Source organism: Salvia splendens, chromosome 10 (genome assembly GCF_004379255.2).
Source record: "Salvia splendens isolate huo1 chromosome 10, SspV2, whole genome shotgun sequence".
NCBI lineage: Eukaryota > Viridiplantae > Streptophyta > Magnoliopsida > Lamiales > Lamiaceae > Salvia > Salvia splendens.
This window is the reverse complement of record NC_056041.1, coordinates 24,894,830-25,039,008: the sequence shown is the minus strand read 5'-3', so window position 1 is coordinate 25,039,008 and position 144,179 is coordinate 24,894,830. Positions and strand designations below refer to the sequence as shown.

Sequence of the window (144,179 nt, the reverse complement as noted above, 5' to 3'; positions counted from 1 at the left end):
TTCAAAGGAATTAAAAGAAATTCTTAAAACTTGACGTAGCGGAAGCATTTTGAGAGTTAGCTACTATTATGTATGAAGACACAATAGCAACCGGATCATTTATTGAATACTGTCTCTGTCCAATGCTCAACATCCTCCGTCCCCCGTCCACGCTCAACCTGCACATAGGGAAAACATATGCAGGGCTGAGTACTTGATGCACTCAGTGGACAAATGCCAAAACAGTTATATCATGCCACCATTGTGTGACCTCGGGGTTTTAACTTGAAAAGGCCCGAGACACTAAAAATATCTCAATCACAACCTTTCAACTCATCCTCCAATCATTTTTCCTCATCATTTCAAAACACAACCATTTCTCCTTGATTTATTTAAGAAACTGCCATATCTGTTCTTTAGGGTGCCGTGTAAGGGGCCACTTTCCACGAGCACGAAAACCGGCCAACCCGTTCGATGACTCACGGTCCTCATCGTGTACACTAGTCCGAGTAGGGACGCACCCTTGCTAGGACCCGAATTCGATTAAACTCCTAGTAGGGACTCACTCCCCACTAAGCAATCATCAACATCATCATCAATCTCATCAACATCAATCTCATCAACATCAACATCCTGTGAACGAGAATGTGGCCGCAAACTCGATCACTGGACCGGCCGACCCAAAAGACGGCTCACGATCCCCATTGGTGTACACTAGCCTGAGTAGGGACTCACTCCCTAGTCAGACCCGAATTCGATTTCAATAGGTCTAGTAGGGACAACTCCCTTGCTAAACAAATAGATAGGCATTTCTCAAAACAAAACATGGCATGATATTCCTTTTACAAACTTTATTTTCCTCAAAAACGTATTTGAAACATAAATCACTTTTCTGTTAAGGTCGAGCATCAATTCACATCACATCAACAAGTCGAGCATTTCACTACCACTTAAAAAGCTACACAGCACAACACTTGACAATCACTTTCACTTTAAGCACATAAATCACATAATCATGTAATAATCGCAATCAAAGGCATTTCGTCACATAAAATGATGCTCAAACCAATATATCAAATCGAAAGCTCTTAAAAATACTTTAGTTCGAAAGCCCACCTCAAAAGCTTAGGATTTCCGTAAAAAGGTTCCTCGTTCCGACTTTAGCGTGCGTGCGAACCACCTTTTCAGTAAATACATAAAGTTCACATCAATTCTCTGTAACGACGACATTTTAGAATGCATGCACTCTAATTAAAATCTTTTAATTCGTTTTCTCGGTTTTTGTGCATTTTCGATTATTCGGCGGCCGCCCAAGGTGTCGCGTGCGACGCCGGTCGGCCGCTTACGCTCGTTCTTTTCCTCCGTTGGCTCCTCGTATCTTCCGTGACGTCGAAAATAATTTCTAAAAAAATTATTTACGCGCATACTTTAATTATCGCAATCAATTATCGTTGAAGAGGTATAATTTCATACTTAGGATAAAATTATTCATTCTTTAAAACGTTCCGGAAATCATTACATAATTCGCCACGATTAATTATCGGCCCAAGGATTTAGTTAATTTGGCCCTCACTTATACTTCCAATTAAGATTTGAAGCCCAACAAAATTAATTGGAGCTCAACTAACCAAACATCCCATTTTAATTTACAAGGCCCATTTTCAACAAAAACAAAAGGAGAGGCCCAAAAATTCCCAAAATTATTTAAGCGTATAATTAAATTATCGCAATTATTTATCGTTGAAAGTATATTATTCCGGACTTGGTGTAAGATTTATTCATCCTTCAAAACAATTATTCGGGGAATCATTTAAAAGCCAAGACTTAATTATTCCCCACCTCATTTCTCCAAATTAATTGGTGAGGCCCAATTACTATTACCCACCTTATATCTCCAAAACAAAACAAATGAGCCCAACTTATCAAAAACAAACAAAAGAGGCCCAATCCTCATTCTCTCTCTCATTCTTTAATTGCCTCGTAGCAGCTTGGTGTGGTTCCAAGTACTATAAAAAGTCCGGGTGTTACACATACACCAAGGAGGAATAGTTCAAGGCATCGCGTCCACTAGTCCGTCGGTATGTCCGATAGTGTTGACTATGGAAGGTTCAAAACCACAAGTTACCTCTCCAAATACAGTATCGTTTCCTGATAACTGAGCAATAGAGTCTGCATACATGCATTTGTGTCTGGTGTTGGTTTGAGCTTGCAGGGCTCTAACCAATGTGGGGGATTGTAGGAAACACGTGTGAAATGCCAAAAGGCTAGGCCTTTGGCCTTTCTCCTCCAAATGCATTATGAGGTGTCTTAAAACCAAGACTCTTCATGTAGGCTTTCATATCCTATAAATAGGTAGGATTTGGAAGAAGAGAACACACAATCAACAAGCATTCTCTCTTCATCACTCAAGCATTCTAGTGGGCATTCTAGTAGCATTGTCTAGCTCGGTTCTCGCCTCCAATTCAAGTTCGCCGGAGCCTACGAGTTTGAGGTGCTTCAACTCGATAGGAGGAAAGTCGTTTCATCTTTGGGGACATTACGCCAATCCGTGAGCACTAGCCGGGGCGTATTTCGTCTTGCGGAGAGAGGGTCACCTCGACTCGACTTAAGAAGACTATAGTTTGCATCTCTTTACTTTCGTTGTAATTTTTATTATTATATTTACCTTCCGGTTTTGTTCTTTTGTAATAGCAAGAGTTTTCCCGTGTAAAGGCTATAATATTTCCAACACAAAGTTGAGGAGAGGGAAAATATGGGGGCTAGGGATTTTTAAGAGAATGGCAAAAAGAATTATATACCTTTTAAATGCTAAAAATCGCGTTTGACTTGCTTTAGCTAGCAGACTGTTGTGTTTTTGCCCTTTGTGTATGTGCTCGGCGCCAGTCGGCTGATTGACACTCGTTGGACCCGCTGAGCCTTCCCCATGTTCAATGCAATGCCCTAACGGACCGCTTAGCTCAATTCGACGGACAATTGTTAGGTTGCCCCAACTAACGCTTTATTTTACCGTCAGTATGTCGAAGTCATTTGTGTTCATTTTAGTTGGGGGATCCATCTTCGTAACCACGAAGACTACTATAGGATTGATCACCATGGATTCACTAATTACCGGGACCTCTTTGTTACACCGCTTACTGAGATGTAACGCCCGTACTTTTTATAGTGCTTGGCGCGCATAAATCGAGGAACGCTCGAGGAATTTATATATGGAACAACACCAAATATAAGTGGTTGCGTTGGACGATTTTAATCGTTGTGAAGATAAGATAACGAATTAATTAAAGTTTCTGTGAATTTTAATTATTGAAAGAAATGCGAGAATGTAAAGTATATATATATATATATATATATATATATAAAATGGGAGTCCAAATGTTTATATAAAATGGCCTTGGGCCATGACAAACAAAAAACCTAACAATTAAATAATTATACAAATTGGGTTTTGCAACTAAATAAGCCCAAAATCAATTAAATCAAATGGGAGCCCAATTCCTTTCCAAATGGGAGCAAGCCCAAGAACCTTTCTCCTTCTTCTTCTCTTCATGGTCGACGGTTTCATCCAAGTGGAGACCCTCCATTTCCACCTTCTTCACCTTCCATTTCCCTCAATTAACTCTACAAAAATCAAGAGTCACCCAAGATTAAAACTTATTTATCTTTACCCTACTCTTCCACTTCAACACTTCAAGAAAGAAAAAAAAGGATTTTGAGAGAGAGATAACCGAGAGAGAGCCGAGAGAAGGGGGGGAAGAAAAAGTGGCTTCCATTTTGTTCCAACACCCAAGTTTACGTCGGAAGGTATAATTTTCTTCCCCTTTTTTTTTCTGAATCATGAACTTTAGCATTTGTTCATAACATTTGCATCGCATAAACCAAACAAGGAATTCAACAATTAAAACTAATTAAAACTAATCGAACATCGCCGTAGTTAATCGAATGCGAAAAGAACATAATTTGAGTACGAGAACTTAGCTTTCGGGATGTTTCGGGGCTGTTCGGAGTTGTTCGGGGCTGTGCGGTGTCGGTTCGGGGCGGCGGCAGGAGCAGGGGGTGGCTGCTCCGGCAGCTGGACCTCTCTGCGACAGCAGCGGTTATGTCCGGCGACTCTAGTGAGCGACGACCACCAACAGCAGCACCTCCTGGCGAACAGCAGGGATGGCGACTCCGGCGAGCAGCAGCGGTGGCCGGCGACCGCACGGGAGCAGTTGCGACAGCGTGGCGACGGCTGGACCTCCTCACTCCGACGGCGTGTGACGTCGTGAAGAAGGAGAACGCGACGGAGAGGCGACGAGATTTGAGAGGGAGCTTTTGTTTTCTTTTCCTTTCGTCGACTGCATTTTCATCGAGAGTTAGAGAAGAAGAGGAAGAAAAGAGAAAGAAGGAAAGGAGGAAGAGAGAGAGAGAGGTGTGGGGTATGGTGGGAAAGGAAAGAAGTTTGGGCCACTTTTGTTTAAAAAAAAAAAAAATTTGGGCCTTATAACTTAATTGGAGTTAGTTTCAAAGTTGGGCCCTCTTTTATTTTATTCTATGGGGCTTATTATATTAAGTGGAAGTATAAAGGTGAGGGCCCAATTAATTAAATCCTTAGGTCGATAAATTATTTATGACGAATTATTTAATTAATTCCGAAATATTTTGAGGCATGAATAATTATATCTCAAGTCCGAAATAAAATAATTTCGAAGAGAAATAGTTGCGATAATTTAATTATGCGCTTAAATAAATTTTAAGAAATTTATTTTTTGACGTCATGGAAAATACGAGGAGCCAACGGAGGAAAGAACGAGCGTAAGCGGCCGGCCGGCGTCGCATGCAACGCCTTGGGCGGCCACCGAATAATAAAAAATGCACGAAAACTGAGAAAACGAATTAAAAGATTTTAATTAGAGTGCATGCATTCTAAAATGTCTTCGTTACCGAGATTGATGAGTACTTTATGTATTTTCTGAAAAGGTGGTTCGCACGCCCGCTAAAGTCGGAACGAGAAGCTACTTAAGGAAAACTCTAAGCTATTGAGGTGGGCACTATTACTTAAACTCTTTTATTTGCAATGATATGTTTATGGAGAGATAAGGGTGGTTTAAATGTTATGTCATGCCGTATTTTATGTTTTGGAATTGCCTATCTGATTGTCTACTAGGATAATGTCCTACTAGACTTTGATGGTTAACGAATTCGGGTCTGACTAGGGAGTGAGTCCCTACTCAGACTAGTGCACTTAAGGGGATCGTGAGCCGTCCTTTATGGTCGGCCGGTCCAGTGATCGAGTTTGTGGCCACATTCTCGTTTCACATGATGGTTCAGATATGGTACATGATGGAGGATGACGATGATGTTTGCCTGCGCATGCACTATTTTATTTAAGGAATGATTTAGTGTTTCTCGGCCTTTTAAAGTAAAACCCGAGTTATACTCAATGATGGCTTGACATAACCTTAATGAAAAAAATATATTTTGGGCATGAGTTCACTGAGTGCATCAAGTACTCAGCCCCTGCATATGTTTTCCCTATGTGCAGGTTGAGCGTGGATGGGGGACGGAAGATGTTGAGCATTGGACAGAGACAGTATTCAATAAATGATCCTGTTGCTATTGTGTTTTTATACATAGTAGTAGCTAACTCTCAAATGCTTCCGCTACGTCAAGTTTTAGAACTCTGATGTTATCTTTATTCTGTTGGACTACTTTTCCTACGAACTTTGTTGCTTCGTTATTTCAGACTATAATTTGGTAATAAAGTTCATCTTTTGATCTACATATCGTACCCCTTGATTGTTTTCCCCTTTCTTCCCCGCTTCTTAATTCCCCCATTAGTCGCGACTCACCGTACTTTCTATCCTTAGGAAGTGCGGTCGTGACAGAATGGTATCAAAGCAATTTTTCTTTCCGCTCTGGACAGAGAGTCTGTTATTCAATCTAGTCTAGACTCGTTTTCGCTAGACTAAAAGAGTATTCATCGAAGGCTCAACATTCCGTCTCGCCGCGCTAAACAAGAAAGAAGGTAAAATGTTTTGAAATGAGAAATGTTTATGCAATTGATGTTGGACCTGATAATGAAAGAGAAGTACCCGGAGTTGTTCGTTAGAGATGAGCAAATTTCGGGACGAAATTTCTGTTAAGGTGGGTAGAATGTAACGCCCGTACTTTTTATAGTGTTTGGCGCGCATAAATCGTGGAACGCTCGAGGAATTTATATTTGGAACAACACCAAATATAAGTGGTTGCGTTGGACGATTTTAATCGTTGTGAAGATAAGATAACGAATTAATTAAAGTTTCCGTGAATTTTAATTATTGAAAGAAATGCGAGAATGTAAAGTATATATATATATATATATATATATATATATATATATATATATAGGCTTCTCAAATTAAAATGGGAGTCCAAATGTTTATATAGAATGGCCTTGGGCCATAACAATCAAAAAGCCTAATAATTAAATAATTATACAAATTGGGTTTTGCAACTAAATAAGCCCAAAATCAATTAAATCAAATGGGAGCCCAATTCCTTTCCAAATGGGAGCAAGCCCAAGAACCTTTCTCCTTCTTCTTCTCTTCATGGTCGACGGTTTCATCCAAGTGGAGACCCTCCATTTCCACCTTCTTTACCTTCCATCTCCCTCAATTAACTCTACAAAAATCAAGAGTCACCCAAGATTAAAACTTATTTATCTTTACCCTACTCTTCTACTTCAACACTTCAAGAAAGAAAAAAAAGGATTTTGAGAGAGAGATAACCGAGAGAGAGCCGAGAGAAGGGGAGGAAGAAAAAGTGGCTTCCATTTTGTTCCAACACCCAAGTTTACGTCGGAAGGTATAATTTTCTTCCCCCTTTTTTTTCTGAATCATGAACTTTAGCATTTGTTCATAACATTTGCATCGCATAAACCAAACAAGGAATTCAACAATTAAAACTAATTAAAACTAATCGAACATCGCCGTAGTTAATCGAATGCGAAAAGAACATAATTTCAGTACGAGAACTTAGCTTTCGGGATGTTTCGGGGCTGTTCGGAGTTGTTCGGGGCTGCGCGGTGTCGGTTCGGGATGGCGGCGACAGCAGGGGGTGGCTGCTCCGGCAGCTGGACCTCTCTGCGATAGCAGCGGTTTTGTCCGGCGACTCTAGTGAGCGACGGCCACCAACAGCAGCACCACCCGGCGAACAGCAGGGATGGCGACTCCGGCGAGCAGCAGCGGTGGCCGGCGACCGCACGGGAGCAGCAGCGACAGTGTGGCAACGGCTGGACCTTCTCACTCTGACGGCGTGTGACGTCGTGAAGAAGGAGAACGCGACGGAGAGGCGACGAGATTTGAGAGGGAGCTTCTGTTTTCTTTTCCTTTCGTCGACTGCATTTTCATCGAGAGTTATAGAAGAAGAGGAAGAAAAGAGAAAGAAGGAGAGGAAGAGAGAGAGAGAGAGAGAGGCGTGGGGTATGGTGGGAAAGGAAAGAAATTTGGGCCACTTTTGTTTAAAAAAAAAAGATTTGGGCCTTATAACTTAATTGGAGTTAGTTTCAAAGTTGGGCCCTCTTTTATTTTATTCTATGGGGCTTATTATATTAAGTGGAAGTATAAAGGCGAGGGCCCAATTAATTAAATCCTTGGGCCGATAAATTATTTATGACGAATTATTTAATTAATCCTTGGGCATGAATAATTATATCTCAAGTCCGAAATAAAATAATTTCGAAGAGAAATAGTTGCGATAATTTAATTATGCGCTTAAATAAATTTTAAGAAATTTATTTTCGACGTCATGGAAAATACGAGGAGCCAACGCAGGAAAGAACGAGCGTAAGCGGCCGGCCGGCGTCGCAAGCAACGCCTTGGGCGGCCGCCGAATAATCGAAAATGCATGAAAACCGAGAAAACTAATCAAAAGAATTTAATTAGAGTGCATGCATTCTAAAATGTCTTCGTTACCGAGATTGATGAGTACTTTATGTATTTTCCGAAAAGGTGGTTCGCACGCTAAAGTCGGAACGAGAAGCTACTTAAGGAAAACTCTAAGCTATTGAGGTGGGCTCTATTACTTAAACTCTTTTATTTGCAATGATATGTTTATGGAGAGATAAGGGTGGTTTAAATGTTATGGCATGCCGTATTTTATGTTTTGGAATTGCCTATCTGATTGTCTACTAGGATAATGTCCTACTAGACTTTGATGGTTAACGAATTCGGGTCTGACTAGGGAGTGAGTCCCTACTCAGACTAGTGCACTTAAGGGGATCGTGAGCCGTCCTTTATGGTCGGCCGGTCCAGTGATCGAGTTTGTGGCCACATTCTCGTTTCACATGATGGTTCAGATATGGTACATGATGGAGGATGACGATGATGTTTGCCTGCGCATGCACTATTTTATTTGAGGAATGATTTAGTGTTTCTCGACCTTTTAAAGTAAAACCCGAGTTTCACTCAATGATGGCTTGACATAACCTTAATGAAAAAAAATGTATTTTGGGCATGAGTTCACTGAGTGCATCAAGTACTCAGCCCTTGCATATGTTTTTCCTATGTGCAGGTTGAGCGTGGATGGGGGACGGAAGATGTTGAGCATTGGACAGAGACAGTATTCAATAAATGATCCGGTTGCTATTGTGTCTTCATACATAGTAGTAGCTAACTCTCAAATGCTTCCGCTACGTCAAGTTTTAGAACTCTGATGTTATCTTTATTTTGTTGGACTACTTTTCCTATGAACTTTGTTGCTTCGTTATTTCGGACTATAATTTGGTAATAAAGTTCATCTTTTGATCTACATATCGTACCCCTTGATTGTTTTCCCCTTTCTTCCCCGCTTCTTAATTCCCCCATTAGTCGCGACTCACCGTACTTTCTATCCTTAGGAAGTGCGGTCATGACACTAAGATGGCTAATCTTAGAAGATACAAGCCAAGTAAAAATGAAAAACAAGATTACACAATCGAAAACTAGCACTAGACACAAGGATAAACCCTAGCTATGTTCAGATCATATAACCGATCTGAACTCCAAGCCATCAACTCCATGTATCACCTGCACACTCAAGAAGATTGATTAGTAAAACAAGAACAAGATCCTTTCGATTATGAACCATAGAAAAGACTAGAGGAAGAAATCAGAGATGCAAGAATGTGGCTCAGGTCACAAAAACGACTACACCAAGCCGAGAACCTCTCCGCACGCTTCAACCAAGAGTCACCAAAGGAGAACCGTCGAACTTAGCAGTCAGAAGCCACTACCTCACCAACCAGCACCAGCTCCGGCCTACTCAACACACGGATCTTCACCACACTCACAGATCTCACAGTCACAAACCAATTAGTCCATAAATATTCAACATTCTCCACCTTGGACCTCATTGGGAGCATATGGGGAGAGCCTTAGTCTGTTGTTGTTTCATCACAGCCTACAAGACATTCCTAATCACCAAAGAACACAAACTTCATTAGATAAGGAATATCAGTTTGCCTAAAGACACAAGTGGCTTACACCACAAAGTCATGTAGGACTTCATTTTCCTTTAGACACCAGATGGCCGAGGCCAATTAACCTTGGGACATGCACATGCTCAACCAAAATCAAAATGCAACTTTTTGATGCTTGAGAGCAATTTATCAACAGAAAGACATTTTGTACCTATGTCTGCAGGGTTATGATAAGTATGCACCTTTTGTAACTTCACCTTTTTCCATAACATCTCTAATTAAATGGAACCTAACATCTATATGCTTAGTTCTATAATGAAAAACAAGATTTTTACACAGTTGAATGGTAGATTGACTATCAGAATAAAGCACTGGAGCACACTTAAGAAATTTGAGTTCAGAGAGAACTCCCTTTAACCATATAGCCTCCTTCATAGCCTCTGTAATGACTATATATTCTGATTCATTTGTAGATTGTGCTACAATGTGTTGGAGTTGGGATTTCCAACTAATGCAAGACCCGCAGATAGTAAACATGTAGGAAGTGGTAGACTTCCTCTTATTCTTGTCATTAGCATAGTTAGACTCCACAAAGCTCAACACCAGGGTTACACTTAAAGAAACAAAGACCATACTTAGAAGTATTCTTCAAATATCTAAGCAACCACTTAAGAGCTTCCCAATGCACATGGCCTTGAGTTTGACATGTATCAACTTAAGTAAGAAACAACATAGGCAATATCAGACGAGCTAACCATAAGATACATCATAGAGCCTATAGCATTAGCATAAGGAACTTTCTTCCTAGCTTTAATTTCAGACTCAGTTGTAGGACAAAGGTCCTTACTCAGAATGAAGTGTGCAGCCAGAGGAACAGAAGCATATTAAACTTTTTAAGAATTTTTTTCACAGAAGGTTCCCGGTGAAGAACCGAAGTAGAGGACTTCCTATCACTATGGATATTGATCCCCAAAATCTTTTTTTGCACCACCAAGGTCTTTCATGTCAATTTTCACATAGAGCAAATTGCACATGCTTAATAGACTTAATGTAAGGACCCATGATAAGCATATCATCAACATACAACAGCAAGAACACATGCATTTTATCCAAGTTTTTCACATACAAGCAAGCATTAAAGATACTTCTCACAAAACCTAACTTATTGATGCGAATCGTTTCATGCATGTGTTCTATAGTAAAACTTCATCAAATTCTGTTAACTAACGTCTAATTTTGAGCTAGGTGTGTGTATAAGTCCGCCGTTTTCAGAAACTGAGCTGATCATCTGGGCGGACAAATGGATCAGGAGAATGAGACAAATTGCTGCACAAACGGATCAAGTTGAAGCAAATGACACGCAGCGGAGCACCCGATGAGAAGACTAATGCGTCGCACAAGAAAAATCCTCATGGGAAAAGGGTAAAGATGACATTTCAAAGAACAAATGCCCTAGGGATCAAGACCCCATGCCTTCCTATAAATGGAGATAGAGAAGGAGGAATGAGGCAGCTTCCGTCGGTGTCACTCATTAGTTTTCAGCTCTCTTCCAGAGTTGAAATTGGGAGCTCCAAACACTCCATCTTCTTGTTTTCGCACACACACTTGGTGCTATTCTAGTCTAGTTTAGTTTAGTTGGTGTTTTGGTATTGGTTTCCGCACTTTTTAGCTTTCGGTTCTGTTATTCCGCTTCGAGGAGAAGCGATGAAACAATTTTCTGCTCTCCTTGTTAGTTTTTCAGTTCACTTTTAGATGTTAACGACTTTTGATGCTTTGATTTAGTAGATTTGAAGTTATGTTTTCATTTCCGGCTGATATGTTCTGTTTCATGCATGATACTTCCGATCTGTCTTGATTTTTGTTTTATGTCGGACATCTTAACTCAGCATGTTTTGTGGTGTTTTGATTTAGTCAGATCTGAGGCTTACGCTTGAAAGTTCTTAGGGTGTTTAGATCTAGTAGTTTCTGTTTCGCTCCTACATGAGTATGGGTTAGTTTTGTGTTTACGCAGCTGCAGCTTAGATTTTAGGAGTAGATTTAATTTTGGGAGTTGTTTGATGTTCCTCTTCTATAGTTTTTCTCGGATCTGTTCTTTGCTTTGTTTTCCATAATGATTTTGTGAAGAAGATGAAGTCGTTAAAAAGTTTTTGCTTTATCGTACACTTTGCAGGGGACTGACAGTCTCTCGTTTATCCTGTTTTTCCATTTATGGAAAGTTCAGTTGAGTTGATCAAGTTGACTAGTTAAGCTTTTATGAGTTGATCAGTTTGGTAGCTTTATTCTCTCCAGTCCAGTAGTTAACTTAACCCGCCCCTAGAAGCGTGGCAGCAGCCATTCCCTTTTCGTGTCCATCATGCAAATCTCAAACGCCTCTTCTCTATGGGATCGATCCTTACTTCCCTATACTAGTTAATAGTATTAGTGGGTTAAGGTTTTGAAGGCTTCTCGAACTCTCACTCAAGTTGAATTTGAATCAAGCTGACCAATCCGAATTTCAAATGGATCCACTCACTCCCATCTTGCAGGAGATGTTATACGTTAAACCAGCCGGATGAGTTTGACCAATTGACTTGAGCAACTCCAAGATGAAAAAAAACAAAAAGGACAAAAAAAGAGTACAAAAGTGGTGTAGAGAGAGCACTTCACTTATGCATGAAAGTATTAAACTTGATATTCCACTCCCTAGGAGACTGTTTCAGACCGAACAAGGCTTTCTGAAGCAAACACACATGATTAGGAAACTTGGAATCAACAAAACCCTCAGGTTGCTTCATGTAAATAGGCTTATCTAAGTCACCATGAAGAAAATCAGTTTTAACATCCATTTGTTTCAACTCCCAATTAAAGTGAGCACATAAGGCAAGCATGACTCTCACAGTAGTGAACTTAACCACAGGAGAAAAAATTTCAGTATAATCTATCCTCTCTTGTTGAGTAAAACCTTTGGCAACCAACCTTGCCTTGTACCTAAACCCCTCAATTCCATTTTTCAACTTAAACAACCACCTGCAATCAACCACAAAGGCACCAGGAGACAAAGGCTCAAGAATCTAAGTCTTATTGATAAACAAAGACTTCATTTCCTTTTTCATAGTTTTGAACCACAAATCTCAAAACTTAGATTTCAGAGCATGCTTATAAGATTGATGCTCATCACCATCAGATTCAAACACATTAAAAGCTAAAGTAATTAAGTTAATGCATTGACCATACCTGTCAGGAGGGTTGACAACCCTTCTGGCGCTGTCCCTAGCCAATTGATAGTTGTGTAAATCTGGATTATTATTGGATTGTGGCTCATTGTCAGTAGCATTGTTTGTAACTTGGGCGTCTAGAGGGTCAGGTTGGTCAGAATTGGGACTTACAGTGAAAGAATTCCATACCTGTTCCACCTTAATGGAAGCATCATTGCCCTGGGACTCCACCTCACTTGAGGGACCCTCCTCGGATGGCTCCACCTCACCAAGAGGTTCACCGTCTTAGGATGGAAAAGCAAGGGCACTAGGGGACACAAGACAAGGGAAATCTTCTTCATTGAAGATGACATCCCTACTAATAACCACCTTGAAACCAGGCTCACCCCTAACCCAGACACTATACCCCTTAACTCCCTCTGGATACCCAAGGAAAACATCTTTCTTGGTCCTAAGATCAAGCTTATCATTTTTACAATGAGTAAAAACACTACAACCAAACACCCTAAGGTGTGACAGATTGTGTTTTCTACCAGTGAAAACATACTCAGGACACTTTCCCTTTAAAGGAACAGAATGTGATCTATTGATCAAATAACATGCAGTATAAAGAGCTTCATCCCAAAATTTCTTTGAAAGACCACTTTTGGATAAGAGACACCTAACTTTTTCAAGCAAGGTCTTATTCATCCTCTCAGTAACTCCATTTTGTTGGGGGTATAAAAAGTAGTTTTGTGCCTCTTAATCCCATGTTTTTGACACAAAGAATCCATATAAGCTTTGCAAAACTCAAGGCCATTATCTGTCCTAACAACCTTGATCCTTTTTCCAGTTTGATTTTCAATTAAAACTCTCCAGTTTGAAAAGTTTTGAAAGATATCAGACTTATGTTTTAAAAGAAGACACCAAACTTTCCTGGAAAAATCATCCACAATGGAAAGAAAATACACTGGCCCATAGTGGGTAGTGATAGAGGCAGGACCCTAAACATCCATATGAAGGTACTCTAACACTGAATGACCGATATTTTCAGTCATGAGGGTAGGGAAAGAAACCATGTGTTGCTTTCCCAAAACACAAGTCTCACAAAAGGGTAGCTTATTTCTGAAATCAAACTCACTCAAAATTTCAGAGTTTTTCAAAAGTTTAAACCCCTTTGGCTCATATGCCCAAGTCTGTTATGTCACAATAGAGTTTTATTCATTTTAACCAGTTACACTGTGATCATAACTAGTCAGAGGTTTAGCAGTACACACATATAGGTTACACTTTTTCACAGCTTTAAACAAGCACAAAACGCCATACAAATCTTCATAACACCCTGTGCAGAGCCTTTGTCCTAGCGGCAATGAGCTTAGACATTATTGTATGAGGTGCCGAGTTCGAGCCCTCTTGACATCAGTTGTAATTTTCTCCTTTCTATAGGAGTTTATTTGTAATTTTCTCCTTCATATAGGAGTTTACTTTAAAAAACAAAAGATCTTCATAACACCCTGCCCCCATTTACCTGCAAACCTTTCAGATTCAAGATAAGAACATGATATCAAATTATAACTGAGATCAGACACATATCTCACATATGTTATTTAGGGGTTGAGAGCCAGTTCCAAGAATTTTACACTTCTTGTCATTAGCCATAGGCACAAAAGTATTTTCCACCGGTTTGATAGAAGTAAAAGCATCTTTGAAGGGAGAAATGTGAAAGGTGCATCCAGAATCAATTAGCCAATCATATTTAGTAAAAAAGCACTCAGAGGAAGAGTTAAAAGAAAACAGATCATGGTTCATGAAACACACTCCATCAGAACCATCATCATTGGCCAGATTAGCAACATACTGAATTTGGTTGTTATTATTGTGGCTCTTACCTTTCTTGGGCCTTGTACACTCATTTTTATAGTGACCCACTTCACCACAATTAAAACACTTCCTTTTAGCATTAGGGTCTTTGTTTTTAGATCTAGATCTGCTTTTGCCTTGCTGTTTACTATTTCCATTAGAGTTTTTTGCCATCCTCTCTAGATTTAGACCTTCCTCTAACGTTTAAAGGCTTAGTTTGAGAAGATTTAGTGTCAAACTTGTCCTTAATTTCCATTTCCTTTGATTTTAAAGAACAGATTATAAAGTTCTAGAGGGGCACTATCCATGCAATACTTAATAGCAGCCTTATCATCACTTAAGTATCAGGAATGGCATTCATGAGGGTAATGTTGGTATACTCATCAATAGTTTTGTCCCCAAACCTTTTAATGTCTTAGACAAGATTTTGAAAACGATCAATGTTATCATCCATGTCTTTGGAAAGGTCTAGTTTGAATTTAAATAGTTTTTCAAGAAGGTACATCTTGGAAGACATAGAGGTTTCAGTAAATAGAGTATCTAGCTTTGCCCATATCTCAGAAGCAGATTCAATGGTCCCAACCTTTCTAATAACAGAATCAGAAAGGTTTAGGACTATAGTAGACCTAGCTAACTCATTCATTTCAGCCACTTTCTCAACAGACTCAGTAGGAGGGATCCCTTTTACAGCTTTGAAAAACTTCTGCTGGATTAAAACACATTTGATTTTCTATTTCCAAATCACAAAGTCATTTTTCTCATTGAAGGAGATGATGCCAACTGGCGGAGTCAATTCATTTTAGAAAAGATTTTAACACACACAAAAGAACTCGACACACACAAGGCACAACAAGTAACCCTGCTAACACAGAGGGTGGACTTAAACACAGAACAGTCAAGGAGTCCGCTTAAAACCGATTTGCATGGATTTAGCATGCAAGAAGCTCACAGATGCGAATAAAAGCAAGACACACAAACAGGAACCAATACCAAAGTGATCCCAGATAGAAAACAGGATAGAAAGAGTTCCTCCCAATCTGTCACGTGTACCCCGGCAAGAGGATTTCCCAGTTCGCAATATGTGGGGGCGCAGGGGGCCACTCAAGGCGGTTAAGGAACATGGTGGATAGGCAAATCACTCTAGACACAGAATGACGATTCTGGGATACACACTTTGGAGGAAGAGCAAGCAGAAAGCATGAAGCGAAAGCAAGAAAGCAGTTAAAACACCAAGAGCATGTGATCAAACAAGAGCACAGAAAACATAAACCACGGCCAGCGGTACTATCAACAGCAAAACCCAAGCCTAAGTCTAGAAAGCAGAAAATGAGAGGTTTAGCCAATATACCAGAGCGAGAACCCCTTCGTTAAGGAGAACCCGACGTACCTATGAGCCTATACCGGAGGCTGAGCTTTACTCTGACGAGCCCACCTTCTTATTTAGCGACCCGATGTGCCACAGTGATCCCCCCATGGCTCTGATACGACTGTAAGGATCAGATCACCATGGATTCACTAATTACCGGGATATCATTGTTACACCGCTTACTGAGATGGCTAATCTCATAATATACAAGCCAAGTACAAACGAAAAAAACGATTACACAATCGAAGACTAGTACAAGATACAAGGTTAAACCCTAGCTATGTTCAGATTCTATAACCGACCTAAACTCCAAGCTATCAACTCCATGTATCACCTGCACACTCAAGAAGATTGATTAGTAACACAAGGAACAAGATACTTTCGGATCTGAACCACAGAAAAGACTAGAAGAAGAAATTATAGATAAAAGGATTTGGCTCAAGTCACAACAGCGATTACACCTGGCCAAGAACCTACCCGCACGCTTCAACCAAAAGTCACCAAAGGAGAACGTCGAAGCCACTGCCTCACCGACCAGCACCAGCTCCGGCCTACTCCACACGCGGATCTTCACCACACTCACAGATCTCACAGTCACAACACCAAATCTCTCCAAGATCACTCTGAACAAAACCAGATCTGACAACTAAAACATACTCAACACGCAGATCTTCACCACACTCACAGATCTTGCAGTCACAAACACCAAATCTCTCTAAGATCACTCCGAACAAAACCAGATCTGACAACTAGAATAGATCTAACCCCAAAACTTGAAGGAAGTCGAAGCAAGAACCTAGAACTGAGAAGTCAACCGATTGGTCCACAAATATTCAAAAACTATCAACTTACTAGTTTTATTATTTATTACTCCCTCTGTTCCACTATAAGTGATATGTTTCTTTTTTGCCGTTGTTTAGCGAAAATGATAATAAATAGTTAAAGTGGAGAGAAAGTAAATTAATCTCTCAACTATAACTATTTATTATTATTTTCGCAAAACAACGACCGAATAGAAATGTCTCACTTATAGTGGGACAGATGGAGTACTAATTTTTGGAATAAATTCCAACTATCTAGTTTTATTGGATGGCACAGAGTTTTATGCAGTTTTATTTTGTGTGTTAGGTGGAAAGAATGGAATAAATTAAAGATAAAGAGGTTCTAATTTTAGTAATAGATCATATTGGATAGGACAAACTAAAAATAAAAGTGGGTTATCTTCGATGGGATAGATGACGTATTACAAATACCTCTTGGAGATATTAACAAATCGAATATTGGCACACGATTAAATGTAATAACGAAACTAGCTCCTCTTGACTATTAAATATCAATACTCAAGTTATCAAGTTTAATTGATAAATCAAAGTAGTTTATAACTCTTAATGTATACTTCCTCCGTTCTATAGTAACATAGTCATTTTATCATTTTGGTACGTTCCATAATAGTGAATTCATTTCCCTTTTTAGTAAAAGCCAACACTACTTTACTACTTTACTCCTTGTTACTTTATTCTTTCTTCATATCTCTACCTTTTTAATTTCATACCTTATTCTTCTTTTATTTAACTCATTTAACACAATTTTTGCTTAAATTGCATGTCCTAAAGAAATTTCTCCACTACTACGGAACGTAGGGAGTACCAAATGTTATATATTCCTACATAATTAAGAAATACATACCGTCGAGCCAATATCTTTTAGTAGATAGCATTAAAAATATCTTTTCATTAGATCCTCTGCAATTAATGTTGTACGACACTAGTGTCATTAGTTTTTTTAGTTAAGAAAACTTTTGTACTAACACTGCAACCTATAGCTATAAGTAGCCAAATCCTATCTCGGTTGTGAAACTTTTCGCTTCTGCTAGAGTCTAGTTGAGTCACCTATTGTGACGACCAGGGAATGAGCCAGGGCAAAAATATTTAATTTAAAAAAGAATATATACTCCTTCCGTCCCACTTTAAGTGGAGACTTCTAATTTGGCACAAGATTTTATATAGTGTTATTTTGTGAGTAAAGTAGAGAAAATAAAGCAAGAGAGAGTGAAAAAGTAGAGAGTGTGATGTTTCCATATTTATAAATGTGTTATTTAAAGTGAGACATCCGAAAAAGGAAAATGTGTGACTTAGAATAGGACGAAGGAAGTATACATTAAAAATATACTCTCTCTGTTCCATAGTAGTAGAGTCATTTCATTTTTTGTACTCGTTTTGGAAAAATGATAATAAATACAGTTAAAGTAAAGAAAGAATAATGTAGATAAGAGTCTTTAGATTATTCTCTCTCTTACTTTACTCTTTATTCATTTTAATTATTTATTATCATTTTTTTAAAACAAATGCAGAAAATGAAATGACTATAGTACCGTGGAAAGGAAGAAGGAGTGTATTATTTTATGGAAGGGTGAGCCTGCTTGCTGTTAGGAGAGTAGCAGGTAAAAACATATTTTTTTCTAAATGAGGGGGGCAATTAGCTGAATATATATACTTATATAATATGGGGAGTGATCAATTGCTAACTCACTCTCTAGTTGCTAACTACAACTAATTTATGACCATAGGATTTTAGAAATCTAATAGTCTAAAATTTACCACGTGTAATTTTCATTTTTATTAATTAAATTGAAAAAGATAAAAAAAACTACCAAATTAGGGTTTTGGATGAAAATGTCAATATAATGTTTTGAAAAAATATCAACACAATGCTTTGAGAATGTTAACACATTGCTTTAAAAATGACATTCTACATGTATTATATTGACATATTTTATATATTATGTTGACATTTGTTGTAGTACGAAAAAATTAAAATTTTTTTAATTTTTTTTCAAATTTTGACATCAGAACATGTGCAAGTGAGATCTCATTAGAATGCTTATGAAATTATCTTTAATTTGATATATGTTGTGCGAAAAATAATTTAAATTGAGAAAGTTATATGTGTTTTAAAGTTATGTGATATTTTTTAAAAGTTAGTTACAACTAATTTGATGTAAATTGACATTAATACCCTTGTTGACGTTTTTTGTTGATCGTATTGACATTTCGGAGCTGATGATCTAGGATCTTAATTTGAATATCTAAGGGCTATTATTTAATTATAATTAACAATTAAGTATTGAGTTAGCAATATAACACCCCCTATATAAAATACTATATCTATATTGTCGCTCCGTATCTGATGATTGACTTGTTCTATTATCCGGTCTATAATGTAGAAGCCTTAGACTCTTTTATTTAATTTATGCTTTTTCAAGACATATAAAAATAAAATAAAATCATTGTAATAATGTTACTTTATCTTCTTTGGGGGAGGCTGGGATTCCCGTTCAAGAAAATCATTATTCACTGTTGAAACATGCTTTTGAGTATACTAACCTACCTCCTACTTTTAAAGCCTATATTTGCTACTAGTTCGATACGTGTTTTTTTCTGTCAAATGGGCATGATTTGAATATTAGAGAAAAATGAGAACTATTTTATTTCATTGCAAGATTATAATCACGATCTATAACATATCAATCACATTAAGTTGTATGATTCTTTCTTTTGTATTCAGTTGCAATTATTATACTCTCTGTCTTACGAAATAAGAGCGCTTTAACAGCACCACCTTATATCCAAATAAACAACAATTATAATTATTAGATGTTTTACGGGATTATAGAGGTTTGAGTTTAGTGACTGGCAAAGGTCTCTTGACAACCGGAACAAGAAATAGATCTGTGAGCCTGGAAGCCGTGAAACCAAATCTTTCGTCCTTATCCAAATGAGTTGGAAGGATTGAGTGACTGAATGAATCCAACAGTTGGAAGGATAGAAGCTATCTTGATAAACAGACAAGTTGGGGGGAGGGAAATGAATCTGAGACTGTAGACGATTGGATTGACCTTAAGCTTGTGGGGACAATTGCCAAACAACATAAACCAGCTCTGTCTTTTCTTCTTACATGACAATGTGTTTAGTTAACATATGTGTTTTTGTTTTTCCTTTCTAGGTCTTTTACATGTTTGCTTTTGTTTTACAATGCTTTTGAATAAGAACCATATTTGAAACGTGCCTCTTTTCTTTTTCTTTTCTTTCATACTTGAGGACAAGTATGAGCTAAGTGTGATCAGTTTGATGAGGCTCATTTCATGCATGCGTTCCTTGATAAAATGCACTCAATTCTGTGATACTAACGTGCAAATGTGAGCCAGGTGTGTGTGAAAGTCCGCCATATTCGAAGGATGAACTGATCAATTGGGCGGACAAGCGGATCAAGGAAAATGAGGTGCTTTGCTACGCAAACTGATCAAGTCAGCAACCAAATGGAGCTAGCCGGAGTCCCGCATGGAAGATGGAGCTAAAAACCCACCAAAAACCAAAGGCAAGAAGGACAATTTGAGAGGATGGTACCCTAGGGATAAGAGTCCTACGCCTCTCTATAAATAGGAAGCCGAGCGCGAGAACACGGACACACGCTCGCGGGAGGGGGGGGAGACAGAGAATGCATTGACACAGAGACACACTTCTTAGGTCTTCTAGAGCTGAAAGGGAAGCTCAGTCTACTCGAATTCCTGATTTCCGTCACATACACACTTGGTTCTAGTTTAGTTTCAGTTTGGAAGCGTGTTGGTGTTGTTTCATTGTTTCCTATCTTTTGGTTTTGTAATTCCGCTTCGAGAATGAGCGATGAAACAATTTTTATTTCCTTTGTCTACTTTCGGTTCATGCTTTTGTAGCAACTCTTGATGTTTTTGATCCAGTGTTTTTATGTCATGATCTCATTTCTGTTGGATTTATCTGTTGTTATGCATAATTTCTCTTATATACTCTTGATTTCCTATTTACGATGCATATCTTGGCTCAAATGTTTTACTGTGGTTTGATTTGAATAGATTTGAGTCTTCGATTTATGTTTTGCTTAGTTGCGAACAATACTTTAGATGAAATGTCTTAGGATGTTTAGATCTGATAAGATGACTTGGAATTTCTGCATGATCATGGGTTAGTTTCTTATTTACAAAAGTGGCGTTTAGATCTTAGGTTCAGATTTCAATTTACAAGTTGTTATAATGAGTTGTTCTTTCGTAAATGTTCAGATCTGATTATACTTTGTGTTTTCTGTTGATTCTGTGAAGAAGATGAAGTTGTTAGGAAAGTTTTACTTTATCGTACGTCTTCCAGGAGACGTACAGTCATGCACTTTATTCTGTTTGTCCATTTCAGGAAATCACAAGATGAGTTGATCAAGTAGAGTTTAATTCCGTTTAACAAGTGGATCGGTTTAGTTAGTTTAGTCTCTCAAGTGAAGAATCTCAACTTAACCCACCGTAGTGAAGCGTGGCAGCAGCCATCCCATTCGTGTCCGCAACTAATGTTAAACACATCATATTTGTGGGATCGATCCTTACTTCCCTATACTAGTTAATAGTATTGTGGATTAAGGTTTTGATAGGCCCCGAGTTCCCTCCCAGCTCTCACTCAAGCCGGATCTAAGTCAAGTTGAAGAGAAAAGGGAGCGAATGACAAAAGGGACAAGCTTTTCATAAAGTAGACTTCGATTCAAATTAATGATGTTTTACATGAACTATATGAAATACGAAGTTGAGGAGGGGGAAATATGGGGGCTAGGGTTTTTTAAGAGAATTACAACAAGAATTATATACCTTTTAAATGCTCAAAATAGCGTTTGACTTGCTTTAGCAAGCGGACTATTGTGCTTCTGTTCTTTCTGTATGTGCTCGGTACCATTCCGCTAATTGACACTCGTTGGACCCGCTAAGCCTTCCCCATGTTCAATACAATGCCCTAACGGACCGCTTAGCTCAATTCGATGGACAATTGTTAGGTTGCCTCCTACTAGCGCTTTATTTTATTGTCACTAGGTCGAAGTCATTTGTGTTCATTTTAGTTGGGGAATCCACCTTCGTAACCACGAAGACTACTGTAGGGATTAGATCTCATGGATTCACTAATTACCGGGAACTCTTTGTTACACCGCTTACTGAGATGGCTAATCTTAGAAGATACATGCTAAGTACAAACGAAAAACAAGATTACACAATCGAAGACTAGTACAAGATACGAGGATAAACCCTAACTATGTTAAGATCCTATAACCGATCTGAACTCCAAGCCATCAACTCCATGTATCACCTGCACATTTAAGAAGATTGATTAGTAACACAAGAACAAGAACCTTTCGGATCTGAACCACAGAAAAGACCAAAGGAAGAAATCAGAGATGCAAGGATGTGGCTCAGGTCACAACAGCGACTACACCAGGCCAAGAACCTCCCTGCACGCTTCAACCAAGAGTCACCAAAGGAGAACCGTTGAACTTATTAGTCAGAAGCCACTACCTCATCGACCAACACCAGCTTTGGCCTACTCAACACGCGGATCTTCACCACACTCAAAGATCTCAAAGTCACAATACAAAATCTCTCCAAGATCACTCTTAACACAACCAGATCTGACAACTACAACAGATCTAACCCCAAAACTCGAAGGAAACCGAAGCAAGAACCTAGAACCGAGAAGTCAACCGATTGATCTCACTAATATAGAGATTCATCTATGGGGAGAGAAGGTCGGAGAGAGTAACCGGCGATAACCACCTCAAAGGAAGAGAGAGAGAGTGTAGAGAGAAAGGAGAGCTCATTGCATTAGAGAGAGAGAGAGTAGTGAATGAAATAAGAGAAAAGGAAAAGGTGGATTATACATAACTCACACAACTAACACAACCTAAATCCAGCGGTTGGTGTTAATGATCCGAGAGGAGCAGCTACGTGGCGCGCATTGGAGTAGGCAGGTAAGTGACTAGCTGGACTGCGCAATGGCCTGCCCTCACCAAGGATTGGGCCAACAAACAATTAATTAAATTAGGCCAAGCTCAATTCAATTAAATACATCAGCCCAAACCAATTGGTCCACAAATATTCAACAACCACCAACTTACTAGTTTTATTATTTATTACTCCCTCTGTTCCAATATAAGTGATGCGTTTCTTTTTTGCTATTGTTTTGCGAAGATGATAATAAATAGTTAGAGTGGAGAGATAGTAAATTAAGAGAGAGAATAATATAGAAGTGAGTCGTGTCTACATTATTCTTTTACTTACTTTACTTTCTCTCAACTATAACTATTTATTACTCTCTCCGTCCCATCTCAAGTGATTGACTGCTTTTCGGCACGTGTTTGGGAAAAATGATGATAAATAGTGTTAATGTTACTTTTATCTTCTTTGGGGGAGGACTTGTTGAGAAAAGGGGAAGTATCAATAAGCATTAAAGAATAATAGAGTTCCAAGATTGGAGTTCCAAGAAGCATTGAAGATGTGCATGTTCCAATAATAGTGTAGTTCCATGAATATACATTTATTGTAGGATCTCAAAGGTCACCAACATCCCTATAAATATATGGGTGTTGAGTACCATTTCATCATTCAATCAAATACAATTATCTTCTCTCATTGCTTTCTTCTCTAAATATGTTGTCTATATACCATTTAACATGGTATCAGAGCGGGTTTGGACTCAGATAAGGTATCATCATCGTCCTTGATACCTTTCTCGGCCCCTTCTCGTTTTTTTTTGTTTTTCCTTTTTCCGTTGTACCTGTAACCATAAGTCAAAATGTCAAATGACAACTATATAGTAACTGAAACCTCAGATTCATCTATGGCAGATGAATTTGCCCGGCAGTTTGCCAATTTTATGCGCAATAGTTTTGCGATGAACCAACCAAATCCACCAGAAATAGCTGTCGTGCCATTCAGAATCGACACGCAGCCCCTCCACATTGGTGGGAACAAGTTAAATGGAGAAAATTACGCCATTTGGTCCGTATTGATAAAGATGGCAATAAGTGGTCGGGGAACGGTCTCTCACGTCACCGGAGTGCCTCTTTCCCCACCTCGAACCGATCCAGCCTTCACACAGTGGCAACAAGCCGATCACTGTGTGATCACTTGGTTAATACAAAACATCGAGCCTCGACTGGTTAGTCGAGTTTCACAACATCCGACGGCGAAGCATATCTGGGATGCGTTGGCTGTCACATATGGGAGTGGAAGAGATAAAATCCAGGTGTATGACCTTCAGTTCAAAGCAACCACACTAAGACAAGGAATCAGTTCATTAGAAGAAATATGGAGCCGGTTGGGAGAGATCTGGATTTCAATTGATCAAAAACAGACGAACCCAATGAAATGTCCAGAGGATATGGAGATTCATAACAAATTCATACAAGATCAAAGAGTATGTCAGTTTCTATATGCAATTGATAGCAAATATGAAACAACCAAGAGGGAGATACTGAAAATGGACCCGCTTCCCTCCGTCGACTATGCGTACAACCTGATTCAGCAGGAGGAGACACGACTCCGAGTGTTACAACAGGCAAACACCGGCGGAGCAGCTGCCATGGATGGAATCGGAACCGCCTCGCCATCCGAGGGTGGCAGAACCCTACCGGTAGCTCTCGGGGTCGCGGCAGCCACGGTGGTGGTCGCGGCGGCGGCAATGGCAGAAATCGGCAAAGTGATGAATAAGACAAGTCAAAATTGGTGTGTTCCTACTGCAAACGGAAAAGACACACAAAAGATTCATGCTTTGAACTAATTGGGTATCCAGATTGGTGGGAAGAGAAGCACGGCAAGCCGCCGCAACCGCAAACACCCTGGAACCGTGGCGGGCACACCGCCGCAGCAGTTGGAGGCGACGGTGGCAACGCCGTGCAGGGGGTCGCGCAAACCGCCGGTGCTGTCCAGCCAGGAGGAAGGACCGGAAATGAAGCTGCTCAGCCGGTGAACACAACCGGGGCAGCAAACTTCGTCACCGGCGGAAGTGGGAGTGTTATTCGTGATTGGAGTGAAGAATTGATGAGGGAAGAGGCGGCGCCCGATTCAGGTAGATTAGGGTTAGGGGGCTCTTTTATTGGAAGCCCCCAAATCTTTGGGAAATTGCAGGTTTTACCCTACCAAAATTCTCAGTCACAATTAGCCCCCAAATCTCCTGAAAATTCCATAATTTCCCAAACTACTTGCCAAAATCGATTTCAGCCTCTCGAGAAGCTTGGAGTTGTGTGTGCAGTATCTAAAAGCCATGAGAAAAATGATAAATGGATTTTTGACTGTGGGGCAACCGATACCATAACATATGATGCCTCAGACCTTACCAACCTTCAGAAACCTCTAAAATCTCATATCCAAACTGCCAATGGGGAATTTACAGTGGTTGAGGGGGCTGGAACCATTAACATTTCCCCAACTTTGCAGTTATCAAATTGTCTATATATTCCTTCGATGTCTCATAAGTTATTATCCATTAGTCATGTCACAAAGGAATTGAATTATACGTTACTAATGCAGCCACAATTTTGTCTGTTGCAGGATATCCGAACCGGGGAGATAATTGGGCGTGGCGCTGAACGTGATGGGCTTTACTATGTGGATGAGATAGCTCAAAAAGGGACTGCCATGTTAACTCACGGATCAGCTGATCGGAAAGCTTGGCTTTGGCATCAGCGCTTGGGTCATCCATCTATCGGTTACTTAAAATTGTTATTTCCTAGTATTATTCCTAAGCATGACATGTACTGTGAAACTTGTCTTTTATCCAAAAGTTATCGGAACTCTTACCCATTAAGTAATACTCGTGTTGAAACCCCGTTTGCCTTAGTACACTCTAATGTTTGGGGGCCCGCACCAGTTATTGGGGGGCAAGGTTTTCGATATTTCTTAGTTTTTGTGGATGATTGCACTCGCATGACCTGGATATATTTCATGAAACAAAAATCTGAAGTTTTGTCACACTTTACCCATTTCTATAACCTTATCCAAACTCAGTTTCACAAAACCATCCAGGTCCTTCGGTCAGATAATGGGGGGGGGAGTTCGTTAATTCTACCATGAAACAATTCTTCCAAAACAAAGGCCTTATACACCAAACCACATGTGCTCATACTCCCGCACAAAACGGTGTGGCAGAAAGGAAAAATCGATCTCTCCTCGAAATGACTCGTTCTATGCTTATAGAGTCAAAAGCCCCGAAACACTTCTGGCCAGAAGCCATTGCCACCTCAGCCTATCTCTTAAACCGATTGCCCACAAGTATTCTCAAACACAAAACTCCTCTACAAGTCTTGTCCACCTTCACAAAAATTCCTCCGCCCTTGACTCTTGAACCTCGCGTCTTCGGATGCTTTGTTTTTGTCCACATTCCTAAACATGAAAGGACTAAACTATCCCCATGCGCTATCAAATGCGTTTTTGTAGGATATGGGGTGAATCAAAAGGGGTATAGGTGTTTCGATCCAAAGTCCAACCGGATGTTTGTTACAATGAACTGCAACTTTCTTGAAACTGAGTACTTCTTTACCCATCTTAGCGGTCAGGGGGAGAGTAATGTTAGGGATAACAATGATACGGACCCGCTAAGTTGGATCTCAATGCCACTGCCAATGCCAAGCAATCCTGATGCGGATCTATTAGAGAAAACAGTAAGCAATTCCGCTGAGCAAGTCTCTGATGTGGTAGAGTCCATCGTAGAAGGTGGCATCGCCTCAAATATTTCTCCGTTAAGGTTATCCAATGTAAGTAATCCTGTGGATACAGATAATTGTTTGGCTAACACTGTAAGTGCAGAAGAAAATTCAATTGAGACCGAAGAAAGGGAAATTGAGGAAGTCGAGGTCGAAGGAGTTGACCCTGACACTGGGAGGTACATACTTCCACCAAGGTCAAACAGAGGAGTTCCACCCAAAAGGTATACACCAGAGAGGATTGACAGAAAAAAGCGGTACTCTGTTGTGCACCTAGCCAAAGGCCATTTATCAGAGATGGCTCGGGCTTTCGAGAATGCACTATATGAGGAAGAAGAAATACCACAGACATGGGAAGAAGCTATGAAATACAAGCATTGGAGGGAAGCAATGAAGAAAGAGATTGATGCACTGATTCGAAACCACACATGGGAGAAATGTGCTCTACCAGAAGGGAAGCGACCAGTGGGTTGTCGATGGGTCTTCACTATCAAAAGAAGACCTGATGGCTCGATAGAAAGGTACAAGGCACGACTTTTTGCAAAAGGCTATACTCAGACATATGGAGTTGACTATTCTGAGACCTTCTCTCCAGTAGCTAAGATGAACACTATTCGGGTGTTGTTATCCATTGCTGCTAATAGGGACTGGCCATTACACCAGTTTGATGTGACGAATGCCTTCCTACATGGAGAGTTGAAGAAGGAAGAAGAAGTTTACATGGAGGCACCCCCAGGTTTTGCAACAGATTTTAAAGCAGGTGAAGGGTGCCGATTGAGAAAGACCTTGTATGGATTGAAGCAATCTCCAAGAGTATAGTTTGGGAAGTTTGCTGGGGCAATGATTAGCTATAGATATACTCAGAGCAATTCAGACCATACGCTATTTTTAAGAAGCAGGGTGATAAGATCACATGTTTAATCATATATGTTGATGACATGATTATTACAGGCGACGACCTAGAAGAGATTGAGGAATTAAAGAAAAATCTTTTTCAGGAATTTGAGATGAAGGACTTGGGGAATCTCAAGTACTTTCTTGGGATTGAAGTGCTAAGGTCAACCAAAGGAATTTTTCTGCGACAAAGGAAGTATATCTTGGACATCCTAGCAGAGACTGGCCTACTAGAATGTAAACCAGCAGACACTCCTCTGGCAGTTAATCACGGATTACAAATCAGAGAAGGAGCCAAGTTGGCTGACCGTAGTCGATATCAGCGACTGGTCGGAAAACTCATATATCTCTCGCACACTAGGCCAGATATTGCCTATGCAGTTGGGGTCGTAAGTCAGTTCATGCATAAGCCGCAGACAGATCACATGGAGGCAGCACTTAGGATTTGTCGGTATTTGAAGGGAACTCCAGGGCATGGAGTGTTGTTCGCCAAAAATGGGCATCTTGAGATTCATGGTTATACAGATGCTGACTGGGCAGGGAACCCAAACGATAGGAAGTCTACAGCAGGCTACTTTACCTTTGTTGGAGGTAATTTGGTAACATGGAGAAGCAAGAAGCAGAAGGTGGTGGCTCTTAAAAGTGCTGAAGCAGAATTTCGTGGGATTAAAAGTGGGTTGACCGAGATTTTATGGTTAAGGAGATTGATGAAAGAGATTAATCTCTCTCCAAGCAAGTGCTAGTTGTATTGTGATAACAAAGCCACTATAAGCATCTCACAAAATCCAGTACAACATGATCGAACGAAGCATGTGGAGGTTGACAGACACTTCATCAAAGAAAACATTGAGAATGAGATTGTCGAACTCCCTTTTGTTCGCTCTGAGGATCAACTTGCCGACATCCTAACTAAAGCAGTCAACTCAAGGAGCTTTGAAGATGTGCTTTCCAAATTGAGTTTTGGAGATCCCACCACTCAATTTGAGGGGGAGTGTTGAGAAAAGGGGAAGTATCAATAAGCATTAAAGAATAACAGAGTTCCAAGAATGGAGTTCCAAGAAGCATTGAAGATGTGCATGTTCCAATAATAGTGTAGTTCCATGAATATACATTTATTGTAGGGTCTCAAAGGTCACCAACATCCCTATAAATATATGGGTGTTGAGTACCATTTCATCATTCAATCAAATACAATTATCTTCTCACATTGCTTTCTTTTCTAAATATGTTGTCTATATACCATTTAACAGGACTGGGGTACCCGTTCAAGACTTGCACATGCATTACTTGCACGATCATTATGCAATCTTGAAACATGCTTTTAGTATACTAGTATACTAACCTTACCAGACTTACCTCCTACTTTTAAAGCCTATATTTGCTACTAGTTCGATACGTGTTGTTTCAATCAAATGGACATGATTTGAATATTAGAGAAAAATGAAAACTATTTTATTTCATTGCAAGATTGTAATCACGATCTGTAACATATCAATCACATTAAGTTTGTACGATTCTTTCCTTTGTATTCAGTTGCAATAAGAGCGCTTTAACAGCACCACCTTATATCCAAATAAACAACACTTATAATTATTAGATGTTTTACGGGATTAGAGAGGTTTGAGATTAGTGATTGGCAAAGGTCTCTTGACAACCGGAACAAGAAATAGATCTGTGAGCCTGGAAGCCGTGAAACCAAATCTTTCGTCCATATCCAAATCTTGAGGCTTCATCAAATTCCAATCGAAATGGTAGAGAAACAGTGCGAGCGGCGGAAACTCAACATTGGCGAGGCCGAACGTCATGCTAGGGCATACTCTCCTTCAGGTACCAAAAGGGATTAATTGGAAATGATTTCCCTTGTAATCCACCAAACTATCCATAAATCTCTCTGGCTTAAAGCAGTGTGGATCTTCCCAATATTCGGGGTCTCTGTTCACAGTCCAGGCGTTAACGATGATTTTGGTGTTGGATGGTATTTCGTATCCTTGAATCCAACATGCTTCCTTGCTTAATCTTGGAAGTAAGAGAGGCCCCGGTGGATGCAACCTCAGAGTCTCCTTCACAACTGCCTTGAGATAGTTGAGTTGGGGAATCCGCGATTCATCTACACTTCCATCTTCGTCAAAAACCATCCTCACCTCTTCTTGTGCCTTTTGGAGGACTCTTGGATTTTTTTAACATTTCAGACATTGCCCAATCCATGATTGTGGAGGATGTCTCACTTCCACCAAGCAACATATCCTGCAAGTATGTTTTATTTTGGATTTTTTCATATGTATTGTTCTCTCTGTCTCATAATAGATGTCACACTTTCCTTTTTACTCTGTTGCACAAAAGATGTCACATTTCCTTTTTTGAAAAAAATTCACACTCACATTAATATAAATATAATATTTTCTCTCTCCACCTAATAAACAAAACAAGATCTCCTAAAATCTCGTGTCATTATAATACAGAACGAGATTTGATACTGTTGATATGGATATAGCAGGATATGCATAATTATATTTAGTTAGAATTTGATTAGATTTTATCTACTGATTAGGATTCAATATCCTTTTCTACATAAAGGATGCCTCTTATTAGTTAGAGACATCTTTGGAAAAGATCAGATATACAACAGTATTTTGATCGTGGCCTCCTACGAGAGAATTATTTACTTGTAGTTCTTTAAGTTCGATTAATTCCATTCAGTTATTTTCCATTTCTATCATTTTCTTTAAGTATCAAAGTTTCTTTCTAGTTTATGTTCTTGTTCATCACTCTCCGGCCTTTACTCTTATCACATTATGGAGTACTAAAACTATAAACGATAAGGTAGAAAGGAAACTAACCACGAGCATAGCCTTGATGTTTTCAGAAGTAATAGGACGATCTAGGCCGTCTTCCTCAACTCTGAAAAGAACATCGAGCAGATCTTTATCGTCTTCGGCTTTGTTAATCCCGTGTTGACGGATTGCATCATCGAGTATCCTATCCGTTTCTTTGTGTAGAGCAATGATCCTTTTACTCAATCTACTCATCCACTTAAACAATTTCACCAATGGGAACAATTCAGCAACATCAAATCCCGCCGATAGTTGTGGCATTTCTTTCAGATTGGGGAGCAAAGCATCGTACTACTTCGCTTCCTCGCCTAGCACCGCCCTCGAAACAAGATCATAAATCGCAGACATGAACTCCTTCGAGAAATTCACAGATTGGCACGAGGTCGTGACAAGGTCACCAAACACCTCCATCCTCTGCCCCCCGAACGACTGAACACGCTTGGTGCTCAGAAGCTCGAGAGTGCAGATTTTGCGGAGCTGTCTCCAATAATCTTCGTGTTGGAAGAGATGATCAAGCCGCTGCTAACAAAGTTGATCAAGCCGCTATGTGTCGATGCTCACATTGCATGCCGAGGCTGGATCAAGCCGCTGCTGACCAAGTTGATCAAGCCGCTACATGTCGAGTTGATCAAGCTACTGCTGTCAAAGTTGATCATGTCGTTGCATGCCAAGTTGATCAAGTTGTTGATCAAGTCGCAGCATGCCGAGTTGATCAAGCTGCTGCGTACAATGCTGAGGTTGCTAGCCATGGTTATCAGTGTATAGCGACAAAGCGAGAAGCACGTGATAAATAAGTCAAGACGATAGACAAGACAAAAGAAAGGACAAAGGCCGTTGCGCCAAAAGAACCAATCCGAGAGCTCGCACGAGTTACAGCTGTGAATGAGCCAAGCACACCATCTAAGGTGGAGGACCACCATTGTGCTTGGAGAGACGTGTTACTCAACGGAATAAAGAAGAGAAAGGACTTGCAGAGTCTGTTTTGATTAAGAAAGTGAAACACGCTAATCTTAGCATAAAAAGTAGATTAGTGCAAGGTTCTAGATTGTTCGAATTAAGAATATAAGCATTGTGTCTAAAACATTTGAATCAATGAAAAATTGCAAAATTAAAACTCTCTCCAATATATCTCTAGCATGTCTTATTTCTTCTTCATAGCTTTCGCAGCTTCTTTTCATGGTATCAGAGCAGGATTCTTTTGATCCTGGCTCTCTTACTCTTATCTTTTTGTTTTACTCTTTACTTCTAAAGAATGGCAGAAGCCAATGAAACTATTCCAGTGGCAACACTGCCACCAATCTTCTCTCAGCTACCTCCAATCTCAGTAAAGCTGTTTGATGGAAACTTTCTTATGTGGCAGCAACAAGTTGATGTTGCGGTGTATGGCTACGGCCTTGAAGGATTTATCACAGGGGACACTGATCCCCCTCCACAATCGATTCCAGACCGAGATGGAGAGTCTATGGTTTCAAATCCAGCTTACATAAGTTGGCAAGACAAGATAGGAGAGTGGTTGGATGGCTCTTGTCTTCCTTATCATAAAATGCTCTAACCTTGGTGGTAGGGCTCAGATCTGCTAGAGACATATGGTGTACTCTAGAGACAAACTTTGCAAGCCGCTCCACGGCTAAGATGATGCAATATCGACAACAAATGCAGAATTTGAAGAAAGATGGAATGTCAATGACTGACTATCTAGGCAAGATGAGAACATATTTTGATTTGCTTGGTTCAGTGGGGTGTAGAATCTCAGAAGCTGAACAAGCGCTCCACATTCTTGGAGGACTTGGGCAGGATTATGATCCTGCTGTATGTGCAGTGACTTCCAGATCATATCCTTGGAGTCTTGGAGATGTTAGTGCATTTCTGCTCAGCTTTGAGTCGAGAATGGAGTCAACTAGAGCAAATTCCATTAGCTCAGATGGACCACAACCATCATTGAATCTTGTCCAGCAGCAGTCTGGGCAGAAGAGGGAGTCTCCAAATTTCAATAATAACAGATTTGAAGCAGCGAATGGAAGAGGTTTTGGAGGAAGATTTCAGAGAGGAGGAAGAGGTGGCAGAGGTTTTGGCCGAGGAAATAACAAGATTGTCTGTCAGTTATGTGAGAAACCTGGCCATTCAGCAGCAAAATGTTGGCATAGGTTCGAGCAAAACTTCACACCACCTCAAATCCAGTTTAGAGGAAGTTCTCCACATCAACACAATCAAGGATTCTTCAATCCTTCGGCTCATGTTGTGTAGTCAGTGCCTAGGTCTCCTTTAACATCATTCTCTATTGGGACTCCGTCAGAGTTATGGATCAAATGCATCATCCAGCTGGTATCCAGACTCAGGGGCAACACACCATGTGTCCAATGACTTGAGCAATCTCAACATAAGCACTGAATACACGGGAGGTAAGAATCTCTTCCTTGGTAATGGATCTGCTGTTAATATTGCAAATATTGGAGAAAGTGCTTTTAAATCTCACTCAACTAAATTCTCTAGAAAGCTTCATCTCAAAAATCTTTTGCATGTACCTAATATCACCATGAATCTACTGAGTGTTTCCAAATTTGCTCAAGACAATTCTGTCTTCTTTGAATTTCATCCAAGTTTCTGTTTTGTCAAGGACCTGAGCACCAGAGAGGTAGTGCTCAAAGGAACTCTTGAAAAAGTCCTTTATCATTTCCTAGTAGATCATACCCCAATCAAGTGTGGCCCTGTCCCCATTGCTTCCCCCACTCCAGAGAGTCCAGCTGTGTATTCCCTGAGCTTGAGCAAACAATCCAGCAGTAGTTCAAATCAAGTTTCTAGTTCAGTCTTGTCTTTATGGCATAGTAGACTAGGACATTCTACTCTAGATGTTGTTAAACTTGCTCTCAACAGTTGTAATATTCCCTATAATTCAATGGAAACTACTTCACTTTTCTATCCTTGTTGTGTGTCTAAAGCTCATAGATTACCATATCCACATTCTACCTCACAGCACAATGCACCTCTGGAACTTGTTCATAGTGATCTTTGGAGGCCTTACTACGTCTCATTTGTTGACCATTTTTCTAGATTCTCCTGGATTTACTACTCAAAAATAAAAGTGATCTCACTGTTATTTTTAAACAGTTCAAACTTATGAGTGAAAACCTCTTAAGGTCAAGAATTAAGATTCTTCAATCGGACTGGGGAGGTGAGTATCAAGGATTAGTTCATTTTCTGAAAGAGAGTGGGGTAGTTCATAGAGTATCTTGTCCTTACACACCACAACCAAAACGGTTTGGCTGAGAGAAAACACAAACACATTGTGGAAACTGGTCTAGCCTTGTTAGCTCAATCTTATCTTCCATAGAGATTCTGGGATGATTCCTTTGTCACAGCTGTTTATCTCATTAATCTTATGCCATCCAAAATCATCAATAACATTTCTCCATATGAGGCTCTTTTTCACTCCAAACCTGATTACTCAGCACTCAGAATTTTTGGCTGTTTATGTTTTCCTTAGACTAGACTTTATAACAACCACAAATTTCAATTTAGGTCTGTTAAAGGGATTTTCCTAGGATATAGCTCCTCTCATAAAGGATACAAAGTTCTTCTGCCTGAAGGGAAGGTCATGGTGACTAGAGATGTCATCTTTGATGAAACTGTTTTTCCACTTCAAAATTCTCCATCTCCTACTGCCACTGTTGCTCCACCACAATCATCATGTGATCATTCTACCTTGCCTCCCATCCTTGCATCTATTGTTCCCCTCATAGAGAAAATGCTGCACCAGATCACTCTGGTACAGATTCTGTCAGAAGTCCCTCACCACAGTTATCACCTGATGTTCTGTCACCTGATTCCTCACCTCATGATGTCCCTCCAATCATTCCAGCAGTCACTCAGGAAACTCACTAAATGACAACCAGATCAAAATCTGGAATCTTTAAGCCCAGAGTTTTCACTCTTTCCGTGTCATCTCATCTTCCTAAATCAGCTCTACAAGCCTTACTTATTCCCTGTTGGAAATCTGCTATGTTGAGTGAATTTAATGCACTTCTTACCAATAAAACTTGGATATTAACAACACTTCATCTAGGCAAGAAACTTATAGGCTGCACTTGGGTTTTCAAGATTAAGCTTCACTTGTCTGGTGTTATTGCTAGATATAAAGCGAGATTAGTGGCTCAAGTTCTCTCAACAGCCTGGTTTTGATTTTAATGAGACTTTCAGCCCTGTGGTGAAGCCTACTACAATCAGAATTATCCTTAGTCTTGTTGTGTCTCTCGGCTGGACAGTGACTTACCTTGATGTGAATAATGCCTTTCTTAATGGTGAGCTTAAGGAGGACATCTACATGAAGCAACCAATGGTTTTGAACAAGGGGGTCCTCACTTGGTATGCAAACTCAACAAAGCAATCTATGGACTAAAACAAGCTTCTAGAGTATGGTTCTTCACAGTTCATTCTGTCCTGATCAAGCTTGGCTTCTCACAGAGTAAATATGATGCTTCCATGTTCATTAGACAAAGATGTGGGGAGGTTATCTACTTGCTTATATATGTAGATGATATGCTCATCACATGGACTTCTCAAGACTCCATTCAGAAGGTGATATCTCAGCTTAACTCTTGCTTTTCATTAAAAGATCTTGGGAAGGTGAGCCTGTACTTGGGAGTTGAAGTTGTCAAGACTACTAATGGAGGTCTACATCTTTGCCAATCCAACTACATCAAAGATCTTTTAAAGAAAGCTAACATGACAGGAACTAAAGGCTGTCCAACTCCAATGATTTCCAACTCAGAGTTGAGCAAGCATTCTGGGGAACCTATATCTGATCCAAAATTTTACAGGAGCATAGCTGGAGCCAATCAATATGCTGCAATCACTAGGCCAGACATCAACTTTGTTGTAACCAAAGTGAGTCAGTATATGGCAGAACCATTGGACACACATTGGAGGGCAGTTAAAAGGATCTTGGGATATCTCTCAGGAACTTTAGATCATGGAATTCAGATTAGGAATCGACTGGTGACATTTCTGCTTTTTCAGACTCAGACTGGGCATCAAACTTGGATGATATGAGGTCTACTACGGGTGTTTGTGCTTATTATGGAAAGAATCTTTTGTCATGGTGTGTGAATAAGCAAACCCGTGGTAGCTAGATCTAGCACAGAAGCTGAATACAGAAGTCTAGCTCAAGTTGCTGCAGAGGTGAGCTGGCTATCTTCAATGCTTGGTGAGTTGAAGATAAAGAAGAAGGGAAGTCCTGTGATTTGGGTAGATAATATGAGTTCTATAGCTTTAGCATCGAACCTAGTGCTTCATGCAAGGACCAAACATATTGAGCTGGATATCCATTTTGTTAGAGACAAAGTTCTGAGTAAGGAAATTGAGTTGAGGCATGTTCCTACGGGAGATCAAGTAGCGGACATTTTCACTAAGCCATTGAGTCGTCAACCCTTCGTGAAGCTAAGAGAAAGGTTGGGTATAGTGTCGTTAGCCTCACTCGGGTTGAGGGGGTGTGTTGGAAGAGATGATCAAGCCGCTGCTAACAAAGTTGATCAAACCGTTGTGTGCCGACGCTCACATTGCATGATGAGGCTGGATCAAGCCGCTGCCGAACAAGTTGATCAAGCCGCTACATGTCGAGTTGATCAAGCTACTGCTGACAAAGTTGATCAAGTCGTTGCATGCCAAGTTGATCAAGCTGTTGATCAAGTCGCAGCATGCTGAGTTGATCAAGCTGCTGCGTACAATGCTGAGGTTATTGGCCATGGTTATCAGTGTATGGCGACAAAGCGAGAAGCACGTGATAAACAAGCCAAGGCGATAGACAAGACAAAAGAAGGGACAAAGGCCGTTGCACCAAAAGAACTAATCCGAGAGCTCGCACGAGTTACAGCTGTGAATGAGCCGAGCACGCCAACTAAGGTGGATGACCACCATTGTACTTGGAGAGACGTGTTACTCAATGGAATAAATAAGAGAAAGGACTTGCAGAGTCTGTTTTGATTAAGAAAGTGAAACATGTTTATCTTAGCATAAAAAGTAGATTCGTGCAAGGTTCTAGATTGTTTGAATTAAGAATATAAGCATTGTGTCTTGAAACATTTGAATCAATGAAAAATTGCAGAATTAAAACTCTCTCCAATATATCTCTAGCATGTCTTCTTTCTTCTGCATAGCTTCCGCCGCTTCTTTTCACTCCATGATGGTGGTAGCACCATGAATAGCGCATAGTGGAGAACATGAATAAGACTAGAGAGTATTGGGATTTCCATGGTGAGGATTAGAACATGCAACTCTGTGAAAGTATTACAGCTTAGTAGGGGAGGTTATTTATTACATGCGCCTCCAAATAGTATTTTAGTCTCTAGCTATAAAATTTTATTTAATGAAAAAAGATAGTAAATCTGATTTATAAAGAAGGTATTAGTTGTCATTAAAGTAATAGCCCCAATTCCCAAACCTAAGCCCTACTAGATAAAAGAAGTATCAATGGAGGTAGACGTCTGGACGCAGTGGGGTCGGGGGCTGTTGGGAGGAGTTTTCAGGCGGGTCTCAGGGGACGGCGGTGGGGTAGGTCAACCCCACGCGACCCCACCTCCCTCCGCTGCTGGACTCCACATGGGTTTTACGAAAGTGCGCTGAAAAATGGTTATGTAACGTGGATCTTAATTTTATATATTATTTTTATAATAAAATATAAATGAGAATGAATTAGTGGAATATCAAGTTTATTAATTAAAGTGGTAAAACGTAAGTGCAACAAGTATTGACAGAAAAAAAAACTTGAGAATAAAGTGAATGTAAAAAAGAAACACAAAAATGAGAAATGAGAAATGAGAAAAGAGAAGAAAAAAAAGAAAGAAAATGGTACTTTGCAAGTTTATACTTGAAAATGCGAATGAAATAACAAATGAGCATCTCCAAGGGAGAGAGTAAATGGAAAGGTAAAGAGAAATAACTATTATATTTATCTCTTCTTCATAAAATTTTATGCTCCAAAGGAAAAGGTATTTGAGGAGGTATTATACCTTATTTCGTTTTGAGAAAGTATCTTTATCTCTTCTTTATAGAAAATGTATAAAGCTAGTTATTTTGTTTGCTTTTTTAATTTACATTCTTTCTTTGGAATCCATTACTTTTTAAGAATGTATAATAACATTTTTTGGAAGGTAAATGAGAAATATACATTTTCAATATACATTTCCCCTTAGAGATGCTTTTAGTAGTTATAAATATGTTTTTTTACCCTTGGAGTTAATCCTAAATATGTTTTTTTATTCAGCTCTTTTAAACTAAAATGGTTATTTACTGTAGTTCTTAAGTAGAAAATAGTCACTCTTACCGTTTTAATGTGATTTCTTGAATTGGAGTTGACAACTCATTTCACATTAACTGATAGTAGAAAATAATCACTCAATTGTATTAGACCCCTATCATTGAATTAATTTTAAAAATAAAACCATAAGTTATACTAAGAAATATGATAATTAATGGAATTTAAATTTACCTTGAATTGAGTTCGCTTTTTGTAATATACATTACAATGAACTAATAATCAAACATAAGTAAAATTCGCATCACTGACAAAATTAAATTGACATTGGCGTTGATATCAATGTCAATTTATTGAAGGTCTAAGCATTAGTATCTATCCAACTCAATAAAAAATTAATTGAAGTGGTCTAAGCATGAGGATCTACCGACTCAAATACTCAATATAAAATTTGAAAATATATGCAGCCACCTTAAGAGCATTTGTATTAACTCCCTACACGGGTCATATAATTTCATTTATTGCATACAAATTTGAAATAATGTAATACTAGAATTAAGAAAGTTATAACATTATATACTTCAAAAATAAGGAAATTTATTACAAATATGATTTATAAGTTTATTATACAAATAATTATATCTACACATTACAACAATTTAATTATATTACAAGAAATTTGATTTACTAATCAAATAAATAAAATAAAAGTAAACCTTTAAAGTCGAAGTTATAGTAAGTATTTATTATAATTACTCAACTACTTTGGCACAATTCAAAATTCAAAATGAATAAAAATTGTTGATTAGTTTGGTTTGTTGACATGAATTTATTTTTAGTTTTATTATAATTACAATAAAAAATAGTAACAATAATATTTATAAAATACTCCCACCGTCCCCAAAGAATATGCACTTTGGGTTCGGCACGGGTTCTAATGCAAAATTGGAAAAGTAATAGAGAGGTAGAGAGAAAAAGTAATCAAAGTATTGTTAGTAGAGAATGAGTCACACCTCATTAGTTTGGAAAGAGTTTTCAAAATTGGAAAATGCATATTCTTGTGGGACGGAAGGAGTAATAAATTATATGATTATATTAAAAAGATTGATGAAAGCATAATCAAATATAGCTGAAAAGTATAAATTATAAGTATTTATAATAATAATTTTTCAATAAATGATTAGCATGAGTATTATAATAAAGTAAAAGGATAAAGAGAATAAAATATTTTGTCAAAAAAAATTAAATGACTCACTCTTCACCTATTTTCTCTTCCTACTCACTCTTTTCCCACTGTTGTACAAAAGTGACGCCCCTCTTCCCCCCTCTATTCCCGTCTCTAGTGACGAAGAAAGATTTTGTGTTTGTTCTCGTTGTTGTTTCATTATATTCATTTTTTATATGAAGATTTAATTCCCCCCTATAATTTTATATATCTTCATAAATTTATATAAAAAAATACACATCTGAGGTAATTTGACACAGTAAAGCCAATTAAATATAGACATATTTCTTGAGATTAATTTATGTGATTAATTTATATGTACTTTATTTTGTACCAATAAAACTTTTTAAAACTGAGCGATTCAGATCTACACATGCAAAAAATTGTATTCTTGGTACGATTAGGCATAATGATGCCGAATACAACATGTTTGGATCATATTACAAATTAGAAATTACATTTTGTAGAAATTATGTAATCAAAATATTAATAGAAAATAATGAATCACACTTAATGTTAATAACATAACATGGATTATGATAAAACAACATAATAATAATAATAAAATATTGTAACGCCCGTACTTTTACTAATTTAAAATATGTCATGATTTAGTTAAAATGAATTTTTGTCGTCATGCTATGCTTCTCGTTGTTTTTCTTTGTAATGGAGTATAATATTTACGTATTTGGTATGAAATGAGACGTCTCTTTTATTTAAATGATGGAGGTTACTAGGAGACGTGTTTGAAGGTCTCGTTGAAGTAATGACGTTGATGTTGCTATACTTGGCATGATTGAATGAGATGGTTGAGATGGATTTTATAGTACTTGGAATAACACCAAGTTACTACGAGACAAATATTAAATTGTCTAGACAAAATGAAAACGAACAAAAATAAATATAAGAACTTGGGCCGACCCAAATTAATTCTAATCAAAGTCTAAATATCCTTTACAATTTTAAAAGAGTGTTGGGCCATCAAATTTCTTTTATATTTTCCCAACTTGAGCCCAACTCCACAAATAATATGTTGGGCCTAATTTATTCATAGAAAATTTTATGCTAGCCCAAAAACCCTTTTCTCTCTTCCCCTACGCCAACTTCTCCACTCCATGGAGACTCTCCATTTTCAAGTGACCTTCCACCCTCCATCTTCCACATTCAATTCTGCAAAAATCAAAGGTCACACCAATTATATTTGATGTTCATTTATCTCCTCTCCTTCCCCATTCACATAAACACCGCTGCCTTTTTGCTCCAATCTCATACATGCCAAGAAACTGAATCTGCCAAGTCCAAGGAACTACTCCTTTAGGCCTACAGTTTGCGCCCCAAATTCAAGTTCCACAGAAGGTATAAATCTCTTCCAAATACAAGTTTTGACCTTTTAGCATCTTGCTCACAACATATCCCACACAAGTAATCCGATCAAACAACTTAATCGAACATCTTAAATCCAAACGCGAAAAAAAAATATAACTTTGAATGAGAACTTATCTTTCGGGTTGGTTTCGGGGCTGTTCGGAGGGAATCGGGATTGTTTCGGGCTTCGGGGTAAATCGGGCCAACGGGTGGCGGAAACTGACAGACGGAAGCTGCTGACAGCAGCGGCGTCGCGTCTTCCCGGCAAGACAGGAACGGCGTCGTGTCTCCCGGCGGAGACAGCAGCGTCTCCTGACGGCGACGGAGCAGCAGCTTCTGACGGAGGCAGTGAGTGGACTATGATGACGAATCGGCGGCGAAATCGCTGAAATCAATGGTCATCTCCGGCAAAATCAAGGAAACAGTAGCCAGCTCCGGCAAGGTGACTGTACAACGGCGGCGGTGGCTGGCGGAATTGGAGAAGTCGACGGAATTTGGAAAATTTTTTCAATTGCCGACGAGAGAGAGAGAGAAATAGGGAGAGAGGTTTGAGGCGTGGAGAAGATGTGGGAGTGAAATTTGGGCCTTTTGCCTTGTGTAATAAAAAATGATTTGGGCCTCATTCTTTTATTTCTTGTTGGGCTCATTTCTTTTATTTAGAGGAATAAGGTGGGCTAAGTAAATAAATCTTTGGGTCGTCAATTAAATTAAATTACGGGAAATTATTTAATTAATTTTCAAATAATTCGAGGGATGAATAATTTTAACCTAAGTCCGAGATAAATATAAGTTTCGAGGGAAAATAATTGCGATAATTAACTTATGCGCTTGAATAATTTTGAGGTTCTGTAATTCGATATCGTGGAGAAAAAATACGATGAGCCAACGAAGGAAGTATTGGTGAACGCGGCCGACCGGCGTCGCACGCGACGCTTTGGGCGGCCGCCGAATAATCGAAAAATGCATGAAACCCTAAACCCTAAAACCCGAGAAAAGAGATAAAAGACTTTAATTAGAGTGCATGCATTCTAAATGTATTCTTTCTTGAGATTTATGTGTAGTTTAATTTTCTCAAAAAGGTTGTTCGCACGCTTGTTAAAGTCGGATCGAGAAGCTTGTTAAGGAAATTACTAAGCTTTTGAGGTGGGCTCTATTACTTAAACTCTTTTATTTGCAATGATATGTATAGGGTGAGATAAGGGTGGTTTAAATGTTATGTCATGCCGTATTTTTTTTCTGTTTTGAATTGCCTATCTGATTGTCTACTAGGATAATGTCCTACTAGACTTTGATGGTTAACGAATTCGGGTCTAACTAGGGTCTAAGCCCTACTTAGGCTAGTGCACTGATGGGGATCGTGAGCCGTCCTTTTGGTCGGCCGGTCCAGTGATCGAGTTTGTGGCCACATTCTCGTTTCACATGATGGTTCAGATATGGTACATGATGGAGGATGATGATGATGATGATGGGCTGCGCAGCCATGTTTTACGATGAAAATGATTTTAGTGTTTCTCGGTATTTTTTTTAAAGTAAAACCCGAGTTTCACTCAATGATGGCTTGACATAACTTTATTGATAAACTGTATTTTGGACATGAGTTCACTGAGTGCATCAAGTACTCAGCCCCTGCATGTGTTTTCCCTATGTGCAGTTGAGCGTTGACGAGGACGGATGATGTTGAGCATTTGGACAAAGACCGCATTCATTAAATGTTCCGGTTGCTATTGTGTCTTCATACATAGTAGTAGCTAACTCTCAAATGCTTCCGCTATGCCAAGTTTTTTTTAAAACTCTTATGTTTTTCTTTAATCTGTTGGACTATTTCCCTACGAACCTTGTTGCTTCGAGATTCCAAACTATAATTTGGTAATAAAGTTATATTTTTTTATTTACATGTAGTACCCCTTGATTGTTTCCCCTTTCTTCCCCGCTTCTTAATTCCCCCATTAGTCTCGACCCACCGTACTTTCTATCCTTAGGAAGTGCGGTCGTGACAAATATACTGTAGTAACTACCAATATTCAATTATCTTAGATGGCTATTAATTTCAATTTTTGTAGTAACTTTATGTATATATTAATATTTCAAAAAATTAACTTTTTGCACTAAAACATACTACTACTATTTAAAAAGTCATGAATATGTTATCATTTAAAAAATCAGTTTTATAATCTCTACTCTTAAATATAGAAGATAAATAAAAATACTACTACTACTATATTACAACCTTTAATTCTTTATGGTCACACCCCACGTGAATGCATATATGTTCTACATTAGAAATATTTATTATTTAAACTTATTGCAAATATTGGTTTCAAAATTAAATTGAAGTGGCAAGTGACAATCGAATAATTTTCTTCTATTAGACTATTAGTATTTAGTTATAATTAATATCAATAAACATCTTCAACTTTTTATTAATTAATGGAGATATTTTTGTTGAATTATTAAACTCAATTACTTCATATTTAAGAAATATTACGTTTATTAAAGTATTGGAAGCTTGGTGAACATTGTGGAGAAATCAAGAAAGGGTAAATTCAAGTTGATTGACAATTAAATATGATGAAGGGCCTGGAGTTCTCGAGAAGATTACAAGTTGGCATGCAATTGGGATTATTAAATTAATTAAGGAGCCAACTAGAATTAACTAGATGTTCTATGTCAGCTAGATGACCGACTTTAACATCTATAAATAGGTGTGTAGTTAGTAATTGTAATATCAATAAAAAAATTAGAATTGTGAGTTAGAATTAGAGGAAGAGTCGTAGCTCAAGTTAGGAAGAAAGAAAGATTTGTAGTGCTGTAGCACTTTTAGTTTGAGTGTTTTTTTGTAATCCCTTTTTGTGAGAAGCTTATTAATACTTATCCTTCATATTTCATCCTTGTTGAGTGCTTCTATATTTTGTGTGTGAAATATCCAACAAATCTGGTATCTAGAGCCACTCGATCCTACCTATGGCGGCAACGTTGAACATGGTTCAACCCCAGATTCCCAAATTAGAGAAACACAATTATGGGAATTGGAGTATTCAGATGTGAGTCTTGTTGCAATCACAAGAGTTGTGGGATATTGTTCAAGACGGCTACACCGAACCTGCCTCCCAAGAAGCCGAAGATGCTCTGACGAACAACCAAAAGAATGCCCTCAGAGACGCAAGAAAACGAGACAAGAAGGCGTTGTTCAATATCTATCAAGGTATTGATGAAACTACGTTTGAGAAAGTAAGTGCAGCCACCACGTCAAAACAAGCCTGGGAGATTTTAAAGAATTCTTTCACCGGCGTTGATAAGGCGATACGAGTTCGACTGCAGATCCTACGTGGCGAGTTTGAAAGTTTAGCCATGTCTGAAATGGAGAGCATTTCAGACTATTTCACAAGAACATTAGTTATTGTGAATCAAATGAAACGGCAAGGAGAGATAATTGAAGATGTTCGTGTCATTGAGAAAATTCTTCGTTCCTTGACGTCAAAATTTGAGCACGTCGTTGCGGCAATCGAAGAATCAAAAGATCTCAACACTATGTCAATCGACCAGTTGCAAAGCAGCTTGGAAGTCCACGAGCAACGCATGAAGAAAAAGACCACTCTGTCACTTGAGCAGATGCAAAAAGCGAAGATGTCAATACAAGAAGACAAGAAGTTTGAGCCTAGGACATCACGTGGCGAATACAACCGAGGTCGAGACTATCGTGGCCGAGGAGGACGCAGCCAGAATTACCAATATGGAGGAGGACGTAGCCAAAATTATCAAAATCAAGGAGGACGAGGTCAGAATTATCAAAATGAGAGAGGACGCCAATATTCCACCTATCGAGCCAGAGGTCGAAATTCTTATGGACAACGAGGACGGGGAAGAGGTCAATACAGAGGCGGTTATTCTCAAACCTACAATCAACCAGGGTTTGATAAAGCAAATGTTGAGTGCTATACTTGTCACGAATTCAGGCATTACAGCTATGAATGTCCAACAGCCAGAAATACCAGGTCCAACCAACAAGTCCATTATGTCGATGGTAGAGACAATAATGAGCAGGTAATTTCAACCTCTCTTTTTACTCATAAAGGACTTGAGGGTGATCAGTGCAGCACGTGGTACTTGGATACTGGAGCTAATAACCACAGTGCGGGAACAAGGAACTCTTCGTGGAGCTGAAGGAGACATCTTATGGGGATGTTACTTTTGGAGATTCCTCCAAAGTAGCGGTGCAAGGAAAAGGTAATATCTTGATTAAGTTGAAGAATGGAAATCATGGTTTTATATATGACGTCTATTGTGTGCCTGCCATGAAGAGCAATATTTTGAGTCTTGGTCAATTGATGGAGAAATGATTTAATGTTAGTATCAAGAATTCTTGTCTTACTATCAATGATGCTCGTGGTAATTTGGTTGCATGTGTGAAGATGTCCAGAAATAGATTATTTGCATTAAATATGAAACATGATATCTTAAAATGCATGAATGCTATTGTTAAAGATGAATCGTGGTTATGGCATTTGCGTCTTGGACATCTGAATTTTGGTGGTTTGAAGCTTTTGTCCTCAAAGAATATGGTGAAAGGCTTGCCGCATATTGATCATCCTGAAGAAGTTTGTGAAGGATGCATACTGGGAAAACATCATAGGCCAAGTTTCTCAAAAGAAATGAGATGGAGAGCATCACGCCCGTTGGAGATCATTCATACAGACGTTTGTGGTCCCCTAAAGCCTATTTCTACTGGAGGTAATCAGTATTTACTAACTTTCATTGATGATTATTCCAGAAAGACTTGGGTGTATTTCTTGAAAAGGAAATCTGAGGTATTTGATATTTTCAAAGAGTTCAAAATTCTTGTTGAAAGACAGAGTGGGAATTATATTAAAGTTCTCAGATCCGACCAAGGTGGCGAGTTCACATCCGATCTGTTAGAAAAGTTTTGCAAGGATCATGGAATCGTTCACCAACTTACACATGCATATACTCCTCAACTGGTGTTGCTGAAAGGAAGAACCGAACAATTCTTGATATGGCAAGGAGTATGATCAAAGGGAAGGACTTACCTCGAGAATTCTGGGCTGAAGCTGTCGCAACAGCAGTATATCTCCTGAACCGTTGTCCCACCAAAAGTGTTCGCAACATGACGCCTGAAGAAGCATGGAGCTCGTTCAAGCCCAATGTTGCGCACCTGAGAGTTTTTGGCTGCATTGTCTATGCCAAAATTCCCGAAGCTCAAAGAATCAAGCTTGATGATAAAGGTGAAAAATGTATCTTCGTGGGATATGGTGATCGAGTAATGGGTTATAAATTGTATAACCCACTCACGAAGAAGGTGATCATAAGCCGCGATGTGGTGTTTGAAGAAGATCAAAAATGGAGCTGGGAGGATAAGAAAGTTGCAAGCTCGTCAGAAATTGTACCTGATCAGCAAGAAGATGCACGTGAAATTGAACAACCTGATTCACCAACATCATCTCAAGTTCCAGTCAGAAGGCCAAGAAGAATGCGCAATCTGAATGATATATATGAAGCTACTGAAGAAGTTGATGGAGCTGGAGAAGAAAATGTGAATCTTATTTGTTTTTATATGGATGTTGATCCTATTGCTTATGTAGATGCTGCGCAAGACAGGAAATGGAAGATTGCAATGGATGAATAAATCAATGCGATTGAGAAAAATGATACTTGGTCGTTGACAATGCTACCAGAAGGCCGAAAAGCAATTGGTGTGAAATGGGTGTTCAAAAAAAAGAAAAATACCAACGGTGAAGTGCAAAGATACAAGGCGAGGTTGGTGGCAAAAGGATACAGGCAGAAGGCTGGAATTGATTATAGTGAAGTCTTCGCTCCTGTTGCTCGTCTTGAGACGATCCGATTGTTTATCTCGCTAGCTGCCCAAAACAACTGGAAGATCTATCAGCTTGATGTGAAGTCTGCATTTTTAAATGGTTTTCTTGAAGAAGAAATTTACGTGGAGCAACCTGAAGGTTAGGTGAAACGAGGAGCTGAAGATAAAGTCTACAGATTAAAGAAAGTTTTGTACGGCCTCAAGCAAGCTCCTCGAGCATGGAACTCCAGAATTAATGACTATTTTCTGAAGAATGGTTTCGTGAATTGTCCCTATGAACATGCTCTATACTTGAAGAAAAATGCTAAAGGTAACATGTTATTTGTTTGCCTATATGTCGATGATCTTATTTTTACTGGAAATTGTGAAGCAATGTTTCATACCTTCAAGAAGAGCATGATCAAGGAGTTCGAGATGACAGACATCGGCTTGATGGCTCATTTTTTTGGGAATTGAGGTAGTGCAAAATGAAGAAGGGATATTTATCTCTCAAAGCTCATTTGCAAAACAAATCTTGGAGAAATTCAAAATAGAGTCCTGCAATCCTGTTAACACTCCCGTGGAGATTAGTCAAGAATTGAGGAAGCATGATGGTGAAGCAGAGGTGGATCCAACTTACTTCAAAAGTCTAGTTGGAAGTCTACGATATCTAACGTGCACTAGGCCTGATATTCTCTATGGAGTTGGATTAATCAACAGATACATGGAAACGCCGTCACAGTCTCATTTAAATGCGGCCAAGAGGATTTTGCGCTATATTAAAGGTACGCTGAATGAAGGTATACTTTATCCCTCTAATCAAGAAGTTAAGCTCGTTGGTTATTCGGATAGCGATTAGGGAAGAGACTTGGATGAAAGAAAGAGCACTACCGGCTACTGTTTTTATATTGGAGATACTGTCTTTACTTGGTCGTCAAAGAAGCAAGCTATAGTGACACTCTCAACATGTGAAGCCGAGTATGTTGCAGCAAGTTCAACGGTGTGCCATTGCATTTGGTTGAGAAATTTACTAAGCTTTCTGGGATTCGCGCAACAAGGCCCGACGGAAATTTGTGTTGATAATAAGTCCGCCATAGCACTTGCAAAGAATCCGGTGTTCCACGAAAGAAGTAAACATATTGATACTTGTTATCATTTTATTCGAGAACACGTGAACCAAAATGGTATGGAGTTGGTTTATTGCAAGTCACAAGACCAAGCTGCAGATATATTTACGAAGCCATTAAAACATGATGTTTTTAGAAGATTGAAGTTTATGCTTGGAATGAAGAACTTGAAGAATTAAGTTTAAGGGAGGATGTTGAATTATTAAACTCAATTACTTCATAATTAAGAAATATTAAGTTTATTAAAGTATTGGAAGCTTGGTGAACATTGTGGAGAAATCAAGAAAGGATATTTCAAGTTGATTGACAATTAAATATGATGAAGGGCCTGGAGTTCTTGAGAAGATTATAAGTTGGCATGCAATTGGGATTATTAAATTAATTAAGGAGCCAACTAGAATTAACTAGATGTTCTATGTCGGCTAGATGACCGACTTTAACAGTTAGTAATTGTAATATCAATAAAAAATTAGAATTGTGAGTTAGAATTAGAGGAAGAGTCGTAGTTCAAGTTAGGAAGAAAGAAAGATTTGTAGTGCTGTAGCACTTTTAGTTTGAGTGTTTTTTTGTAATCCCTTTTTGTGAGAAGCTTATTAATACTTATCCTTCATATTTCATCCTTGTTGGGTGCTTCTATATTTTGTGGGTGAAATATCCAACAATTTTGATGTTTTCACTCCATTAAAATATTAGATTACCAATAAAAATAATAATCAGCGAAACTGAAAATTAAACAATCTTGCAGGCCAATCATAAATTGTAGGCGAAGCAAGAACCTATCCACCCCCAATAATATGCAATAATAAACGCACACTTCATGAAAATAAAATTAAAAATGTACACATTGCACATCCACAAACATCTAACCCTACACATTTCATTTCACACGCCTCCTTCCTTCCTTCCCCATTATTCTCTCTGTAAATTTATCATAATTTCCCCAAACGTAATCTTCAGCTTCTGAGCGCCTCCTTCCTTCCTTCCCCATTTTTCCTATGAATTAAGAAAAATAAATTAAATCCTAACTAACCACTATGAAAAGCGAATCAAATTCTAACAAATAAATAATAAATCATAAAATAAGCCGAATAATAATTGAAAAATAAGATAACGCATTAATAAATGTTATTGAAAATATTAATTCACAAAATTCATAAAAATCTGTAATTTGAAATGAAATAACAAAATGATTATTGCACGAGCACAATGTCTGCATGTTGTCATCTCTACTTGAATTATATATACATATGTTTCAATCAAATCGTGAATCGTAAGAAGCGAAAGAGGATGAGCGATTTTTCTAGGGTTTCGGTGCCGGAGAGTCTGCGAAGGACAATCGACGACATCAAGGAGATTGCCGGCCAACACAGCGATGAAGACATCCACGCCATGCTCCAAGAATGCAACATGGATCCAAATGAAACTGCTCAGAAACTCCTCTATCTTGGTATATTACATATAATCCCATGCATTCATTCTTCTCAATTCTATTATGCTTGTTATTTTTTTTTATAATATTTAATCAATTTTGTCGATTATCATCTGATCTGATAGATTGATCACAATTTTAAAATTTTGAAATTTTATTGTGTAAATGTGGAATTGAGAAGTTAATCCAGCATCTAGGAGTCACATTTGGTGTCGGCACGGAATTGAAAAAATTAGTGAAATATGAGGTCCACTTTTTTATATTAGTTTTATAATAGAATGTGAGTGGAGGAGTTAGTGAAATGTGGACCTACTTACTATTTATGACGACGGATTGAAATGGCAAAATGTGACTCTTATGGGGATGGGGTAAGAATTTGTTGTGAACTCAATTTGTTTCTATTCAACTGCATTGTTTACTGTTCCATTTGTGCAGATACATTTCATGAGGTGAAGAGGAAACGTGATCGGAGGAAAGTGGTATCTGAGTTAATTGGGCATGTTCCATTGCTACACTTTCTTCACTTGTATGCCTTTTATTTTTTTTACAAATATGGATTTACTACTGATTTTTTTTTTCTTTCCATGTGACTCTTTTGCAAGCAGCGGCGAGGGACTAGGGGCGGTGGAAACCGTTACTCCTCTGCCGGTATATATACATTCGTCGTTGCCTAGACATCGATAATCGGCTGCCCTGCTTAAATAATTTTGACGTCTTTCCTCACCATTTCTTTTTAATATAGGATGGGAAACTTTCTAATTTTGTCTCTCCCTAAAGAAATTCTTAGAAAGTCTAAAGAAATGGTTTCCATTTTCTGTTTAACAAGATGGATATTGTGTTTTTTTATTAGGAGCAGTCAAATTTTCACTGCTCTGATGCTTAGACAGGATATGAAATTTGTGGTTTGGAGATGGAAAAGTGCTGTCTATGTCTTCCTATTAATCCATGTTTTTGAGAAAAGTATTATCCCATTACCTGTTTTAAAACTCTTGAGATGTTGTAGGTAGGACTGGGAGACAACCAAATGTTAGTATGGGGAGAGATTCTAAATCTTTTGTGGCAGTTGAGCAGAAAGAAAGAAATAGGTAAAAATTCATATCTTAGCTATTATGATTTATTCATACGGCTAACTACCGGTTCGTGGAATCGTTATTTAGTTACGCAAGGGCTGCGTACGACGGAAGCCCAATCCATGAATGGAACTCTCAAATAGCTGAGCAAAATATCAAAGGTGCTGCTAAAGAAACTAAAACTGTTTGTGATGGTACGTCGAAAAGATTGCCATCTCTGCGTGCTATTTCAGTGAAGCATATTGCAAATATAGATCCGGGCCCTACTCCTACTTCGACACCTATTGCCTCCACTGCAAGAACTCCCGGTGGAAATTTGAAGCCGAAATGTAATCATGTTGGGAACAGTGTTGGCTTGTACTCTTCCGCAACGGATCCTGTCTTAGTGCCGTCTCTCAATCCGCGGAACCCTGCCTCTGTTGGTATAATTCAGCGTGAGACGGGTAGTCAGCGTAATGCTTCTGAAATCAGTGCTAGTCTCGTGGAAGACAGCAAAATGAGCGATGTTCATAATGCGACATTTGGCCAAGGATCTGTCGGCGTGACCAGTGAGACGCAACCTATAGAATATGAGGGAGTCGGAAGTAGTCAGTCTGAATCTACAACTACTCACCCCACTGCTGCTGATGCCAAGGGCCATCAAGAAACTTGCTTAGCCCAACCGGATAGCGCTCCTTCCAAAGGTATTTTTCGCATATTTATGCAGTAAACATGGTCTAGTAGAGCAAGTATATAATATGCTTTCTGTTTATAATTGACATATTCTTCGGAACGATGTCCCAGGGATGTCTGAATCTGTGGTGGTTTTGTCAGAAGCTAACCTTGATTCTCTTCCTACTGTGGAGGATCCCAGTCCAGACATAACTACTTCCGACGTTGACATTAAGCTACATTCGGGTAGACATTCGGTGATTTTCCCTAATAATCTTTATGTACCTGAAGCTTTTAAAAACTCAATCATGTTTGGAAGTGTGGAGTCTTCTCTACGAGAGAGCAACGGCTCCAGTCCTACGGTTGAATCAAGTGGCATCGATACTGAAGTTTCCAAGGAACCTTCAGAAATGTAAGCTAGAAATATTTTTTTCTCCTTTATATGTAAACTGCAGACTGAGTTTAAATAGAAAATGATGTTTATAGTCATCATTGGGTGCAGACCTCAGTCTTCTTCCTCAGTGTCTGGATGCAACGACTATCTTGATCGCCCCCTTGCCCCACCCCACGTGCTCGTAGACTTAAAACCATCACAAGAAAATGCCGTGTCACTGAGATATGATGGCCAGTCAAAAGAGGAAGTGCTGCAACCGGTAGGAGGGTCTCACAACCCACCTGCTACATCGGACTACAGTCTGAATCTCGTGCCTCCTGCTGTGCAACTTGAAACACAGGCATGTTATGTTTCCGTTTTATATTATTCGTTATTATCTGATTGGCTTGAATGCTCATCAGAGTTGCTTATGGTGCATTTTCGCCGTCGTTCTTCATTGTTGATATTTATATAGGGAGGAAATTCAGTGGTTCTATCAACGTCTTCTACTCCAACTATGACTCAACCAAGAGGAATTCCTCAGGGATCTATTGCTGCTGTATCAGTATCACCACCACAGATATATCCTTACCTCCGCCAAGCATATCCTACGAATTACATACCGTACAATCCTTACTATTCACAGCTGTATATGCCACCCCAGCACGCGCACCAGCTGCTGAGCCACAGCGGGTTCCCTCATCAGCCTTCAGCCGGAAACATCTACATGCCACCAACTTCTGCTGCTCCGGGTGCTAAACTCCCTGTCCCACCGTCTTACAAGCCGGGAAACATGGCCCACTACGGAATATCTTCTGGCTACGGCTCGTATGGAACATCCGGATTGGGCTATGGCTCCACCGGCGCTCATGACAATGCAGGAACGGAGCTAAAGGACAAGAATATCTACTCCACAATCAAACAGGTGAAACTTCGGGGCTATGAAATAGATCAATGGAAAAACTGGTTAAAAGGGCATTTTTAGTACTCCCTCTGTCCCAAAAAAAAACGTGACTCACTCCTTTTTTTTTGTAGTCGTTTTGAAAAATCATAATAAATAGTAGTTGAATTGGATAAATAGTAAAGTAAAAGTGAGAATAATGCTTTTCTATTTATCCACTTTAACCATTTATTACAATATTTTCAAAACAAGCACAAAAAAGAAGTGACTCAATTTTCTTAGGACAGAGGGAACCATTTATCTCAGATCAGATGGTCTATATTATTACCAGAAATTACTCTCTTGATACATTACTATTTGAAAATTATCGCTTGATCACGAGACTGTTAATTTGTTTCTAGAACGAGGATTTGCATGCGTTACATGATCCATCGGGTGTGCAGACGAATATGGTGTACAACGTTCCACAAGCGTATCAAGCAGCAGGGCGCAATTCGTTTGGTGGTATATACCATCAGAGCATGGCAGGGCCTCGGTCAGTGCATCAACCTCAGCAGGCAACCAGTGAGGTGGCTCTGACTTCTTATTCTTCTCAACCACAACAACAGCAGCTGCTCCCTCTGCCTCAACACTACGGCCATCAGATGAATAGGAGAGAAAACGTGTGATTCTACCGTGTGTGTACATATATCCAATGTGGATATGAGATTACTATCAAATAATTATAAGTCTGAATTAGGTTTTATTCTTGCTAGTTTTTGTTTCTTCAATATGTAATACATTCATTCCCCCATGCAGTAGCAAAGACTGTATGCATGAATTTGTGGATTTTTTCCTCTTATGAAAAATTAAGTTTTCTTCAATCAGGAAATGTGAAACTTTTTATTTCTTGAAATGATATTATTAGAAAAGAAAATCTCAGACTCTGAACTTAATTTTCTCTGTTAAAAAAATCCCAGCCCTTCGACTCTTTCGCCTGCAGATGCAGTAACAAAATGAGTTGATGGGGTTGGAATGTTTACGGATAAATACTACCTTTCACCATTCTGAAGTTGAAGGCCGAATTTATCTAGCTCTACCAAAAGGAAACGAGCCCATGTACGAAGTGCTAGAAATGTTTAGGCACTTCTTTGCAAATGCCCTAACCATGAGTTCAAAGTGAACCATCAAGTAGGTACTCTTATACAATGAATTTAACGAACGTATAACTAGTTTGTTAGATTCAGGGGCCAACAGATTGTTTAGAAAAGAGGAGGCAAAATTGCTAATTACTATGAAGGTGATTGAATAACTAGCTGCCAACAGTAAAAGTGGTGGAGAGAGACAAAATTACACTAAAACTACGTCAGCTATGGAGCGTTCGAGTTACAGCAGAGGGTCTGGGTCCGGCGAGAGTGGTGGCCGATGTGACCTTCAATTTCGGTACGAGTCTTGCAATTGTAAGAAATTTGCTTCACTCTGAATCGTTAAAAGCCATGGCAAACCTACAAGGGGAAGCTCCACTTTATTTGTGAGAGAAAAGAGTGCACTTTTTTCAAGTGGCGCAGACCAATCAAACCAATTGAAGAAGACAACAGCGTGGATTCATCGCTGATGCTGGCTGAGACGGATGGGGATACTTTAGGCTTGATTTTGGCATCGACCGACGAGAATAATTGGACCATACAGAAATTAGCTACCGTTGTGATGTACGGATTATGTGTCTTTGTTATTGTAATATTTGTTTGTATGTTGAAGTTTGTAGAACAGTAAAATATAGATATGAGCGAAAAAGTAAATAGACATAGTAGAGAAAGTAGTAGTGTATTTGGTGTATTTTATTACTCAACACAGGCCACATAGTATAAGAGACTAAGCTAGGCTTTGTCACATCACCGATATGGGATAGAATACTAATATTCTTAACACTCCCCCTCAAGTTGGAACATCTATATTGTCCAGCTAGGTACAAAGTTCTCAAAAATGTTTTTCCTCAAACATCGGCAGCAATAGTAGTAGCTGAAACTATAGTAGGGCAGTAGTAGTTGCAGTTGTTGCATAAGTAGAGCTACAAGGCAGAGCAGTAGTAGCTGTAGCAGAGTAGCAGCTATAGGGTAGTAGTAGCTGATGCATAGCCGTAGTAGCAACTGTAGCAGAGTAGCAGATGCATGGTAGTTAGTATTAACTGTAGTAGAGTAGCAGCTGCTGGACAGTAGTTGCAACTGTAGCAGAAGCAGGGTAGTAGTATCAGCTGTAGCAGAGTAGCAGTTGTAGGGCAGTTGTTGCAACTGTAGCAGAAGTAGCAGATGCAGGGAAGTGACAGTTGTAGCAGAGTAGCAACTGTAGAGCAGAAGTAGTAGATGCAGGGTAGTAGTGACAGTTTTAGCAGAGTAGCAACTGTAGCAGGAGGACAACTGTACGAGGAGTAGAATAATAACTGCTGACAAGAGCGCAGGTAGATAAGAAGCAAGCAAGAGCGCAGGCAGATAATAGCGTAGAGCAACGGAGCAGGAGTAGAACATCATGCAAATAATAGCGTAGAATGCAACAACGTAAAAACCCTAGTTTGGGCAGAGTAGCGGAGTAGAGCATAGTAGAACTGTAATTTCGGAAAGAGTGGTATAACAGAACCATAATAGCGCAGAATGCAGCAACGTCAAAAACCCTAGTTTGGGCAGAGAAGAGCAGTTGTGCAATATAATAGTGGTAGAAACCCAAATTTGGGCAGAGTAGACAAGCAACACCGTAAACCCTAGTTTTGGCATAATAGCGCAGTAGAGCAGAACAAAACATAATTTCAGGTAGAGTAGAGTAGCGACGGAAAAGCAGAGTGGGGATAGTAGAGGGGGCAGCGGTAGAACCCCTAATTTAGTTCCTTTTTTTTTGGAAACCCTAATTTCCTAGAGACGGATTCGAATCCGCTCTCATACCATGTAGAACAGTAAAATATAGATATAAGTGGAAAAGTAAATAGACATAGTAGAGAAAGTAGTAGTGTATTTGATGTATTTTATTACTCAACAGAGGCCACATATATAGTACAAGAGACTAAGCTAGGTTATGTCACATCACCGATGTGGGACAGAATACTAATATTCTTAACAAAGTTCAAATAATAAACTTTGAGATGAAGAACAATCGGAGTGTAGCATTTGTATGTGGAAATGTGTTATTGTAATCTTGAAGTGATGACGTCAAATTGTGTTGTGTTGCACTGATTCTGGAAACATGCTATTGTGATGAAGAAGTAATGCAACTTGATTCTGGAGGTAATGCTACTTGGTTTTACTTCAAAGTTTTATTGAAGAAAAAAGTAGAACAAGTAGTACAACTTGTTTTCACACCAAGTGTTTTGATAGAGCATCCATTTGAAAATACAAGCAATTACTCCATTGATATCTTACAAATCTGCTCGAATTCAGCAATCTCGCGTTGGAGTTGATAATAGACCCTCTGTTTGGCTCCTCCTACTTCTATTTGGATTAGTGCTATGCATTTTGCTTTGGTTTCCATCACCTTCTCAACCCTGAACTGTTTTTTTGTCGTGGTGCTTATGACGTTGCCCGATTTCTTCAGTTTTTCCATCACCTTCTCAACCACAGACTTCGAAAGCTTGTTGTTATTATACATTTTCGTAGACAAGATTTATAGACGGTTCTTTAGCAATTTTACTCATTTGGTGTTATGAATAGATAGGTGGTAACCTCCTCAACATACATTGCCTGCAGTTGCAAGTTCGGTCCTGCAGGTGCACCACAAACTACTCGACCCGAGTCGTATTCACCTGGTAGATCCACTCCCCAGCCTCCTTCACCATGCATTCTCCTATCTTAGACTTTGCCTCTTTCTCGAGCTTCTTCCAGATTTTCAGGCCGAACATATCCTCTATCAGGTACATCTGATTGCACTCTAGCATCCCATACAGTGGCTTCTCGTGAACAAACAGTAACACCTTGTTATAACATTCAAAAATGTTATTGAAACGGATGTCACATTTTGCATCGAACCCGAAGAAGGCCTGACTCCAGTTCTCCTTCGTTGTGTTATCCATTAGCCACATGTATCTTAATATCCTTAATCGAATTATCAAACCCGTAAGTGTTGGTCGCCCGATCCGCCTCCCAGATTTTTTTCCTTCAATTTGGATGGAGGAAACTATTTTTTGAAGTTGTTATGCATGTGCCAGACACACATCCAGTGTTCGGCATGATCGACGCATGACCTCATAGCGGCAATTAGCCCCATGTCAAGAAAGAAAATGACAGAAAATAAAAAAAAAAACAGATTTTAGTATATACACAGAAGCCCTAATATGATTACACAAGAGACATATTTTATTAGATACACCAAAACCCTAATTATCTTACCTTCTCTTTATCCGAGATGAACGTCCATATGCTAGAGTCAGTAATTTCCAAATCCATCACCAAAAGCCCAAGAAACCATGTCCATTTCTCCGTGTTTTTAATGTGTATCACAACATGGGCGATGGGAAAATTTTGATCATTTGTGTCGAGCCCTATGTAGGGGTTGGCAGCGGAAGCGTGCATTCAAATTGATCACATACTATCTTGATCTATTTAGCAGATTATTTAGACAAAATCTATTCGCATAATTCTCACATGTATCATGCTCATAACTTGAATTTAATCATGTTTTAGCGTAATTGAAACCTAAACATGCTTACTACGGAATTAGCCGATTTACCTCATCGATTCTCCAAAGAATCGAAGTTGGCTAGCGCCTTCTCCACGTGAAGATCTTGAGTACTGAACCACGAATCTCCTGACTGGTTCCCAGACTGTATACTGATACCAGTGTGGGCTGATCTCACCAGAATACTTGGACTTAAATAAAGAAGACGGAAAGAAAATCATCCCTCTTCCAGAAAGAGAGGGGGACAAAAATTATGATGATAATTAAGTCTATTTTCTATCTCCTTTATTCTTCTATTTATAATAAGTCACATATTGGGCCCAGTCAGGGATCTATGGAAGAATTTGGGTATGGTCTCCCCCAATTAGCTTCTTACTAATTAAATTGAGCCCACAATTTAATATAAGCTTATATTGGAATATTACGAGCAGCCACTACAGAAGTATTATTGCACTGCCCATCCAAATCTGAAATTACAAGTATTCTGGGTTTCCATTTGTTTGTCGTTCATTTCCCGTGCTTAAGATAGAAACGTCCATTAATTAATTAATGTCTGCTATGAACTTAATTAATTAACATATTATTAACTCCAAGAGTGGACTTAGCAAAAAATGCTAATTTATTATTCATAGAGTAATCAAACTCCAACTAGCTAGGTTCCGAATAATAAAACCTTGTTTCGAGCTCCTGTTGTGGACGTTATCACACGAGACTCACCTCGCGCACGATTCAATATAATAGCAATCCTAGCACAGCTAGATATTAATCACCACTACCCAATATACCAGGATTCTTGGGTTGCAAAAAATCCGCACCATTTGGTAAGTCAAAGTAGCGCATAATCAATATTGTATGCTCAATGCTAACGTACATTGATTAAGAAATTAATTATCAAGACCTCTTCTTTCAATAGATAGCATAAAGACTCGTCTTGCTATTAGATCTAATTCAGTGATATACCACACCAATGTCATCTTATTTCAGTAAGGCTTAGAAATATGCGGACTGACATTGCAACCTTTCACGATAGGTAGTATAGGCCTATCTAGGTTGTGAAATTCTTATTTTTCTTTGTTCATAACTGACCGTGTTACCTTAAAGTGGACGACGCCCACAACCGGTATACCAAAACAAAGACTTAGACTTCATTACGTTGCTTATACATTTAAATATGCAATAAACATTCATTAAATGTAAAACATAACAACATTATGACAAAAATAATCTGCTGCATCCATTGGAAAATAAAATATAGAGTTTTACAGTATTCAATCACTCGAAAGGTGATTTCTGGTATACAAACTCTAACACCCCATGGTTGTCAGAAGTATTCCATTACCTTTACCTTTAAGATGGCACCCGTCTAGACCTACCAAGCGGCAGCAGTGAAGTTTGAACGATGTCTTGCATGCTTCGTAGACAATGTAGATGGCTTTGAACTTGTTAGTGCCATCACTTAGCCAATGGGTTGATAACACAATGGTGCTGCCCGAGTTACTCCTTAGAATCTCAGCCTTGTAGTCGTGTAGACGCTTGTATTGTCGCACCAAGTCCGCTTCAATCAGCTTTCGTGAGTGTTGCATAGCTCGCTTTGCTTTTCCAAAGAAATGGTGATCTTCATGTCGGAGTGCACCTTCTCGATGAACTGGCCCATAGTCATGCCAGGGAAGACCCGGATATCTTCTTTATACTTATTGCTGAGATACCTGAATTGGCACATCCATGGTTGAACGAAACCCCGCCACATTTGTGTTGATTGCAGAGGTGGGAAATCTACCAAAAACCAAGGGCAGCCCTATATGCAATCTGCACGAACCATGGATACGTGACATTCTTCTTGCTCCTAATCACCCCTCTGGTAGTGCGCCACGCACCGAATCTTGTCATTCCTCTTCAATCTCAGCTTTTTTCCTGTAGCACTCATTGGTGACAGTTAAGGTCAATAAAATCTTCCTTGCAGTTAAAGCATATCCCAACTTCCCATCTCGAGTTATTGAGATCAAATGCTACCTTGTACCGTCTAGCTTGTACCGTCTAGACGAATGTTTATCATTGTTGTCATCTAGCTCTTTCTCATCCAGCACTTTAAATCACCAATATGGTCATTCACCATCTCTCCACCACCTTCTTCCCCCCTTCAACTTGTGCATCCATGATTGCATCTTCCTCATGGTCACTGAGGTCGTAGTCACTATCAATGAAAGAAGGATCCTCGGTCGGATCATCCTATCAGCCGCACAAAGCTTACCGTTCCCCTATCCCATATCCTTAACTTTCTCAGTCCCCTTCCCTTGCCATACGGTTCCCCTAAACCCTAAACCCTAAACCCTAAATCCCCTTCCCAGTAGCCATAGCGTTCTCAGACCCCTTCCCCTTCCCAGTAACCTTAGTTTTCTTAGTCTCATTTGCCTTTCCCTTGCCAGATCATTTGCCTTTCCCTTGCCAGAAGAAGTACCAACTTGTCTATCTCCAACCCTAATTTCACCTCCCTCAAAATCCATTGCTCCATCTCCATCCCCAAACTCACAACCCACCGCACCACTCATTTCAACACACACATTACCCACACCAATATTATCTACTCTACCCACACCACCAAAAAACATGTGCGTGATCAAATACTAACTTTTTACAGTAATAACTAATAACTAGATATCAATTTTGTATGTTAAAAATATCAATACAAAGACATAAATTTATCAATCTTTCTTGTGTTGATAAATTATGTCTTTGTATGATATTTAAATTTACATGTTGTATTGATATAATTATGTCTTTGTGTTGATAATTTTAATACACAGAATTGAAAGTTATTAGTGATTACTGTAAATTAGTTAGCACACTAACGCAACCCACCAAAAACATTCTCTTGTGTTATTTGACTAACTACCACCTTATTTGCTTCCACCGCATACACATCCACTACCCCTTTCTGAACTACAATTTCAGCTAGTGGTTGTCAAACAACCTCATCAACGCTTCAAGTAATAATTACTCTAACCTACCCACATCAACACTAAGCTTCTCCAAGACATCATCCACCTCCATTTGGAACACATATCTTGGGTCACAATTGTCTATGTACTGCACTTTCTCATCAACGTAGTGCTTTCCACTGGATTCACAATTGTCTATGTACTGCACTTTCTCATCAACGTAGTGCTTTCCACTAGATTCTACCATCACACCGGAGTAATGCAGCCTTGTTGTAAAAGTCTCATTTGTATTGCAAAGAGAGTCATATCAGTCCTAAATATTTACAGCACCAACCACTCACACTAAAAAACAAAGTAGAACACACAATATGGACTTAAACCCCACACACAATCTCGACTTAAACCCCAAATATTCACCAACACCCTGACCATTTGTAGCACATAACACTGCACACAATACTGATCAAACACTGCACCCACACACTTTGAAAATGATAAAATATTTTTTACCTTCTAGAGGCGGGGGAGGAGGGGGGGAGGTGTTTCTGACTACGTAACACCTCAGTAGCTTCCAATGCAAACAGGTCCACTACACCTTTATACACTCCTATTTTAACCATTTCCATTGATGAGTTGTTGTCAAACAACCTCACCAACCCTTCATTTAAATTCATCCCCGGCTTCAAGTAATAATAGTCTAACGCATGTACATCAACAACAAGCTTCTCAAGATTATCATCATTGACTTCCAGTTTAGACCACTTATCTGGATCACACTTGCTTATGAGCTCAACCTTCCCACCAACATACTTATTTCCCCGTGTCTCAACCATTTGACTGGAGTAGTAGACCTGTGTCGTGAAGGTTCCATTTATATTCAACACATATCATATCATTCTTAAACATTTAAAACGAGAATAAGAATTTTTTATTTGGTCCCCACTGACTGGATTGTACCCCAGCAGTATACCATTAACACTAAAAAATAAAAGCATAACACACTCACCCAAAAAAAAATGAATAAACCCACATATTCCCTAGCACCAAAAAGAATAAACCTCATACTTTCCCCCAACACAAAACTATTCACAATAATTAACAAGCCATTCACACACATTTAAATAAAGCTGAAAACCACACCCCTAATTATGAAACAGAACACACACACAACCACATGTTCTCGCATGACCTTACACCCATTCACAATAAATAACAAACCATTCACACACACCTAAATAAATCTGGAAACAGAACATACACACAACCACACCTCTAAGCTGGAAAACCCATAATCCCCAATCAAAATACTCCTACTCATGCTTGGGGACCACAACAAAAAACGAATCCAAATGCCCCCAAAAAAACTCAAACCCTAAATAGAAGCTCGAGTAATCTGACAAACCCACAGTCCACAATCCCCAATAGAAATATTCATAGCTTGGGGACTACAACAAACAACAAATCTACATGTTACCCTAAAAAGTGAAACCCTACCAAATATAAAATCGAAACAACCCTAATCCATATAAAATGAGATACATTTCCAAGCATTTTTAATCAAAAATTTTACCTTCACGGTGAGTAGTCTGGGGCCATGGAGTACGTCTCGGAGACGGTGGAGTTTGACTCGAAGGTGCTCGCGGTTGATTTTGAGATGCATGTGGTGGTTGCGGTCGATTTTCAGTTGGCGTTGGTGTATTTTCAATCAGAGGCGGTGGATTTTCAGTCGAAGGACCAGTTTCATTTTTATCCGAAGGAGCTGGCTGGCTGTGTAGCGCATTCTTCCTCCTCTTGAACTTCCACTGGCAGTCGCGAGGATCACCATAGCAACAGAAATAGGAGTCGTAGACGTACCGGCTCTTCTCCTTCTCTTTCTCCATTTAGGGTTTCTTCGTTCGGTCAGTTGAATTTTTTGTTCACCGAGAAACTAGGGTTAGTCGAGAACTAGGTTAGCTCTCGTGAATTAGGGTTAGCACTCAAAACCTCAACTATCCCGAGTTCTATTGTATTAAGGTGTGAATTATTCTTATTTCCAGATTAACTATTTCATCTCCCGATTAATCTAATTAATCCTACGCAATCAAGTGGTGATCAAACAATTGAGAGGAATAAACTCAAGAATAATTAAACAACTACAAGAGCAAGGTAAGAACAAAGTCAATTATAAAAACTATAAAATTAGTGCATCATCACCAAGAATTCTACAAAAAGAGTTTAGCTACTCATGTTCATGGAAAAACCCAAGTTCAACACAAAGGAATCCAACAAATACATGAATAAAAGATACTAAGTACTCTGTGAGATAGATCTATGGAGTGAAGCTTCAATCTTCCGATGTCTCTTCAATTCTCTCTCTCAAAGGTATTCTTGGGGGCGTGTCCGAGTGTAGGAGGCGGTAGGTAGTGAATGGATGTGTAGACTGTACAATCCTAGCCTTTTTCTTCTTAAAAAATCGTGTTTCAGCAAAATTAACTCATCAAAATAGCCCCGGCCGCGTGAATTTACAGGGTAATAATTCACCCGACCGGGTGGACTTTTCTAGATAGCGCAGTGTTCGTAAAACGGTCATAACGTCTTCTACCGGACTCCGATTTAGGCGTACAAGATACCCACGTGAAGCTCTTTCAAACACGAAGAGAATGATGTGAATTGTGGGCTGATTGGACTTCAAAATCGCCAGCAGAATTTCCTCGAACTAAGGCTATTGCACATCTACATATTTTGTAACTTTTTTCTAATATTTTTCAATCATATTTCAACAAATATGTCAAAATACCAAAATATAGAAATGTAGCCATAATCATATCAAACGAAGACAAAATATAATCAAAATTGTCCTAGACAAGTCTCTAAAACCATGCAAAATTCAAGTATGTCAATGGGTAAAAATCTAATCTAAACACGTTGACTACTAATATTTGACGGATCCATCAGTTTTGGATTGATTGTGGCCCGAGTTAAAATAGATGGGATTCAAAAATTTAAAATGTAATGTCTGACACTAAAAATATAAAATGGTCATATGTTTATGACCAATTTTCTGTTGCTCTAATAATTATCTACAACCTTCTCTAGATTTCTCAGCGAGTTGGCGAACCATGGATCAATCAATTAACCTATAAAACTTAATAACGGTTCTGGTAATCATTTTCATCTTCGTATGACCATATTTATTTTCTACAGGATTTTGGTTTGATCAATAATTCAATCGATCTAACTAATTAAATTGTGGACGGGTGGCTTAATCGGATTTACTTGGTTCGGATTTTAAAAAACTAATAATTTCTTTTTTTGGCTATCTATTTTATTTGTTTCTGAAATTTTGTCATATTTCATTTTCTATACCCGTTTTAGAAAAATGATAATAAATAGCTAAAGTGGAAAGGGGTGATGTAAGAGAGAATAACATAAATGAGAGTCTTCTCTACATTATTCTCTTTCTTACTTTACCCTCTCTTCCCTTTAACTTTATTATTATTTTTTTAAAACGAGTGCAAAAAATGAAATGTGATAAATTTTCAGTGATCGATTGTGTGAGGTGTTGATGGATCAGTTGTGGGAATGTCTATGGGAAGCTTAGCTACGGCCAAGAAGCTTAATCAAGCTCATAATCGTGAGGATGTTCAGTAGCCGTAGGATTAGAGTTAGTTAAATGAGATCAAATCTGAGCCATTGATCTCAACTAGCCGTTATGTTCAAGTACTTGCATAAATAGTTACTTTAGCAGATTGAGTTTGTTACTTAGCTAAAATTGTATCCCTCAAATTCAATAAGAGTTTTCTTGGTTTCTCAATTGCTCTTCAACATTCCCAAAGATCCTAACATTTGGCGCCGTCTGGTGGGAAGAAAGGAAGCTGAAATTTTCTCCGATACATTTTCCGGTTGGAATCGAATCCGCGACGCAGAGATGGCATCAAGATTTGAAGCTGAAAAATTCACAGGCAAGAACGGTTTTGCCTTGTGGAGGATGAAGGTGCGTGCTATGCTTACGCAGCAGGGTCTATCTTCGGCTCTGACAAAAGAAGCGAAGGAGACGACGGATGGAAAGGAGGCAGAGGCCTTGGATGGAAAATCTGATTCGAAAGATGAGGAGATTGCAGCGAAAGCATTCAGCACGATTGTTTTATGTCTCGGAGATAAAGTTCTGAGGGAAATATCCAGAGAAACTACAGCGGCATGTATCATGGCTAAACTTGAGGATTTATACCTTACGGAATCTTTAGCCAATAGGCTGCTTATGAAGCAACACTTATATTCATACAAGTTTGTGGATGGAAAATCGATTCTAGAGCAGTTAGAGGATTTCAATAAGGCTGTAGATGATCTTGAAAATATTGATGTCTCTATTGGTGATGAGGACAAGGCAATATTATTATTGGATGCGCTTCCTCAAAGTTATGATCAGCTACGCGATGCAATTCTTTAAGGCCGAGAGAAAACCATTACACTTCCTGAGGTGCAATCGGCCTTGAGGTCTAAAGAACTACAAAGGGAGAGGGAAGATCTACTGATCCTATGTCTGAGAGCTTAAGTATCAAGAAGTTCAAAGGAAAGAAGTCGTTCAAGAAGTTTAATGAGGCCTACAAGCCAGCACCACCAACTGATCAAAGAGAGACTCGTTCTTGCCATTGGTGCAAGAAATCGAGTCATTTGAAGAAAGATTGCTACGGTTGGAGGAAGAAGCAGGCAGATTTGGGAAGTGGAAGATGATGAAGCTCCAGTGGCTCTGAATGTTATGGAGCATGTGGAAAGTGGTTCTTGGATCTTGGATTCTGGGTGCAGCTTCCACATGAGCCCCAATCTGCACTGGTTTGATGACTTGAAGGAGATTTATGGATCTGTAGTTCTTGGAAACAATCAGATTTGTGAAGTAAAGGGGATAGGAACAATAAGGCTAAGGGCTGACAGTGGCCGTTTTATCATTCTAAATTCTGTCAGATACATTCCTGAGGTTAAAAGGAATCTGGTGTCTCTGGGATCCCTTGAGAGTAGAGGATGCAGAGTGGTATCTGAGAATGGAGAGATGATTGTGAGCAAGGATGGGAAGATGCTCATGAAGGCTAGGAGAAAAGGAAGCCTATACTACATGACAGCCACAGTTTTGATGAATAGCCTGAATGAATCTCATGTGGCAATATCGAGTAGCTTGAGTCTATGGCATACAAGGCTTGGTCATCCTGCCATGGGTACAGTGAAGGAGCTGATCAAGAAGGGTGTGGTGCAGTGCAAGAACTCTGATATTGATCCAGCAGAGTGTGAGGAATGTGTATTAGGAAAGGCTAAGAAATTGTCGTTTCCAAAGGCAGTTCACACTTCATCAAGAATCTTGGATTATGCCCACAGTGACTTGTGGGGGCCAGCTCAAGAGAAATCCATTGGTGGAGGCAGGTATTATATGAGTATTATTGATGATTTCTCCAAGAAAGCCTGGATCTACATATTGAAGGAGAAATCAGAGGTCTTTTCCAGATTTAAAGAATGGTGTATTGAAGTAGAGGCTCAGAAGAGCTGAAGCTTGGATGTCTAAGGACTGATAATGGCTTGGAATACCTGTCAAGAGAGTTTGCTGGTTTCTGTAAAGTTAGGGGCATCAAGAGGCACAGGACAGACCCCAACAAAATGGGGTTGCTGAGAGATTCAACCGAACCATTCTTGAAAGGGTTAGGTGTATGTTGCTTGCAGCCGGATTGGAGAAGAGATTCTGAGCTGAGGCAGCTTCTACATCAGTGAAACTCATCAATATGTGTTCCTCATCTAGCATAGGTGGACATATTCCAGATAATAGATGGTTTGGGAGACTTGGAAGCTATGAAAATCTGAAAACTTTTAGTTGCTTGGCTTTTGCACATATGAGGCAAGGCAAGCTAGAGGCTCGGGCTCTCAAGTGCATTATGGTTGGATACCAGCCAAGAGTGAAGGGGTATCGGCTGTGGTGCGTGGAACCTGGAAATGGCAAGATTATTGTGAGTAGAGATGCCATTTTCTGGGAGCATGAGTTGCCCTTCAAGAAAAGGACTGTTGTTTCAGAAATTGAGCATGAAAGAGTTTCTGAGATTGAAGTGGAGCATGGGGGAGTTCAGCAGGTTAAAGAGTCTCAGATTGTTGATGCTGTACAATCTCCACAGCAAGCACAAAATTCCAGTACAGTTGCACCAAATAGTTGGAGACTAGCCAGAGATAGAATCAAGAGAAATTGCAAGCCTTCAACCAGATATTCTGATGTTGAGTATTTGTTCTTTTGTCTGATGGTGGCAGAAGACATAGAATATTCTGAGCCTAGTACATATGAAGAGGCTGTACAGAGCAAGGACTGAGAGAATTGGATGCAAACAACGGTGGATGAAATAGATTCACTATTAAATAATGGCACTTGGGAATGATCACATGGTCAAGAGTGGTTTCTTGAGGTCAGCCTATGATGAATGTGTCTATATAAAGGAAGCAGGTGGAGCTATGGTGGCTTATCTACTCTTATATGCAGATGATATATTGTTGGTTGGGGTTGATTTGCATGAGATCCAGAAAGTAAAAGAGATCTTCAATCTACATTTGAAATGAAAGATTTAGGACCAGCAAGAAGAATTCTTGGCATGTCCATAATAAGAATGAGAGAGAGCAAGAAGATCTGGCTGACACAAGCTGATTATGTTTCAAAATTGATCAGCAAGTTCAAGATGAATAATGTGAAGGAAGTCTCAGTGCCAATGGGACAACATTATAAGTTGATAGTGGAGCAAGCTACAAAAAACTGAAGAAGAGAAGAGAGAAATGCAGAATATCCCTTATGCCAATATTATTGGAAGTGCTATGTATGCAATGATCAGTACTAGGCCAGATATAGCACAAGCAATTTCCTTGACCAGCGGATACATGTCAAATTATGGGAAGGAGCACTGGTCTGCTCTGAAATGGCGAGTTGTCGGGTTGGGAAGGAACGAGTCTGTATAACCAACCTCCCCCAAGCACGGGTCCAGGCGACTCCATGAACAGGCTACCTCTCCCAGCGCCTGGGTTCAGGCCAGTGACTCAAGAACCCCCCAGGGGAAATTAATCCCCAAGATGCACCATCAGGGGTCGAACACGTGACCTCCAGGATGACGCGGTATCCTTACCCCTCAACCACTTGAGCTAAAGGGCTTGGATTTCATAAGGGAGAAGATTGAGGATGAAGAAGTGAAAGTTTTTAAGGTGGCTACTGCTGAGAATCCAGCAGATATGTTAACAAAGCCTTTGCCAAGATCGAAGTTAGACATTTGCATGAAGCTAGTGAATTTGCAGAGAGGATAGATAACGTGACAGTTGAACTATCAAGGTGGAGTTTGTGAGGTGTTGATGGATCAGCTGTGGGAATGTCAATGGGAAGCTTAGCTACGGCCCAGAAGCTTAATCAAGCTCATAATCGTGAGGATGTTCAGTAGCCGTAGGATTAGAGTTAGTTAAATGAGATCAAATCTGAGCCATTAATCTCAACTAGCCGTTATGTTCAAGTACTTGCATAAATAGTTAGTTTAGCTGATTGAGTTTGTTACTTAGCTAAAATTGTATCCCTCAAATTCAATAAGAGTTTTCTTGGTTTCTCAATTGCTCTTCAACATTCACAAAGATCCTAACAGATTGAGTACAAGATTTTGGTTTGATGAATAATTCAATCAGTCTAACTTTATTTTAAATTCCAACACATAAATTCATAATAAATCCGATCAGCAGTTTCCTTTTTGTCGCCTCTCAACGACCCAACGGCATTCAGAAAAATTACCAGGGACGTATTTTTTCTAATTCGGATTGTAATTTAAGACTTTTTAATCTACTGATTGGAGTATTATTATATGTACGCATAAGAGAAGAACACTTCGTCTTTGTGTTTGATTGTGAGTGGTTACGCTTACGCATGGTAAAATAGTTTGAAAAAATCAGCAAAAGGTATCTGATTCATATGCCTCAATTTTAATTTCAAATTACCTTTTTTTTCAATTTGATGCCGGCCATTTATAAGATCCTTGATTTCACGAACCTAATTTGTTTGAGAGAAAAAAGCAGAATGGCGTCCATAACGGAAGAAATGATCAAGCAATTTCACAGATTGAACAAAATCAGCCCTTTTCTACTCCTCAGCATTTCACATTTTTTATTTTAATTCTTTATTTATTTTAATTTTTGGCTTTAATTCTCTTCATTGCAGTCGATGAACCGCTGAAGAAATCATTCCCGGTTCGTAATTTTCGTTGTTCCATTTTAGTTTCTCATCATCTGTTTTTTTCAGTTCTTTCTTGATTTTGTATTATACTGGTAAATATGTCATAAATGGTTTCTATTTATCGAAATCGGAATGGTCAGTGTCAAAATCTGATAAAAGAGCCTTTGGTTGTTTGAAATTTTTGGCTACTTTGTCTGAATTTCCCGTGTCGGTTACTCAGTTTATGTGTGAAAGACTAGAGTTGGCATAATCAAGTGATCATCATTCATCAATATTTGTTGTCATGTTTGGATTTTTTTACCATTTGCTAGTATTTTTTTGGTTGTTTGTATCAGAGTTTTGAGCGTATTTCGAGTATATTTGTTCTCCACGAAAAACAATTTTATCTGCGTTGTTTACAAATTTGCGCGTGATTGGTAATATGCAGAATGTACATAATGGTTACGAGAGGGAGACCTTGGTGAGCTTTATTACAGCAAGGGAGGGGAGTGTCTGAGATGCGTATAATATGGTTTGCTGCAATACCATTTTTTCGTTTTAACGTGACTCGATTATCGTATTCAGTGTTACTCTAAAACTCTTGATGTTTTTCAGCTTATTGATTGTTTTTAAACTGGAGGATACAAAATGGTATTGATGACATACTGGCGGTGAGTTGTTGGGATCGTTTTGCATTTCGTGTGTTCAATCTTTTTCGCTTGCTCTACTTTTCGTTTAACCTTGTATTCGGTCAGTATTCAATACTGATATTCCTTTTGTATTTTTATGCAAAGTTGCTTGAGATGTATAAGGAAAAATAAAAGATTGAAAATGCTCGGTTATAGCCACTAAAGTTCTACTGTATTAGTGTAATCTACTGAGTATACATTACTGGTGGGTTCAAGAGATTTTGTTCGTGGCTCTGATGTCTTGTATTACAAGTGTTTCGTTAACTAGTTTGTATTATATCACTCAAAGACAATGCTACCTGTGCCCCTGTTGACTACTGAACTCAAATCGTGTGAGGATTTTTGGTAGCATAGAATTGTCAAAGTTGGAAGCTGTATGATAATGAGATGAATCCTTTTTCAGCATTTGGATGGCTGCTTGTTTGTTTTACTAATGATGTAACTGTGTTCCTTCGCAGAAACCAATTAACCCTAGTGATGTCTATAGAGCAATACGGGATACTCAGCTTGTGGGCGTATGTGGACGCACTAAAGAGGTACAGATAAGTGTCTTCTTTATCAAGACAGTAAATTCTAAGTTAATTTTGATAATGGATTCATGTTTTACCTCAAACTTTTTAGGGTCTTCCCGTCGTTTCTATTGGTGTTGGGCTCAGTACATACGACAAAGCATCTGTAAGATTGTGTGTTGAAAGTGCATGTGTAGTGAAATTTATAATTTATTTATGTTTTCTGTTCCTTATGTACTCCTTTCCAATTGATTTTCCTGTTTTAGATTCACTACTATGTTCAATCACATATCCAGATGAATGAATACAGAGATCGCGTGGAATTAGTAAGCACTACTGCTTGTATATTTCTAATTTGTATCTGTTAGACAGCTTACACTATGTTTTTGCAAATAGTCTTCTGCTTCGAAAAAATATGGACGGTATATTGGAACATGCGTAAAAGTTCTGGACATGACTGGTCTAAGGTTTTCTGCTCTGAATCAAATGAAGGTAACGTGCCAATTTCCATGTCCGTAACTGGATTTTGTTCGATCAATTACCAGCTGATTTTTTATCTGCATAAAGTTTTTATTGTAAAATACTACTAGTAATCTCCTTGTCTAATTGGTAACATTCTGGTAAATAATTTGATATCATTCATTAAAGGCTCAACCAGAATTAAAGAAAACTGATATAAGGCACATTGAAGATAAATGAGCATTTGTGAGAAAGTGACGTCTCGGTTGTGCTTCTATCAATTGTTGCACCGGAAAAGTTTGACAATCAGTTTTTCTGCTTAGTGATGAAATGAGTGAACCATTTGTCAGTTTTCACATACAAAATGAGAATCAATCGACCTCTTTTGTCTGCAGTTGTTGTCTGCAATATCCACGATTGATGACTTGAACTATCCTGAGAAGACGGAGACTTATTACATAGCCAATGCCCCATACATATTTTCATCATGTTGGAAGGTCTGAACATTCAGCAACGACTCACTTCATATGTTTTAATCTCAACATTCGGATAATACTATAATATTATTTCGTTTGCAGGTTGTCAGACCCCTTTTGCGCGAGAGAACGAGAAACAAAGTTCAAGTTCTTTCTGGTTGTGGAGAAGATGAACTATTGAAGGTTGGCACTATTTCGGTTCATGCTCTCTTGCTAGTCGAGCTCATCTAGAAAAAACATTTATTTGCTCTGATGTTATGCCTCATTCTGCAGATTATGGACTATGAATCGCTTCCGCACTTCTGCAGAAAAGAAGGCTCTGGATGTCAGAATTCTAGAAACGGAATGGTTAGCAATTGCTATAGCTTGGACCATCCCTTCCATCAGCAGCTCTACAACTGCATTAAGGAGCAAGCTGCATTGGTGGAGTCGGCTGCACTGGTCAAACATGGTTCAGTTCATGTAGATTATCCTGAACCTGATCCAGAAGATATAAAAGTTGCAAAAACCATAAAATCCGAGTTCCAAAGGCTTGAGAACCGAAAAGGGAGCTGTGACTCATCGCACGAGCGGGAGAAAAGTGGGGACTGAAGGAAGCCGGGGAGGACGTCACTTCATTGTTTGAAAACATACTGTGAGTTGCCCGAGTTGCCCGAGTTGCCCGTGTTGCCAGAGCAGCGTGACTCGTATATTATTACAAAAGCATTCTACGAAGCTCTAGGGACGGAGCAGTAGGAACCGTCGAGGATGAGGTGCATCCTTTTATCAATGAAATCTCACGATTTGAAATATGTGGTCCTAGTATACTGCTATTGTTCTTGTATATTTTTGTTATATAAGGCTTATAAAGAGAAATGTTTAGCAGAATTTGATCGTCGGTATTAATGTGTGGATTGAGAAGTTTTTGAGATTCACTTTTTCTTAATAAATAGTAATCCCTCCGTCCTTAAAGAATATGCACTTTGGGGTCAGCATGGATTTTAATGTAAAATTAATAAAGTAAGAGAGATGTAGCGAGAAAAAGTAAATAAAGTATTATTAGTGGAGAATGGGTCTCATCTCATTAGAGAGAAAAGACTTTCTAAAGTTAGAAAGTGCATATTCTTGTGAGACGGACTAAAAAGGAAAGAGTGCATATTCTTGAATATGGAGAGTTATATCAAAATGGTTATGATATAGACTTTGTTTCTAATTGAGGTGAAAAATGAAAATTTTACACATCAGTTTTTTGGTTGATAACAAATTTTACTAGTGAGTAGTATAACTACTCACTTCTCACTTTTGCTCCATCCGTCCCCTATTTTATCCACTTTTGCCATTTTCACTGTTCACCATAAATAATAGTAGTAATTAGATTTCATATTTCACTAACTCAGATCTAAACTTTTAAGCTAATCAAAAACTTGTTGAATGCACATTTAAGACCCTAACCCGAAGCTTCCATGGATGCAAGAGTCTTATCGTATTATTCTGGCGATTTCGCACCCTCCACTACGTTGTTCCAATTAATGCAACTTAATTGTTTCTACTTTTTTTTTATTGTAAGCTTATTTTAACATTCATTTTCAAATCGAGGCAGCCACTTTGTGTTTTATTTTATTGATTAGTAATATTGCAAGAATTGTAATACTTGAATGAAAATGAATATTTAATTGGGTAAAGAATGGGCATTGCAATATGTGTGTGACAAATAAAAAAAGGCAGTGTTCTGAATGGACAGTTGAGCACAAAAAGCTTGTTGCCTAACAGCCATTCTTCTTCCTCAGAAAAAACAGACAGTTCTTTGGTCTAATACAGTTTCATCCCAATCCACTATATATATATACATATATATGCACACCTACATATGTAGATAACAACACGAGCATGTTCAAGGCAACGAAATGGAAACCGAAATCCAAGAAATGTCCATCTCCTCCTCCCCTCCAACATTGCCAATGCACAACACCACCTCCGAAATCGACATAGAGGAGGACCGGAGGCACTACCGGCCCCTCCCTATTTTTCTCAAGGCCAGTATTCATGTCATTATCCCATTCCCTAGTTTTCATTGATTAATAGTAGTATTTGTTTGTTTGTTTTTTTGGGTGGTGCAGTTTGCTGATGTGGAATTTAAGGTAAGAGTTGGGAATGCTTCGTCTGTGATGACGCTGAAGATGGAGCATGATGATAAGTACAAGCAGATATTGAGAGGTATAACGGGAAGCGTTGGCCCCGGAGAGATCTTGGCTCTCATGGGCCCTTCCGGCAGTGGGAAAACTACCTTGTTGAAGATAATCGGGGGGCGATTGCACGAACATGTCACCGGAGTTGTCACCTACAACGATTTCTCATACACTCCTGCTCTCAAGAGAAGGTAGTTGTATTAGTTCAGCACATGCATATATATATATATGTAGTAGTAGGGCAGTGATAATCTGCAAACTGCATCTTTCCTACAAACTCTGGACCGTTGGATTTCAAGCAACAGAAAATGTCAATACAACTTCAATCGGTTGAAAAAAGTTGACGTTGTGTTTACACTTTCTGTTGATGATATTGTCATCTATTGATATTAAATCTTGAAATCTAACGATTCAGATTATAGTTTGGAGTTTGTACAATATATAGACTTTACATATTTGATTACATAATAGTACATGTTAAAGTGTGTTGTTGTTGATGTTTGCTGTTTGCAGGATTGGGTTTGTGACACAAGACGATGTGCTATTCCCGCAACTGAGTGTGGAAGAGACGTTGGTTTTCGCAGCATTGTTGAGACTTCCAAGCAGGATGAGCCGACGACAGAAATACGAAAGAGTGGAGCAGATTGTGAAGGAATTAGGGCTGGAGAGGTGCCGGCATACAAAAATAGGCGGCGGATTCATCAAAGGCATATCAGGAGGAGAAAGGAAGCGGACCAGCATCGGACACGAAATCCTGGTGGATCCTTCACTGCTGTTGCTGGATGAACCGACTTCAGGGCTCGACTCAACGTCCGCCAATAGGCTGCTGCAGATTCTTCAAGGCCTCGCAAAGTCTGGCAGGACTATTATCACAACCATCCATCAGCCATCCAGCCGAATCTTTCACATGTTCGACAAAGTTCTGCTTCTCTCTGAAGGCCATCCCGTCTACTATGGCAAGGCGCGCCACTCCATTCAATACTTCTCATGCTTGAGCTTTGTTCCTGAGATCGCCATGAACCCTGCCGAGTTTCTGTTAGATCTAGCTACCGGCCAACTCAACGACATCACTGTTCCCGACCACCTCTTTGCATCACGCGACACTCCTAACTTTGAAAAACTGGTCATCAAAGTGAGCGTACATACATATATATATGAATTGGTTTGATTTGATTTGAGATTTGATATAGGCAGTGGGCTTGTAATAGTATCTGCAGCACAAATACAAAGCGGAGGTGGAGCCGAAAGAGAAGGAGGAGAATCACCAGACGCCAAAGGCGCCTGAGGGGCTCCAGCTAGCCATCAAGGTTAAGAAAGAGTGGACATTGTCTTGGTTTGAGCAGTTCGGGATCGTGTTCAGGCGTACATTCAAGGAACGGTGGAGGGATTACTTCGATCTGATCCGGCTGATTCAGGCGTTCGGGGTGGCCATTCTGTTAGGCCTTCTGTGGTGGAAATCAAGCGCAGAAACAGAGGCCAAGCTCAGAGATCAGGTAGATGTAGTAGTAAATAGTACTCCCTATGTTCCACAGTAGTGGAGTCATTTTGTCATTTTAGTACGTTCCATAATAGTGGAGTCATTCATTTTCTAGCAAAAGTCAACACATTTCTTCTCCTTACTTTACTCTCTCTTCACCTCTTTACCTTTTTCATTTCTTACATTGTTCTTACTTTACTTATGATGTAGATCGGTTTGTTGTTCTACATATGCATATTTTGGACGTCGTCATCCATATTTGGAGCGGTGTACGTGTTCCCGTTCGAGAAGATGTTCTTGGTGAAGGAGCGGAAGGCGGATATGTACAGGCTGAGCGTGTACTACGCGTGCAGCACCATATGCGATATGTTGGCGCATTTGCTTTACCCGACTTTCTTCATGAGCATTCTCTACTTCATGGCTGGATTCAAGCGAACTGCCGAATGCTTCTTCCTCACCTTATCCGCCATTCTTCTGATCGTCATCACTAGCCAAGTAGCTATCTATCTATCCCATTACGGGTAGTGATAAAATGCAAACTCCAAATATTGTACAAACTTCAAACTATGATTTGGACCATTAGAAAATGTCAATAGACGACAAAGTAACAACAACAAAAAATGTCAACACGGCATCAACCGTTGACATTTTATGTTGCTACTATTTTGTCATCTGTTGACATTTTCTAACGGTCCAGATCTTAGTTTAGAGTTTGTACAATATTTAGAGTTTGCATTTGACTACATCTCTTCCTGTTAATAAGTAAGTACTACCAAGTAAAACAACTCTCTATATCAGGGAGCAGGAGAGCTGGCCGGGGCAGCGGTGATGAGCATCAAACGCGCGGGCATGATAGCCTCGATGATACTGATGCTCTTCCTTCTGACGGGCGGATACTACGTTCAGCACATACCCAAGTTTATGCAATGGCTCAAGTACTTGTCCTTCATGTACTACGGCTTCAGGCTGTTGATGAAGGTGCACTACACCGGAGATGAGCTCTACGACTGCACGACCAACACGGGCTGTCGGAGGCTGCAGACCTCCCCCACCTTCGATACCGTGGATTTAAGCGGAGGGATGACCGAAGTTTTGGTTTTGCTGGCAATGGCGGCGGCTTTCCGCTTGTCAGCTTATATATGTCTCCGAAGAAAGATTAGTGCATACCATATGTAAACCAATGGATTTCTCTTCTAATTAATCAACTCTTGTCACTACCATTCCATATCAATGCTGCACATTTTTTTTCAGCAAACTGATTTGTTTGAAATAAATCGGAGTTTACCACGATTAACATCAGTAGCCTGCATTTTAACATCGTTAATTGAGTGTGTAGTTCTGTATTCCATAGTATTAATTGTTAGTAATATTTACATTTTATGTTACTTACTAGCAAGTATAGAATCTTTGATCCATGATGGAGAGGCCTCCCGGTAATGACGCTATATAAGCAGGATGAGCCGACGACAGAAATACGAAAGAGTGGAGCAGATTGTGAAGGAATTAGGGCTGGAGAGGTGCCGGCATACAAAAATAGGCGGCGGATTCATCAAAGGCATATCAGGAGGAGAAAGGAAGCGGACCAGCATCGGACACGAAATCCTGGTGGATCCTTCACTGCTGTTGCTGGATGAACCGACTTCAGGGCTCGACTCAACGTCCGCCAATAGGCTGCTGCAGATTCTTCAAGGCCTCGCAAAGTCTGGCAGGACTATTATCACAACCATCCATCAGCCATCCAGCCGAATCTTTCACATGTTCGACAAAGTTCTGCTTCTCTCTGAAGGCCATCCCGTCTACTATGGCAAGGCGCGCCACTCCATTCAATACTTCTCATGCTTGAGCTTTGTTCCTGAGATCGCCATGAACCCTGCCGAGTTTCTGTTAGATCTAGCTACCGGCCAACTCAACGACATCACTGTTCCCGACCACCTCTTTGCATCACGCGACACTCCTAACTTTGAAAAACTGGTCATCAAAGTGAGCGTACATACATATATATATGAATTGGTTTGATTTGATTTGAGATTTGATATAGGCAGTGGGCTTGTAACAGTATCTGCAGCACAAATACAAAGCGGAGGTGGAGCCGAAAGAGAAGGAGGAGAATCACCAGACGCCAAAGGCGCCTGAGGGGCTCCAGCTAGCCATCAAGGTTAAGAAAGAGTGGACATTGTCTTGGTTTGAGCAGTTCGGGATCGTGTTCAGGCGTACATTCAAGGAACGGTGGAGGGATTACTTCGATCTGATCCGGCTGATTCAGGCGTTCGGGGTGGCCATTCTGTTAGGCCTTCTGTGGTGGAAATCAAGCGCAGAAACAGAGGCCAAGCTCAGAGATCAGGTAGATGTAGTAGTAAATAGTACTCCCTATGTTCCACAGTAGTGGAGTCATTTTGTCATTTTAGTACGTTCCATAATAGTGGAGTCATTCATTTTCTAGCAAAAGTCAACACATTTCTTCTCCTTACTTTACTCTCTCTTCACCTCTTTACCTTTTTCATTTCTTACATTGTTCTTACTTTACTTATGATGTAGATCGGTTTGTTGTTCTACATATGCATATTTTGGACGTCGTCATCCATATTTGGAGCGGTGTACGTGTTCCCGTTCGAGAAGATGTTCTTGGTGAAGGAGCGGAAGGCGGATATGTACAGGCTGAGCGTGTACTACGCGTGCAGCACCATATGCGATATGTTGGCGCATTTGCTTTACCCGACTTTCTTCATGAGCATTCTCTACTTCATGGCTGGATTCAAGCGAACTGCCGAATGCTTCTTCCTCACCTTATCCGCCATTCTTCTGATCGTCATCACTAGCCAAGTAGCTATCTATCTATCCCATTACGGGTAGTGATAAAATGCAAACTCCAAATATTGTACAAACTTCAAACTATGATTTGGACCATTAGAAAATGTCAATAGACGACAAAGTAACAACAACAAAAAATGTCAACACGGCATCAACCGTTGACATTTTATGTTGCTACTATTTTGTCATCTGTTGACATTTTCTAACGGTCCAGATCTTAGTTTAGAGTTTGTACAATATTTAGAGTTTGCATATGACTACATCTCTTCCTGTTAATAAGTAAGTACTACCAAGTAAAACAACTCTCTATATCAGGGAGCAGGAGAGCTGGCCGGGGCAGCGGTGATGAGCATCAAACGCGCGGGCATGATAGCCTCGATGATACTGATGCTCTTCCTTCTGACGGGCGGATACTACGTTCAGCACATACCCAAGTTTATGCAATGGCTCAAGTACTTGTCCTTCATGTACTACGGCTTCAGGCTGTTGATGAAGGTGCACTACACCGGAGATGAGCTCTACGACTGCACGACCAACACGGGCTGTCGGAGGCTGCAGACCTCCCCCACCTTCGATACCGTGGATTTAAGCGGAGGGATGACCGAAGTTTTGGTTTTGCTGGCAATGGCGGCGGCTTTCCGCTTGTCAGCTTATATATGTCTCCGAAGAAAGATTAGTGCATACCATATGTAAACCAATGGATTTCTCTTCTAATTAATCAACTCTTGTCACTACCATTCCATATCAATGCTGCACATTTTTTTTCAGCAAACTGATTTGTTTGAAATAAATCGGAGTTTACCACGATTAACATCAGTAGCCTGCATTTTAACATCGTTAATTGAGTGTGTAGTTCTGTATTCCATAGTATTAATTGTTAGTAATATTTACATTTTATGTTACTTACTAGCAAGTATAGAATCTTTGATCCATGATGGAGAGGCCTCCCGGTAATGACGCTATATAAGCAGGATGAGCCGACGACAGAAATACGAAAGAGTGGAGCAGATTGTGAAGGAATTAGGGCTGGAGAGGTGCCGGCATACAAAAATAGGCGGCGGATTCATCAAAGGCATATCAGGAGGAGAAAGGAAGCGGACCAGCATCGGACACGAAATCCTGGTGGATCCTTCACTGCTGTTGCTGGATGAACCGACTTCAGGGCTCGACTCAACGTCCGCCAATAGGCTGCTGCAGATTCTTCAAGGCCTCGCAAAGTCTGGCAGGACTATTATCACAACCATCCATCAGCCATCCAGCCGAATCTTTCACATGTTCGACAAAGTTCTGCTTCTCTCTGAAGGCCATCCCGTCTACTATGGCAAGGCGCGCCACTCCATTCAATACTTCTCATGCTTGAGCTTTGTTCCTGAGATCGCCATGAACCCTGCCGAGTTTCTGTTAGATCTAGCTACCGGCCAACTCAACGACATCACTGTTCCCGACCACCTCTTTGCATCACGCGACACTCCTAACTTTGAAAAACTGGTCATCAAAGTGAGCGTACATACATATATATATGAATTGGTTTGATTTGATTTGAGATTTGATATAGGCAGTGGGCTTGTAACAGTATCTGCAGCACAAATACAAAGCGGAGGTGGAGCCGAAAGAGAAGGAGGAGAATCACCAGACGCCAAAGGCGCCTGAGGGGCTCCAGCTAGCCATCAAGGTTAAGAAAGAGTGGACATTGTCTTGGTTTGAGCAGTTCGGGATCGTGTTCAGGCGTACATTCAAGGAACGGTGGAGGGATTACTTCGATCTGATCCGGCTGATTCAGGCGTTCGGGGTGGCCATTCTGTTAGGCCTTCTGTGGTGGAAATCAAGCGCAGAAACAGAGGCCAAGCTCAGAGATCAGGTAGATGTAGTAGTAAATAGTACTCCCTATGTTCCACAGTAGTGGAGTCATTTTGTCATTTTAGTACGTTCCATAATAGTGGAGTCATTCATTTTCTAGCAAAAGTCAACACATTTCTTCTCCTTACTTTACTCTCTCTTCACCTCTTTACCTTTTTCATTTCTTACATTGTTCTTACTTTACTTATGATGTAGATCGGTTTGTTGTTCTACATATGCATATTTTGGACGTCGTCATCCATATTTGGAGCGGTGTACGTGTTCCCGTTCGAGAAGATGTTCTTGGTGAAGGAGCGGAAGGCGGATATGTACAGGCTGAGCGTGTACTACGCGTGCAGCACCATATGCGATATGTTGGCGCATTTGCTTTACCCGACTTTCTTCATGAGCATTCTCTACTTCATGGCTGGATTCAAGCGAACTGCCGAATGCTTCTTCCTCACCTTATCCGCCATTCTTCTGATCGTCATCACTAGCCAAGTAGCTATCTATCTATCCCATTACGGGTAGTGATAAAATGCAAACTCCAAATATTGTACAAACTTCAAACTATGATTTGGACCATTAGAAAATGTCAATAGACGACAAAGTAACAACAACAAAAAATGTCAACACGGCATCAACCGTTGACATTTTATGTTGCTACTATTTTGTCATCTGTTGACATTTTCTAACGGTCCAGATCTTAGTTTAGAGTTTGTACAATATTTAGAGTTTGCATTTGACTACATCTCTTCCTGTTAATAAGTAAGTACTACCAAGTAAAACAACTCTCTATATCAGGGAGCAGGAGAGCTGGCCGGGGCAGCGGTGATGAGCATCAAACGCGCGGGCATGATAGCCTCGATGATACTGATGCTCTTCCTTCTGACGGGCGGATACTACGTTCAGCACATACCCAAGTTTATGCAATGGCTCAAGTACTTGTCCTTCATGTACTACGGCTTCAGGCTGTTGATGAAGGTGCACTACACCGGAGATGAGCTCTACGACTGCACGACCAACACGGGCTGTCGGAGGCTGCAGACCTCCCCCACCTTCGATACCGTGGATTTAAGCGGAGGGATGACCGAAGTTTTGGTTTTGCTGGCAATGGCGGCGGCTTTCCGCTTGTCAGCTTATATATGTCTCCGAAGAAAGATTAGTGCATACCATATGTAAACCAATGGATTTCTCTTCTAATTAATCAACTCTTGTCACTACCATTCCATATCAATGCTGCACATTTTTTTTCAGCAAACTGATTTGTTTGAAATAAATCGGAGTTTACCACGATTAACATCAGTAGCCTGCATTTTAACATCGTTAATTGAGTGTGTAGTTCTGTATTCCATAGTATTAATTGTTAGTAATATTTACATTTTATGTTACTTACTAGCAAGTATAGAATCTTTGATCCATGATGGAGAGGCCTCCCGGTAATGACGCTATATAAGCAGGATGAGCCGACGACAGAAATACGAAAGAGTGGAGCAGATTGTGAAGGAATTAGGGCTGGAGAGGTGCCGGCATACAAAAATAGGCGGCGGATTCATCAAAGGCATATCAGGAGGAGAAAGGAAGCGGACCAGCATCGGACACGAAATCCTGGTGGATCCTTCACTGCTGTTGCTGGATGAACCGACTTCAGGGCTCGACTCAACGTCCGCCAATAGGCTGCTGCAGATTCTTCAAGGCCTCGCAAAGTCTGGCAGGACTATTATCACAACCATCCATCAGCCATCCAGCCGAATCTTTCACATGTTCGACAAAGTTCTGCTTCTCTCTGAAGGCCATCCCGTCTACTATGGCAAGGCGCGCCACTCCATTCAATACTTCTCATGCTTGAGCTTTGTTCCTGAGATCGCCATGAACCCTGCCGAGTTTCTGTTAGATCTAGCTACCGGCCAACTCAACGACATCACTGTTCCCGACCACCTCTTTGCATCACGCGACACTCCTAACTTTGAAAAACTGGTCATCAAAGTGAGCGTACATACATATATATATGAATTGGTTTGATTTGATTTGAGATTTGATATAGGCAGTGGGCTTGTAACAGTATCTGCAGCACAAATACAAAGCGGAGGTGGAGCCGAAAGAGAAGGAGGAGAATCACCAGACGCCAAAGGCGCCTGAGGGGCTCCAGCTAGCCATCAAGGTTAAGAAAGAGTGGACATTGTCTTGGTTTGAGCAGTTCGGGATCGTGTTCAGGCGTACATTCAAGGAACGGTGGAGGGATTACTTCGATCTGATCCGGCTGATTCAGGCGTTCGGGGTGGCCATTCTGTTAGGCCTTCTGTGGTGGAAATCAAGCGCAGAAACAGAGGCCAAGCTCAGAGATCAGGTAGATGTAGTAGTAAATAGTACCTCCACATCGGTGAGACCCCGCCACACACCTATTCAAAAGTGCACTGCGGCAATCCGGCAGTTGGCCTACGGAGGCGCGGCAGACATGTGGGACGAGTACCTCCACATCGGTGAGACGACTTCCCTGGAATGTATGAAGTATTTCTGTGAGGGTGTGATTGAAATATTTAGTGATAAGTACCTTCGTTAACATCGTTAATTGAGTGTGTAATTCTGTATTCCATAGCATTAATTGTTAGTAATATTTACATTTTATGTTAGTTACTTACTAGCAAGTATAGAATCTTTGATCCATGATGGAGAGGCCTCCCGGTAATGACGCTATATAATCAGTATCATCCATGATCTCTTTATGGTTTTATGGCAACTCAAGATAGCCTCCTATGCCGATCTAACAAAAAAAAGAAAGTAAATGAATGAAATTATTCTTGTAAATTTAGTAAAATATGGAGTACCTTGAAGTCTTATGTGACGACCGAGATATATCAATCCGGAAATATATCATCGAAAGTACAAAATGGGGGCCGATGAGCTGAACTTGCTAACTCAATGCAGTGTATAAAAAATGTCAACACAAATATGTGTTGACAGTTTTATAATCTGTGTTGACATTTTAAATATAAATATAAACACAGTGTATTAAAATATCAACTAAGTTTATCTTGATATTTTTAATACAATGTATTGATGAGTTAGCAGAGTTAACAACTTAAGAAAGTTAGCAATGGATCACACCCCATATATATATATACTTACTTCCGCTGATCCTCCGACGACAATGATGTACTATTCATTTATGCCAAAGCGAAGTTTCTCTATCTGCTTTGTGAGTCAGCATCACATTACCTTGTTGAGATTTCTCATCTACATAGCAGAGCCCTTGACGTTCAGTGCCACTTTGTTAGTCCTGCCCATTCAGGTATCCTGTAAGTGACAATAGTTCGGGTTCGTAAGTAAAGTGTGATTTGAATCCTTGGTCACGAGACTGATAGGCATTAATTTGTGTGACCATAAGGGGATACAATGTGGGAGAAATTTCAATAGTCCCTCATCCCCATTTGCGGTTTGAACATGAGTTTAACAGGTTTAGAAAAGCTCACAAATCACAATGTAACTTTGTTTCCATGAGTGCTTTCCCTTGGATTGGAAATCCTCGTTTAGGTTCATCACCATATTGGAAATCCTTGGAGTGCAATGATCTAGCTGTTGCTGTTTATAGCAAATTCTGTTTTTTCCATCTTTTCTATTGTTTTTTTTTTACCTATCTTCAATTGTCTACTGTTTGGTGAATTCAATAGGTTCCTTTATTGTTTGAATGTAAACACGGGATAAAGTGCTCTAGCAATGACTTGCTTTGCTGATCTATCTATAAGCACTACATGGTTTTACCATGCTCAACAAAGTTCTGGTCGACCCCTTGCTATATAAACATCCTCTTCCATGGCTATCATACAATACACACTCGTATAAATCTATGTAGCACGATCCTTATCACAACAAATTCGAATGATATATTATGTTTCGACCAAGATTTACCCATAATAGATAGAGGTCATTACATCAAAATTTCCATCAGAATCAAATGTTTCAGCTAGATTCATGGAAAACAAGTTGTAATATAATCAAGGCCAACACCAATCCTCACATCAAGAAAAGATGGGGCAAATGATTTAATCAATACACCTTCAACTCCAACTACTACTCCATTTCTTGTTTCACAACAGGCTTGATGTCCTTTTCCTGTTTCTTGAAGAATCTGTCAGAGCAGTCGTAGATGTAAGAGCCGCTTTCAGTATGCTTAAACCCTGTATCAACGACAACGATGAATTGGATACCATATTCTTTAAAGAAAACACTAATAAAAGATGTATATTTGAAACTTACCTCTTCCAACCCAACTTGAAGCTGTACTTATTTTGTATCAGAAAAAGAGACGTTCAACTCTTTGATGACATAAACACCCGATGTAACCGATGTAACCTCCAACGGTGATACAGTCAAGTCATCACGTACCATATACATCATCGATCCCTTGACATATCGTCCAGTATATGTCGATCTCTTGACATAATCATACCATCCATAATATTCACAGTTAGTATAGTTGTATTCGGTTAGAAACGATTTGTAGGGTTTGAGATGCATGTTCTCAAAATTAAGAGTTGCACTCATATGAAATCTAGACATGCCCGTGCTACCAAGTCTTTCTAAAGAAAGGATGAGAATGCTAAACAGAAAATCTATGAAATCACTATCTGCCTGGACAAAGAGAAACTTGTTTGTCGATTTTTGAAGCATGACTTTAAGCGTCATATTTTTTGAGTTCATAATCTCGGCCATCTGGTCAATCTTAACATGCCCCATTGTTGTTGCTACAAGCATCCGTCTCCGAGGGGAGAAATTACGTTTCAGAGAGACCTGGACTTTTAAAAAGTCACATTCAAGGCATTCGGTTACCGAGATAAAGCTCAGACTTTGTCTCATCTGCTTATTGCAGCAAAAGGCGTCGCCTTGGTAGCCCTCACACTTCGGCCCAACATCATGTGAGGGGATTCAATCAAGGTACGCAGTAGCCAGTTAAGGGGGAGGCCTAACCCACTGGTTGTCAGAAGGCCATCTCCCAAGATCATCCGCTTATTATCCTAGGTTCGGTTGCCAAGATATAAATTAAATTTGGCCCGTTTCAATCTAAAGCCTGCGTTCAGGCCCGTCTCCCAATACTATTTTTCATTATTGATACCCGAGTCGTGTGACTGTTCATCTCTTCACAATCCCCCTCAGGGCATTAGTAATAAGAGCCCATCTCAGAGTCCGTCTCCATTTTTACCTTCCACGTCAGCAGGCCCATCCCAGAGCCTATCTCCCTGCAATGAGATCCCATCCCATAGCATATCTCAAAGTCTATCTCATTTCCACATCATCACTATTTTATTTCACACTTTTAGTTTTTGTTGATGTAATAATAATTAAAGACATCGTAAAATATACGACAAAAAACATATTTCATTTTAAAAACTAAATAAATCATAAATGTCTAAATAATATATATAAAATTACATAATAAATTCATTCTTCGATGTATTACAATATTGGAAAACATAATACAACGAGAAACAAATTTAAATAAAACATCAGCCCCTCTGTGACCAAAGTTCTTCAATCATATCACTTTGGAGTGCATGATGGGCTTTGGCTTGGCGCATGTCAACAAATGCCTTAAGACGCTCATCATCGTTGTATGGTAGACCCTGGCGATGAGACTCTCTTACAACACCGTGGCTTGGTCCAGCAGTGTTTTCATTGACGACGTCTGCTATTCCTTCACCTTCATTTTCGACTATCATGTTATGCATGATGATGATGCATGCATACATGATATCACCAAGATCTCCAAGATAAAATAGACGCGATGGACCTTTAACTAATGACCAACGCGATTGGAGCACACCAAAAGCCCGCTCCACATCCATTCGAGCGGCCTCTTGCTTTTCGGTAAAATAAGCCCTCTTCCGTGAAGTTGGGCATCTGATCGTCTTAAAAAAAATGGGCCACGACGGGTAGATGCCATCAGCCAAGTAGTAACCCATCTTATAGGGATTGTCGTTGACAGTGAAGTCGACGGTTGGGCCTAAACCCCTGCACTGCTGATTGAAGAGTAGCGAGGACAGCAGGACGTTGAGGTCGTTATTCGACCCGGCAACACCAAAGTAAGCATGCCAAATCCAGAGACATTGATCGGCAATGGCTTCGAGTATGATGGTGGGGTGCGTGCCTTTGAACCCAGTTGTAAACTGGCCTCTCCACGCCGTTGGACAGTTCTTCCACTCCCAGTGCATACAATCTATGCTGCCCAGCATTCCTGGGAAGTTGTGCGTTCTCCCGTGCAAATCCAACAAGAACAGGCAATCATCTACCGTCGGCTTCCGCAGATAGGTGTCTCTGAATGTCTCTCTCACTCCCTGACAGAAATTCTTCAGACACTCGCGTCCAGTCGACTCGCTGACTTGAAGATATTCGTCGAACATATCGGCAGTTCCTTCATAAGCCAACTATCGTACGACAACTGTGCATTTCTGCAGCGGCGACAGACCGATCCTACCGGCGGCGCCGTTGCGGAGCTGAAAGTACTCATAACGCGCCGAAAGTGCATTTACAATGCGCAAGAAAAGCTCCTTCTGCATTCTGAAACGCCGACAGAAAATTGTCGTCTGATAGGGTGGCTCCTCGGCAAAGTAATCTGCAAACAGCCGATCGTGAGCTTCAGCGTGGTTACGGTGAATCGTCCGACAACGCCGGATTGGCCTAGGGATTGTCACCTGTTCCTGTTCCCGCCGCTGTTGTTCAGCAATCTCCGATACGCGCTCCCACATCTGGATAATGATTGGGTTGATCTCGCCGACGTCGGAATCAGAATCGGAATCCGAATTGTGGGTGAAATTAAACATTTCTAGTTAGAAAAATTGTGAAATAAAGAAGGATGTGGGTATGTGAAATGAAGAGGATTGAGGTATTTATATAGGAGAAGAAAATTAATAAATTAATAAAAAAAATAAAAACAAAAATCGGCTCCGCCATCGGCCCGAGCCTCTGCAATGGAGGCCTATCGCGGGCCGATGCGGAGCCGATAGGGGCATCGACTGAGCCCATTTATCCGCGGAAGGGTGGAGGCGTTGGAGAAGGCCGATCGGCGACAATGTGGTGGCCGATCGATCGGCCACCATTGCTAATGTCCTCATCACAATTATAATCTGACGTCTACATCTCCATTCTTTCTTTATCTTCCCACTCTCTTATTTCTTCCTACCCTCTCCAACTTCTCTCTCTAAACTGATTTACAATATTAATCAGTATTTTTATTAAATTAATTAAAATTTATTTAATAATAAATTAAATCAATAAGCTTAAATAAAGATTGAATATTTTATTTTATAAGAAAAGTACATAATTATTTATATCGATTTGAAATAAAAATCATTATAAGAGGTCGATATTATTTTTGGGCGACCAATAACATTGCATTTTGATTAATAAAATGGATGGCATTGTCATGATTAACTAAAAATTATCGCCTCTTTATATTCATCGAATCATAAATTCAAAGCTGTTAATTAGTTCATTACTAAAATTATTTTAGACGTAATCTTAGCAACCAAACGACAAAATAAAATCCAATACTAATTACAAAGTCCATCTCAACTCATCTCATACTATATCTTACTATTATTTTATCCATCAAACCGAACACCCCCTAAATCTTCTTGTAAAAATAAATTAGTTTATCATTTTCGATCGTACCTTAAAATGGGACTAATTCTAAATAAGGAAACTTTTAAACAACTAAACACTACTAATAATCTGGACCCGCAATCCACCAACACTAATTTCACTACTTTTTCTCCATTTGTCTTTTACTTTATCAACTGCGCTTAAATTTAAAATAGAAACTTTTGAAACGACACGAGTTTTAATCTACAATTAGTAAAGTAAGAGAGATGAAGAAAAAATAGATAAAGTAAAAGAGAAAGAGAAAAAGCAGTGAAAAGTTTAGAGAGTTTCTATTTTAATGGAACGAGGTAGTACTTTTTACATGACAGATAAACTATTAGTCATGATTTATGAATCTACTGTTAGAGTTTGTATACTAGAAATCACATTTCGGCAGTTGGTAGTCTCATGTATGATATGCTTTATACAAGGCCTGATATTTGATTTGTTGTTGGCATGGTGGCAAGATATGAGTCGAATCCGGGCCAAGGACATTGGACTGCCGTAAAGAACATACTCAAGTCCCTTAAACGGACTAAGGACTATGCTCTAGTTTACAATGCAACCGAGCTCTATCCTTTGGGATATACTGATTCAGATTTTAGAGCTGATCAGGACTCGAGAAAATCTACTTCTGGATATGTGTTCACCTTAGGAGGTGGAGCCATAATTTGGAAGAGTGTGAAGAAGAAATGCATCGCGGACTCTACCATGGAAGCCGAATATGTAGCCGCTTCGGAGGGTGCAAAAGAGGTTGTATGGTTCAAGAACTTCCTTATGGACTTAGGTGTGGTTACGAATCTGCTCAAGAGCATCACCATTTATTGTGACAATTCTGGTGCTGTGGCAAACTCGAAAGAACCACGGGCTCACAAAGCGAGCAAACACACGGAGAGGAAGTATCATATCATTAGAGATATAGTGCAGAGAAGAGACATACAAGTGGTCAAGATTGCGTCAGAGAACAACCTGACAGATCCTTTTACAAACGCATTGGCGGTCAAACCGTTCGAACTCCATGTTGAAGGGATGGGAGTTCGACTCATTCAAGACCTCAACTCGCTTTCAGTATAAGTGGGAGAATTAGACGTAATGCACATTTATTTTGTATACTCGAAAGCTGTTTTGAGTATAAGTGGGAGATTGTTAGAGTTTGTATACTATAAATCACCTTTCGAGTGATTGAATACTGTAAAACTCTATACTTTATTTTCCAATGGATGCAACTGATTATTTTGTCATAATGTTGTTATGTTTTACATTTAATGAATGTTTATTGCATATTTAAATATATAAGCAATGTAACAAAGTCTAAGTCTTTGTTTTAGTAGACCGGTTTTGGGCGTCATCTACTTTAAGGTAACACGGTCAGTTCTGAATAAAGAAAAATAAGAATTTCACAACCTAGATAGGCCTAGACTACCTATCGTGAAAGGTTGCAATGTCAGCCCGCATATTTCTAAGCCTTACTGAAATAAGATGACATTGGTGTGGTATAGCACTGAATTGGATCTAATAGCAAGACGAGTCTTTATGCTATCTACTGAAAGACGAGGTCTTGATAATTAATTTCTTAATCAATGCACGTTAGCATTGAACATACGGTTCTTGATTATGCACTACTTTGACATACCAAATGGTGCGAGGTTTTCGCAACCCAAGAATCCTGTTATATTGGGTAGTGGTGATTAATATCTAGCGGTGGTAGGATTGCTATTATATTGAATCTTGCTCGTTTGATAACGTCCACAAGAGGAGCTCGAAACAAGGTTTTATTATTCGGAACCTTGCTAGTTGGAGTTTGATTACTCTATGAATAATAAATAAGCGTTTTTTGTTAAGTCCACTCTTGGAGTTAATAATATGTTAATTAATTAAGTTCATAGCAGACATTAATTAATTAATGGACGTTTCTATCTTAAGCACGGAAAATGAACGACAAACAAATGGAAACCCGAAATACTTGTAATTTCAGATTTGGATGGGCAGTGCAATATTACTTCTGTAGTGGTTGCTCGTAATATTCTAATATAAGCTTATATTAAATTGTGGGTTCAATTTAATTAGTAAGAAGCTAATTGAGGGAGGCCATATCCAAATTCTTCCATAGATCCCTGACTGGGCTCAATATGTGACTTAATATAAATAGGAGAATAAATGAGACAGAAAATAGACTTAATTTTTATCTAAAATTTTGGTCCCCCCCATATACTGTAGAGGACAAAATTTTTCTCCTCGGCTCTCCTCTGTGAGATAGAATTTCTGTCTTCTTTATTTAAGTCCTAGTATTCTGGTGAGATCAGCCCACACTGATATAAGTATACAGTCCGGGAACCAGTCAGAAGATCCGTGGTTCAGTACTTAAAATCTTCACGTGGAGAAGGCGCTAGCCAACTTCGATTCTTTGGAGAATCAACGAGGTAAATTGGCTAATTCCGTATTAAGCATGTTTTAGGTTTTAATTACGCTAAAGCATGATTAAATTCAAGTTATGAGCATGATACATGTGAGAATTACGCGAATAGATTTTGTCTAAATAATCTGCTAAATAGATCAAGATAGTATGTGATCAATTTGAATGCACGCTTCCGCTGCCAACCCCTATAGATGGAAGGGGTCATCTTCCTTGGAATGGAGGGAGTATATAGAACTTCTTCTATTGCAGCTAAGTTGAGTCATATTCCTTTTTGTAGAGTTTTGGTGAAGACTACATTGAACACATGTTTTGATTAATGGATTTGATCATGTTCCTAACTCTTGTGATTCTTGTGATTATTTTGAATGTTCATGTGTTTTTAATGTTCTTTTGTGTGGCCAGCTTTAGAACTATGATCATTTTTAGCTATATTAATCGAGAGATAGATAGCTTTCCATGGTAAATGGGATAATTTTTACTTAAATTATTTGCACTCGAGAGAGGAGATACCTTAGTGAAGGCATGGGTCTTAAGAGTTATAGGAGTTAGGTTCAACGTATTGAAATGCGACTTTAATATTAGAATTGAATCGACTAGGTAGGTGCATTCAAGAGAGTGCTTAATGACTTTCCTATTAATTTTGGAGACATATGAAAATAGAAATTTTGTGAGAATAATTAATATTAGGTCATTGTAGTTGGATCCTAAAACTTTATATCTTTCTTTATATTTCCAAACATTTTTTTCTTTCTTTGTTTTATTTTACTTGAATTAGTTAGGACTTTGGGAATCATTAACAAATCAAAATTTGAACCGTCTATATAGTGAATGATCTTAACTCGAGGTACTCAAGTTAGCTTAATAATCTATGTGAATATGATATTTTTGCTTGCCATTACTATAATAACCTTGTACACTTGCAGGAAATAAACTTGTTAAAATAAAGGCGAGTCAGTAACACCTGAGTGTGGTACTACTCCGGTGGTATAGTACTGAGTGGAGCACAATGAGCTAAATACATCACGCTTGATTAACCCAAATAGAAGATCTTAATAATTACTTCATCAATCCCTAAAAATTTGTCACTCATTTCTTTTTTTCGTCCATCCCTAAAAATTTATTACCTTTTACTTTTACCATTTTTGGCAGTTAACCTCACATTCCACTAACTCATTATCACTCACATTATATTTTAAAACTAATATATAAAAGTAGGACTCACATGCCACTAACTTTTTCCACTCACTTTCTATTACATTTCTTAAAACTCGTATCAGGTCAAATGGTGCCAAATTTTAAGAGACTGACGGAGTATTTAAATTTTTTATCGATACAAGTAACATGGAGTCTATATTTTGGAGGGATTTAGAATTCAAATGCTTCTTAATTTTAGTGGGGACTCAGAGGCATTGCAATCCTATTATTGAATCAATGAGTTTTCTATTTAGCTCGTGTGTTAGAGATAACATGTACACGCGGCATAACAAAAAAAAAGAATAAATTGGTGGACAAAATTCATGAATTACTGCCCTCCTAATGGACAATGACTCGACATATACCAGAAACTCTACCAAAAGCATTTTCTAAAATAAATCTGGCCTATAAATGAGGTCTTTCTTCCCTCGACAAAATAAATCAATCTGGCCTTTTGGATGATTATTCCTCAACTTTGATTTCTCTTTCCAATAAGTGGCAATTAAAAGAGAAAGACGGCAGTCGGGTAATATGATCCATCTCAACAATTTTATCACCTGATTTATACTCCTTTGGTTTCATTAAAAATAAAACATTTATTTCTCCTTTTATTTCATTAAAAATAAAACATTTATTTTCCTGTCACATGATTTTATGTAGTGTTATTTTGTAAGTTAATGAAGAGAGAAAAAAAAAAGAAACGTTTTCATTTTAGATAGGATACAGAGATGTAATAGATTGAGAATTTTGATGTGGGAAAAAGTTAAATGTTTGCTCAATGTAAATTTAAATTTGAAATAGGTTGGGGATATGAATAAGGCTGAAAAATTATCCGCAGCAGGTTCCGGACTAAATATTGAAGTAAGAAATCAGTCATATTGTGTAAGCAATGGAGTGGGATCATCACTAGCAGGAGGTGATAAACCACCACAACCCACGGCAGTTCACTGCCTTTGCTCTCCCACCACTCACGCCGGATCATTCTGTTGCCGCCATCACAGAAACGCCGCTCCCGGCTAAAGGGATATTGATGTTATTGTTTATTATTGTACTATTCTACTTCACGTCCTCCCATTATTAACAAGGCATCTTAATCGTGAACAGGAACACCTTATAAATTTTAATCTGGTATAATAAAATTACTTCTTCCATCCATCATTATTTATCACTAATTTTCTTTTTATCCGTCAAACAATTATTTCAGTGTTGCATTAAATATTTAATATTGCAATGAAATTATACACATCTTGCTCATGGTTTCCTTGCTACACAATGCTTGCTTCTAAAGCCTCAACTACTTTTGTAGAGCGTCGGCACAATCCATTGCTTTCAGGGCCCCTCCCTCTGTTATAAGCATCTAAAACAGAATATTATGAGCATTAAAGAGATTTCGAAGAAGAAAGATGTTTGATTGACTCACAATTTTAAAAGGACCTGTTAGGTGGAGTAAGTAAGAGAAAAAAATAGTTGAATATTTTAATAAGAAGAGATATATTTATCACCTTGTTCAACCAGAAACATCGAAACACCCTTACTCGGTTCCTGCATCCAAAATTTCAAACACCTACAACACACATACTACATTTCATTGAACCCAGGGCATGACAACCATCCACAATTCAAGAATCAGATTGAGATGTGCCCATTTCTATTCTTTACATGTATCAACGCACTGCAATTTGGTGTTTGGAAAGCAACCACTCCGGCAGCCACCTCCAATTTGTTACTTTCGTCATTTATTGCTTGTACTTAACTTCATCTGGTCAATCCAAGCTTGAACAGCTTGGCTTGTCAAGAATGGTTCAAGGCAGAGTCGTCATCTATCACCTGTCAAGAATTGCTCAAGGCAGAGTCGTCATCTATGACACACGATACAGGAAGCAGCACAATGGCGATGGCTTTAGGAAGGACCCCCGGATTCCAACTTCTTTAATACATATTTGATCACACTCCAATTGAAGCCACGATACTGAAGCCAGCGGACTATTCGCGATTTCCGTGTCTCTTGTGCTGCGCCTTGACTTCTCTGCCATTGCTTTGAGGCCTGAGCATATAAGTGGTCAATAGAAGACTTTGACATGGCTATTCCTGAATCCTCATATTCGTCACCTTCACTATTTACAAACACTAGTTTTATCGCTTTTTCTGCATCTGCTTCACTTATCCCCTTCTTGAATAGTTCCTGCAGAAAAATTAAATAGTTAAATTAATTAAAAAATACTCCCTCCGACCCGTAGAAATAGGCCATATTTCTTTTTTCTTCCGTCTCATAGAAATAGTCCATATCCATTTATGGCAACTTTTTTCTCCTCTTTTATTTATCATTTATGGGCCCACCATCCACTACACAACTACTTTTTTCTCCTCTCTTACTTGACCAATTACGCATTAAAACCCGTGTCAACCCCAAACGACCTATTTCTATGGGAAGTAGGGAGTACAAAAAAAAATCGACACAACTATAAAACAGTTACTGACAAATGATGTGTATTTTTAATCTAAATAGTAGGATAATTCTAAACTTTCTCAACAGACATGTTGGAAAAACGAAGTGGCCACATCTATCTGAAAGCACATAAGGGTTGTAGCTTCTAGTCTCGGAGTTGTTTCTGATCAGAATCACCACAAAAAAAGATAAGATTGCTACTATACTTGATATATTATTGCTATATGGAGTTACAATTGAAATTTAAGTATTCAACATTTCAGGATAGTGATTAGATCTACAGACTACAAGAAGAATATGAAGAGTGGCTAATGATTTTATGTTTGCATATCAAAATCCATTTTTCAAATCATAATCTTGTACAGGTATTAGCTAGTAGCAACAAATTTCTCGGGAGAATTTTCTGCGAGGGCTTATATATGACTGCAAAGTCTGCACCAAATAAACTCTGTTGCAAGAAACCTGCTGGACAGTAGTATTACAAGTATAAAGGACAAATAACTTGTGCATATTTTCACTTCACCCTGGCCATGGGAGTTGGATGACCGAATCAGAATCTTTGTGAAATAGTAGACCGAATATACGTTATTTTACTTTGACAGAAGTAAAAAGAGCTGTGTTTACTTAAACAGAGAGTTGTGCTTACTTGTCTGATTCGACGAGGGCCCCAGCTTGAGGAAGACCATCTCGATCGGGTATATGCTTCCGCATATAAGTAATCATTAATCAGACCCCTATAGTAGAAAGAAAAGGATTAAAAATTAGGTCTAGGCAAAATGTGTGGGTTATGCTGCATAGATTTCAGCCACTTAGCCCTTAGGGAAGTAAAAAAAAATTCAATCAAAATCCATACAAAACTACCAAGATCGAATAAACATTGCAACTAGTTTCATCGCTATCACCACAAAGGAGTTTTGAATTGTAAATACCTACTCTGGAAGTCTGTTATGACTGCATCTATAGTATCATGGTGAAATTTCTTCCCTTCCAGTTTCTTCTTCAGTTCCATAGAAGTAAATGCCCTGCAACATACAGCATGCCTCATATCCATATAAGTGATAATTTAGACATAACTAACTAGATTGCCTGTCAAACAGGTCAGAATAAGCACAAATCAATTACACAATCTGCGGTGAAGGTTGAACAACAATATATAACCTGGTGAAGTAAGGTGTTAAGAATAAGAGAAAATGAGACCATTGCCATAAAATGGAGATTCCTTAGTCAGTATGGTTGTAGAACACACGATATTTGTAAATAAGTTCCCGAGCCATAGGTGCAAAGGGCTGGTGAATGAGTAAGCGACTAGTAAACTATATGTGAGGACCTCATCGGGATTAGGAACCAACAAGCAACTTCCCTTGCAAGTGTATAAGCATATAAATTGTCCAATCTCAAGGCATTACCATCACAATATCATATCTACAACGACATTTACAACGGACTCTCAAGTTAATCCATGTGTTAGCATGCCTTGAATCTGCATTGTTTGCCGCTACGCAAAATGTTGCTGCATTGGGCCTTAATTGCCATATTAGGCCTAGCCCGTCTTGTGTGCCTATTTATATACAAGTATGGCACAAAACTCCGCTATCATAATCCAATCTATTTCCTTCTTGCCTATTGACGTATCCAACACAACGTTGGTGAACCACGTAAATTTGTCTTTGTACATTTCTCTTTGTTTCAATTACTCATAACACCATGTCCTCATATCATGGTATAGAATTCAATCATCGTCATTCAAGGATTAAAGGATACATAACATATTAGAAATGGGTCACTCACCCCTTAAAAGGCCTTATAAGAGGGAGGGTTATCCACACTTATATAGAGGAGGTAGGATCATCACCAAGTCGATGTGGGACAAGAATTAAGAGTTTTAACATAACAAACGAAGTTGGGCAAAATAATTAACCTAGACGCAAGCAACTTGATTGCAGAATTCTGCGCATCTTGCATCCCACAGCATCTTCTACTACTATCTTCGGGATCTTGGACGAATTCATCAGCCACAGCCGTTAAATCTCCCTCAATCTCTTCTTCCACAGCTAAAAATTAATAGAGGTGAGGTAAAATTTTCGGAGCAAAGCAAATCACCAAATGAAGAGAAGCTAAGTCACTAAACATACGCAAATTGAACACATTATATACATCAGAAGGAAGGCTCCTGTGTGGTTGGTTGCAAAATTGAAACCTCTTAGCAGTTGCCCTCAGAGGCAAAGAAGTAGTTCCATTTTGTTCCTTGTTTAAAGCTTTCCTGGCTAGAGGAGGAGAGCTACTGTAGCCCCTTCCTTGAGCGCAGCCGATGTTCCTTGTTAACCTAAAGATTGAATTGTTAACCTACTCTAGTGAGTAAATAGAAAGAGGCATAAAATTAATCGAATATTAATCTAGAAAGAGGGAAGAGATACAGACCAAGGAAGCAGAGAGAGTGGGAATTGGATTTTGTTAGCTCTTCCATGGAAGAAGCTCAGAGAAAAGGTCATTTTGTTAACGAGAGTGAACCCACGAAATTTGTTTTCGGCTTTTATTTAAAGCTGTTATTTCATTTGAAAATGGAACGTGTTAGCTAATTTTATTCGATCTGACTTCAACATTTGGATATATTACTTGAATTTTTATTGCCAACAACTTTTTTTTTTCTGTTTATATTTAATCATTTTGATGTGCTTATTCATTCAGTGATTCATCCAAATGCTTGTGAATTGGGATTCTATATTTGTAGTGAAAATTGATATCTTTTGATCCGATGCTTCCCTTGCAATTTGCTATCGGTTAAAGGAAAAATAGTGAAGCTACTTTGATTGTGATGAGTTTCTGAAAGAGTGGGAGCTTTTCAATATTTCTGAAAATGTTGTCTGACGGTCTCTTTTTTACGGTTCCGTCAACGCTAATTGCTCAGTGGCATCTCCATTAGTTTTTTTACGGACAGTAAAAAAACTAATCACTTTGACAAGGATTTCATTTGTTAGGGACTTATTTTTTTAAAAGTTAATATTTTAAAATAAACTCGTATTTTGGTCAAATATTTAAAACTAAAATTGACATTTCTCCATTCATAATCAAGATAAAACTTTCTTTTTCATTTGTTATTTTGGTTTGCTGTAGTTAAAGTGCAATTATAGGTTCTGATTTCTTTTTGTCGCAAAAGCTAGAATGGAATGCCTAGTTTCAATTATGTTGTTGTAGCAAGAAAACGCCAAAGGAGAGACTTTTTGCCAGAGGAGAGACTTTTTGGGCATGGAGATGAAGAACTTAGGTTGACACGTAGGAAAGACAAATAAAATAGGAAACATAAAGAAAGAGTAAAGTAGGTAGTACAGAAGTAACACTAATTGGATATTTTTAAAAAAAAAGAGAGAAATGACTCAACTTAATTGAGACACATCCTATAAAGGAATACGACTCAACTTAGATTGAGAAGAAGGAAGTAAAATAAATAGTCCTACGAAACAAATCAATAGTGTAGCAATGATTCCGGACAAATGGTGGGGCGTTAAAGGAGGGAAATAGTATTGATAGATCACCTATCGACATTACTTTAAATTATAAAAGTACACAACATGTATTTTATTTAGAGCATCCACAATGGCGGCGAGCGGACCAGCTAGCCGATTCCCGGCGCTGGCCGGTCCGCTCGCCGAACCATTGCAGCAGGCGAGCGCCAAATCGGTGAGAAAAACGGCGAGCGCACGCCGATTCCCGGGCGCTGGCCGATGCGCTCGCTGATCGGCTGGCCGCCATTACAGGCTCCCAATCGGCGAGCGATCGGCCAGTTGATTTTTTATTTTTATTTTATTTAATTTTCGAAACACTATATATACGCAATTTGCACGTCATTTTCATTCGCACCACTTATTTTAATGAGTTTTCTCTCTATCTTAATTTCTGTACAAGATCAACAACGCGAAATGAGTAACGCGGGTGGTAGTAGTGGTGGTAGTGGTGGGGATGCTGAGGAGTACGAACGGCGAATGAACGAAGAGTTTGAGGCCTATACGTCCCCTGAGATAAACCGGCTGATACAAAGGGCTTTGCAGCCGGCGGTATCTCGACCTCGACCCGTTGTTCACCGCCGAGCAGTGATTGAGCAGGATCACGTAGTTGCACATCAGCGGCTATATGAAGACTACTTCGCACCGGAGCCGCGGTTTAACGCCAACCTTTTCAGGCGGCGTTTTAGGATGAGCAGGGCCTTGTTTATGCGTATTGTTGACGCTTTGGAGCGCCGATATATGTGTTTCCGCTTCAGGCACGATGTGGCTGGCAGACCCGGCCACACACCTATTCAAAAGTGCATTGCGGCAATCAGGCAGTTGGCCCACGGAGGTGTGGCAGACATGTGGGACGAGTACCTCCACATCGGTGAGACGACTGCCCTTGAATGTATGAAGTATTTCTGTCAGGGCGTGGTTGAAATATTCCGTGAACAATACCTTCGAAGCCCTACTCTCGAAGACTGCCAGGAGCTGATGCAGATGCACGGGGAGAAGCATGGGTTCCCGGGTATGTTAGGAAGCATAGATTGTATGCATTGGGAGTGGAAGAACTGCCCCGCTGCCTGGAAAGGATTCTACACGACCGGCTAGCAAGGGAAAGAATCCCACGATGATCCTCGAGGCCGTAGGTGATTACCTGCTGTGGATTTGACATGCATATTTTGGGGTAGCCGGGTCGAACAACGACCTCAACGTCCTCAACTCGTCGCCCCTTTTCAAGGAGCAGTGCCACGGCGTCGGTCCGGCCATCAGTTTTATCGCCAACGGGAACCAGCATGATATGGGCTACTACTTGGCGGATGGGATACCCTAGGTGGCCCGTCTTTGTGAAGACGATCATATGCGCATCAGATGAGAGGAAGGCCTACTTTGCGGAACGGCAGGTGTCGGCGCGCAAGGACGTGGAGCGCGCATTTGGTGTGATCCAGTCTCGATGGACGGCAATTAGGGGTCCAACGTGTTTGTGGCACGTCGACTGCATTGCTGATATAATGTACGCCTGTATTATCATGCACACCATGATTGTCGAAGATGAAGGTGTACAACTGACTAGTTGGGCCAACGATGATAATGAAGCAGGTCCAAGCCACGGCGTGGCCGCCCCCAACGTACGAAGTGGGGTACCTCACGATGAAGCCAGCTGCCTCCAAGCACATGCCGACATGCGCCAAGTGGAAGCTCATATTCGACTCCAAAAGGATTTAATTGAAGAGTTGTGGGCGCGGAGGACTGCACGACGTTAGTTTTATTTTTTAATTATGTAATTTTTTTTAATGTACCTTTTTTTAATTTAAATAAAATTATTGCATTTTCCCGTATCTGTGTCGTAAGCTGAATTCCGTATTTTGTGTGATTGTTATTTTTATAATTTTGTTTATTGTTGCTAGCCTATGGATAGCCTAGCTTGTCCAGTTGCTTGTCCTGATAATGTGGCATGAGGAGTTTTTAGTGCTGATGATGTGACAGGAAGAGTTTGTGGCTAGATTATGGCTGGCCTATTGCCATTTTGGATGCTTAGCAAGGTGGCTAAAAATCTGTACGGATCCTAGAAATTACTTATACGAGGGCGACTGTGCCAACTACCAAAAGCAAGAATAAAGAAGAAAATGATTCAGTCTTCGTCAGCGTCTTTGTTTCCTTTACTTTATAGTCTTAGCCATGAAGTCTTCTACACTCTGTTTATATCTCACCTTTAGTTTTTAGTCTTCTCTCTCTCTCTCTTTCACAGTTCATATCGGATCGGTGGTTGCATCTCGAGCTAGAACCTTGCTGATCACGTAAGTTCTTCCTCTTTTTCTTGTTTCTGCAGATCTGATCTGATTATGACAAGTCTTCAACTGTTGCCAATTATCAACTGCTTACAATCTATTCATAAATGTATAGAAACATAATTACTATTATAAACATGTAATGGTAGTGGTAAGCTTTTTATGAGAAGTACTAGCTTATAGCCTTATACGTATATATTCCTCCATCAGCCGTTTAAAGAATCATAATGATTTAAGAAAAATTGCTTGATTATGTGAAGAAAAGTAAATAGAGATAATAAGTAAAATATGAGATCCATTTTTAATAGTATTACTTTTATAATGGATTACGAGGGTAAAAAGTTTGTGAAATGTGGAGTCTGTATATCAAAAATGGGGAAAAAAAATAAACGATTTGTTAAATTGTGGACAACTTAAATGGCAAAATGACTCTTTAAATGGTGAATGGAGAAAATAATTTTGTCTTTATTTTAAAAACTCTCAAGTTTAAGCAAACACCCAATTAAAGATTGACTCTTTTAAATGGTCAATGGAGAAAGTAATTTTGTCTTGTTTTAAAAACTCTCAAATTTAACCAAACACCCAATTAATTTCTTATTCAATAATTAATAGGAGCAGTGGATGTTTGTGCTTTATCATGGAGCGAGTTATGTGAAAGATAAAATTAAGAACTGAATTGTAAAATATGAGTGTATATAAAATTTTTATACTTTCTCTTTCTCCGTTTCATAAAAATACTTGCACTTTTCATTTCTGATCGTCTCATAAAAATACATAAAAAGTTGTCACAAAATGTTTTTATGGGACATACAGAGTAATAAAATGTACTAAATGAATCAATGTCGGATATCAAGATTCGAATATAAGGGATGAGATTTGGTCTTGATTTTGGATTACGATACTATAAGCAATATAAGAGGACCCTACGGTAATATTTGAGCAGTATTATTATAATACCATGACCAAAAGTTTAAAATATGAAAATTTAGGAATATAGGACTACATGAATAGATTGCATTTCGGGAAATTAGAAAAGAAAACGACAGAGTATGATTGCTTCTAAATCCAACTTTATATTGATGGAGTATGAATGATCTAAAAACTAGACCAAGATTGACTTATTAATCAAAACTAATTTTAGCTAAATGATCATTTTAGAAAAAATTTTGTCAATAATTGAGCATATAGTACATCAGTTTTGTTTAGAATGTAAGTATTATTTGGGTTTAATGGATCTTTAGCTGGGATCTTTTCGTCTTTGGTTAAAAGTTTATTTACTCTGGAGGTACTTTTGAAACAAAACCATCTAACGAGAAACAATTGAAGTTAGTTGTGTGATAATTATAGAAAAGTGCGTTTGTTTGGGTAGTAAAAAATACACCTCAATCTATCAATTAAAGTTTTCTTCTTACCATTTTGCGGTCAATGAAAGTCTCATTTCATTTTTATTATAAATGATAAATAGTTATTTCTATAATCACATTTTATTAAAAAATTAAAACATTTCTTGTCCATAAAAATAATCACTTTTTTTTGGTCTCTCTAAAACAATTAGTCTCGTTTCTATTTTATGAAAAAAAAATTCCACCAAATTTTCTCTTTCTTTCTTATACTTTATACACATTTTCTCTTTATCTAGTTATGTATTAAAACTAAAAATTAAATATAGGCCATATTATTAATTTAACAAAAAGTTAAAGAATTGAAAATCTGAACCCTTACAATAAGAGCATAAAACATCTCATTCATTGGAGTGAAAGTCCAGTAAAAAAAAGCATCAAAGCGCTTATTCTCTTCTTCAGGTGTGGTTTTAAAGAGATGTTGTGAAGATCAAGAAATATAGAAATGGGAATTATCCAGAGCAGCAGTAGCAGAGGAAACAATGAAGGTGAAAAAACCCCAAGAAGCATTTTTTTCATCTACAACGCTTTAAGGCTCCTATGGCGGAAATTATGTCCCGTATTCGGTCATGCTAAGCCATTACTCCCGCTCCAGAATCCGGCATCAAGCACAACCACCGAACCCTTACTTGTTGCTGGAACCCCTCACATTTCTCCACCAACTAGTGAATTTTATGATAAAGATTTGACGTGTGATAGTGATGATTTGTGGCCGTCTGAAAGAGACGGTGAAGATCATGTGGTGGTGTGCGTACACCAGTTCTCAAACTCGGCTGTTTCTGTGAAAGAAAATGTTTCAAGAAATGGCATTGCTCTGACCAACAACTCATCAGAAGAAGAAGAAGATGATGATGATGATGTTGTAGTAGTTGTTGAGAAGATAAAGAGAGCTATTAGTGTGGTGCTGGAAGAGAGGTGGATTAAGCACTACAGCAGCGGGCATCGAATACTGTTGGTCGGAGAGGGGAATTTCTCCTTCTCCGCTTGTCTCGCACAGGAGTTTCGCAGCGCTCCCAACATCATTGCAACATCTCTAGATCCCAGAGGTGAAGTCTCACTTCACTTCACTTTCAGTTCACTTGTGTTGTGGATTAATTCTTGCAATCAACAACATATTCTTGTTTATTAGCATTTCTGAAGAGGCATTATAACAAGAGTATAGACAACATTGAGGAGCTGAGGAGGAGAGGAAGCAAGGTGATGCATGGGATCGATGCCACTACAATGGCTAATCATCAACTGCTCGGACACCTTAGGTTTGATCGTATCGTCTTCAACTTTCCCTACGTTGGGCTGAATACTATCAAGAATTTGCCGCGCCAATCTCAACTTGCGTAAGGAAATTTAATTGATCATAACATATATAACTAGTGTAGTCATGACTCATGATCATATGATTATCGAGGTGTGCAGACTTCACCAGGAACTTGTGAGGGGGTTTCTGGAGAACGCAAGGGAGATGATAGAGGAAAACGGAGAGATTCACATAACACACAAGACCAACGGTTTCCACAGAGAATGGGGGCTCGTGTCGCTTGGTCGGGACTGCGGACTTAAGCTCAAGAAGGCAACCAATTTCAACCTTGTGGATTATCCAGGCTACAACACCAAGTGTGGATTTGGGGGTAATGGAGACTTCAATTGCTACCCCAGCAAAACCTACAAATTCGGACTCTGATATCTATATATTTTCTTGCTTGTACGTGTATGTGTAAATATATGAATTTCCAAACGAACCCCATATTATGCTATTGCATATTTCAATCCACATCAAATATAATACTCCATCTGTTTCTTATTAATTAAGTCATTTCTTTTTGGTACGAAGATTTTGAAATAGATATTTAATATGTTAAGTGGACGCAGAATAAAGCAGAAGAGATAATAACGTAAGGACATAAGGAGAGAATAAAGTAATAGAAATAAAATATTTTACTACTGTTTGCCAAAAATAGAAATAGTTCAATTAACAAGGAATACAGGAAGAGAAGAAGTACATTTTTTATATTTTTTCTTACCAAAATTGTGGTAAGTAATACACCAACTTATGACCTCCATCCACAAAAATATGAGAGGCATGTCCTAATTTCTCCCGGTGCTTGACGGAATACGAGAACGAGATCCATCATCATTGTTGTTGTCCGAGTCCGACGATATAGCCTTGTCGTACTCGACACCTTGTTGCCGGTAACTACCACCAATTTCCCCACCTTGTTGCATTTCAGTGAGTAGCGTCGTAGTCCTATGATCTTCTTCAATCTATAAATATTATTTCCTCCGTACATGAAAAATAGACAAGTTTTGCCATTTTGGTCCGTCCATAAAAAATAGACTAAGTTCAAAAAGGAAAGTCTTCAACCAAGACTATCCCTACACATCATTCTAAATGTGCATCTCACAATCCACTAACACGCATTTCATTACCTTTTCCCTCCATCTCACTTACTTTTCCTATCTCTCTTACTTTACCAATTATACATTAAAATCCATGTCATTCACAACCATGTCTATTTTTTGTGGATGAATGGAGTATGTAAGTAGAGGTATGAATTAGGAACACAAAAAAAACAAAAACTCAATCTTAGGAAATTATGAATTATAAAAATAATTTTATTTTTTAGAACTTACTTGCATGCGTTCAACCGCCACTCGGGAAACCTCTTCCACAACTTCTCGACGATTAGGGAATCTTGATCTTTGAGGACGACTACTTTGATCTTGGGCAATTCCTTTGCCCCAATCACCACCACGAGAAGAAGACATATTGCAAAGTGAAAGTAGTATAGAATATGGAGTATTGAATGGTAAGTAAATAACAACTTAAGTCAATTACGAGCACAACAAGAAGTAAAGTAGTGCACAACTTGAGCAAATTAGAGAGAATGAGGATAGAGAATAGAGAGATTGAGATTGAGAAGAGAAATCCTCGTTAACACAAGAATGTGGTGAGTAAAAATGATGGGGAAGTGGGTATTTATAGAAGAAAAATTAGGAGAAATAGGATTTAAAAAGAAAAATTCAAATTTTAAATTCGGCCGATTTATCGCCGGAACCGGCGGTTTAGGGCTAAACCGGCAATTTAGTGCACGGTTTCTGACCGAAAACCGTCAGTTCCAGCTTAAATCCAGTCTGAGCGTTTGCAGACCTACACCTAAACCCTAAACCTATGCCTGAACCCTACCCCTGCCACCTGAAAAGCTATCGGAACCGTCGGAAACCCATCGATTTTAACGGAAACCCGTTGTTTTTCTGCATACTACACCTGCAAATATGAAAAGCCTATATCCTAGGCTGGAATCCTACTTCAAAGCCGTTGAACCGCCGGTTTGAACCGGTGAATTAACGGTTTCGGTTTCTCAAATTCTTTAACCTGAATTGAACCATCCCGTGGTTCCAACCGCCGCTCCCGCCGCCCAGGTTCCAGTTCCTGGCTACGCCGATTCGGTTCGGTTTGTGCATGTTAACATGTTGGTATCAATTTGGTAGATCTACCTTTATCCTGGGCTTAGGAAGAGAATTTCTAGTTATCATCCTAATGAGTATCACTTCCATAAACGAGACCAACATCAGACATACCCCTCAAGTAACGAAAGATCCTCTTTACAGCCTGCCAGTACTCCTTTCCAAGCTGCCCCATGAACCTGTTGACAACACTAACAACATTTTATGTATGGTCTAGTGCAAACCATAGCATACATCAGACTCCTTACTGCATTAGAGTATGGAACTCGAAACATGTACTCCTCCTCAGCTTCAGATTTCGGTGCATGATCAGATGACAGATGAATGTTTATGGCACTTGGAGTATCAATAGCTTTAGACGCAGACAACCAAATCTTGACAAAATCTTCTTAATGCAGCTCTTCCATGACAGGGAAAACTTCTTATTTTCTCTTTCGCTAGAAATCTCCATGCCCAGGATTTTCTTTGCAGCACCCAAATCCTTCATATCAAACTCAACACTAAGATGAGCTTTCAACTTTTGAATTTCAGACTTCGACTTTGCAACTATAAGCATATCATCTACATACAGAATGAGATGGATCATGGAACCATCATCAGCTTTGTATCTCAGCTGGACCATGTAGCTATCAAATCTCTTATACCATTGCCTAGGGGACTGCTTTAGTCCATACAAAGACTTCTTTAGCTTGCAAACATAATCCTCCTTTCCCGGCACCACGAATCCCTCTGGTTGAGTCATGTAGATATCTTCCTCGAGCTATCCGTGTAGGAAGGCTGTCTTTACATCTAGTTGCTCAAGTTCCAGATCATAATGTGCAACCATCGCTAGTAACATTCTGATGGAAGTGTGTTAGACCACAGGCGAGAAAATCTCATTATAGTTAACCCCATCCTTATGCGTGAAGTCTCTTGCAACTAGCCGAGCTTTGTATCTAACACCCTCATCTGATGTGGTCCCTTCCTTCTTCTTGAATATCGATTTGCAAGTAACAGTCTTTCTCCCCTTAGGCCGTTTGACCAATTCCCAAGTCAGATTTTTCCATAATGATTCCATCTCCTCTCCCATTGCAGCGAACCATTTAGCACGCTCACTGCCCAAAACAACTTCATTGTAGGTGGACGTTTCTGCAGTGGATGGTTTATCTTACACCTCACCAGCAACCTGTAGTGCATATGCCATCATGTCCTCAAATCCGTACTTCAACGGAGGCTTCACACCTGCCCTCCTAGTTTTGTCAATAGCAATGCTTCTTTGACGAACTTCTTGATGAATATCAGATCGAGTAGTTTCAGCAGAGCCTGTTAGGATGGAACCTTTCAAAACATACAAGGTACCATGTTTCAAGGTCGTCAGAACCACCTTCGAACCTTTCATAATACTCCATCCGTCCCACGTTACTTGAGGTGTTTCTTTTCAGCACGGGATTTAAGAAAATTGTATTTAGTGGGCTAAATAAAGTAGAAAAGAGAGTAAAGTAAGAGAGATGGGAGATGATAAAGTAAAATAAAGAACGGAATACGACTCAAGTAACTTGGGATGGAGGGAGTATACATTGCTCCACCTTCGCCTTTGAAGCTAGATCCCTTACTGTCAAAGGTACTAAGAGATATCGGATTCTTCATCATCTGTGAAACATGCATGACATCATTCAAGTTGCATAACACCCCATCATGCGTCCTTATCCTAATAGAGCCAATGCCAATCACCTTGCAGACAACACTGTTGGCTATGGTAATATTGCCTCTGTTTATCTGCTCGTAAGTGGTGAAATACTCCTTGTGTGGACATAGATGGTACAATGCTCCTGAGTCAAGAATCCACACATCATTATTATGTGGTTGTTCATCTGCAACCAGCGCCACGCTTTCGTTAGAGTTTGTGTCATCAGCTTCTGCCACAGTTGTTGAACCGTTGGCATCCTTTTTCTTGCCCTCTTTCTTTTTCTTCTTCGGGCAATCATACTTCCAGTGCCCTGGTTCTTTACAGTATCTGCAGATGTCATCGGGTTGGAAACCTTTCGAACCTCCTTTGAGTTTGACTTATTCTTTCCAAACTTCTTCTGACCCGTTGCAGATAATCCCGACGCTTGACTTTCTGTGGCTAAACTAGTTGCCTGTTGTCGATCTTCTCTGATGTGGAGAGCAGATCGAACATCTTCCAGAGACAGAGTTTCTTTCCCAGTCATAAAAGACTCAACGAAATTCTCATACAACTCAGGCAAAGAAACCAACAGAATTAAAGCAGCAACTCTATCTTCTACTTTAACATCAACATTACGCAAATCCAGCAAAATTTTGTTCAAATTTTTCAGATGATCCCAAAGGGGCATACCTTCCTGCATACGTAATTAGAACAGACGTTGCTTCAGAAGCAGCTTATTGGTTAGAGACTTCGTCATATATAGACTCTCCAACTTCGTCAAGAGGGCAGTCGCAGTTTTCTGATCAGCGACTTCGATGATAACATCGTCAGACAGGCATAACATGATTGTCGAGTGAGCCTTTTCATTTAGGGTTACCCACTCATCATCCTTCTCGTCTGCCTTCTTCGCTTTTCCCTTTTTCATTAGCGGCGCCCATAACCCCTGCCACTTCAGGAGAGATCGCATCTTGATCTACCATAAACCGAAACTATTTCTCCCAGTGAATTTGTCGACCTTCACGTTTAGAGCAAACATCTTGATCGATTAACACAGAAACCCTAGTAGATGGAGAATTCAAAACCCTAGTCCAAAAACCAGGCTCTAGATACTAGTTTGTTGTGACAGAATAGACAAATTGTGTAATCGAGATAAACAGAAACGTAAAGAAACACAGAATTTACGTGGTTCACGAACGTTGTGTTGGCTACATCCACTGGTAGAAAACGAATAACAGATTGTATTCATATTGTTTTTCACAGATTACAAAATTATGTGCCCTACTCTCATATAAATAGGCACACATGAGATCATATCCCAATTCGGAAACATAATCCTATCCCAAATCGGAACATAATCCTATCTCAATTCGGAAACATGATCTATATAGATTCAAGGCATACTAACAAAAACAATTTAACAAACTTCAAGAAACATTTGATAGTGGTGTACTCTTAATCGGAAAGGGTTCCTATCAAGAGAGAAGCATTCTAAGAGCTGGTGATACACGATGGGGGTCTCATTATAGGTCATTGACAAATTTGTCGATCATGTTTTCTTCGGTTATTGAGGTTCTCCAAATTATTCAAGAAGATGGTTCTAATGGTTCTAATGTTAGTCAGAGAGGTGAAGCATTTTCAATATTAAGTGTTATACCTACTTATGAATTTGTATTCATTTTGCACTTGATGATGACTCTCTTAGGAATCACTAATCAATTATCTTTAGCATTACCAATTAAAGATCAAGATATTATGAATGCCATGGATTTAGTTAGGATGGCTAAACAACATTTACACGATATGTGGGATAAAGGATGAGAGTGTTTCTTGAGCGAAGTATCTATATTTTCCATGAACAATGATATATATTGATATTATAAATAAATATAGATGACAAATGTGTGACTCCGGGAAGACCTCAAAGGAAAGGAGAAGCTTTGACAAACTTGGATTATTTCTGGTTTGAGCTTCTTAATAGTGTGATCGATTGAGAATTTCAAGAGCTCAATAATCGCTTCAATGAGGTAAATAAAAATTTGCTTCTATGAGTGACTTGTTTAAGCCCAAAGGATTATTTGCTGCTTTTGATAAGTCCAAAAAATTGATAAAGCTTGCTCATTGTTATCCAATTGAATTCTCGTGAGATTGATCTTCGGTTGCTTGATAAATAACTCGAGACTTACATTCGTGATTTAAGTTCACATGAAGAGTTCTGAAGTCTCAAAAGTATCAGAATATTTCTAAGAAGTTGGTTGCAACAAGAAAACATATTGTATATCCATTGGTTTATTTTCTCGTGAAGTTGGCGTTGTATTACTGATTGCAACGACATCAGTGGGGAGAATTTTTTCATGTATGAAAATTGTGAAAACTCGTCTCTGTAATAAAATGGGAGACTCTTGAATGAATGATTGTTTGATTACCTACATTGAGAAAGACATATTTTGTAAGATTGATCGTGAAAGACTTTTGAACAGTTTTCAGGTTATGAGACCCCATCGAGAACAATTGTAGTTGTTATAACTTTAGTTCATGTTCGACAATCTTGTGTCCCTTGTTATTATAATATATTATATTTATTATATTTTTATATTTATTTATTTATATATTAATATTTTTATCCTCACTGTAATTTCCTAACTCCGTCCCCATCATTAATCTAATGATGGTTACAAGTGATAAAAAGCCAGCAAGCTCCCATCTCCCTTCTCAATAATAATATAAAAAAACCAAGCTCACATCTCTCACCCCACTTCCCCATGATTCCCAATATTATTTAATTACATCATTTTTCTTAAAGATAAATAAATTGAAAATTTAAAAGACCACGTTATGATTAACTCGAACTCAAATTTTTGATCTCAGATATTAATTATTCTACTATTAGATTGACAAAAACTATTTGATTGGATACTTATTTCAAACTTTGATGAGCTAGCTTGTAAGATTTATTTGGATTTGAGAGTTCCATAATTGCAAATTTCTATGTGGCTTGGACCATGGATATAACTTCTTGAATTTATGTTGTATTTAAGAGTTCCATAAAAAAAAATATAACTTGAGTTTATGTTGATTAGTAGTACTAGAATTATCTTGATTTACCGATTTGATTTGAGTTTCTTAACGTATACCAGCATAGTTTACTTTAGGGTTAGTTGCCTTAAAAGTCATCAACTTTCACAAAAGTTTGGTTTTTCCCGTAAACTATAAATGTTGCGTTAAAATTCATGAATTTACCGGGTTGTGTAAATTTCCTGGAAGACTCGACCCGGTATATTTCCGGCCAAAACTTATCCTAAGTGGCTGTCGGAGTTGTGACATGGCATACCGTCTGTCAATACACAAAACAACGTCGTTTTTACAAGCACAAAATGATGTTAAAAAATTAAAATTAATCAATTAGGGTTCAATTCCTCCCTCCCGTCGCGAAGTTTCCTTCTCCAATCTGCAATTTCTCCCTCCCGTCCTCCATCTCCAGCTACAATTCCTCTATCCCGTCGCGATTCCTCCTCCTCCATCTGCAATTTCTCCATCCCATCCCCCTCCTTCGTAAGCAATTCCTCCATCCCGCCGCGATTTCGTCTTCAATCAAATACGAGGTTAGATTTAATCGATTGTTAGATGTAGGGTTCGGAATCGGATTCCGTAGCCCTCGCTGTCGCCGTTGCCGTCACCACCGCTGAAGATAGGAGCACTTGAGCGCAAATGGGTTTGCCAATTCGTATGATAGGAGCACTTGAGCGCAAATGGGTTTTGTTTCAATTGATAGTAAATTTGGGGATTTGGGGTTGGGGGATAAGTGCAATACTCCCTCTGTCCCCAAAGAGAAATTTCGGAATATGGGTTTAAATCCGCTGACCTTTCGAGATAAGGGATTCAATTCGCTTACCTTTCGAAATATGGGTCCAAGACATGCGAATTTTCGGAATAAGGGTTTTACACTTTTTTATATTTATTCTCTTCATTTTTCTTATTATTTCCCTTCCAATAATTATAGATTTACTAAACTATCCTTTAAATCATCTCTCAAAAATTTCATTTTACCTCCCTCCAAACTATTTGCGCTCGACTCTTAAAAGTCAATCTTCTCTCTCAAATTCTCACGTTCACGCCGCCTCCGCCTCTTCCTCCACCTCCACCCCCCACTTCGCCGCCACCTCTTCCTGGCGCCTCTTCACCGTCTCTGCCTCCACCCTTCACCACCTCCGCTTCCACTCTTCGCCGCTCTTTCCAATTTCGATCTCAAGCAACCTCTCCTCAATCCCATCAACGCGTAATAATCCACGTTTCCGCTCTCTCCTCCGGCTAGCCTCAATCCCATCAACGCGTAACAATCCCATACCCTCTATATTCGTGTAACTTAGAGGAAACATACACACATCTTGGCACTCTCTGATATGAAGTTTCAAGCGGTGAACTGCCACAAGTAACAACTTACGCAAAAAATGCAACAAGCAACATGAAAATGCAACTAGATAGACTTACAGTACAAGAGAATCACACACTTGCAACAAAGAGAAGTATTAAATAAACTTCATTTACAGGCAGAACTTAAACCAGTACATGTTCCCAAATTGGTGGGATATAGATCACAAACCAGTCGATAAGAAGAAACAGAGGATCTCAGGTATTCTAAACCATACCACTGATTAGAAGTTTTTAAAGTTAAAAATCTTCTCCACATAGTTTGTTTATACCAATAAATAGTTGCAACTTCAGAGTTCTTTTTATCTACTTATTTTGCGTTATTGAGTTGCGACTACTTTTTGAAGGCTTCATAGATTCTGAATCCCATTAACTCTACATTCCCTTGTTAATTTAATCAATGCAAAAAGGCCAAGGAAAAACTTTGCAAGTCAAAAATATATGACTGATCTACAAAAACAGTTCAAAACAAATAAATTCCTTATAGAGAGCTAAGTGGAAGACTGAAACATAGCAGAGTGAAATGTATTTATCAGTTTCAACCTTAATACAGAAACAGAACGATAAAGCATATAGCACATGAACTCGGTTTGGAGGGGGGTAAAATGAAATTTTTGAGAGATGGGTTAAAGGATAGTTTAGTAAATCTATAATTATCGGAAGGGAAATAATAAGAAAAATGAAGAGAATAAATATAAAAAGGTGTAAAACCCTTATTCCGAAAATTTCGCATGTCTCGGACCCATATTTTAAAAGGTAAGCAAATTAAATTCCTTATCTCGAAAGGTCAGCGAATTTAAACCCATATTCCGAAATTTCTCGTCCCCAAAGGCTACGTTCGGTTGCTTATGTAAATTAGTAGTTGGATTGGTTGAAATGGGTTTTCAGTAAGACTAAATTAATATTGGAAAGAGATAATGGGGAGCAAAAGAAAGAGGCGGTGAGATAAAATAGTCAGAGGGCGTGAGCTCCGATGAATAGTCGGTGTTTCAATGCAGAAAATTATATGATGTGGACGGGCCAGTCACGGGCCTTTATTTAGTATTGGGCCAACACAATTTCCAATATTGGTAACCGAACACAGAATTAAAGTTGTCAGCCTGATTATATCTGCTTAGTCTCCCCAACCGAACGCCGCCAAAGAGTATGCACTATTTCCTTTTTCATCCGTCCCCAAAGAGTATGCACTTTCAATTTTAGAAACTCTTTTATCTGTAATGAGGTGAGACTCATTCTCCACTAACAATACTTAAAAAACTTTCTCTATCTATCTCTATCTTACTTTACCAATAATGCATTAAAACCCGTGCCGAACCCAAAATGCATACTCTTTGGGGACGGAGGGAGTACGTAATACTTTTGTTTATTAAAAAAAATCCATGTCAGCACACACTCAGTAGCCAACTCATCATCCACGTCAGCGTAAATATAGCCATTATCACACTGCTTAGCCGGAATACCCGATACAGGAAATCGGCACACGGGAGTAAAGTTCATGACTTTTAACGCAACATTTATAGTTCACGGAGAAAACTAATTTTTTTTTAAAGTTGATGACTTTTAAGACAACTATCCCTTTACTTTATGACATAGTACACATCAATATTTTAAGTTAAGGCATCAAATTTATGATTAATTATAATTTTTTGACTATGTTGAAGCAAACAAAAAAGTTCATCATTGTATGTTAGCAATCAATATGAGCAAACTTTTGATGGTAAAAGAAAGGTCACATGAATAATGCAAATAAAGACAACATTTATATCCCACTAATTCTCTAATTTATCAAAACATGAAATCATACGTCTTTAGGTCATCTGCAACGCTGTCTCTTATCCGTCCCTTAACCATCTCTAAAATTACTATTCTTGGGCCTCACTGTACTTTTTACTCCATCTCTTAACTAAGGGACATAACCTGCAACCCTCCATCTCTTAGCCGTCTCTTAACCATCTCTTAAATTACTATTCATTCATTTTCATTTTTTATTTTTATTTCCAACAAATTCAATTAATAAAAGCACACTTCATTAAATAAAATAAAATTACAACATAAAATAAAAATACAACTTAAAATTCAAAAAATAAAAAACACACATAATTAAAATCCTAAAAAATAAAAATTACATAATTTAAAATACAACTTTATAGAAAATAAAAAAACTACTCCGCCGACGAATCATCTCCCGAAGGCGGTGGAGGTGCACTGAAGCAACCTGGAGGCGGAATACCAAGTTGTCTTGCCATAAACTCAATTCCGGCAAGATAGGCTTGGTATTGTGGAGGCGTCATGCGGGAAGTGTCCGCCATTGTGGCGGTCATGTACATGGACATTAGGGAGTTCGAGGGTGCCCCCGAGCCCGCCTAGCTTGATTCGCCTCTGCCCCTCCTCCCTTTAGCCGTCTTCGCCGAATTTCTCCCTTGCGGCCGACGGTGCCCACGGGAGGACCCCCCGGCATCGTCTGCCGTGCCCTCAACCTCCTGCGAGGCAACCTCTTGTGCGGCGCTGCCCGAACCGCCCTCACTAGACGGGTATTGGCCACCCGCCGTGTGCTTCGTGCGCTTCGAGGTCGAGCCCGAGATGGACCGGACACCGCCGGCCCACCTTTCCTCGTCTTTGACGACCTCCCAAACATCGACATGTTTGAATTGTTTGGCGGTGTCGCCGAAGTAGACTCGCAAAGCCGACCTCAGAATGTCAGCTCCCGTGGCTCCGCTTTGGTAATGAGCTGCTTCACTCTTGTAGATGGCGCATAATTTTTTGACCTCTCTGTCGACTCGGTCAAAGTGAGCGCGGAGCATCTTAAATGTGCGGCAGCTGGACCCCTTCGGCTTAATCTCGTGGTAGGCATCGCTGACCTTTTCCCAGAAGCACTTCCGGGATTGTTGATTCCCGACGATGAGATCGTACGAGACGCTGATTCAGGCGTTGTACACAACCAGCGTTTTCTTGGGGCTGTACGGATGCCGACCTAGATCCTCCTCCTCCTTGTCCGCCTCCGCCCTGGAGCTTTCACCGCCTCGGCCTCCTTCCGGAGTGGGTTCAACCGAATAATCCTCCCGAATCTGGGATAATCCCTGCGAATACATCGGGGCAGAGGGACGAACGTATGCATCCACATCAAAATGGGGTGGTTGGTACCCCGCCAGCGTCGACGAACCCTGGGTGCTCGGCATTACCAAACCGGAACCACCACCCAGGACATTGTACATGCCCCCAGTCGCCGAACACGTTGATGTCAAACCCGCCGGAGCTGCCACGACCAGAGTTTCCGTCGCCGGACATTTTGTGATGAGAGGTTAGATGAAAATTGGAGAGGGAATGGACATGATTTGGGAAGAATAGATGTGTATTTGTGTGTGAAATGAGGATGAATTAGGAGTATTTATAGAGTAAAAAAAAGAAGAAAAAACGGTCGAAAAAACGGTAATATTACCGTTTTTCAATATTTTTATTAATATTATTTTTTTTAAATTTGAATTTTAAAAAAAATAATTTATTGCGTCAGCGTGACTAACCCCACTCGCTGGCCGCGCAAGTGGGCGTCACGCATTGCGCCGGAGCGCGTGGCGAGACGGCTCGCCATCCGTCTCGATGGGACGGGAGTCTCGGCGGGCTGGGGATGAGACGGGACCCTGCAACGCGTCTCGCCGCCATCTCGTCCCGGCGTGACGAGTTACGAGCCACCCGCGTGACGCGTTGCGGGTGGCATTACACTATCAAAGCCTTGCTCGAGCCTAGTCGTAAATTCAAATGTATAATCATTTCAGGGACCAAAATTGTAAGAGCATCCACTACGCTGTCCCCCACCGTCCCTTAAACTACCATTTGAGGGTCCCACTGTACTTTATTCCTCCATCCCTTAACTAAGGGACGGAACCTGCAACGCTCCATCCCTTAAATGACTATTCATTCAATTTCATTTTTTATTTTTTTTCCAACACAATTCAATTAAAACAAACACACTTCATTAAAATTAAAATAACATTATAGCATAAAATAAAAATACAACTTAAAATTAAAAAAAAACATAATTAAAATCTTAAAAAATAAAAATGACATAATATAAAATACAATTTTATATGGACATCCTTGAATGTTTTATGTTTCACTTTCGATGTGGGACAAAATCATTCTTGGATGTCTCTATAAAAGAGAAACAACCAAGAATGATTTTGTTCCACATTGAAAGTGAAACATAAAACATTCAAGGATGTCTCTATAAAAGAAGAACAACCAAGAATGATTTTATCCCACATCGAAAGTGAAACATAAAACATTCAAGGTTGTCTCTATAAAAGAGAAGCAACCAAGAATGACTTTGTCCCACATCGAAAGTGGAACATAAAACATTCAAGGTTGTCTCTATAAAAGAGAAGCAACCAAGAATGACTTTGTCCCACATCGAAAGTGGAACATAAAACATTCAAGGTTGTCTCTATAAAAGAGAAGCAACCAAGAATAACTTTGTCCCACATCGAAAGTGGAACATAAAACATTCAAGGTTGTCTCTATAAAACAGAAGCAACCAAGAATGAGATTCATAAATTCGCAAGCCCACCAAATATATGTGGGTTATTACGAATTTCTTGTATTTATTTATTTGTAAAAATTGTTTTTAAATATAAAAACAATTTTTATAAATAAAAAGTATTTTTTTTAAATTTGATTTTTTTTAAAAAATTGATTTATTGCGTCAGCGTGACGACGTCCACTCGCGGGCCGGCGAGTGGGCGTCATGCACGACGCCGGGTCGCGTCACGTCGCATAGGCGCATGGCGATACGACCCGTCGCATGCCTCGGCGACACGGGACGCGGGACAGGGCGCGGGACGGGGCGCGGGACGGCGAGCTGCAACGCGTCGCGCGACGACCCGTCTCTCCGGGACGGATTGCGGACGCCGGCGCGACGCGCAGTGGATGCTCTAATGCCCCGAAAATCAGAGGACTTGATGACGCCGTGAATTCATTTCTCGGAGCAAATCACACTATCGATATTTGTGAATCCATCTTCTCCATCTTCTGAATTTGGTCGCTAAGAGCACCCGCAACGCGGGCCGCCGGCATTCCGCGTGCCGTTCCGCCGGAACGGTTTCGCGGCGGAACGCGTTGCGGCGCATGGTTTCGTCGCGGTTCCATTCCCATTCCGTGCCGGGTGCCGACGGAATAAAACGCGGCACGGTCTGTGCCGCCACGCGCTTCGGCGACGTGGCGCTCCCCGCGGCGTGCGTGAGTCCCACTCGCCGGCCCGCGAGTGGGACACGTCAACTGCTGACGCAATAATTAATTTTTTTTAAAAAAATTGAATTTAAATTTTTTTTATTAACGGTAATATTACCGTTTTTTTAAACTTTTTTTAATTTTTTTTATTTTTATTTTTATTTTCTTATTCTATAAATACTCCTACTTCTCATTCTCATTTCACACACAACTACACATTTATTCTTCCTAAATCAACTTCATTTCCTCTCCAATTTTCATATTCAATCTCTTCACAAAATGTCCGACGACGGCAACTACGGCGGTGGCGGCTCCGGTGGGTAGGATCTCAACGCGTTCGGTGATTGGGAGACCATGTACAACACACTTGGTGGTTCCGGGTCGTCGACACCGGGCACCCAGGGGTCGGCGACGCCGGGTGGGTACCAACCACCCACTTTCGATGTGGATGCATAAGCTCGACCACCCGGCTCGCGGCTTTCTCAGGGATTGTCCCAGATTCGGGAGAATATCCCCGTTGCACCCACCCAGGGAGGAGGCCGAGGCGGTGGAAGCTCTAGGGCTGCGTCTGAGGCGGACGAGGAGGAGGAGGAGGAGGAACATGAGGATGAACCGGAGGATCTGGGCTGGCATCCGTACAGCAACGAAGACAAAGGCGGTGTACAACGCTTGGCTGACCGTCTCGTACGATCCCATCGTCGGGAATCAATAAGCCGCCAAGTGCTTCTGGGAAAAGGTCCGTGATGTCTACCACCAGACTAAGCCGAAAGGGGCCCGGAAGCGGAAATATACAATGCTCCGTGCTTACTTTGGCCGAGTCGACGTACAGGTCAAAATATTCTACGGCATCTACTCGGCCGAAGCGGCGCAATACCAAAGCGGAGCTTCGGGCGCCGACATTCTGAGGGTGGCTTTGCGCGTCTTCCACCAGGACACCGGTCTACAGTTCAAATTTGTTGATATTTGGCAGCTCGTCAAGGACGAGGAAAGGTGGGCCGGCGGTGTCCGCTCGAGCTCGGGCTCAACCTCAAAGCGCACGAAGCACACGACGACCGACAACTACTCGTCTGGTGACACCGGTGAGGCCAGCGAGGGTGAACCGCAGGTGTTTGGGGGTATGGGGTATCCAACGCCCGACGAATATGGGGGATCCAGCCGTGGGCGCCGTCGGCCGCAAGGGACGAAGGCGGCGAAGGCGGCTAGAGCGAGGAAGGGCCAAGGCGAATCAAGCCAGCCGGCCTCGGGATCGGGCTCGCGGGGAGGCTCGGACACACTTATGGTGGCGTACATGACTGCCACAATGGCGAACACTTTCCGCTTCTCGTACGCCCAATTCACGGCCTGGTGGAACGGAATTGTTGCTATGGCAGCACAACTTGGCCTTCCGACTCCCCCTAAACCTCGACCGCCTCCGGAGGATGATTCGCCGGCGGAGTAGTTTTTTTTTATTTTCCCACGTTTAATTGTGTGTTTTTTATTTTTTTAGGATTTTAATTGTGTGTTTTTTATTTTTTTTAAGTTTAAGTTGTAATTTTTTTAATGTTGTGTGTTTTTTTAATAAAGTGTGTTTGTTTTTTATTAAAGTGTGTTTTTTTAATTGAATTGAGTTGGAAATAAAAATAAAAAATGAAATTGAATAAATAGTAATTTAAGGAACGGTTAAGGAACGAAGGGTTGCAGGCTCCGTTCCTTAGTTAAGGAATGGAGTAAAAAAGTACAGTGGGACCCGCAAATAGTAGTTTAAGGACGGTTTAGGAACGGTATAGGAACAGCGTGGTGGATGGCCTAAAAAGTCTCTCGTCACCTCACTATCACTCCAATTTCTTCATCGGATCTCTCCCACTCTCTCACTATTCAAATTCACTTCCCAATAAATCTACACAGATACGCTGAATCGACCGGAAAATCTCAGATTCCGGCTGCACCACTACACCGCGCTGATTGGTTGATTGATTGATACAACACAGATGGCTTCACCAATCGATATGCATAAATTGTTCAAGCCCTCTACACCGCCGCCACAGCAGCAGCAGCATCCCAATTCCAACCCTAATCCTCCTCAGAGCTTCCCCAATAACGTTACCAATAATAATTCTAACCCTAATTTGGCTTCCGCCCCTTTCCCGGCCACCGGCGCCGGGAGTGGGCCCTACTCCTATTCCCCCCAGACCTCTCCGTACCATTACCACCCGGTCTACAGCCCCTACTCCAACCCCCCTCCTCATCAGGACTTCGCTAATGTGCACCCTCAGAGGTCCATGTCTTATCCCACCCCGCCGCTCCAACCCCAACAGCAAAACCCCCAAAACCCTAGCAATCCAGGTGCTCGTTTGATGGCGTTGCTGAGTGCGCCGCCGTCTACCTTAGAGGTTCCACAGCCAATGGCTCAAACCCACCCTACTTCCTCCTCGGCCTCCAATTTTTCTATGCCACAGGGCCCGGTAATGCGGATGCCGAGCAGTAAGCTGCCCAAGGGGAGGCATTTAATCGGAAATCATTTGGTTTATGACGTAGATGTTAGATTGCCGGGAGAAGTGCAGCCTCAGCTTGAGGTCACACCTATCACTAAATATGGGTCGGATCCTGGACTTGTTTTGGGGAGGCAAATTGCGGTTAACAAGACTTATATCTGTTATGGTCTGAAGTTGGGAGCCATCCGGGTGCTCAATATTAACACTGCTTTGAGATCATTGCTTAAGGGTCTAGCTCAGGTAGCTACCACTATGCTTATTAGTCCCCTTTTCCCTTAATTGTGTAAAAAATTGTTACCTTTGTTTCCCTTACCTGATTTAACTGATTACTAGTCTAAACCTGTTGGTCAAGCATAATTTAGTTTATAACTGCTTATGGTTGTGTTTTATATAGCTTGCATCTCCAAATTTGTTTTGGTTGGTTAATGGCGTGATGCTATTAATAGTATACTTTTACTTAATGAACAATCTTTCTGGATACCAAGGTATGTGATACTGCCGGAATTTGATAGTTATGACAGCTACTATTTATTTATCCTGAAGGCTAGTCAGTAGGTCCTTGCAGCTGTTACTATATGTTCATTGCCTTGTTAGCTAGATTTATTGCATTTATTTTTATGATATCACATGGCATGGTATGTGGTAAAATCATGTGGTAATTTTGAAGTGACATGTCTCATTTCTTAGCATGACTCGCCAATGGCATTCATAACCTGCCTTGATTTATGTCTCAAATGTTGAACTTTCTTGCAGAGAGTCACGGACATGGCCTTTTTTGCAGAGGATGTTCACCTTTTGGCTAGGTATACTATTTGCCATGTGTTTTTATAGTTTGTAGCATTAAATTTCTCCTGAACATGCCAATTTGCTCCCACACAGTGCAAGTGTGGATGGACGGGTTTATGTGTGGAAAATAACAGAAGGCTCAGATGAAGAAGATAAGCCTCAAATTACTGGAAAGATAGTTATTGCCTTACAGATTACTGGAGAGGGGGATTCTCTCCATCCTAGAGTTTGTTGGCACTGTCATAAACAAGTATAATGCCCGTTTACATTCTGTAGTTGTGTTTTTACACCTCTCACAATAATAGTTAACCAAGTAAATTTGTCCATTCAGGAAGTTCTTGTAGTGGGAATCGGAAGACGTGTTCTGAAGATTGATACTACAAAAGTGGGAAAAGGTGAAAAGTATTCAGCAGAGGAACCCCTTAAATGTCCAATTGAAAAGTTGATTGATGGCGTCCAACTTATTGGCAGCCATGATGGAAAAATAACTGACTTGTCTATGTGCCAGTGGATGACGTCTCGCTTGGTATCGGCTTCAGTGGATGGAACGGTTTGTATTTAAAATCTCCTCTTACCTGAAGGCATTTTATTTAGTATCTTCTTTGAGTACTTGCCTGGATTGATATGAATAACGCTATCTCAACCTATAGTAGCTACTACTCCTTCCGTCCCATAAAAATAGACTAGTTTTACTGGGTTGGGCCGTCACTTAAAATTAGAAGAGTTCGAAATAAGGAAACTGACCCCACTATCCACTAACACTACTTCCACCGCATTTTCTCCTTTTTCTTACTTTACCCATTGCGCATTAATCCCGTGCCGTTTGCTATTTTTATGGGACAAAGGGAGTATTACTTTTCATGCTATAACATGGATAGAGTGGGTATTCTTCTATGGATCAAATATATTAGTACTACTGATCCATCTCTTTTTCATTTTCACATATGTGCTCTATTTTCTTTATAGTGTGATCATGTTTCCAAGAAAGCAAAGTAGAGGTCATGATTGGAAGTTACTTGGTGATTGTGTGTAATGACTAATGTTATAGATTTAACATTATGTTGGAATTTAATGAGCATAGGCAGTTGACCCTGTGATGAAATTTCATATGCAAAAAGCTACATGCCATAAAAAAATGATTAACTTTCCAAAAACAAAAGATGATGAAATATGAGGATCCAATGATGAATCAATTTTTGGATTGAAAAAAAAATCTTAAAAGTAGATCCTTATTTATCTGAACCACATGCGAGGAGTATGGATAATAATACTTGGTGGATGACTTATTATCATTCTTTGCTAGGTTAAGAGCAATGATGTGAGAGTACCGAGTTCATTTTTATAATAAAAACAATGCAGATGACCAAAATTTGGAGAATAAAGATGGGCTCGAAAGTTTCAATGTAATAATCTATACCTATTGTAATAATGAAGTACTTCGAGCAAATGCCAGAAACATGAACAACTAATTGAAATAACATCAACAGATAATATATGGGTGAAATGTAACACCTATGACGGATATTCTATGAAACAAGAAAACTATAAGTGTGGGAAATATAAGAAGCTGAAAGTGTGGGGAAAGACGGGAAAATGAATAGATGAATGGAAGAAGTGACGAAGGCACTTTTCTGAACTACAAAGAACTTTTAAGGTTGAATGATACTCCCTCCATCCCACAATAGGAGTCCTATTTAAAGAAAAGTGAGTTGAGAAGTTAGTGGATCCCACTTACATATATTAGTTTTTTAATAAAATGTGAGGGGAATAAGTTGGTGGAATGTGGGGCTTACTTACCATTTATGGTAAAAGTGAAATAGGAATTATTGTGGGAATGTATAGAAATGGCAAAATAGGGCTCTTATTGTGGACGGGGGGAGTAACTGATAAACCTTGAAGTTGGGGAATCCTTGAAAGAAAACCTAACATACAATGAAATAATTTGCAGAGACCTGGTGCCTTGAGGGCGCATGCCCCTGATTATGTTAATCACTGATTGTGGAAAGTTGCATTGCGAGTGCTCCTGATGTCTTGCCCCACCGATTACTGTGCTTGTGGTCTTCTCATGCATGCTCAACAAACATTTCATAACTTATTCGAAGTTTATGCATTTGGCTGCTGCTTGTAGATTGCTTAATCGGCTGGATATCTACATCCTGCATATATTCAACTCCGTCTGTCCTACTACAAGCGATTGACTTTCCTTTTTGTATTATCCCATTACAAGTGATCAATTTCTTTTTTTTAGCAAAAAACCTCTTTACTCTCTTACTTTATTCTCTCTTCTACTTCATTCTTCTTTATCTCTCTACTTTATTCCCTCTCCTACTTTATTCTGTTCCCCACTTAACTCATTAAATATCATTTCCTTAAATTCTGTGCCGAAAAGAAATTGATTACTTGAGGTGGGACGGAGAGAGTAGTACATAAGGAATTTTGAATAATTGCCTTACTTATGTCATCAGCATACTTAATTGCAACTTAAGTCAAAAAGAGCCTTCAAGACATGAAATCCGCTTTATTTGGTAAGTTCGTAGTGATAATTAAGCAACATCTATAACTAATTGGATAGAAGTTTTACAGTAAAATATTCTTTAATAATACTCCCTCCATTTCCTAAAAATAGGAACTTTAGAAACGACACAGATTTTATTGCAAAATTGGTAAAGTAAGAGAGAAGAGAAAAAATGGGTAAAGTAAAAGCAATGTTGTCAAATAGCGGCTATAGCGGGGATATTGCGCTATAGCATATCAGTTTTTAATGAAAACGCTATCGCCACATCGATACGTAGCATTTTTCTGTGGCGGCCGCCATACCCGTGGCGGTCGTGGCGCCATAGCGCTACCATATCCCGCAATAGCAGTATTTTAGCCCAATTTTGACTTTTTGGTGCTAATTTTGACTTTTATTGGGCTTTTTATTTTTTAATTTAATTTTGCATAGGCCCAATCAGCCCACCCCAATAATTCTAAACCCTAATTCCACAACCCCAATCTGCCGCTTTTCATCTCTACTCCTTCAGTCCTTCCACAATCTGCCACCCACCGTCGCGCCGCCCCCGCCACCGCCGCCTGTTGCAGCCTAGCCAGCACCCGCCAACCCCACTCAGTGACTCAGCCACCGCCCAGCCATACAACCCCTCCTATTCACAATCTGCACCCTACAGCCCCTCCTATTCACAATCATCCCCACTCAGTGACTCAGCCACCGCCCAGCCACTTGACGCTGCCACCCCCGCGCCGCCGCCGCCGCCACCTACAGGAAAGAATCTTCTACATCTAGTTCAAGTTGTCTTAGAGTTTCTAAGAAAAAAGAACCTATCATACCTAGAAAAGGGAAAGGGAAAAGGAAAAGGCTTGCGCTTGTAGATGAAGAATCGGAAGAAGAAGAATTTGAGGATAGTGTAAGTGGAGATCAAGAGGATGAAGCAATGGAGGATGAAGATGAAATGGATGCCGACGATAGTGATGATGATGAGCTAGAAGACTATGTTGAGCTTGATGATTGATGTCTATTGAGCTTATCAAGGTTTTATGTTTTGTTGAACACTTGAGCTAAAGACTTTAATTGCTAGACTTTTATATAATTGTTTTCTATTTTATGCTTTATTACATGTTTTTAGAGTTTTTAATGTTATATTTTTATTATTTTCTAATTTTTTGAATTATATATGAATATATAAATATTATTTTATATATTTAATTAATGACCGCTATATCCCGCCATACCGATACGCTATATCCCTGTGGCATTTTTCGGGCGAACCGCCATGAACCGCTATACTGCTTTGACAACATTGAGTAAAAGAGATGATGAGAAAAAGTAGTGGAATTAGTGATAGTGGATTGTGGCGTCCATTTCCTAAAATGGGAAGTTTCTATTTTTCGGTGATGGACCAAAAAGGAAAGAATTTCTGTTTTTAGGAAACAGAGGGAGTACAATACAAACAGCAATTTCACATTTACTTGGAGTTTGCAATGATGTTGAGAAAGTATGTAGACTCTCTGTAATTTCCTTTTATTCTGATGATGGGTAAGTCTCAAATAATCACTTGATATTTAATTGGTACTTGCTTGCTTAGTTAGGCTGTCCTGCGTCTGATAGTTCTGGTCATACTTATACCTGTTCTGTTTGTAACAACAGATAAAGATTTGGGAGGATCGCAAGTCATCTCCAATTGCAGTTCTCAGGCCACATGAAGGACAACCTGTCAATTCGGTGACCTTTGTGGCTGCTCCTCATCGCCCAGATCATATCATACTTATAACTGGGGTACATACAGTTTGGATATGATTCATGTTCTGAATTAATTAGTTTTTTTATACTTACACATCTTCATTTGGACTTTGTTCTTAATTTTTGGCTTTGCACTCAATTTTCAAAGTGTTCATGCAGGGCCCCCTGAATCGGGAATTGAAGATTTGGGTTTCAGCAAGTGAAGAAGGGTGGTTGCTTCCTAGTGACGCAGAATCATGGCATTGCACCCAGACGTTGGAATTAAGAAATTCAGAGGGTCGACTAGAAGAAGGTTTCTTCAATCAAGTAGCAGCCTTGTCACAAGCTGGCCTTCTTTTACTGGCAAATGCCAAGAGAAATGCTATTTATGCTGTGCACATTGAATATGGCCCTAATCCAGCAGCAAGCCGTTTTGATTATATAGCAGAATTCACGGTCACTATGCCAATACTTAGTTTTACAGCGACAAGTGAAGTACGACCTAATGGTGAACAAATTGTTCAAGTATATTGTGTTCAGACACAGGCTATTCAGCAGTATGCTTTGGACTTGTCACAGTGTCTGCCACCCCCTACAGAGAATGTAGTCTATGAGAAGACAGACACTAGCGTCTCACGGGATGCTGGAAGCATTGAAGGGATTGCTAGTGTGGAGCCTTCTGGCAGTAAACAAACAGAGATTTCTATATCTAGCACAGCTCCCAAGGCAAGTGTGCATGAAAGTAACTTTGATAATGCATCAGCCGTTAGGTACGCTGTTGGTGCTGTTTCTGGTGAGTCAACAGCCACACAAAAGTTTGCTACCTCAAGTATGGAGTCCAAACAAGTTAATTCATCCAGAGCTGCTAATGATATTGATATTTCTCTTGCCACTTCAATTCCACTCCCTCTGAGTCCCAGGGTTTCTAGAACTCTATCTGGTTTTAGTCGATCAAGCAGCATTGAGCATGGTTCACCAAGTTCGGAGCAGAAAGTGATTGAGTATTCAGTGGATAGACCAATAGATGGTGTTCATGGAAACTTGCCTGATGTTGCTTCATTGGATGATGATTCACAAGATGATATTTCTGCTGCTCCCAACCATCCAATCAAGTTCAAACCCCCAACTCATTTGGTTACTCCTGCTGAGATATTGATGGCCACTTCGTCCTCTGATGTTAACCACACAATTGAGCCTCAAAGTGAGGGCGAGCATAATATTCAAGATGTGGTAGTTAGCAATGATGCAAGGAATGCTGAGGTAGAGGTCAACGTTGTTGGCGAAACAAACTTTAGTCCAAGTAATGATATTAGGCCCCGAGAAGAACTTGAGACTTTTGTGCCAGAGAATAGGGAGAAAATCTTTTGCTCTCAAGCTTCTGATCTTGGAATGGGGATGGCTCGGGAATGCCGCACCTTATCGCCTGAAACTCACACTGTGGAGGAAGCTAGGCAGGTTAGCGGGACAACTGGAACAGAAGCAGATACCCGATCCTCTACCATAGTTGAAGAAGAAGGTCATGACTCTGTAAAGGATGTGATTCAAAGGGATGATGATTCTTCAACTCCTCTGCGAGCTCAACCAACTGCACCAACTACGAAAGGGAAGAAGCAGAAGGGAAAGAATGTGCAAGGATCAGGCCTATTTTCACAATCACCTAGTGAGTCCAATTCAACTGATTATACTGTTGAACCAGGTGTTAGCTCTAGTACTCCTCAGCAAGAAACTGGAGTTTCACAAATGCTTCCCATGCAAGAGATGCTTAATCAGGTGATTTTTCTATCCTTTTTTCAGTACTTATGATATATCTTGCTATAGTAATTGTTTTTTAGTACCACAGTGATTGTGGTAGTCCTTTTTATAATTTGTATTCTTTTTCTTTTTGTGAGTATTTTGTCCATATAAATTATACTCCCTTCATTTAATTTTCTGCACTTGTTTTGGAAAAATGATAATAAACAGTAAAGTAAAAGAGAGAATAATGTAGAGAAGATCTCTACATTATTCTTTTTTTTAACTTTACTCTTTCTCCACTTTAACTATTTATTATCATTTTTTCAAAACGGGTGCAGAAAATGAAATGACTCTACTACTATGTAAAAAAGGGAGTAAGTATTAGTACTATTCAGTTGCAGGAATTTTGAGAATTCCTCGCTCATGACTTGTATTTCCAAGTTGTGGGATCACTGGTGACTCTTGTTGTTGTCACCTTATCACTAACTGAAATTAATGTAATTTCCGATTACCTAATCATTTGGATTAAGCATTAACCCTCTACTACGATAAAATGTTTGCTTAAGGTTTGGCTTGCCCAAGGCAAACTGAAATTATTTCTCATCATTTCTGCAATTGATTACTTTTACTTCCCAACTTGAGTACCTTCACAGAAAACATAACGTCCATATTGTCATATTGTCCAGTTGGATACCTGATTATGAGATCATATGATTTGGAGCTAATGCTCGACATATATGTTGATCTATGTTTTTTTGATAATTTTTCATTGCTTTGATTTGATTAATCTACTGTCTTATATGTTTTGACATTCAAGTACTGTCATTTATGTGGATTAACTGTGTCTTGATGCATTGACCTATTGCCATTTCTTCATTTCCTTTTCTTGCAGATTGTAAGCATGCAAAATGAAATGCACAAGCAAATGGGAATGATGGTTGCTGTTCCAGTTGCCAAGGAGGGAAAAAGACTTGAGGCAGCCTTGGGAAGGAGCATGGAGAAAGCTGTCAAAGCCAATTCTGATGCTTTGTGGGCTCGTCTTCAAGAAGAAAATGCAAAACAGGAAAGAGCATCAAAGGAGCATATACAACAGCTAACGAATGCAATCAGCAATTGCTTAAACAAAGACTTACCCGCTATTGTAGAGAAAACTGTCAGGAGAGAACTGACCACGGTTGGGCAATCTGTGGCACGGACCATTACTCCTGCCATTGAGAAAATAATTTCCACTTCTATTACAGAGAGCTTCCAGGTTAAGATCTCAGTTCGTTTGTTTCTCTTTTGTTTAGCTTCAACCATCTATTGGAACTTACATAATTTTTGTGATCAGAAAGGAGTAGGTGATAAAGCTGTAAATTTGTTGGAGAAATCAGTCAGCTCGAAACTTGAAGCTCTAGTTGCTAGGCAAATCCAAGTGCAGTTTCAAACTTCTGGCAAGCAAGCTCTTCAGGTATTGAAAAACAATGAAATTGACTTTCTACTTCTGGTGGTTTCATGCTTTATTTCTTTTGGTGAATATGAAGTTCGCAACAAAAATTCGGTTCTGATAATTGTTAGGAGAATCTAAGTGAATAGATCAAAGTTGTGGTTCATGCATAGTGATACAGTTAAGGAGTGGAAGATTTACAAGAGGGGAGAGAGAGGAGTGGTCTGGCCGAGCAACAAGCAACAGCAGTAGAGGGAATTTCGAATTAGTTTGTTAGCAAGAATATCTCTGGTTGTTCAGGTTGTTAGGTTGTTAGTCAATTTCCTAATTTCATGTAATTTGAATTTCAAGTAGCGGATATAGTAGTCTATAAATAGAGAGAACCGAAGGAGAGAAATCATCTCTGAAAGTGATCATATTTAGGACGACTCCGTCGTAGGGCCTCCTTGTGAGGATTGTTTTCCTTCCATTCATTTCCAGCAATAAAAGTCCCAGTTCCTTTCTCTCTAATTCAGTGTTTGATTTAGCACACCTTGTGCTAATTCTGCGTGGGTAGCCTTTACTCCTAACACAGTCATGCTCAATTGCATATTGTACCCTCCCTGTGTTACCTTCAATTGAGGGTTTTAGTTAGAGTGGGAAATTGGAAATGTAGGTTGTCTATCTGGAAGCTTTCTACTGATTTAATGATAAACCGAATTTAATAATATTATTAGTTTTGCAATGAAGCCACGAATTTGTAATAGCCATATGTTGGGGAGATGTAATTAACTGGATTTCAATTAGTAGAAAAAAATCATTTTTCCCAGTAGAATTCCTTTGCTGCACCACAGCTTCAGTACTTTCACTACTCTTTTGTATATTAATTTTCCCAGTAGAATTCTTTCTGTAGTTGCTTACTTGTCGTGTCTATTTATTTGTATGACCCAGGCTCACTTTGTAATGCAGGAAACCCTGAAATCGAGTGTGGAAGTTTCTGTAATCCCTGCATTTGAGATGTCATGTAGGACCATGTTTGATCAGGTAGATACAGCATTTCTAAAAGGAATGGTTGAACATACGTCAGCGGCTCAACAACAATTTGAGGCGTCACATTCTCCATTAGCCCTTGCACTAAGGGTACTAAAGCTAATGCTGTATAATTCTGATGTTTCAATATCCTCTCTGTACTTCATATTCACCAGACAGTAATTCTATCTCACTGTTCAGGATGCTATAAATTCAGCATCGTCAATGACTCAAACTTTGAGCAACGAGTTGCTTGATGGCCAAAGAAAATTGTTAGCTATTGCCGTATCTGGAGCCAATTCTAAAGCTCCAAATCTGTTAAACCAACTAAGTAATGGTCCTTTGGGTTCGCTCCATGAGAAGGTTTGCTGTTTTCATCTTTCTTTCTTGGCTCTGCAGTCTGCAATCTGTAAAGCATACATTCTTTTCTGTTCTTAAGCTATCTGAACTTATAAAAAGGTTTTTCTGTTTTAGCTTGAGGTTCCTCCTGACCCAACTAAAGAGCTATCTAGACTGATTGCTGAGCGCAAGTATGAGGAAGCTTTCACTGCTGCCCTACAGATGAGCGACGTTAATATCGTATCATGGTTGTGTTCTCAGGTATTGTTTGTGCCGATGGTAGTAATATGCCTTCATATTCTGAATTCGTGTGGTTTGGATTCCCATGGTACAATGAAGGTTCAGGTTTAGTTTGATAGCTTTGACCCATGGCTGAAGTATTATGAAGCTAATTGCTAGATTTACCAATAAAGATTATAGCTAGGAGGGTTTAAGAAGGATTTGGTCAAACTCGATATGAAATGTGTAATGGACCTAGGACTCACTTTGTGTCTCCTGATTGAAGGTTTCACTTGAGAATTGAAACAGGGGAAGACTTAGTATATTTTTTCAGCTGACAAAAAAATAGCTGAGATAGAAAACTAAAAATAAGTTGCAGTTCGGATGGTACAAGACAGTCCACGTAAGATATGTGTGTGGTGTTTAACTTAGTGAAACTGGATTACTAGCCAAAACATTTTTGTGATGAACTAGCGCTATGATAAAATAGGGGATCTAATGAAATTCGTTATGTAGGTCTAAAATGATTCCGCACTCACTATACTCTTTTCAGATCTCATTGAAACTTGCTGAACTTAGCTTGAGCTATTCTATTTATCTGCATTAAACTGCAGAGAGATTTGAATGGAAATACTGTTTCAGTCTAATTTATATTTCTGGTTTGCCAGGTTGACTTACCCGGTATTTTGTCGGTGAATCCCCTTCCTTTGAGCCAAGGTGTACTTCTCTCCCTTCTACAGCAATTGGCTTGTGATATCAGCAAAGATACACCACGGAAGTTAACGTGGATGCGGGAGGTTATGACTGCAATAAATCCAACTGACCCCATGATTGCAGTGCACGTACGCCCAATCTTCGAGCAGGTGTATCAGATCTTGAATCACCAGCGCAACCTTCCAACGATGGGTGGTGCTGAACTTTCCAACATTCGCTTGATCATGCATGTCATTAATTCCATGCTCATGAGCTCCAAATGATTGATGTGGGTTTAAGTTCATAAATATTTTGCCTTTTTTCCCAGAATGGTAGGAACATTTATAGCAGCAAGCAGTTTGTGTGAATTTCAATTATGCAGGTTTTAATGAGTTTTTCCATATGCAATTTTGTAATGTGTACACTGTCATCTTTCATTTGTTTGTATATAGTAGTATTTGATAGGTTGGAGTAAGTGGGATGGTCGCCCTACTTTATAAGTGCTAATTTATTCTTATTTTTCACGTGCAAATCTTGATTGGAATTAGAATATGCAGTGAAAAGTAGAACAACAGGTTTGAACAATGGAGAGTGGGAACGCGCATTTAACTTTTTGGTGCTCCATACATCGCCTTCTTCCATCTCAGCAGCTGCTTCGTTTCTGAAAAGCATCTTTATCATTTAAATATGAGATAACTGCCTTAAAAGTCACCAACTTTGCCTGAATTTCGGTTTTTTCCACTACCTTTAAAATTGGCGTATAAAGTCACCAACTTTGTCGGGTTGCTGGTATCTCCCAAATTGAGCCTACCCTGTGTTTTCCGGTAAGTAAGTGTCCCATGTGACATGTCTGAAAGTTGACGCGGATGTCATCAGAAAAAGGATGAAACGACGCGTTTCTAACACATAAAACGACGTCGTTTCATCCTTCCATGCTGCAATTGGGTTTAAATCAACCTAAATTCGATCCCGATTTCAAACGCGCCCAAAATCAAAGGCCATCATTCAAATCGCGATCTAGCCTACAAATCTTTGGCAATATCGATTTTCCTTCCATCTGTGGTGAACGATTCACCCGGAACAAGGTAAGATCATAGCATCCATTTTAGGGATTGAAATCCCGATTTTTCAGACATCACTTTTGAAATCCCAAATTTTGAATATGCAATTGATTCTGTTGGTGTTTGGGTTCGAGTTAGGGTTCGATTTAGGCTTTAGTGCTTGCTTGTAATCCCGATTTAGGGTTCAATTTTGAATATGCGAATATGTGCAATTGGCAATTGGTATTTAGGGTTCATAAATGTATTTTTGAAATCCCGATTTTTGAATTTGCAATTTAAGGTTGCGTTGGTTTTAGGGTTGAGTTTAATGTTCAATCCAGATATAGGTTTGAATTTTGAATATGAGAATTTGTGGTTCCCGAATTGTGGTTGGATTGGGCGATTTCGAATGTGCAATTGGCAATTGGTAATTAGGGTTCATGACTGTGCTCTGAATGTTCAATTGTGTTAATAGTTCAGGATGATTGTGGTTTTGGTGTAGGATGTCCACGTCTTCCCAGAATTTGAGCAGAATGACTTGACCGAGGTTTGAGGCAGTGGTCTGTGAGCACGGCCTTGAAGCTGATGACATCAAATACGGATGCCAATCCCGGACGACGCTTCTATCGTTGCCAGGTGTAGAAGGAGGACGATTGCAAGTTCTTTCGATGGATTGATCCATCGCTGTCACCGAATCAAGAGTACTTCTTTAAAAAATTGAAAATGGATAGGGACATTGTGCAAAGAGCATTGAGAGATAGAGTTGCTAAGCAGGATGCGCTTGACGAGAGCGTCCGGTCCAAAACCGCTGAAGTTGAAGCACTCCAAGGTGTTGTTGTAAATTTGCATCGTCAAAATCGGAACTTAAAGGTTGTCATTTGCATTTTATGTATCGTCATTTGGATTGTCACGACCGCATTTTCTAAGGATAGAAAATATGGTTGATCGCTACTAGGGGAGGACTAAAGAAGCGGGGGAAGAAAGGGAAAAAACAACACAACTCGATCATAGCTCCAAACAAATGGGAAAAGCTCGAAATAAAATCAGAGTTTTGAACAAAATAGACCCGAGTCTTTTAAGATGCACAACGGAAGCAAATGAACGCGGTTCCATGTATGAAGACATGAACCTCCGAGAGTCAAAATCTGACTGAATTAAAGGTATTGTCTCAATAGCACTTCCTCCACCACTTCGCTGCTCAACCTGCACATTTAGAAATATATGCAGGGCTGAGTACAAAAAGTACTCAGTGAACACATTGCCTAAAATTACACATACATTTGAAAATATTGTCAAGCCATCATCACAGTAACACTCGGGGAGTTGTTGAAAAGACCCGAGCTTACTAAAAATATCACATTGGGTTGCAACCCCTTTTTCCGGTACTTAGCCATATCTGATCACATTGTGCCGTCGAGATGGTGTTCTCGCACGATCACCTTCTCTACCCATCATGTCAGAGGTATTCTTGTGCCGGGAAGGTGGCCACCTTCCACGGTCACCTGCTCTGCCCAACATGTTAGAGGTAGCTTGTGTACACTAGTCCGAGCGGGGACACCACCCTCACTGGGACCCGAATTCGACTTATATCATCATTCATAATTCACTTGGCCTTAGCCAAACAGATAGGCATCATACAAAAACATTTATGGCAAGGACAACATCACTTGAAACAACAACGAACATAGGTTCGAGTTTTCATAACATATCACCTCAAAATAATTTGCATTTTTATCCACATTAGTAGGTAGGATAAGAAAGTTCACCTTGATCGTTTAGTTTCCTTAACTTGGATCTTTCGTTCCGACTTTACTTGCGGACGTACCCTTTTGAAAATATCACAATACAATAATACAGTAATTAGACTCAAGGACAAAACTACTTAAATTAGAATGCATGCACCCTCATTAAAGTCTTTTATCTCGTTTCTCGCCGTTCTTGATTTCTCATTCACAGAGGTAAATTCATACTCGGATTTGAAACAGGAATTTTCGTATTCTGCATTCATATCATATACGCTGCATTAATCTCCCAAACAAAGAACCAATCAATAGCAATTAAGCAATCCAAAACCAATCGAACTTTACTCCCCTTGCTGCGAATCAAATTAAGAACGAAAAGAAATGCTTTTTTTGAATGAGAACTTATCTTTCGAAGTTAATCGGGGTTGCGCGGTAGTTGTTCGGGTCGTTTTGGGGTTGTGCGGTATCTGCTCGGGGCAACGGGTGGCGGAGGCAGCGCCTCCCGGCAGCGATTGCGGCGGCAGCGACGGCGGGCAGCGACAGCAGCTCTCCGTCCGGCGACGGGCAGCAGCGGCAGCGGCAGCGGTTCAGGGGAGCAGAGCGTATGACGGCGACGGTGACTGCGCGGAAGCAGCGGCAGCGGCGTCGCGGTTCACGGTGGCGACGGCAGTAGAAATCGACGACGGTGGAGGAACGCTGAGGACGAACAACAGCTCCAGCTCCACCCCAATCGAAACCCAAGCAATTTCGGATGAATTCAAGGCCGCAAACTGGAGGAAAACGGAGCCGGATTGTTGGTGAAGGCTACGGAGGTGGAGAACCTCGATTTGGTCGAGAGTGAGAGAAGAAGAGGGAGAAAGATGTGGGAGAGGATGGAGAGGGAGTTGGGCTTGGGTTGTTTTTAAAAAAAAACATTTGGGCCTTGATTTAAAAAAATGGGCCTTTGCTCTATTTAAGGAAATTGGGCTTAATAAATTAAATGGGAGGATTTATTCAAAGTTTGGCCCTCTTTTATTTTTACTTGGGGCATCTTAATTAAATTGGAGATATAAGGTGATGAAATAATTAAGTTTTGGGCCGATAATTAATTGGGACGAACTATTTAAATAAATCTTTGAATTGATAATTAAATTAATTGTGGAGAATTATTTAATTAATTCCGGATTATTTCAACGAATGAATAATTATATCCTAAGTCCGAAATAAATATAGTTCGAGGGAAAGTTGTTGCGTTAATTTAATTACACACTTTTATAATTTTGGGGATTTTATTTCGATATCATTAAGAAAATACGAGGAGCCAACGGAGGAAATTGGGGGCGTAAGCGGCCGCCGAATAATCTAGACAAAACGAGATAAATAACTCCGCTTAGGATGCATGCATCTTTTTTTTAATTTGAAAGTGTGTTGATTTATCTATTATATAAATTGTTAAAGGTGAATCATCGCAAGGGAATCGTGATCGCAAGGGAAAGAACGTAATTTCAAATTAAGCACTCGAGGTGGGCTTTCTTTTAAATAAGGACAACGTCCTAAATATTTCATCGATGGAAATGAAACTGTATTTATCATGCCGTGATTTGTGTTTTAACGTGCCTATCTGATATGGCTATGCGCCATTGTTATACAAATCGAATTCGGGTCCTCGTAGGGCCGCAAACCCTACTTGGACTAGTGTACACCTATGGTAGATCGTGTGCTAGCGTACGGGCTGGCCGGTCTAGTGGCTTGGTTTGTGGCCACATTCCAAGTCATGTATTGGCAGATAAGGCTAACGTCTATGGGAAAATGACTGATCAGTCGACTTTTACTATGGGAAAATGATTTTAGTGCCTTGGGCCTTTCTAAAGCTAAACCCCGACGATTACTTAAGTGTGGCATGATAAATTGACAACCTTTATTGAAAATGTTTTCGGCATGAGCCCATTGAGTATTCTTATAGTACTCAGCCCTGCATGTGTTTTCCCTATGTGCAGGTTGAGCGGCGACGAGGATGTGTTGGTGTTGAGCGAGTGAATTAAATATGTTATTGATGTCTTTGAACCTTGAGTGTCGTTGTGTCTTCACACATGACGTCACTCTTTCTCTTGGTCGTTTCCGCTGTGACGTGTCTTAAATTATGATTTATTTGGGCCGGCAACTTTAATTGTTGGGGTAATGGATATTCTGAATTCCTTGTTGGATAATATTAAACTCTTGGTTATTTATTTGGATATTAATTGTTGGTCCAACTTGTGTTGAAACCATAATTCTTTTCGTCTTCTATTTAATTCTTTTAATCACGATAGCCCGTATTTATTAACCCTAAGGGGCGGTCGTGACAGTTTGGTATCAGAGCATCAGTTTCTTTCCGCTCTGGACCCAAGAGTCTTTTTGAGTTATAGTCTACCCTTGTATCGATAGACTAAAGTGTTTAACGTCGAAGGCTCAACATCACAACTCGTCACGCCCAACCACGAAAGAAGAGGTAAGAATATTTTGGCGACTTTTAAAATGAATTTCCGAAAATTTTTAAATTCGGTGGGAAAATGGTTCCTTGCAAAAATGGCAATTTTGGGCCTATTGGAATCTTAAAGTAAATGCTATGGCTTTGGAAAATATTGTGGTCATACGAGACGCGAGAAACTATGGGACGTGAGACACTATGGGAGTATGTTATTGAAGGTGTTGAATGTGATGGATATTGAAGTGTGAAAATGAATCGCATGCTTGAGACGGGGACTTGTTATTACATGTTTGACTGCGCAATATATGAATGACGTTTTATGTGATGATAATTCATGATTGATGAAGTACGAGGTATCATATAAAATCATTATGAAGGTGAAATGTGGAATTTTGAACTTTGTTGCAAACGTAGAATCCATATGAAGCTTGAATTAAGCAACAATCGAATATATGTTGAAGTATGAGACTATGAACTATGTCTGGAAAACATAGAGTGCCTAAGAAGTATGCTAAGCTGAACGTGCTCGAACATAGTTGTAAACTGATAACTACAATATCACTTTCATGAGTGATGGGACAAATGAAAACATATACTTCGAACTAGACGTATTATTATAGCTACCTATTGTTTCCCTGGATGATAAGGACAAAAAGAAAGGAAATTTCTAACGAGATCAGGACAAGAAGAAATGTTAGGTGATGTATCCTTACAACGACGAGAAATTGTGCATGCCATCAGATCAAGTGAATGCAATCGTGCATAACATGCTAATGCGACGATGCGTTACAAATAAGACAACACTTATGACACGTTAAGGCCGAGAGGGTTATTACCATGTTTTAATGAGCATGACCGCGAGGGCGTGCCAAAAACAATATGAAGGTGTGATCTTCAAGGACAGCTAATGGTTGTAACGACACATAGAGTCTTGACCTAGAATCTAGAGTTTTCGAGAACGCTTCTATTATCTTCGGAAAATGACGGAGTGCCACCTTTGTAGCTAGAATGGATGAAATTAATTACAGTACTTACTTGGATTCTCATAAATTTCTTTCTATGAAGCTCCTTGACAATGATATTCTTTTCGTACGTTTAAAACTTTTGGTTTACCTGCAATTTGCAAGTGATGCATCACTGTTTCCTTTTAACGAAAGTAGTGACTCATTCTTGTTCCTCTTGAGTCATTTTCGGAGCCATTCTAATCAAGGGAAATTTCAGTAGTGTTCCTCATGTTGAAACCCGTTTTGATCCAAGTAAGACTGTAAAATAGTTTTCTAAATTCTTGATACAAGACTCTCAAGGAAGACAATGGCTCGATCTCTGCAAACACAATATGAGGAATGGGTTTCGAGAGACTGATACAAAATGGTACCCCAACAACACCAGGAGTCGAATATTTTTGCATCCATGCTTAGTTGTAGCAAGCAGCCAAAGAATCGAACGTTACGTCATACCAGACATTAGGTCTTGAGAAACAAAAGTCGAGAGAAGTCGTGTACATCAAATGATCACGTTTTGCGGCTAAGAATTTATGTAAGTGGTTGATCAAGGGAGATACGCATAACAACTGAGAGTCGGAGTATTAAGGTCGTCGCATAAGATCATCGTTGTACAATAGTAATGGAATGAAAGTACGAGTACCCTGATAGATTAAGATATACGAATGAAGGTCGTAGACGAGAGGAAATCATCCAGCAAGTGGCGAAATTAAATCAACTAAAATGTGAAACAATCGAAAGGAGAAACGCGTGCAAGCACCATCACCATCACCTCCTCCACCTAAGCCAGAATGGCATATTGAATAGTTTTTGCTAAAGCAAAATCCTCCTATATTCGATGGGATAGGAGAGCCAGCAAAGGCCGAGACTTGGATACGCGTATTGGAGAGCATCTTCGAATTCTTGAAGTGCACGAGGAAGAGCAATTGATTTATGTAACCTACCAACTCACGGATTCGGCCGACTTTGGGTGGGACCAAGCAAGGGACCTGGCCCCTAAGAAAGTGGACACAATGACATGGGAGGGCATTAAGGCGGAAATATACAACAAGTATACCCCAAAAAGTTACTGAAAGGTAAAGGCGGCTAAGTTTTTCAACTTAACCCAAGGACGCATGTCGGTGACGGAATATGATCGCGCGCTCTGCGATATGACTCGGTATGCACCTGAACAAGTTGACACCGACGAGAAGCTGGCCGATAAGTTCCGTGAAGGTCTAAGGCATGAGATAAAGATGGTATTGGCTAGTCATGGGAGACTTACATACGCGGAAGCGTTAGCCCTCGCACTCGATGTTGAGGAAGCTATGCCCAAGGAGAGGGCGATGTGAAACACTACACTGGCACTGCCTCCACCACATTATTCTCGAGAGAAGAGAAAATGAGATGAAAAATAAGGCTCCCTATGAAAATAAGGGATACCAGCCCACCCAAAACCGACCACAGTATGGGGAAAGACAAAATTTCTCTAACTAGAGGGGTGACTTCCGACCCAGACCACCACAATGCAATGTGTGCTCCAGGTACCATTTTGGAGAGTGTATGATGCAGAACACTACCAAGTGCTTTAATTGTGGGGGAAATGGTCACTTCTCTAGAGAGTGTCCGAGCAAGAATGCGGGGATGGGGTCAAGGCTAAACAATCAAGGATTCCGTCAGCAGTCGAGGGCACCACCGGCTGAACTAAGGATGAATCGTGATCAATCTCCGCGACAACAACAACCTCACCGCCCAAGACTTCCCTCCCAGGCTAGAGCATATGCGCTGAGCTCTAGAAAAAAAACCAAGACTGAACAAGGGAGTCACGAGAGCGGAAATTTGGCAGAACTATGTGTGGACACATTAAGTTGCCTGCTAATAAATCTGAACATAAGATGATGGTGACCTCACCAGTGGGAGGGGTGATAGAGATTTCTCGAACATGCTCGAACATAGAAATTGTTATGGGAGAACTTAAGCTAGTCGCGCACAACATACAAGTTATGGCCATGAAGGATATTGATATAATTTTGGAAATAAATTGGTTAGCCGTGTGTTATGCTACTCCTTGTTGTAAAGAGAAACATATATCATTACAAGCCCCGGGAAAGGAACCAATCGTGTATCATGGAATCACGATGAACAGAAAAAAAAACGTCTATCATCTCCGCACTCCAAGCCACTACGATGTTAGGAAAAGGCCCTGCCTATCTGGTCTATCTACAAGGAGATGAGAAGGAAGAAAGGAAAGTGGAAGATGTCGCGGTGGTACGAGAATTCCCAGACGTCTTTCCTAAAGCTTTGCCTGGCCCACCGCTAGATCGGCAATTGGAGTTCACGATCGACCTAGAGCCAGGGTCGGCACCAGTGTCTAAGGCTCCATATCGAATGGCACCTAAGGAGTTAGAGGAACTCAAGATACAACTTCAAGAGCTAATGGATTTAGGTTTCATTAGACCCAGTGTGTCACCGTGGGGCGCGCCTGTGCTTTTTGTGAAGAAGAAAGATGGATCGATGAGAATGTACATTGATTATAGAGAATTGAACAAGATGACTCTCAAGAACAAATATCCACTGCCGAGAATAGATGACTTATTCGATCAACTTCGGGGAGCCGGTGTGTTCTCAAAGATGGACTTGAGGTCCGGATACCATCAATTGAGGGTCCGAAGAGAGGACATACCGAAGACTGCTTTTCACACAAGATATGGTCACTATGAGTTCGTGGTAATGCCATTTGGACTGACGAATGCACCTGCCGTATTCATGGATTTGATGAACCGAGTATTCCACCCATACTTGGATAAATTCGTTTTGGTATTCATAGATGATGTACTCGTTTACTCGAGGAATGAGAAGGAACACGAAGAGCACCTGCGAATTACCTTGGAGACATTGAGGAGTGAGAAGTTGTATGCTAAATTCAGCAAGTGTGAATTTTGGCTTAAGGAAGTAAATTTCCTTGGTCATATCGTGACGGCAGAAGGAATTCGAGTGGATCCTGCTAAGGTTGAGGCGGTACAACGGTGGAAAGCACCTACAACACCAAACGAGATTCGGAGTTTCCTAGGCTTGGCAGGATACTACCGAAGGTTTATTGAAGGGTTCTCCAAGATAGCGAGACCCATGACTCAACAACTCAAGAAGGGGGTGAAAGTCAATTGGACCCCAGAGTGTGAGTCAAGTTTCCAACTGTTGAAGGAAAAGCTAACTAGTGCACCGATTCTAGCAGTGCCAGAGCCTGGAGTGAACTACGTGGTATACACTGACGCATCAAAGGTGGGACTTGGATGCGTATTGATGCAAAACAACAAGGTGATTGCTTACGCGTCACGACAATTGAGGCCACATGAGTTGAACTATCCAACCCACGATTTGGAGCTAGCAGCGGTAGTGCACGCTTTAAAGATTTGGAGACATCATCTCTACGGAGTCCGATGTGAGATCTTCATGGATCACAAAAGCTTGAAGTACTTCTTCGAGCAGAAATATTTGAACATGCGGCAACGAAGATGGTTCGAGTTGGTGAAAGACTACGATTGTGGCATCAATTATCACCCCGGCAAAGCGAATGTAGTAGCAGATGCATTGAGCCGGAAGGACCATTCCCAACTGGGCACTTTTCTCACCAAAGAAGAAAGCCTGATACGCGAATTTAGCAAGATGCGTTTGGAAGTGGTGAGAGCACCTGAAACAATGGATGCACGAATCGCCACTCTAGCTGTTGAACCTGATCTAAGGTCGAGGATTATTGAAGCACAACGGATGGATGCGAAATTGGAGGAAATTCGTATTGAAGTGCGAACTGGCGAGTGTGGGAACTTTAGTGAAGAAGGTGACAATGCCCTTACTTTCGAAGGAAGATTATGCATGCCGGATAACGAGGGGCTCAAAAACGAGGTGATGAGTGAAGCTCATGAGACACCTTACACCGCTCACCCAGGAAGTACGAAAATGTTTCAAGATCTGAAGAAGTCCTTTTGGTGGAATGGTATGAAGAGGGACATAGCGTCATTCGTCGAGAGATGTTTAGTCTGTCAGCAAGGGAAGATTCTACATCAACGACCGTATGGGAAGTTACAACCACTGGAGATTCCCGAGTGGAAATGGGAGCACATCGCCATAGATTTCGTGACAGGTTTGCCAAGGACTCTAAGGGGGAACACCGCCATTTGGGTAATTATAGATCGACTTACCAAGAGTGCGCATTTCATACCGATTCTCATAAGCTATGGGTCCAGTAAACTGGCTCAAATTTACATAAGGGAGATAGTTCGATTGCATGGAGTCCCAGTGACTATCACGTCCGACCGTGACCCAAAATTCACCTCAAGATTTTGGATAAGTCTACAGAAGGAGCTTGGAACCAAATTGAACTTCAGCACGACATTTCACCCGCAAACCGATGGACAGTCCGAAAGAACGATCCAAACTCCCGAAGATATGCTGAGAGCCGTGGTACTCGACCGAGGGGGAAGTTGGGAGGCAGCACTACCATTGATCGAGTTCGCCTACAACAATAGCTTCCAGGCAACGATAAACATGGCACCGTATGAGGCATTATACAGAAGAAAGTGTAGATCACCGCTCTACTGGGACGAAGTTGGCGAAAGAAGAATACTTGGACCTGATGCAGTTGAAGAGATGGTGGGAATCGTGCGGCAAATTCGGGAAAGGATAAAAGAAGCTCAAGACAGACAAAAATCATACGCGGATGTCCGACGAACTGATTTACAATTCCAAGCTGGCGACAAAGTTTTCCTGAAAGTATCCCCATCAAAAGGGATAACACGATTCGGCGTCAAGGGCAAACTGAAGCCGCGATTTATTGGGCCTTATGAAATTCTTGAAGGAGTGGGCCCCGTTGCATACCGTTTGGCGCTACCACCAAACCTTGGAAATGTGCACAACGTTTTTCATGTGTCACAGTTACGAAAATACGTGTTCGACCCGAAGCACATGATCCGTTTTGAGGAAGTCGCGTTAAGTCCGGACTTAAGCTACGAAGAGAGACCCCAATCTATTTTGGACCGAAAGATCCAAATTGTGAGAAATAAAAATGTTGCTTGTGTGAAAGTACTATGGGAAAATCATGGGCATGAAGAAGCCACGTGGGAGAATGAGGATAAAATGATGGAATTGTATCCCGAACTCTTTTCTTGAGGATACAAATTTCGGGACGAAATTTCTGCTTAGGTTGGTAGGATGTAACGCCCCGTTTTTCTAAACCTAATTTGTGAACCCTAAATTACTGGTTTTTAATGCTATTATTTTTGCGAGGGCCGTGAATTAATTGTCGGTAAATTAATTGTTGTTGACTGGAGATTTGTGAAATAAGTGAATATGCGAATTTAAATAATTCCTGTCCGTGAGGAATATTTATTGGACTCAATTCCGTGTTGGATCCGATAAATCAAATAAATAATATAAAGGTCCAGTCCGTGATAAATAAATTATGGACTGCACAATTTAAAAGAAAATACAACAAAAAAACGTGGATTAGATCAAAACAGATTCTCTTCCTATTGACTTGGTCACCAAGTCAAATTTAATTAAAGATTTTGAGCAGATTTTCCTCCTCCGTGAAAAGATATTCTTCCTCCGTAATCTGCAAACAAATACCAGATAAAATGCAAATTAATTCAAAAATAAGAAAAAAAAAGAAAAATTCGAATCCCCTCCCTCAACCCACGTTGAAACCGTTCCCCTCTCTCCCCAAATCTCTCCCACATCCAAACCACCCATCCCTCTATTTTTAATCTTCAATTCAACTATTTTTCCTATTCTAATCGTCCTCTGCAGCAATCTATCTTCTTCAACTTCTATCCAAGGTAAACAACGTTCTATCGTTTGTATCTAAAGTTTCTCCTGCTTCAGAATCTAACATCAATTTGTGCTATTGGCAGTAACCAAATTCTCCAGCTTCAAGAACCATTCTTTTCAAATCCTCGCAGTTCTTGATTTCTCATTCACAGAGGTAAATTCATACTCGGATTTGAAACAGGAATTTTCGTATTCTGCATTCATATCATATACGCTGCATTAATCTCCCAAACAAAGAACCAATCAATAGCAATTAAGCAATCCAAAACCAATCGAACTTTACTCCCCTTGCTGCGAATCAAATTAAGAACGAAAAGAAACGCTTTTTTTGAATGAGAACTTATCTTTCGAAGTTAATCGGGGTTGCGCGGTAGTTGTTCGGGTCGTTTCGGGGTTGTGCGGTATCTGCTCGGGGCAACGGGTGGCGGAGGCAGCGCCTCCCGACAGCGATGGCGGCGGCAGCGACGGCGGGCAGCGACAGCAGCTCTCCGTCCGGCGACGGGCAGCAGCGGCAGCGGCAGCGGTTCAGGGGAGCAGAGCGTATGACGGCGACGGTGACTGCGCGGAAGCAGCGGCAGCGGCAGCGGCGTCGCGGCTCACGGTGGCGACGGCAGTAGAAATCGGCGACGGTGGAGGAACGCTGAGGACGAACAACAGCTCCAGCTCCACCCCAATCGAAACCCAAGCAATTTCGGATGAATTCAAGGCTGCAAACTGGAGGAAAACGGAGCCGGATTGTTGGTGAAGGCTACGGAGGTGGAGATCCTCGATTTGGTCGAGAGTGAGAGAAGAAGAGGGAGAAAGATGTGGGAGAGGATGGAGAGGGAGTTGGGCTTGGGTTTTTTTTAAAAAAAAAACATTTGGGCCTTGATTTGAAAAAATGGGCCTTTGCTCTATTTAAGGAAATTGGGCTTAATAAATTAAATGGGAGGATTTATTCAAAGTTTGGCCCTCTTTTATTTTTACTTGGGGCATCTTAATTAAATTGGAGATATAAGGTGATGAAATAATTAAGTTTTGGGCCGATAATTAATTGGGACGAACTATTTAGATAAATCTTTGAATTGATAATTAAATTAATTGTGGAGAATTATTTAATTAATTCCAGATTATTTCAACGAATGAATAATTATATCCTAAGTCCGAAATAAATATAGTTCGAGGGAAAGTGGTTGCGTTAATTTAATTACACACTTTTATAATTTTGGGGATTTTATTTCGATATCATTAAGAAAAAATACGAGGAGCCAACGGAGGAAATTGGGGGCGTAAGCGGCCGCCGAATAATCGAGACAAAACGAGATAAATAATTCCACTTAGGATGCATGCATCTTTTTTTTAATTTGAAAGTGTATTGATTTATCTATTATATAAATTGTTAAAGGTGAATCATCGCAAGGGAATCGTGATCGCAAGGGAAAGAACGTAATTTCAAATTAAGCACTCGAGGTGGGCTTTCTTTTAAATAAGGACAACGTCCTAAATATTTCATCGATGGAAATGAAACTGTATTTATCATGCCGTGATTTGTGTTTTAACGTGCCTATCTGATATGGCTATGCGCCATTGTTATATAAATCGAATTCGGGTCCTCGTAGGGCCGCAAACCCTACTTGGACTAGTGTACACCTATGGTAGATCGTGTGCTAGCGTACGGGCTGGCCGGTCTAGTGGCTTGGTTTGTGGCCACATTCCAAGTCATGTATTGGCAGATAAGGCTAACGTCTATGGGAAAATGACTGATCAGTCGACTTTTACTATGGGAAAATGATTTTAGTGCCTCGGGCCTTTCTAAAGCTAAACCCCGACGGTTACTTAAGTGTGGCATGATAAATTGACAACCTTTATTGAAAATGTTTTCGGCATGAGCCCATTGAGTATTCTTATAGTACTCAGCCCTGCATGTGTTTTCCCTATGTGCAGGTTGAGCGGCGACGAGGATGTGTTGGTGTTGAGCGAGTGAATTAAATATGTTATTGATGTCTTTGAACCTTGAGTGATGTTGTGTCTTCACACATGACGTCACTCTTTCTCTTGGTCGTTTCCGCTGTGACGTGTCTTAAATTATGATTTATTTGGGCCGACAACTTTAATTGTTGGGGTAATGGATATTCTGAATTCCTTGTTGGATAATATTAAACTCTTGGTTATTTATTTGGATATTAATTGTTGGTCCAACTTGTGTTGAAACCCTAATTCTTTTCGTCTTCTATTTAATTCTTTTAATCACGATCGCCCGTATTTATTAACCCTAAGGGGCGGTCGTGACATATAACCTCCACTTGGTTGCATCAAATGCAAACCGCTGCATCAAATCCTTACCCAATTCCTTGCAACTGAACTCTGATCTAATTCTAAACACATGCAAATATTTTCTGGCAATCCAATTAGAGGTCACAATCTTGTTTCTGGCAAATATTTATCACAACAGTACCATTCATCTTCACTATACTCCCAGAACAGAACCATTTGCAAGGACTCTTGCAAGCTGCCTCAAATGCCTTCCTACTTGCCCTTTTAAAGTGTATCTCCCAACCATTCTTAACAGCATGGTCTGTCAGAGCATCCCTTGCTTGAAAACCATCAATAAATCTCATTCCAATACACAGTTTAAAATTCTTATGATCACACCGTGGATCATACATCACTTTAGCATGCCTTTCCATCCTTCTTCTCCCTTCATCCTGGGAGTCAGTTGAGCTAGAGTAGATATCACTTTTTTCAGAATTCTCATCCTCAGACACATAGTCACTTTTCTTCCCTCCACTGACTAGGCCATAGAAGATGTCATCAGTGACAACAAACTCTTTCTTCTTGCTGTCTTTTGCTTTCTTCCTTCCCTGTGCGTATTCCTCATCCTCGAACACTAACTCCTCAACATCCATGTCATCATCAGTTTCTTCATCTTCAGAAGATGGTATATAACTCCCATCCTCCTCACTTTCATATCCCAAACCCACTCCCATACTGTGATAAGCCTTATCCCCCACACTCTCATCAGTTCTATCTCTCATTCCCACAGATTCATTTGAGCTCCCACATCATCACCCAAATCCTCAGCATCATTATCCTTACCTCTCACATCATCCCCCAAAACATCAGCATCATAATTCCTGTATGCCTCATCCTCAACAACACTCTTACCCACATCTTTAGCTATATAATCCCTACCACCCACACTCTTTCCAACCCCCTTAGCTGCAGAATTCCTACCCCCTACCCTCTCACCCACACTTTCAACCACTGACTTCTGGGAAGACTGGAACAAACTCTTCTTAACACTACTTTCAACACTCTTCTCCACAACATCTTTGGTAGAAACTGACTTGAACTTGCCAGCCTTTGAAGTTGTTTCCTTTCTACGCCTTGTGGTAGACATACTCTTATTCACACACTCAACATTACTCATTTTCACTGACTCAAACTCAACCACTCGACGCCTTACAACTTCATCACCCATAGTGTCCCCCCCACCCACGGATTGATCTTCATTAATGTGCTCTAGGCCACCCTTCTTCCCACCCACAATATACACATCACATATTTGATGCTTGACTGTGGTAAGAAACTTCAGCATTAACGTCACCTCTGCATTACCCTTGATGTTAATAAACTCCATTCCCCATTTTCTCTTGAAGCATAGTCTATCCCAGCTATCAAACCCTAGTTTGTTCAGTTCATCCACTAGGTCGAAGTAACCAAATCTATCTGGTTCAAACCCACTACCTTCCCACATTTCCCCACCTATGTATTTATTGCAAATCCTCCCATCAGGAATGAAATTCCCCCATGGTAAATTCGAAGCAGAAAAGGTTTGTTCGGATTCGGCTTGTCTGGGAAGAAACCCGACCACATCTCCATGTTGAGGAAGCCTTACGCACCACTCGTCGCCCGTCCGTCGTCGTTGCAGGTAAGCCTATGGACTCGTCGTCTTCTTGGTCGTCGTCGCCTCACCGTCGCTGGTTGATTGGATGGTGTTTTGGCCATCGTCGTCACTCGCTGGTCGATTAGGTTAACAAAATTTGGGGACGAATTGGGGGTGGGGTGGGGTTTTTTTGTTTTTAAAATTTTATTTGTTAAATTTGTTTTGTAAATTTATTTTTTATTTTATTACACAGTCAATAATGCTTGACCATGTCAGCCACCACGAGACGCCATGTCAATTAAAAACGACACGTCAGTTCGCTCTTTCGCCAGAAAAACCATCATGGGTAATCGACGACTAAATGCAAAGTTGGTGACTTTATACGCCAAGTTTAAAGGTCGTGGGAAAAACTGGAATTCAGGCAAAGTTGGTGACTTTTAAGGCAGTTATCCCTTTAAATATTTGAATTTCCACTTTCAGAAACTCTCTAAACACCACAATTCCATTATTATAGCTGAAAATTTGGTCACTATGTTTTGTTCAAAAAGAACTAATTTCATGCTCCATGGAATGGAATGGAGTTTCATTTTATTATTTTGTTTAGTATGTGCAAGAGATATAAAGGGAATTTGTTATTGATTTCATTCGTATGTTTGATAAATATAAATAATATAGAAATAGAATGGAATAATAACGCACACTAACCACATATGCAACATACACTTATTCTCACACTACATACATCCATTGTTTTCATCTTTCTTGAAATTGAAAAAAGAGAAATTGTGACAATTAGAATCTATGCTTCAAATAGTGTGTAGACTACACCAACACGTCAATATGCCTTTGCCTTAGAAAGCAAGGTTGTGGGTTGGCAACTATCATTAGAAAAATTGTAGTCTCTCTGTCCCATTAAAAATAAAACTTTTTTCTTTTTGAATTGTCCTAACAAAAATGAAATGTTTCCTAAAATAAAAATAACATCTTTATTTTTTCCTTTTTCTTATGTTATTCTCTCTTCAATAAATCGCAAAATAACACTGCATCAAATCTTGTGCGCAGAAACCAAATGTTTCATATTTATTAGGACAGAGGAGCGTGTGTGTGAATAATAGAGCCTACACCAACATGTTAAGACACCTTATATTTGACAAGGTTGTGTGTGGATTTTTATTTTATTATTAAAACTTTTAAAATTTTAGTTTCTATATAAAATTAAGATGGTATTAAATTAAAATATGATACAATATATTATTATATGTTGTATAATTATGTTAAAATTTAAATTAAGACGAAAGGAAAATGGGATGGAATGAAATGAAAGTAGGAATACAATTAATTTTCCACATTATATTCCATCATACCAAGCTTCGTCTAAGGGTGTGTTTTGTCTAATAAAATTTGGATTATATGATTCCAATTTCATGAAATTAAATTTAAGGTTATAATATTGAATTCATTCAAAAAGTTTGACTGACAAAATGAAGAAATTCAAATAAATTGTTCTAAGAGCATCTCCAATGGTAATAAGCCAGCCATAGGCTAGCCACAAACTCCTCATGCTACATCATCAGGACAAGCAACTGGACAAGCAATAGGCTAGCCACAATAAATAAAATTATAAAAAACAAATAATTAACAATCACACAAAATACGGAATTAAATTTACGACACAAATACGGGAAAATTCAATAATAATAGTAAAATAAAAAAAAGTACATTAATTAAAAAAATTACATTAATTAAAAAAAAACCCCTTCTTCCACACACGAGCCCCCGCCTCCGCCTCACTCCTCGTGGCCGTCGCCGTCGTCGCCGCTATCCGGTCCCCCCAAATCTACGGCATCTGAGCCCCCCACCTTTGCCGAGGCGGCATCCAAATCGACCCGCATACTCTCGAGCATTGAGTGAAGAAACCTCTTCTCCACGGGGTCAGTTGTCGCCCTCCATTCAGCTAAGATCTTGTGCATCTAAGCCCGCGTTTGTTGACGCGCGAAGAAGGGGAGCTCGGTTGGTGACTTTCCAACAGGGGGGATGCCGACTGGACCTCCTGGGACCCCTGGGCGACCCCCCTCGCTACCCGTTGCGCTCGCCTTTGACCAACCGGGCGAGTGCGGCGAGTAAACGATGGAGGGGACGGGAACTCCTGAACATCCTCGGGGAGGTCGTGGGAACCGCCGCTGCTGCCACTGTAATCATCGGCATAGTTCAGTCGCTGCATCGACACCTGTCTGAAACTTCTCGGAGTCCATCAGCACCTCATAGCAGTTCCAGTAGGTGAACTCCTTATAAAGCCCAGGCACGAGGAAGGCTTTCTCCGCTATCCTCCAATAGCCCTTGTCAGTTTGGCCGCTAGTCTGCATGT

The 144,179-nt window shown here is 39.8% G+C and overlaps 9 protein-coding genes, 1 long non-coding RNA gene and 2 pseudogenes across 13 annotated transcripts; 9 read left to right on the top strand and 3 right to left on the bottom strand.

The window, feature by feature from the left end:
• Positions 1–28,833: 28,833 nt before the first annotated feature.
• LOC121752830 lies at positions 28,834–30,803 on the bottom strand (annotated as a pseudogene).
• Positions 30,804–35,805: 5,002 nt separating this feature from the next.
• Positions 35,806–44,227, top strand: LOC121752829. The gene is made up of 3 exons (XM_042147917.1): positions 35,806–36,019; positions 42,955–43,931; positions 44,021–44,227. Exons 1-3 carry the CDS (start codon positions 35,806–35,808, stop codon positions 44,225–44,227), a joined length of 1,398 nt encoding a protein of 465 aa, XP_042003851.1.
• Positions 44,228–48,113: 3,886 nt separating this feature from the next.
• On the top strand, positions 48,114–52,036 carry LOC121752828 (GBF-interacting protein 1-like). The gene is made up of 9 exons (XM_042147916.1): positions 48,114–48,273; positions 48,691–48,734; positions 48,861–48,903; positions 49,259–49,340; positions 49,413–50,008; positions 50,109–50,388; positions 50,479–50,710; positions 50,825–51,274; positions 51,652–52,036. The coding sequence occupies exons 1-9, from the start codon at positions 48,114–48,116 to the stop codon at positions 51,916–51,918; spliced, it is 2,154 nt and encodes a 717-aa protein (XP_042003850.1). The 3' UTR covers positions 51,919–52,036.
• A 13,148-nt stretch (positions 52,037–65,184) lies between these two features.
• Positions 65,185–69,994, top strand: LOC121752827 (annotated as a pseudogene).
• A 969-nt stretch (positions 69,995–70,963) lies between these two features.
• Positions 70,964–76,393, top strand: LOC121750333 (ABC transporter G family member 26-like). Of its 2 annotated transcripts, XM_042144854.1 has the most exons (7): positions 70,964–71,139; positions 71,224–71,483; positions 71,806–71,935; positions 74,261–74,749; positions 74,826–75,110; positions 75,305–75,589; positions 75,893–76,393. In XM_042144854.1, the coding sequence occupies exons 1-7, from the start codon at positions 71,011–71,013 to the stop codon at positions 76,268–76,270; spliced, it is 1,956 nt and encodes a 651-aa protein (XP_042000788.1). In that variant the 5' UTR covers positions 70,964–71,010; the 3' UTR covers positions 76,271–76,393. The 2 variants fall into 2 exon arrangements, with proteins under 2 accessions (XP_042000788.1, XP_042000787.1); XM_042144853.1 differs by lacking the exons at positions 74,261–74,749; positions 74,826–75,110; positions 75,305–75,589; positions 75,893–76,393 and adding exons at positions 72,501–72,785; positions 72,980–73,264; positions 73,568–74,068 and having other exon boundaries at positions 71,806–72,424.
• A 133-nt stretch (positions 76,394–76,526) lies between these two features.
• Positions 76,527–78,650, top strand: LOC121750334 (ABC transporter G family member 26-like). Its single transcript, XM_042144855.1, has 4 exons — positions 76,527–77,074; positions 77,151–77,435; positions 77,630–77,914; positions 78,218–78,650. Exons 1-4 carry the CDS (start codon positions 76,550–76,552, stop codon positions 78,593–78,595), a joined length of 1,473 nt encoding a protein of 490 aa, XP_042000789.1. The 5' UTR covers positions 76,527–76,549; the 3' UTR covers positions 78,596–78,650.
• Positions 78,651–78,781: 131 nt separating this feature from the next.
• Positions 78,782–79,973, top strand: LOC121752826 (ABC transporter G family member 26-like). Its single transcript, XM_042147914.1, has 2 exons — positions 78,782–79,399; positions 79,476–79,973. The coding sequence occupies exons 1-2, from the start codon at positions 78,875–78,877 to the stop codon at positions 79,971–79,973; spliced, it is 1,023 nt and encodes a 340-aa protein (XP_042003848.1). The 5' UTR covers positions 78,782–78,874.
• A 9,901-nt stretch (positions 79,974–89,874) lies between these two features.
• LOC121752966 (regulatory protein RecX) lies at positions 89,875–93,669 on the bottom strand. Of its 2 annotated transcripts, XR_006040330.1 has the most exons (7): positions 93,523–93,669; positions 93,237–93,427; positions 93,023–93,155; positions 92,034–92,126; positions 91,751–91,838; positions 90,161–90,840; positions 89,875–90,015 (listed from the first exon to the last, which is right to left on the bottom strand). XR_006040330.1 is itself a non-coding variant. In XM_042148074.1 (6 exons), the coding sequence occupies exons 1-6, from the start codon at positions 93,591–93,593 to the stop codon at positions 90,559–90,561; spliced, it is 858 nt and encodes a 285-aa protein (XP_042004008.1). In that variant the 5' UTR covers positions 93,594–93,669; the 3' UTR covers positions 90,110–90,558. The 2 variants fall into 2 exon arrangements, 1 of the variants encoding a protein (XP_042004008.1); XM_042148074.1 differs by lacking the exon at positions 89,875–90,015 and having other exon boundaries at positions 90,110–90,840.
• Positions 93,670–96,722: 3,053 nt separating this feature from the next.
• Positions 96,723–100,076, top strand: LOC121753273 (uncharacterized protein At4g26485-like). Its single transcript, XM_042148506.1, has 4 exons — positions 96,723–96,883; positions 98,677–99,320; positions 99,404–99,608; positions 99,688–100,076. Exons 2-4 carry the CDS (start codon positions 98,720–98,722, stop codon positions 99,950–99,952), a joined length of 1,071 nt encoding a protein of 356 aa, XP_042004440.1. The 5' UTR covers positions 96,723–96,883; positions 98,677–98,719; the 3' UTR covers positions 99,953–100,076.
• A 2,807-nt stretch (positions 100,077–102,883) lies between these two features.
• On the bottom strand, positions 102,884–104,348 carry LOC121752824. The gene is made up of 4 exons (XM_042147913.1): positions 104,259–104,348; positions 103,703–104,075; positions 103,302–103,544; positions 102,884–103,038 (listed from the first exon to the last, which is right to left on the bottom strand). Exons 1-4 carry the CDS (start codon positions 104,346–104,348, stop codon positions 102,884–102,886), a joined length of 861 nt encoding a protein of 286 aa, XP_042003847.1.
• A 10,493-nt stretch (positions 104,349–114,841) lies between these two features.
• LOC121751097 (enhancer of mRNA-decapping protein 4-like) lies at positions 114,842–126,450 on the top strand. Its single transcript, XM_042145814.1, has 12 exons — positions 114,842–115,737; positions 116,251–116,300; positions 116,377–116,533; positions 116,615–116,833; positions 120,428–120,556; positions 120,680–122,269; positions 123,126–123,485; positions 123,564–123,683; positions 124,608–124,778; positions 124,869–125,030; positions 125,142–125,267; positions 125,894–126,450. The coding sequence occupies exons 1-12, from the start codon at positions 114,994–114,996 to the stop codon at positions 126,200–126,202; spliced, it is 4,137 nt and encodes a 1,378-aa protein (XP_042001748.1). The 5' UTR covers positions 114,842–114,993; the 3' UTR covers positions 126,203–126,450.
• A 10,951-nt stretch (positions 126,451–137,401) lies between these two features.
• LOC121750327 lies at positions 137,402–140,127 on the top strand. Of its 2 annotated transcripts, XR_006039852.1 has the most exons (3): positions 137,409–138,103; positions 139,334–139,398; positions 139,873–140,127. It is a non-coding gene; the product is annotated as an uncharacterized LOC121750327 (long non-coding RNA). The 2 variants fall into 2 exon arrangements; XR_006039853.1 differs by lacking the exon at positions 139,334–139,398 and having other exon boundaries at positions 137,402–138,103.
• Positions 140,128–144,179: the final 4,052 nt, after the last annotated feature.

Coding starts and splice junctions, on each gene's coding strand:
- LOC121752829 (XM_042147917.1), top strand. CDS start 35,806: ATGGCGACAAAGCGAGAAGCACGTGATAAACAAGCCAAGGCGATAGAC. Junction 36,020..42,954: donor TAAGAGAAAGGACTTGCAGA/GTCTGTTTTGAT, acceptor TGCAATCACAAG/AGTTGTGGGATATTGTTCAA. Junction 43,932..44,020: donor GTAGAGACAATAATGAGCAG/GTAATTTCAACC, acceptor TAATAACCACAG/TGCGGGAACAAGGAACTCTT.
- LOC121753273 (XM_042148506.1), top strand. CDS start 98,720: ATGGGAATTATCCAGAGCAGCAGTAGCAGAGGAAACAATGAAGGTGAA. Junction 99,321..99,403: donor AACATCTCTAGATCCCAGAG/GTGAAGTCTCAC, acceptor CTTGTTTATTAG/CATTTCTGAAGAGGCATTAT. Junction 99,609..99,687: donor CCGCGCCAATCTCAACTTGC/GTAAGGAAATTT, acceptor CGAGGTGTGCAG/ACTTCACCAGGAACTTGTGA.
- LOC121752966 (XM_042148074.1), bottom strand. CDS start 93,593: ATGACCTTTTCTCTGAGCTTCTTCCATGGAAGAGCTAACAAAATCCAA. Junction 92,127..93,022: donor ATCAAGTTGCTTGCGTCTAG/GTTAATTATTTT, acceptor TGTATGTTGCAG/GGCATTTACTTCTATGGAAC. Junction 91,839..92,033: donor ATAACAGACTTCCAGAGTAG/GTATTTACAATT, acceptor TTTCTACTATAG/GGGTCTGATTAATGATTACT.
- LOC121752826 (XM_042147914.1), top strand. CDS start 78,875: ATGAGCCGACGACAGAAATACGAAAGAGTGGAGCAGATTGTGAAGGAA. Junction 79,400..79,475: donor TTGAAAAACTGGTCATCAAA/GTGAGCGTACAT, acceptor GGCTTGTAACAG/TATCTGCAGCACAAATACAA.
- LOC121750334 (XM_042144855.1), top strand. CDS start 76,550: ATGAGCCGACGACAGAAATACGAAAGAGTGGAGCAGATTGTGAAGGAA. Junction 77,436..77,629: donor AGGCCAAGCTCAGAGATCAG/GTAGATGTAGTA, acceptor CTTATGATGTAG/ATCGGTTTGTTGTTCTACAT. Junction 77,915..78,217: donor TGATCGTCATCACTAGCCAA/GTAGCTATCTAT, acceptor TCTCTATATCAG/GGAGCAGGAGAGCTGGCCGG.
- LOC121752824 (XM_042147913.1), bottom strand. CDS start 104,348: ATGCGATCTCTCCTGAAGTGGCAGGGGTTATGGGCGCCGCTAATGAAA. Junction 103,545..103,702: donor AAAGAACCAGGGCACTGGAA/GTATGATTGCCC, acceptor TTCTTGACTCAG/GAGCATTGTACCATCTATGT. Junction 103,039..103,301: donor ATCTAGCTTCAAAGGCGAAG/GTGGAGCAATGT, acceptor CCATCCTAACAG/GCTCTGCTGAAACTACTCGA.
- LOC121750333 (XM_042144854.1), top strand. CDS start 71,011: ATGGAAACCGAAATCCAAGAAATGTCCATCTCCTCCTCCCCTCCAACA. Junction 71,936..74,260: donor AATACGAAAGAGTGGAGCAG/ATTGTGAAGGAA, acceptor AGAGTGGAGCAG/ATTGTGAAGGAATTAGGGCT. Junction 75,111..75,304: donor AGGCCAAGCTCAGAGATCAG/GTAGATGTAGTA, acceptor CTTATGATGTAG/ATCGGTTTGTTGTTCTACAT.
- LOC121752828 (XM_042147916.1), top strand. CDS start 48,114: ATGAGCGATTTTTCTAGGGTTTCGGTGCCGGAGAGTCTGCGAAGGACA. Junction 50,009..50,108: donor GGATAGCGCTCCTTCCAAAG/GTATTTTTCGCA, acceptor ACGATGTCCCAG/GGATGTCTGAATCTGTGGTG. Junction 51,275..51,651: donor TCTACTCCACAATCAAACAG/GTGAAACTTCGG, acceptor ATTTGTTTCTAG/AACGAGGATTTGCATGCGTT.
- LOC121751097 (XM_042145814.1), top strand. CDS start 114,994: ATGGCTTCACCAATCGATATGCATAAATTGTTCAAGCCCTCTACACCG. Junction 116,301..116,376: donor GATGTTCACCTTTTGGCTAG/GTATACTATTTG, acceptor GCTCCCACACAG/TGCAAGTGTGGATGGACGGG. Junction 123,684..124,607: donor CTGGCAAGCAAGCTCTTCAG/GTATTGAAAAAC, acceptor TTTGTAATGCAG/GAAACCCTGAAATCGAGTGT.